The sequence below is a fragment of the Erigeron canadensis genome, chromosome 3, assembly GCF_010389155.1.
Source record: "Erigeron canadensis isolate Cc75 chromosome 3, C_canadensis_v1, whole genome shotgun sequence".
Classification (NCBI taxonomy): Eukaryota; Viridiplantae; Streptophyta; class Magnoliopsida; order Asterales; family Asteraceae; genus Erigeron; species Erigeron canadensis.
Window position 1 is genome coordinate 45,220,249 of NC_057763.1, and position 117,409 is coordinate 45,337,657.

The 117,409-nt window shown below is 34.6% G+C and overlaps 13 protein-coding genes, 2 non-coding genes and 2 pseudogenes across 17 annotated transcripts; 4 read left to right on the forward strand and 13 right to left on the reverse strand.

Moving 5' to 3' along the window:
* Positions 1 to 8,207: 8,207 nt before the first annotated feature.
* Positions 8,208 to 10,794, reverse strand: LOC122592708. 2 transcript variants are annotated; one of them, XM_043765000.1, is made up of 5 exons: positions 10,500 to 10,794; positions 10,319 to 10,361; positions 9,137 to 9,228; positions 8,798 to 8,863; positions 8,208 to 8,655 (listed from the first exon to the last, which is right to left on the reverse strand). In XM_043765000.1, coding segments are annotated over exons 1-5 (387 nt in total). In that variant the 5' UTR covers positions 10,502 to 10,794; the 3' UTR covers positions 8,208 to 8,471. The 2 variants fall into 2 exon arrangements, 1 of the variants encoding a protein (XP_043620935.1); XR_006322744.1 differs by lacking the exon at positions 9,137 to 9,228.
* A 7,580-nt stretch (positions 10,795 to 18,374) lies between these two features.
* On the forward strand, positions 18,375 to 29,634 carry LOC122592226 (cellulose synthase A catalytic subunit 8 [UDP-forming]-like). The gene is made up of 24 exons (XM_043764421.1): positions 18,375 to 18,558; positions 19,758 to 19,854; positions 19,976 to 20,037; positions 20,172 to 20,228; positions 20,357 to 20,416; positions 20,488 to 20,544; positions 20,669 to 20,711; positions 20,804 to 20,881; positions 21,001 to 21,310; positions 21,544 to 21,697; positions 21,918 to 22,004; positions 24,584 to 24,767; positions 24,889 to 24,971; positions 25,117 to 25,168; positions 25,263 to 25,407; positions 25,533 to 25,805; positions 25,901 to 26,246; positions 26,392 to 26,529; positions 26,620 to 26,745; positions 26,832 to 27,044; positions 27,432 to 27,669; positions 27,753 to 27,952; positions 28,455 to 28,808; positions 28,944 to 29,634. The coding sequence occupies exons 1-24, from the start codon at positions 18,421 to 18,423 to the stop codon at positions 29,526 to 29,528; spliced, it is 4,080 nt and encodes a 1,359-aa protein (XP_043620356.1). The 5' UTR covers positions 18,375 to 18,420; the 3' UTR covers positions 29,529 to 29,634.
* A 782-nt stretch (positions 29,635 to 30,416) lies between these two features.
* On the forward strand, positions 30,417 to 31,969 carry LOC122590812 (receptor-like protein 51). The gene has a single exon (XM_043762981.1). It carries the CDS (start codon positions 30,511 to 30,513, stop codon positions 31,801 to 31,803), a length of 1,293 nt encoding a protein of 430 aa, XP_043618916.1. The 5' UTR covers positions 30,417 to 30,510; the 3' UTR covers positions 31,804 to 31,969.
* A 2,016-nt stretch (positions 31,970 to 33,985) lies between these two features.
* LOC122590813 (60S ribosomal protein L11) lies at positions 33,986 to 36,565 on the reverse strand. Its single transcript, XM_043762982.1, has 5 exons — positions 36,459 to 36,565; positions 36,182 to 36,289; positions 36,024 to 36,066; positions 35,366 to 35,561; positions 33,986 to 34,414 (listed from the first exon to the last, which is right to left on the reverse strand). Exons 1-5 carry the CDS (start codon positions 36,459 to 36,461, stop codon positions 34,216 to 34,218), a joined length of 549 nt encoding a protein of 182 aa, XP_043618917.1. The 5' UTR covers positions 36,462 to 36,565; the 3' UTR covers positions 33,986 to 34,215.
* Positions 34,842 to 34,984, reverse strand: LOC122594691. Its single transcript, XR_006323066.1, has one exon. It is a non-coding gene; the product is annotated as a small nucleolar RNA snoR74 (small nucleolar RNA).
* Positions 36,566 to 36,664: 99 nt separating the features above from the next.
* TRNAE-CUC lies at positions 36,665 to 36,737 on the reverse strand. The gene has a single exon. It is a non-coding gene; the product is annotated as a tRNA-Glu (tRNA).
* A 2,793-nt stretch (positions 36,738 to 39,530) lies between these two features.
* On the reverse strand, positions 39,531 to 43,930 carry LOC122592687 (probable LRR receptor-like serine/threonine-protein kinase At5g45780). The gene is made up of 11 exons (XM_043764973.1): positions 43,684 to 43,930; positions 43,327 to 43,459; positions 43,019 to 43,090; positions 42,466 to 42,609; positions 42,318 to 42,389; positions 42,122 to 42,181; positions 41,933 to 42,006; positions 41,700 to 41,846; positions 41,264 to 41,602; positions 40,226 to 40,617; positions 39,531 to 40,081 (listed from the first exon to the last, which is right to left on the reverse strand). The coding sequence occupies exons 1-11, from the start codon at positions 43,781 to 43,783 to the stop codon at positions 39,758 to 39,760; spliced, it is 1,857 nt and encodes a 618-aa protein (XP_043620908.1). The 5' UTR covers positions 43,784 to 43,930; the 3' UTR covers positions 39,531 to 39,757.
* A 3,527-nt stretch (positions 43,931 to 47,457) lies between these two features.
* Positions 47,458 to 52,944, reverse strand: LOC122590787 (shaggy-related protein kinase eta-like). The gene is made up of 12 exons (XM_043762960.1): positions 52,811 to 52,944; positions 51,631 to 51,723; positions 50,632 to 50,691; positions 50,285 to 50,557; positions 50,129 to 50,203; positions 49,983 to 50,039; positions 49,024 to 49,164; positions 48,885 to 48,935; positions 48,716 to 48,811; positions 48,204 to 48,287; positions 47,991 to 48,092; positions 47,458 to 47,914 (listed from the first exon to the last, which is right to left on the reverse strand). The coding sequence occupies exons 1-12, from the start codon at positions 52,826 to 52,828 to the stop codon at positions 47,819 to 47,821; spliced, it is 1,146 nt and encodes a 381-aa protein (XP_043618895.1). The 5' UTR covers positions 52,829 to 52,944; the 3' UTR covers positions 47,458 to 47,818.
* Positions 52,945 to 65,927: 12,983 nt separating this feature from the next.
* LOC122592227 (F-box protein At5g03100-like) lies at positions 65,928 to 67,487 on the reverse strand. The gene is made up of 2 exons (XM_043764422.1): positions 66,516 to 67,487; positions 65,928 to 66,014 (listed from the first exon to the last, which is right to left on the reverse strand). Exons 1-2 carry the CDS (start codon positions 67,485 to 67,487, stop codon positions 65,928 to 65,930), a joined length of 1,059 nt encoding a protein of 352 aa, XP_043620357.1.
* A 1,968-nt stretch (positions 67,488 to 69,455) lies between these two features.
* LOC122593824 lies at positions 69,456 to 71,823 on the reverse strand (annotated as a pseudogene).
* Positions 71,824 to 73,722: 1,899 nt separating this feature from the next.
* LOC122593069 (F-box protein At5g03100-like) lies at positions 73,723 to 81,351 on the reverse strand. The gene is made up of 2 exons (XM_043765412.1): positions 80,239 to 81,351; positions 73,723 to 74,099 (listed from the first exon to the last, which is right to left on the reverse strand). Exons 1-2 carry the CDS (start codon positions 81,244 to 81,246, stop codon positions 73,818 to 73,820), a joined length of 1,290 nt encoding a protein of 429 aa, XP_043621347.1. The 5' UTR covers positions 81,247 to 81,351; the 3' UTR covers positions 73,723 to 73,817.
* Positions 81,352 to 82,632: 1,281 nt separating this feature from the next.
* Positions 82,633 to 84,810, reverse strand: LOC122593994 (F-box/FBD/LRR-repeat protein At3g52680-like). Its single transcript, XM_043766466.1, has 2 exons — positions 83,682 to 84,810; positions 82,633 to 83,001 (listed from the first exon to the last, which is right to left on the reverse strand). Exons 1-2 carry the CDS (start codon positions 84,693 to 84,695, stop codon positions 82,756 to 82,758), a joined length of 1,260 nt encoding a protein of 419 aa, XP_043622401.1. The 5' UTR covers positions 84,696 to 84,810; the 3' UTR covers positions 82,633 to 82,755.
* Positions 84,811 to 94,719: 9,909 nt separating this feature from the next.
* LOC122592794 lies at positions 94,720 to 97,271 on the forward strand (annotated as a pseudogene).
* Positions 97,272 to 97,702: 431 nt separating this feature from the next.
* Positions 97,703 to 98,835, reverse strand: LOC122592228 (nucleobase-ascorbate transporter 2-like). The gene is made up of 5 exons (XM_043764423.1): positions 98,751 to 98,835; positions 98,424 to 98,658; positions 98,243 to 98,339; positions 97,856 to 97,936; positions 97,703 to 97,789 (listed from the first exon to the last, which is right to left on the reverse strand). Exons 1-5 carry the CDS (start codon positions 98,833 to 98,835, stop codon positions 97,703 to 97,705), a joined length of 585 nt encoding a protein of 194 aa, XP_043620358.1.
* A 240-nt stretch (positions 98,836 to 99,075) lies between these two features.
* LOC122593581 (F-box/LRR-repeat protein At5g02910-like) lies at positions 99,076 to 102,487 on the reverse strand. Of its 2 annotated transcripts, XM_043766009.1 has the most exons (3): positions 101,079 to 102,487; positions 99,554 to 99,604; positions 99,076 to 99,466 (listed from the first exon to the last, which is right to left on the reverse strand). In XM_043766009.1, exons 1-3 carry the CDS (start codon positions 102,324 to 102,326, stop codon positions 99,275 to 99,277), a joined length of 1,491 nt encoding a protein of 496 aa, XP_043621944.1. In that variant the 5' UTR covers positions 102,327 to 102,487; the 3' UTR covers positions 99,076 to 99,274. The 2 variants fall into 2 exon arrangements, with proteins under 2 accessions (XP_043621944.1, XP_043621943.1); XM_043766008.1 differs by having other exon boundaries at positions 99,076 to 99,604.
* Positions 102,488 to 103,971: 1,484 nt separating this feature from the next.
* Positions 103,972 to 107,712, forward strand: LOC122594063 (O-fucosyltransferase 8). The gene is made up of 10 exons (XM_043766541.1): positions 103,972 to 104,311; positions 104,465 to 104,542; positions 104,921 to 105,020; positions 105,110 to 105,180; positions 105,290 to 105,378; positions 105,471 to 105,591; positions 105,815 to 105,958; positions 106,076 to 106,410; positions 106,826 to 107,066; positions 107,158 to 107,712. Exons 1-10 carry the CDS (start codon positions 104,021 to 104,023, stop codon positions 107,464 to 107,466), a joined length of 1,779 nt encoding a protein of 592 aa, XP_043622476.1. The 5' UTR covers positions 103,972 to 104,020; the 3' UTR covers positions 107,467 to 107,712.
* A 423-nt stretch (positions 107,713 to 108,135) lies between these two features.
* Positions 108,136 to 112,978, reverse strand: LOC122592671 (nucleobase-ascorbate transporter 2). The gene is made up of 14 exons (XM_043764955.1): positions 112,525 to 112,978; positions 112,317 to 112,414; positions 112,053 to 112,229; positions 111,053 to 111,153; positions 110,881 to 110,956; positions 110,249 to 110,308; positions 109,969 to 110,153; positions 109,790 to 109,886; positions 109,480 to 109,566; positions 109,328 to 109,386; positions 109,152 to 109,243; positions 108,988 to 109,065; positions 108,745 to 108,905; positions 108,136 to 108,590 (listed from the first exon to the last, which is right to left on the reverse strand). Exons 1-14 carry the CDS (start codon positions 112,616 to 112,618, stop codon positions 108,378 to 108,380), a joined length of 1,578 nt encoding a protein of 525 aa, XP_043620890.1. The 5' UTR covers positions 112,619 to 112,978; the 3' UTR covers positions 108,136 to 108,377.
* Positions 112,979 to 117,409: the final 4,431 nt, after the last annotated feature.

Genomic DNA, 117,409 nt, shown 5'->3' on the forward strand with positions numbered 1-117,409 from the left:
CGACGCACCACAGGGTTGGTTGGTGCATCGCACCTCCCTGCTTTTCAACATCTTCCAACTTTCTGATAAGAAAATGCTCCGCACCACTCTACCAGGTGCGACGCACCTACTCTGTTTTCAGCCAAAACTTGTAATTTTCATTCCGTTTTCACTCGTATGCGTTCATGAACCATCCTAATGCATCTTCTAGTCTTCCGAAAGCTGTTTCTAACCATTTCACCTGTTCTAAGCCTACACTACTTAACAATACCATCAAAGCATCGAATATATATGTAAATTGCACATAATTAAGCTTAGAACGACTTGGAAACGATATGGGAATATGCATATAAATGGACATATCAAGTACTCTGGGCACATCGTACAACACCCAAGCAAAGCAATGAGGAAACCCCATTCTCCCTAGCCTTTGGATCAAAAGCAGTCTTACTTGCGGAAATACAAGTCTCCACATGTCGAACGACAAACGTAAATGAAGGAGACAATAATACAGAAATACGTACAAACCTCGACCTTTTGGAGGAAAGAAGGGAAATTGCTTCAATAAGAAAAGTTGCGTATAAACAAAGAATTGAGAAATATTACAACAAAAAAGTTCACCCAGACAGCTTCAAAGTCGGTGATTACATCCTCAGGCTCAACAGCGCAATCCAAGTAGAATACCTGGGGAAAATGGGACCAACATGGGAAGGACCATATAAAGTTGATACAGTTGTCGGAAATGGCGCTTACAAGCTTTCAACAACAGATGGCAACCCTGTTAGCAGGACATGGAACGCAACAAATCTGCGTAAGTTTTATTGTTAAATATATATATATATACAATATATATGTATATGCATAAATAAATATAAAGAGAAAATGAGAGAAGATCTTCAACTCTTACAAGCAAATAAATATTCTATTTCACAAACTTGCGTAAATTCTATTGCTGAAAAAGCAAACCTTATTGAATAAATAAAACATTCACAAAATCGCAAAGATGTGCAAAACGCATGAAGAATGCGAAGCTGCATAACATGCGCTTGCAAAGATGTGCAAAACGCATGAAGAATGCGAAGCTGGATAACATGCAAGATTTTATAAAAAGTGCACTATTTAAAATTACAGGCCTGGAATATTAAAGAATGGTGGGGACGCCTACCGGAATAATACGAGGACGGATTACAAACCCTCCAGTATGCAAAAATAAAAATAAATTATGATTCATGGTGAAGAAGGATCGCAACCTCACACACATAATTTTGAAATGCCAAAAAAGGCAAGTACATTAAAATAGTCATACTCCTATGATTATAGTGAAACACATGCCTAAAAATGCTAAAAAGGCAATGGCATTAAAAAATCATACTCCTATGATTTTATCAAAGCATATGTCTAACTGCTGAAAAAGCAAGTGCATACAACAAAATCCTGAAAAAGATATAAAGACGTATAGCCTGGACAAAAAACTCCAAGAGCTAAAACTACGAAACGGATAACAAAAATCCGATAACTAAATTTAAACCAGATGAAGAATCCGACAACTTTAAACCGGATGAAGAATCCGACGACTTTAAACCGGATGAAGAATCCGACGACTTTAAACCGGATGAAGAATCCGACGACTTTAAACCGGAGGAAGAATCCGAGAATATAACTACGACCTGACCGACGAATCCGGGCATACCTTATAAACATCACCATGGAGCAAGCCTAGGTGACACAAAAGGATTCTAAAACTCTGGCTTTCCACATCCAGCAGCTATCCAAACCTTGTAATGGCTTAACTACAAAGTCTGGGAAAACTTCGGGATAGGCTTAACATACAAGGTTGTTGAGGTGTGGGGGAGCAGGGTTAGGAGTTATATAGACAAGACGATGCTCTGGCGGGCAAGTGTTATAGAAGTTCTTCGAGTTTAATACAACGACTTTCGCAGCTCCTTATATTAAACTGGGGGGCTTGTTGGTGTTACCCACCCAGCCTCACTACGGAGCCTACACGCAGCCTCACTACGGAGCCTACGCAGACTACCCTGGGTCCGACTGTTATGGAAAGGATATACATTCTCCCAATATGAAGATCTGCACTTATCTCATAAGAAGCTGGATAGCTACGAATCTCCTCAAAAGAAGGAAACAAATCTACTCCAATAGGGGAAAACCCTACTTGGAGGACAAGACATTTTCACTCTATAAATAGGGACACAATATACACAAATCAGATCATACTCTACACTTTCAACACACATACTACACATAGTTGGCGTACAAGGGAGAAAAACTCCTACCGAAAGGGAATCGCCAACATACAACCATAAACTCCTCATCCTCCCCGTTCTAGGACCAAGGTTCGGTGTACAAACAGGTATAACATTACTAAATCACCCATCACATTTGTATGTGGCAGGATTCAAACTGAAAACCCCAAAAAGAAACCACATTGTAGAAAACCTCCTGACCACTGGGCTAATACCCCAATGGCCACATCTTTATTGCAGTATGATAAATATTCCAACTGTGATTTTAATTAATCTTCAAACAATTCTTAACCTAAGCCGTTAATTGTTTAATTCCGTCAATTATCTATATATTGACTTTCTGATGATTATTAGTTCGGATAAGTCTATTTTTTATTTTTATGTTTTTGGAAAGGTATTGGTTCGGATAAGTACAAGCCAAAATATCTCTTTTTATTCCCATCTTTCCCCCTTAAATATACCCTTGAATGTACGATAAATAATTCCTAATGTACAACTATATATATAAAAGGGGTTTGCTAAATACAGCCATTAGGGCTGTGTTTAAGGTGCATAAATTGTTTGTACATTTACCATGAAAATCAGGGGGCTGGTTTTTTAATATGGAAGGTACAAGTTTTTTTATGCACGTTAAATACAAGTTTTTTTATGCACGTTAAATACAGCCCTTTTGGCAACTTTCCTGTTTCTAGTAATCATTCATCATTGGACAACACTTAAAGTAGGACTTGAATTTAAGATGAAAATTAATTAAATGGGTTTTGCTAAACAAATTCTTAAGGGTTTTCGTTAAGATGCATTAATTAGTTGTATACTTACCATGAAATTCAAAAATGAACTTTTAATATGAAAATGTACAATCTTTTTATGCACGTTAATTAAGTGAAGCCCTTAGGGCTTTGTTTAACATTTTCCAAATTAAATACTTGAAATCATCCCAAATATGTGAAAATAGATCATTTTGACAATGAAAGCTAGATCAACGGGCTAGAGTCATCCTGATTTTACTTTAGGTCATGAGTTCGACTCTTTAGATCGAGTGACATGACCTATGTTTTTTTCTTCTTGAATCACCTGTAAGGCTTATGGTCTACATCTTATAGTTTAAAATATGTACAGGACTTCATTATTATGTAGTGAGGTATACCTGATGTTACGTACTGACCTACTATTAAAAAAAAGTAAGACCAAATCTGAAAATTTTTAAATGCATATTTTCTTTCCGTTAAATCATTTGTTGGTAAAGATGGGAGATGGCTTAGCTCGATTCCACATTAATCATGGAATAAAGTATCTTATTCTTCAGTGCCTTAAGTATTTGTCTGTGTGTGTATAATAAGACAAAGAACCATGTACATCTCTCGGTGTCGAACGTAAGACAGTTCATCAAGTGTATAAATTAACTAATTCTAGATTTAATAAGCTGAAAATGTCAAAACTTTAACAAACTTGCGAAGCCTTGTATTTTTATTCTTATTTTTCAGTGGCAAAAGTAGACTTCATCTAATTTACTTGGATTAAACGTTCTATATTCATTTTCTTTTTACTTGTTAATAATGCACTTTTCGACAAAAGTTGTTGCTTTCATTAAAGTTTATTAATTATATTATAGTAAGTAATAACTTTAGTCATTTGAGATGTCTTTGTTTATTGCCATCTTTCTTTGACTTGCATTATATCCCATGAATGTTGTCCTACATCTATCTCAAAACTTTAGAGTTCCCTTTCAATCTCATTAATCATGGGACTTCTAATTAAAACATGTCCATTCGCTGAACTTTTGGATGTGCATACATGCCCTGATGCCCACAATCACTAGCAAATAAGTCTGGTTAGCATCGTAAGATTGAGAGGAGTAGCCCATTAAGGGGCATTTCCCTGCCAAAAAATGATTGGGAACGCCCCAGGGAACGCCCCTCATCGGCCCCCGAGGACATTCCAGGGCGTTCCAAATGTAATTTTGCCCCTTGCCCGTTCGTTTTTAGAAGGCTTACCCCTTGTACTATATTTGCAGGCCATGTGGCATTTATTTGTTAGATGATGAGCGTTCCCCCCTTTCACTACTCCTCATAGCCTAACACAAATAGGCAAATAGGTTGAACAATATGAAATTAAAGACTTCTGACAATGTTAATTAGCAACAAATTCAAAGATAAGGTACATTAACATTTATATATATATATATATATATATAAAAAAGATAGAGATCAAATGAGAAAGTACCTTAAGGAGAGAATGTTCATTTTTTATTTTTTTTTTAACTTGTTTTCTTGACTTTTATTCTTTTTTTTCACATTTTTCATTCTCTCTTTAATTAACTTATTCCATATAAAAATTTTAAAAAAGTTTAAAAAAATTTGTTTTTTTCAAAGGGCATAGCGTGTAAGCTATAGGCATAGCTAAGGGCGAAGCCCGTTAGGCAGATCACCCCATCACCGATCACCCCCTATGACCTATCACTCCTACCAGCTACCCCTTATTAATATCCTTAAGGGCGAAACCCGTACCGTACCCCTACATGTATAACTCACTAACTCGGGTTAGAAATTTTTTATTTTTATTTATTTTTTATGGATTGAATTAATTAAGAAAAGAATAAGAAAAGTAAAAAAAAACAAGCTAAAAAAAATAAAAAACGAACCTTCTCTCCCTTCTCTCCTTAAGAACCTTCTCTCTGGATCTCTACCCTATATATATATATATATATATATATATATATATGTGGTAAAGATGCATCAGTTTTTGATTGTACACCAAACCGGAGATAGAGTCATATCATCCTTATTCAAAGATAGGCTTGACAATGTCTTCGTTTACTTCTACGACGCAAAAGCCTTAACGGGGTATTTGGTAGAGTTGAATGAAAAAAGGAAGAAAGAGAATGAAAAATACTTTTCTTTAGTAACTGGTTGCACTAGAAAATAAAATGAGAATGAGAGAAGTGGAAATGGTTTTTATTCTTTCCATTTTCTAACTTGGAGAGAATGGAAATACTTTTTTTTGTGTGTTGATGGATTTTATGTCTTAATTATGTATAATTATCAAAGTATAAAGTAATTAAATTTATGTATATTATATATATATATAATTAATTTTGTTTTTTTATCTAATGTTTATTCTTTATTCTTACCAAACATCTGAATATATTCTCTTTTTGAATATTCATTCTCTTTCCCATTGATTACATTCTTTATTGTGTTTCTATTCGCTACGATTTCATCCTGTCAAATACTTCCTTAGATTTTATGGTATCAAGCTAGGTTGCAGTTGTATCATATTTTTCACATGCTGCATTTATAACTTGCATCAAGTGGGATTATATATCATATCTATGTTTCTTTCAATTTAATACCATAGATATAGAACATGACACTTGATTTTATTCAACTAGCATACTAGCCACGAAATATTGGTTCATCGTAGTCTCATTAGTCGGTACTTAGTAATTACCGAGTAGTATAATAAGTTAATAACTTAATTCAGCCACAGCCCACAGATGCACAAACCCATTGGGCCTATTTGCTTTTTGGTTAAAGCCCATTATAGTAAGTAACTTCAGATTAATTCAGAATCAAAAGATCCTTTAACGGGATCCCCTTCCCCTATCGGCTATCAGGCTTGTTCTGTTTATATTCAGACTCTGTAATTAAAATGTGATATATATATATATATATATATATAGGTGACTATCAAATGAGAACCAAATTAAAATGAGAACAAATGAAAACACTTAAAAACTATATTTTGATGCATTAAAAGTCCATAAAACTGACAAAGTACATAACTAATTATCATTATTTAAGTGTTTCACAACACATTTATCCGTCAAAATCGAAAAAATCACGTTTTTTGTTGGATGCATCATTTTGATGAATATGCATCCAAGATGGATGCACAAAACAAAAACGTGATTTTTTCGATTTTGACGGATCAATGTGATCAAAATGATGCATCCAACAAAAAACGTGATTTTTTCGATTTTGACGGATAAATGTGTTGTTAAACACTTAAATAATGATAATTAGTTAAGCACTATGTAGTTTTATGGACTTTTAATGCATCAAAATAATGTTTTTAAGTGTTCTCATCGTTCTTATTTTAAAAGTGTTATCACCGGAGTGTTACCCTAGGGACAATCAAATAAGAACAGTTTTAAAATAAGAACGGTGAGAATACCTTAAAAATATCATTTTGATGCATTAAAAGTCTATAAAACTGACATAGTGCATAACTAAATATCATTATTTAAGTGTTTAACAACACATTGATTCATCAAAATCGAAAAAATCACGTTTTTTGTTGGATGCATCATTTTGATGATTATGCATCCAAGATGTATGCACAAAACAAAAAACATGATTATTTCGATTTTGACGGATGAATGTTTATATATATATATATATATATATAGAGGAAAGTTATTTGTAGTACATGTACTTTTTATAGTACATGTGTAATTTAACTTACACACTTCTTCTTTCTTCTTCCTTCCATCTCTGACCACCACCACCACTACCATGATCATCTCCGACCACCACCATAATCCTCCGGTGAGACTTACACATGTGTAAGTACAACTTTTTATTTTTTTAATCATTTTAGCGTTTAAAATTTCTAGGTTTTTTCCTTCGCGAGACAACCACCACCAGCCACCATCATCTCCGACCACCCAGCGACGGCGCCGGCGTCGGCAGCAAGGTCACCGGAGTGTTACCCATATTATATATATATATATAGATATATATATGGGACAATCAAATAAGAACGGTTTTAAAATAAGAACGGTGAGAATACCTTAAAAATATCATTTTGATGCATTAAAAGTCTATAAAACTGACATAGTGCATAACTAATTATCATTATTTAAGTGTTTAACAACACATTGATTCATCAAAATCGAAAAAATCACGTTTTTTGTTGGATACATCATTTTGATGATTATGCATCCAAGATGGATGCACAAAACAAAAAACATGATTATTTCGATTTTGACGGATGAATGTGTTGTTAAACACTTAAATAAAGATAATTAGTTTTGCACTATGTTAGTTTTATGGACTTTTAATGCATCAAAATGATGTTTTCAAGGTGTTCTAACCGTTCTTATTTTAAGAGTGTTCTCACCGGAGTGTTACTATATATATATATAGAGAGAGAGAGAGAGAGAGAAAAGTTATTTGTAGTACATGTACTTTTTATAGTACATGTGTAACTTAACTTACACACTTCTTCTTTCTTCTTCCTTCCATATCCGACCACCACCACCACTACCATGATCATCTCCGACCACCACCATAATCCTCCGGCGACCATCTCCGGCTAGACTTACACATGTGTAAGTACAACTTTTTTTTTTTTTTTATTTATCATTTTAGCGTTTAAAATTTCTAGGTTTTTTCCTTCGCGAGACAACCACCACCAGCCACCATCATCTCCGACCACCCAGCGACGGCGCCGGCAGCAAGGGCGGAGCCCGTACCGTAGCACACCGCCACCATCTCTTGGATCGCCGCCTATCAAATCCATACGATTCCCATATGCGTCCCTTGACAGTTAAGTTTGGAACGGATAAGGGCCTCTGGCCCATACCGTAAACACCCGAAAACGAACCTGATTCTCGCCGGAAAGTTAACCTACACATGTGTAAGTTTCGCCAAAGATGGTCGCCGTCGCCGGAGTATCATGGTGGTGGTCGGAGATGATCATGGTTGTGGTCAGAGTTGGAAGGAAGAAGAAGTGTGTAAGTTAAGTTACACATGTACTATAAAAAGTACATGTACTACAAATAACCACCCCTATATATATATATATATACTAGATGAATACCCGCACGATGCAGCGGCGACAATGTAATGCGCGACATGACATCAAAAGTATTGTATATATGTATGTTTCGCTTTTCTTATAAAACTATTGGTCTTAAATGCCCAAAAGTTAAAAATAAACCATAACATAAAAAACTCATTATATCAAAGATCAATTTGGTATGCATTACCCATTTATGAATATATCAAAATTCAATGTCTAACACCAAAGAGCAAAACTAAGCTATATTTCTCTGATAAATTGTAATCCATGTGTGATCTATCTTTAACTTTCACCTGATCTTGAAAGTCTTCAATCTGTATATTTATGGATCAAATACTCAGGATCAAAAGTAGAAGTCTTAGTCGAAGATCATGATATATCAGCTGCGTTGCTTAACCTCAGTGCAATGAACCCTTGTGCATCCTAATGGGAACCATTATACTTTTGTTCCCATTTTGAGGCATGACAGAATTTGAAATCATTGTTCCCAATAGGAAAAGAATTATTTCCTTGTTGCTTATATTGTTGATTTTGATTACTAAAGCGGAGGCTTTTGATCAAAATTTGTAAACAGGTTTCTAGCGTGTACAAATTCATGTATTTTTTCCTGAAACAGAATAAAATAAAATAAAGATAGTTATAATCTTTTTCAGGGAAAAATACCTATTTAAAGAAAAATGAAGGGTCTCCAAGTATTCGAGTATAAACATGTTTGAACAAAATTAGACTAATGGTGAATTAAAGTAAACCTTTGATGGTTGTAGTTTTTAACATGCCTTCCTCTAAGCATCCGATAATGTCCATCTTTTGTTGAGCTACCATCAGAGTATTTAGCCGCCTCATTAAGAAGTCATAGTTGCAAAAGCTTATGAAAAAGTTGTAAGGGTTTAAACATCATAAAATATAAAGGGTGTAGTAATAAAATAAAGGCAGTATAATGACATATATTAGCATATCGTAGTGTGGTGGTGGTAATCATATTTCTATTCAACATGCCAAATGCATAACACGGGTTCACCAACTAAAATTATTACCAAAATAATAGCAATCATGTGGAAAACAAAATCAAAGGAGCATTGGGGATGAACCTGTCAAACACACAAACATGTGACCGGATAGAAGTGACCTTACCAGCAGCCTCAAAAGCAGCCCTTGAACCTAAATAACCTAAACAATAGCCCTAAAAGCCAAACAATACCTATATCATCAGTCAAATGCAAAATAAGTAATAGAATATGACCACTATAAAAAGCCAAATAATAAAGTAGAGTTATTTAGTCAAGCTCATCTTTAAAAATAGCATTTGATGAAGATATGTTCCTAATCTATCACATGCATTTTATATAATCTATCTATCCTCTCATCTTCATGGATCGCAGACCACTTGTCAAGCGGTGTGTGGGATTGGCAGGAAAATGATCGTAGTAGAAGCCCGAATAATAGCCTTAAAGCCTGACCATCAACCAAATCGTAGTCTAAAAACAGCTAACCAAAGAAACTAAAAAACCAAAGAAACATGATGGATATATATGATAGCATCAAAGCTTAGTTAGCTCCATCAACATTTCAAAAGCATAAAATCACCTAACTATCATCTTGGACGAAACTGTTAAGTCACCTAAAGTTGAAGTTAGACTAACATTATATTCATTTTTGATCCAAACTATTATATAACGTAACTATCATCTATCTAAAATCAATATATATATCCCACATATTTGAAAGCATAAAATCACATTGTAAAAGCACATTCAAACACACCTTAATTAAACAAATTTCCCATACACTTAAAAAGTATAATTAAGAATCTTACCAACACAATAAAGATGATAAATAATGGTTGGTGGTCGTTGCCGAGGTGGCTTGAAAATACGATTGCAGGACACACAGCCACAGAGGGGTCATGTACATTAATATAATTATAATTATAATCGAAAGCAAATAACTTGAACCATCATATGCAATTGGTGTGTATGTATAACATCATATTCAACTAAAACCTTATTAAAAAACAATTACTAACTCAAGATTTCGTCAAATATGTTTTCAACGTTTCTGCCAATAATAATAAGAATATAATGATAATCCCCATTTCTAACAGAAATGGCAATTGATATAAGCACATACGATGTGATACATGCATACCAGATATGTGAAAAAAAAAAGCAGCAGATGAGATTAAAATACATATCAATATATAGAAAAAAAAAAAAAAAGCGGCTAGAATTATAAGATAAAATTATAAAAGAAGGAAGAAACCCCAAAAATACCGGGAAGATCTTCGGGATAAGTCTTGTTGTTGTTTGATGATCCCTACAATCAAGAAGATAATATCAAAAGAAGAAGAAAGAATGCGATGATGATGATGATGACGATTGAAAGATAAAAAAAGGATAGATCTGGCGATTTAAAAATAAAGATTTCTTAACAAAACAATATATAACCACTTACATGAACAACGGCTAATCAGAAAAATAAAATGGATGATCACGACCTAACCGATTGGAGTCCTGTATACTGAAATAAAATAGGCTCACAAACAGAAACCCATAATAATCATAAACCCACCAAATCGCAGCCGCAACCGTGGTTTGTGAACGGCAGTGGTGATTGATAGGATGGCAAATCGATAGAGAGGGGTGGCTGTAGTTTAGGGTTTACTTCAATGTGGGTGGGTTTGTCTCTGCTTCAACGTCTGATGGTGAGAAAAAGAGGGAAACAAAGAAATGAATGCGTGAATAGAACGTGTGTTAGATTACGTAGGGTTATGTAAGGGTAGTTTTGGAACATATAGATGTCAAAATGTCTAAGGGCAAATTTGACATCTCAAAGGCAGAATTTTCTATTTTAATAAAAGAGCCTTTTGTGTTATTAGATAGTATAGATATATATATATATATATATGTATTTTAATTAAATTTTTTTTAAATGGTATAATTGATATAAAGATGGTAGTTTAAGGTTTAAATTAGTAAGATAAGAGTTTAGAATGTAATTTAGTTTATTAAAGGCAAATTGGGTAATTCTCTAAAAGTTTTTTCTAAAAAAAAGAAGTTTAAGAGTTTAATGAAATTATTTACAACATACATCCTAACCCTAAAATAATCAAACTATCCCTTTACATCAATATTTACATCATCACCACCCGTCGCTGCTACCACTAAAAGTAAATTCATTTTGATACTGGGACTAAAAAGTAGCTTTACAAAAGCCTAAGGTCAAAGTATGAACTTCTTTTCACCATTTGGGATTTTCTCTTTTGTTGGCACCATCGAAATAGTGGAAGAAGGCCGGGGAGCAAAATCGGCCTATAACTATCTACTCGATATCCGGTTTGAATCTCAAGTCAGCAAATGGATCCGTTATGCTAACAATTGTAACTAGCTCCATTCTTCTCAAAAAATGCCTAAAATCTAAATCAGCATATATTGGATTAAAAATAAAGAATGACAACATATATATATGTAAATAAATCATTTAAAGATTGTGACAACCAAAAGGTTTGTAATTGAGTCAAAGAAAGAAAGAAAGATCAAAGACACTTTATTTTTACACAAGCTAGACATGGAATCTTATTCAATGGATATGCTATTCTATATAGAGGCATATCCAACGTCATAGATCTCCTCCATACTATGAATGGTACCAGCAACTTAAGATGGTATTTACATGGCAAGCATCTTTCTCGTTGGCGTTGACATATCAATTTTTACCAAAATCTTGCAAAAAGTGTGCGCTTCTTAAAAATAGAATAAACTATCACATCTCAGATATCGTTCTTGACATTCAATTCTTATACTATACAATATGAAGGAAAATTCTGGCCATAATGAGTAACCGGGCAAATTAACTCTTGCTATCGAGACATGGTTGATTGGTTGGGTGTGTACCGGCAATTGGTTTATGCCTTTGAGTTTTTTTTTTCCTTACTGATTTATGACATTCCTACCACATTGTACTAGTTTTGAGCTTTTGACTTTTAGGCAGTGACTTTGTACTTGATTGATGATAACTTCGCCATGATGCTTATGACCTTGGAGATAATTAATTACTGGGTAGTATTTTGCGAAACCAGCTATATTCTGTTTGATACATAGGATTAATCAGCAAACGGGTATAGAATCAGATTTTGGGAGTTGGGATTGTGCTGGCATTGTTTTATGATGCAGATACACAAAACTACCCATGAGTTAATTGCAATATAGGTTTCTTTCAGATATTAGTTCACGCATATAATGTCTTTCATAGACGTGTATGCACATGCAGTATCCTATAAAGATTTTAAATGAATAAAACTTCAGGCATGTTGTCTCAAGTTCTAAAATGTGGTACACAAAATGGGATGGAGATTCTTACAGACACCTTTCAGACTGCACATACAATGGAAGAGTTGGAGAATTGCAGGGCAATTCTCCTTTGGCAGAATGTGCTCCAAATTCATCTGAGTGCACATGCTTTCTGCCGGAGGAGAACTGCACTGTTATTCTTCTCTACCTTATACTTGATGTATTTTCTGTTTCACTTGCACATTCTCTAATGGGGCTTTGAGTATGCTATTTATCGAGGACGTTCGAATATACCTCTAGAACAATCCTTGAAAAAGTTGGTTTATCCGAGGCATAATGCCTTTGAGATTTTGGTGCACATCTGCAAGCTGTGACCCAATGGTCCTATTGTACAGATGCTTTGTCTCTTTAAAGGAGTTACGATGATGAGCCTAATCGACAACCTAGTATATTTTAATTTCATGCAAGTTTCCGTTAGTTATTATATTCTTGCTAACTTTCAAATTAGCATCCCTCAGAATAATTGTATCACTACTGCAATAGGAAGAACCACAACCAACGTGGCCTAGTCATTAGGTGTTCTAGTGTTCTCACAAGAGGTCTTAGTTTCAAACCTTACCAGGTAAACACTGAAAAGGTTAGGAAACGGCCACCGGGATGACCTGGTTAGACTGTTTACATATGAGGCAAATAACCTGAACAGAAAATACCTCATCCCTTTACCATCTAACCACCACCATGGTGGCCTATTGTTTAGACATCATGTTTTATTCACAAAAGGTATAACAGGAAGAGCCGAAGAAGTCAATTATATATGGAAAGGAATTGTCTAAACATATAGATCCCTTTCTACTCCATTTTATCTACTAAATGGTGTACACATTCCAACATTCCAATACTAAGCCCTGAATTCTCTAATATCTTTGAGTGTCCTTGGGTTCATTTTTCTCATATTGTTACACTGCAATTTATCCTCCAAAATATGATTTTAGTTTAACTTTTTTTTTTCATTAGTATTTTTTTCGTTTCCAAGTTGGATGCTAGAGCTTCGTTAGTAGGTCTGTTCACAAAACACTGAAGGTCGCACTTTTGAAGATTTATAAATACTTGATGACAGAAGTCACAGAATGGATATGAGCAGGTAGTCTGTAGATTCTTGTCATTTGGTGATAATAGTAATTAAGTTGATGCAAGTTTTTTAAAATAAGACCTGAACCTAATAGGATAAAGTTTGTTTAAATTAGTGTTGTTATTGAACATCATTGGGCGATGAAGGTCAGCTGCCACAAATATATGTGAAAGTTGCTATGTCTGAGGGCAAAATTAAAGGCATTAGTTCTGTTATCTTTTTTTTTTTTTTTTAATTTCAGCACAAACACATAGTCAACTGATATACGTTTGATGCAAGATTGGTACATATGCCATAAATATGAAAAGATATCAATGGAAATAATCACAAAATAAAATTTGCAACAAGAATCATGTTGGTTGCTAATTTAGCTCATATGGTACAAGCGTACAGCTCATGGTGACACTCCTCCCACATGTTGGTAATATAGATATCTTGACCACCTAAAAGTGTCCAAAACGCTACCAAATGAAGCGCGTGGAACTGCTGATCACACGATTGGTGTAGCAAGTGCAGTCCCCCATCCCAGAAATGTTTTGTTAATTCTGGCTCTCCACATGAATTTTAAGTCTCCTGACCTTGATATAACGAAAGGTATAATTTCATCTGCAAGATCTTTTTATTGAAATGCTTCCATACCATATTTCTGCTCAAGTCATGTTGATATGAGCAATTTGTATAACTATTTAAGTAGCTAAAATGCTGTTATTGGACATAATATTGTTGAATTAAGTCATGACTGATCTCTATAATGCTCTCTTTTGCTTCACAAATCCATGTGGGCAGACTTTTGAGTATATATGCGTCTGCAATAGATAAAATTACCATATTTTAGAGATGATAGGGTCAAAAATACTCATTTACAGGACAAAAGAAAGAAACTAGAAATAGGTGATGAGCCATGCACTTAACCTAGGAAAAAGAACATAGAACAGAAATTAGAAACTATTGCCAGATCTTTACTTGTAGTCAAGAGCATATGATACACATGTAACACAATCTTGATGTTTTATTTTTTTGATTGGCAGAAACACAATCGGCTTCATTCTAAAACCAATTGGTGATAGATGCTTAGAATTTATTCTTTCTTCAATGCAGGACTTGCGTTTACACCCAACAAATAAGACAATCCATGAACCGACTAGCACGATTGTAAATAAAATAGGAGTATTAGCCCGCTTGCAATTGAGCGTTTATGTTTCTGTTAGAAAGTACACAACGTGTTATCTTTTTCTTTTTAAGTTCTATTGCTAGAATGTGACTAGATGAAATATCAAGACGGAAACGATTATGATACTGTATATCAAATCATGGAAACAATGTACTATTAAAGATTCAGATTTGAAATTTAATCAGGGTGCCAAATTACTAGATAAACATCATCATATGATAAACTTTTTCAAGGGCAGGGTTAACATAACTTACTTGTCACAGAGGGCTCTTATTATATTAGCATCTGATATTGACATGCATGATACATGATTTTATGTAAAACACATGTACTGTAAACCGAAATTTTCAGACTAGCACTTTCGCTCTGCTTATAATACACGAGAGAGATATAGAATGGCAGGGCAATTCTCCTTTGGCAGAACATGGCGAGCACTAATATATATCACGCAAGTGCTCAATGTTCAGCCCAAGGAGAATTGCACTGTTATTCTTCTCTGCCATATGCATGCTCAATGTGTAATTCCATGCTTTGCCTTACTTGTATCCTACTGGGTGTCTCAGACGGGCCTTTTATAACGAGGAAACTAGTTTATTTTGAAAATATGCCGTTGTAATGAATTGGTTTATTCTAGGTATGATGCCTTTGAACTTTTGATATATTCACATTTGCAAGTTTTGATCAGATGGTCCCCAGTACCATATATGCTCTCTAGATTTTTCAAAGACTTCCTATGATGTCCCTATTTGAGAGCCAAATATACTTAGGATATATATTTATGTAGCCTTTATGTATCAAATTTCCAACCAATCTTTTAATACTTGCTGTAGACAGACTTTAACTGTCTATTTTCTCTTTGTTACTACGTGACACTCGTCTTATATATTCCCTGATCGAGATTCTCTTTTTGAAAGAAGTAATGATAATATATGGTTTTCGAATTTCTTCATAGAGAAGTCTCTTTAGTTACTATTCCACTTGAAATCGCCAGAGAACTTTTTCGAAATGAAATTCAGAAGCAGTTTGCTTTCTATTTCCTTAAAATGCTTTAAGCAAAATGTTCCTCACACAGTCACACTACTTAAAAAGTTGCAGTACCATTCTCTTCCAAATTTAGAAAAAAAATAAAATAAATGACTTTCATATCAAAAGAGAAAATGTGAGGTTGCTTGCCATTATTCATATTGTGGATCATGTTTAGAGGTATCATTCATGTAATTTATCTTTTATATATATAATAAAATAAAATAATGCTATAAAACTTTGAATAATATTATACAAGTCCTTCACTTGCTAGCACAACGGTAGGAACCCGGAAGTTGGAGCGGGGGTCACAAGTTCGAATCTCATCTCGAGCGTTGTGACAGGTCAGGTTTTCATGGCGGAATGAGTTGAATTTACCGGGTGGGGCGGGCGGGGGAGGGGATCGGGTAGGCCCACGGTATTCAGTCCGGATACCCGTGGTCCGGCCCTTCGGTATTCTAAAAAAAATATATTATACAAAGAGTTTCGGGCTAATCTGGATACCATTTATTTTAAACGACCAATATTATTAATTAATTAGCGAGGATTTAGAAGATATAACCAACACTACAATCACATATTGAAAATAAATCAAAGATACGATAGCGATTTAATGTCTCTTAATATTCTACCTACTAGTTTATCCGAAAAATATTTTCATTACTTGCCTCCTATATACACCAGCATGGTAACAAATCAATATTTTGGATACTACTATAAGGTTTTAGATAGCTCTACAATGTCCTGAATTGTTCCGGATATATCTGGACAACCCTAGATGTGACCAAATGGTTGCAAATTTTTCCAGAATTTGAGAAAAAAGACTTAAATTCTTTTGTTTTTAGGCGAGCCTTGACCTCCACATACACCTGCTAACGTCTTCGTAAATTTTAAATTTATGCTCTGTGTTTTATTTTCATTAGTTGTATTACAGAGTTGTCTTTTCGAGTGTTTTATTTTGTTTTAATGAGTTGTATCACAAATACTCGTATTGTTTTAGCTTGGTACCTGATATAGAGGTCTAACTTGCACTCATCAACTTGAACACAACATGATTGTTATCATTGGGAGAGGCTTTCCTAGTTTTATTATACGAGAAAAAAATTTAGCATATGTTTGAACCATGTTTTTATCTCGAATTTTTCCATATTAATAACATAACAAAGCACATGGCCACTTTGCACAGTGAATATGTGAGTGTAACTACAGTGAATATGTGAGTGTAACTACTGTAGCTAAGGTTTGGCTTATGAAAGTAAGCCAAGCTATGAACAGTACACGGCTCGGCTCGTGAGTAGTACCGACTTAGGATGACATCAGCTATTTTGTCTTATTCTTTTTTTTTTGTTTTTTTATACGATAATATACTTTTAGAGTTTCTTATTTTTATCACTTAACTTTTACGTTTTATCACTTTAGTCTAACTTTTTGTATACAAGTATAATTTACTTTTCAATTAACTTTGGAATTTAACTTTAATCATCAAATCATTTTTTTTCCTTTCTTTCTCTTACTTTAACGCTTCAAACTTATTTTTACCACTTAACTTTTGTATATTTTAACTTTAGTCCAACTTTTTGTATACAAACTTAATTATAATTCTAACTTTAGTCATCAATTTTATTTATTTTTTTACTTTCTATCTCTTATTTTAAGGCTTCTAATTTTTACCACCAAACTCTTGGTTTTGACCACCATAGTAAATTTTAAGTGTCCAAAATATGTTTGCATGACGCAACGTCGATCCCGGGCAACGCCCTGGGTCAAAAAACTTGTTCTATCTTATTTTTTATATGATTGTAGGAAAATTATATTGTTTATAGACGTACTTTGTTTGCAAGTCATTCTTAGGGTTTATATTTCCCCATCCAAATCATAGCCCGTACCAATGTGTGTTAAGACTTAATAGGGTGTTAGCATACACTCGAACCATCCAACTTTGTTAATTGAAGTAATAAAGAAATGAAAAGTAATATATTGTTGAAAAAATTAACTAAAAGATCCTCTTAATAATATAAAATAATGACATGTGAATTATAATAATTTTCTTTCCTAATATTATCGATTTTTAGGTATTATTTTAAGACCCATTTTACTCTTCACTCAATTAAATTAATTTGAGAGATAAGTACTTGGAATGTAATGAAGTATGCACGAATGTTTATGTTGTATAATGAATTACTTGGATGTTTATTGTATGTAGTGAACTTTCAAATCCTGATTATTGGATGTGTCTGGGTATATGTGGCAGCCATATAAGCAGCCACTTGTAAGTTATTGATTGGTCGGACATAACATAAACAATTGTGTATCGTTAATGTAATTAAAGTTGTTTAGGGGGCGTTTGGTTATAGAAAACACCCCTTGTTTTCCATTTTGTTTTTCAAGAAAACATGGAAAACAGAAAACACGTTCTAATCATAGATTTCTAAGAATGTTTTCTAAGAAAACAAAAAACATGGTTTTCTATTTTTCCATAGAAAACTTGAAAACACTTTTTTTTTGTTTTCTATTTTCCATTTTTATTTTCCAATTCATTCCACCCCTCCCCTCACAACTCTAACATGTTTTCTAATTAGAACGCGTTTTCAAAATTTTTATTTGTTTTCTAGAAAACAAAAACCCCTTTTATTTTTTAGAAAATTAAAAATAAAAAACTAGAAAATATTTTTTACGAGCCCTTATTTTATTTATTTTTTTTATAATATTTGCCGTTCATCAACGCGTTGAAAAATTGTTTAGGGATCGGATAGGAACGTTGAAATGGCGGAGGCAGCAGCAGGGAATAGTGCAGCTGAAACACAACCACCGGCAAGACGGCTGCTGAGAGGTCATAAAGCCGACGCTACCTCCTGCATCTCCTCCGTACACCGTCCTGGCCTCATCATCTCCTCCGATGAAGTACGCCCCTTCTCTCCTTTTTATCATCATTTTTACTACTACTACTACTACTTCTAGTTTGTATTTATTGATTACCGACGATTATTCCCTGCATCTCTTAAAAAATAAAAAAATAATAATAATAATAATAAATACTGTAATAAATAAAAGTTAGTACTATATATATATTGTACCGTAGTAATTTTTGGATCAATTTGTTGAATGTATGTGAAAGCTTATTCTTTAGTATATAATAAGCAAATAGTTTAGTTTTTCCTCAAGTGTTTGTAATTTTACTATCAAAATAAGTAACTAGAAAGGTACCCGCGCGTTGAGGCAGTGGTGGAGGTGGCGACGATGATGTAATGGCGGCGGCGATGGTGGTGGTGGTGAGCCGCAGTGGTAGTGGTGGTGGTGGAGATGGCGAATAGTGTAGATTATTGATGTGTAATTTGGTTTTGATGAAATGTTGAAACTTAAAATGTTAAACAAGGCTATTTGTTTTAAGGGTTTAGTGCGTCGAAATGTAACCAACTATGTCTAAAAAGTTATAGTGTGCATGAACTAAGTTTGACCTTTATCTTAAGCATGAACTTGGTAAAAAATGTTTATATCATGCAAAAAGCATGGTCGCCTAATCAAAAACCTGCACGTGGCAGCTGATATGGGGTGCCACGTAGCTAATATGAGTTGCCACGTATGCATTTTGCATGAAATAAACATTTTTTACAAGTTCGTGCATAAAATAAAGGTCGGGCTTAGTTCGTGCATACTATAACTTTTTGGGCATAGTTTATTACATTTCGTCTCACTAAACCCTTGTTTTTATATATATATAGATAGATATAGATATATAAGCAGAAAAGCACTTTAATAAGCAGGTCCCAACTGGTAGGACAATCGTTAACAATCATAAGGTGTTACTTGTTAGATGTAAAGTTATCCAACTTATTATTGACCTTCAATCATTGTTTTGGAGTGTCATATCACTTATATAGTTATATGTATGTATATGTCCTTGACGTGGCAAACGACATGTCAACTTTTGTGGCTGCCGTATAAGTAATTGGTTACTTACTTGATGTAGATGTAACGAGATACAGACTGTTCAAAACATGTATGGGAATTGGGTACCTGCAAAAGCAAAATCTGACTAGTTGGATTTTTTTTTTATGTACTACTAAGACCTTTGATATGTTATGTTAATGGTGTAAATACAGGCTGGGCGTGTTTGTTGGTTTGATATGCGATGTAAAGATGTTGTGGCTACCATGGATGTTGCACAAAATCCTATTACCTCTTTATGCTTCAGACCAGGTCTTTTTAATTTTTTTTTACTTGGTGATTACTCTTTTATGGTTTTTGGTTTGATTGACTCTGCATTATATATGGAAGGCAAGTCAAGTTTGATGGTTGCTTGCATTGTCTCACGATGCAGGGAATGAGGATATTATGTATGTATCATCGGAAAATGAAGTGAAGGTTTTTGATGTACATATGGTAATCTATATTTTATGCTTTCTATACCATCTTCTATCTAGCTTTATGTGAAGCTTTTCATTGATTTTGGCATTATTAGTTCAGTTCAGTTATGTGTATTCTTAGAAGTTTAACCGTTCAAGTTCATTTTACAGCTATCCGCATGGAATCCATTAGAGAGTTACAATTACAACAAAGAGGAGATAAACCAGGTCCGCTTAAGAGTTGGAATAACCTAATTAGAAGTTTCTTCTTTATCATTTTCCTTTCTTATTTGTCTATTTTTTCTTCTTTGGAACACAGAAGCTATTTTAAAGCACCATATGCATATTTTATGCAGATCACGTGCAACTCAAAATCATCTTTTCTTGCAGCAGCTGATGATGGTGGTGATATAAAGGTTTGGTTATAGCTAAACTTCTGCTAATTCTTGCATAATTAAGCCGATAACTGGTAATTATGGCCGTGCAGATAATTGACATACGCCAAAAGTGCCTTTATAAGACATTAAGGGCTGCCCATGAAAGTGTATCCTTCAGTCAACGCAAATATATGACTATTTGATGTCGAACCTATCTGCGCTTTTCTCAAAATCCTTTCTGATGGTTATATATATCTGGGTCTCCCTGCTTGTCATCTTAACCTATATCAGATATGTACTAGTGTGCAGTTTCTTCCTTGGAGACCTTGGGAAGGTGTCTTTTTCCATATACTTATATTATCTGTTTAAATGCATATGCCTTCAATATAGTTGGTTGACATAACATCTGGAGATGTTATGTTGCAGTGATTACTGGTGGGCTTGATTCAAAGCTTATAATGTGGGACTTCTCGAAAGGACGGCCATTCAAAGTTATGGACCTGGGTATGAATAAGCCAACTTGCCATCTAAATCTTGCTGATCATGTCAGAATGTGCAACTCATTTTGCAGGGAATATAAAGTTCTATGGAGTATTTATAGAAATTATTTTTATTTCCTTCAGGCAAAACTGAGCTTGAGAGCAGTAGCTCGACACAATGTTGCAATCCTGCTTTTGTCCATGCAATTGCAGTTCCTGAAGTTGATATGTCAGATAAAGTGGGCAAGATATGTGTTGTAGCAAGAGGTGATGGAGTTGTTGATGTAATCAACATAGAGTCAGAATTTAATGCTGCAAAATCACGGGATACTGCTAAACCAAGAAAAGGTGGTCAATTGAAGTCCACAAAACCCGAAAATCAAGATCAAAATCAAAGAACCAGGTTACGTTTAGATTATTCCTTTGGAGGGCATTCTGCTGCAGTATCTTGTGTGTAAGCCGTTGACTTTTAGTCTTAAGTATAATTCCTAGATCATTTGTTGACTTTTAGTCCTAAATATCATTCCTTGTTTCCAAGATTGAGGATCACTGTAACCTCCAAACAAGAAGGCAAACACTTTTGTATTGAATATGCTGCTTTGCTAACATTTCTGTATATGTTTTGGAGTTGAATAGTAGTCACTTATAAAAAATTAAACCCTGAATTCCTTTACAATTGTGATGCAGGGCCTTTTGTATGTTTGGGGACAAAGGAAGGTACATAATATCAGGGGGAAATGATAAAGCTGTGAAGGTTTGGAACTGGTCCAAGTTCTTTGAGGCGGATCAAACTTGCAATGACAATGACTTTCTACATTTAGACATTAAATTGAGCAGAAAAGTAAGTCAATCCTCATTTCCTTTTACACCTTCAAACCAATTCATGAGTTTTGAACATATTTCCCTTTTGAAAATCTCCACTTTTTAAGCTAAAATAAACATATTTGTCCGTTAAGCCATCACAAGACCCCCCAGGTTTGATCTTACTTCAAGGGTATTCTTAATTTTGGCCATTAATCAATTTTTTTCGCTGACATATGATTATCGTTGTATGTGGCTAGGTCAATTGGCTCTGCACCACCCCAACTGATTCAGAAAATATTGTTGTATGTGATACTTCTAAAGTAGTGAAGGTCTATACTGTTGCATAAACTTATCTTATATGCCCCTGGAGCCCAGAAACCAGAAGAATAGTTAAGGCTCATCTGAATAGTAGATACTTGTTTATTAGAAGCAAAGATGAGTTTATGTTCGTATTCAAATTCATAGTATTAGGATCTGAGCTTTGTTTTAGAGGGGCTTTTTAGTGTACTAACTTCTTTATGTTGTTGTCTCTGTATTCGTATGCCTGTTGTGATGAACCGTTAGGTCCGAATGGCGATAGGTATTGACCAACGGTTACACTCTAGTCTTGGTTCTTAAAGCTTCTGTGAGTTTAATAACTGATGGCCAATCAAGTTAAGGTCAAAGTCAAAGTTATTTAAAGATGTCCCGAGTCCTGACATATCTTTCATGAGCTGATAAATATATCATTAAATTTCATCTTTATGTTTCGTTATCATCCCTTGTGGCTTTGTTCATCTTCTTCATATCTTTATTATCAATACCATCATATGCAAAGTAAACAACTAGTCTTGCAACACTTCTTCCAGTTTTAGCAAATGGTTATAAAATTAGTCCTTGAGATTTGCCCAACTAGACATGTAATGCTCCTTATGTTTTTTAGTTAAATGTTGGTTATGGGTTTAAAACCTTTGAAAGGCATATTGGGAAGTCTTTACCAATGAGGTGGAGCATGGGGGTTTTCTCTAACATTTAGCTAGTTTCTTTCAGAATGGTAGTGAGACTTCCATCGTCAGTCATGCCCTCGAATTGATTGTGCTGGTGACGTGGTCGATCTCTACCGGACGATGAAGAGACATGCCGATGAGTCCAATCACCACTGATGTTCTAAGAAAATGGTTATTAAATTAAGAGTACAACATCTTAAATTGTCAATTATTGTGATCCCTTGATTCTACTAATTTGACATCTATACACTCCTTCTTTGTCCCTCTTAATATATAATTTAACCATCCTATGTACTTTTCTATAACGGGGCTTGTGTGTGCCAATTTAAGTCTAAACCTTCTTAATACTCCCTCTCTGCCCCTCTTAATACTAATTTGACCCTTATTTTCATTCTTGAAAACATTTTCGTTCACATTATAATTTGGACCCTAGAAATCTTAGGTTTCTTTAAATACCAATCCATCTATGGATGGTTAGAAAGCATCTTTAAGTAAATTAATGAACATACCTCCATTGGTATAGTATAACAAACTTGGGACCATTTTACAAAATAGACGCTACTAGATTTTATTTTCTTTCATGAGCTTATTATCTCAGGTCGGAACAAGTTGATAGGATCCCCCTTTTAACGCCCCCATGCCCCCTGTAATGTCAGTATTTTCGTTTTCATTGCAAATTTTTAGCCTTTTGGATCTATTACACATACAATTACACATATGTAGGCATGCCCAAAAGTCGGTTTCTCAAGAACCGGAACCGAAATTGGTCAACAAATGTGGAATAGGTTTTGACCATGAACTGGAACCGGTTCAAACCAATTTTGGTCAACTTTAACGATTTTTTTCCCTTTTTTTTTCTAAGAACTAGAATCAAATCGATTTAAAACAGGTAACGAACCGATTTTTGAGACCGAAAATGGAACCGGTTTTTAACCGATCGGTTCTTGAAGAACCGGAATCGGTTCCTCAAGAATTGATTTTTTTTTTCGCTTATGATTTCGGTTTTTCTTGATCGGTTTTGTTGGAACCGGTTTTTTCCCCATATCTACACATGTGTGTTTGTTTTATTTTTATTGATATTAGATATATAAATTGTATTTTGACTGTGTTATTCATGTTTAATATGTTTTGACCTAATCATTATGTGTTTTGTTGAGTCAAGTTCATAGATGTACATAATATTATTTTGTAAGTTTATTATTATTTTTCTTCTATGTTATCTGCCTTTTCTTTAACAATGTTTAGTACGGAGTAGCATGTTCATGTTTATTTTTTTGTTTTTTTTATTTTTTATAAAAGGCCTTTTGCCTCTCATTTTATTACTCTTCAACATCATTACACTTCATCAGAATAATAATAATTGGACAAATAATAATACTTAATTATAGTACATGTTCATGTTTGTAACCGATTTAAATAAAAATACATGTAAGTTTTTGTTTAGAGGGTGCGCACAATTATTACGAGTATATTTATTACTATTTTGCTAAGCAGACGCAGTAAAAAGTTGTATTTTGCGGTTGATAATTACTTTTAAGACGATCTAGAACTATTTTTTAAAACGGTTACTTTTTTTTAAAAACAAAAGTATACTTAATTAATTATGTATGGTATTATAAAACTTGAGTCGTACATTACGTATCAAAACTTGTAAAAATGTCAGGTCATATGTCATGAATAAACTGATGCGGTGTCTACAAACTCCAACAGCATTCCTTCAAATTCCCGCAAAAAGTTTCAAAAGAAAAATCTCATGAGAAGTACCTTTCTTTTCCTTTGCTTCAACATCTCATATTCAACAACAACATCTCAACCAACACTTTATAATTACTAAAATGCCACACCAACCAACCATACCATCTAAGGTTGTTTCTCATTCCCATATATAAAAAAAAACATACAACAAGAACTTACACCACCAAGTTAGAAAGTAGAAGATGATGCAGCCCGAGATGCCGGTTTGCAACACTTGTGGCGAACAAGTCGGGTTTGGTTCTGATGGGAACGGTGTGTTTGTTGGTTGTCATGAATGTAATTTCCCTATTTGTAAGCCTTGTTTGGATTATGAGATCAAAGAAGGTCACACTGCTTGCATACAATGTGGTACCCCTTATCATCATGGTACGTTGATCTTTAAATTTCTTACATCAATACCCTTTTTGAATATATATTTTTTTTATTCATTAATCTGTGTACGTACTTAAAGTTTTCATTTTATGTCGTCGTGATATGTAAAACACAGGGAGCTTGAGTAATGCTGCTGATGTGCAAGAAAAGGTGCATGTAACACACACTACTATGGCTAGTCATCTTAGTAACAATCAGGTAATCGGCAAATGTTATTAACATAAATACATAATGATATAATTGTCTCTACACGTACAAACAGTTGTTAAGTTCGAATGTTTAATATTTGTGTGTTGAAGAACGTTTTAAGTAACCATGATTTTCATTTTCTTTGGTAATCAAGGATGCTGGACTCCATGCAAGAAATATAAGCACTGTATCGACAGTTGATAGTGGTGAGTGAGCCGAGTACATTAGATTTTGGGTAAATCGAATAATATGTGTTTGCTAATATGTTTTGGTTTTTATTTTCCTTCTTTGTATACGAAGATATGATGAGTGAAGGTGGGAATCCAATCTGGAAAAACCGGGTTGAGAGTTGGAAGGATAAGAAGAACAAGAAGAAGAAGGGTGGTGATAAGGCTCCTAAAGAAGTTCAAGTTCCTATGGAGCAACAAATGGATGAACATCAGTCGTAAGTTCATCACGTTTTTAATCTTCTTCGTTATGTTTTTTTTTTTTTTTTTGAGTATTTGAGTAGGATCGTGTTCTGCAACTCTTTCAAAAGTAGTTAAAATGAAATGATGATTGATTTTGCAGGTCAGGGGAGCCAAATGCAATGCAGCCACTTTCACAAATAGTTCCAATACCAAAGAGCCAAATCACACCATATAGGGCTGTGATTATTATTCGCCTGGTCATTTTGGGACTTTTTTTCCATTACAGAATCACAAATCCAGTTGAAAGTTCTTATGGTTTGTGGCTCACTTCTGTTATTTGTGAGATCTGGTTTGCTATTTCTTGGGTGTTGGATCAGTTCCCTAAATGGTATCCTATTAATCGGGTTACATTTACCGATGAGCTATCTGCTAGGTGCTTCACTCGCTTTTGAGTTATTAATATAATTTTATTCAAATGATATCGGATTAATGAAAGATGAATGATTGTTTTATTCTTTGATAATAAAGGTTTGAAAGAGATGATGGGACTTCAGAACTTGCAGCTGTTGATTTCTTTGTGAGCACAGTTGATCCTCTAAAAGAACCTCCTCTAATTACTGCTAACACGGTACTATCAATTTTGGCTGTCGACTACCCCGTTGATAAGGTCTCCTGTTATGTCTCTGATGATGGTGCCGCAATGCTGTCTTTCGAATCTCTTGCTGAGACAGCAGAGTTTGCAAGAAAGTGGGTCCCTTTTTGTAAGAAGTTTGCAATAGAGCCACGAGCACCAGAGTTTTACTTCTCCCAGAAAATTGACTACTTAAAGGATAAAGTGCAGCCTTCGTTTGTCAAAGAACGTAGAGCAATGAAAGTAAGTTTCTAAAGCTTAATGTCTCAACTTTAATGGTTATTCTGATTGCAGCGAGTTTATACAGTTACCCAACCACTTGACACACTAAGTACCTACAGAAGTCCTAAATTTTTGGACAGAAGTTTAATGTTGATTCTGATTGCAGCGAGATTATGAGGAGTACAAAGTGCGCATAAATGCTTTAGTAGCAAAAGCTCAGAAAACTCCTGAAGAAGGATGGACCATGCAAGACGGAACACCTTGGCCTGGAAATAATACACGTGACCATCCTGGGATGATTCAGGTTTCCTATCAGTTTATTTTCGCTTTCCAATGTATTCACTTCCCAGTTCATTTTTAATTTTGAAATAACCCCGAGTTTGTGCATTTTCAGGTTTTCCTAGGACATAGTGGTGCCCATGACATTGAAGGAAACGAGCTTCCTCGATTAGTTTATGTATCTAGAGAGAAGAGACCTGGATATCAACACCATAAAAAAGCTGGTGCAGAAAATGCTTTGGTAAATTTAAAAATTACTACACTATAAGAAGATGAAAGTCCTTTACAAGGATGTGATCACTAAAGTTTCATCTTTATGAGTTTCAGGTAAGGGTGTCTGCAGTACTCACAAATGCACCCTATATACTTAATCTGGATTGTGATCACTATGTCAACAATAGTAAGGCGGTTCGAGAGGCAATGTGTTTCATGATGGACCCACAAGTTGGCCAGGATGTCTGTTATATCCAGTTCCCTCAGAGATTTGATGGCATTGACCGTAGTGACAGATATGCCAATCGGAACACTGTTTTCTTTGATGTAAGCCTCATTTCTGAACCACTTATCACATCACAAAAAATCTCTCAAATGGCAATTGAAGTTATAAATTAGTAGAGATGGAAAAATTAGGGGGTTGGTTTGACCCCTACATTTTCTGAATAAAGTTTTAGGAGACAGTGAAATATATATTACTTCTAAAGTTATATTACTTCAGTGATGGTCTCATCTTTAAAACAAAAGGATTTAGATGCTTTAATGGATGATAGCTACCCTTTGCCACTTTGGGCGAGTTTTGGCCAATTGGAGCCGTCTCAGCGTTTCCTTTTTAGTAATGGAACGCTTGCACTCTTATGCGATAGGATTGCAATAGTTATGGGACATATTTCTTAATGTTCAAAATAAATTGTTGGTTTTTGTTTATTACAGGTTAACATGAAAGGATTAGATGGCATTCAAGGACCGGTTTATGTAGGAACAGGATGTGTTTTCTATAGGCAAGCTCTATACGGTTATGGACCTCAATCTTTACCCATATTACCAAAGCCTTCTACTTCATCTTGTTGTTGTGGGCCAAAGAAACCCAAGAAAGATCTGGAGGAGTTTCAGCGTGATGCTAGAAGGGATGATTTAAATTCTGCCATTTTTAACCTTAAAGAGATTGAGAGTAAGTTTACGTTATTACAACACTCGGTTGCAGGTAATTATCAAAACCAATTTCACTTTTTAATATATGGAACACTCATGCAGGTTATGATGACTATGAACGGTCATTACTCATATCGCAAATGAGCTTTGAGAAAACTTTTGGCATGTCTTCTGTGTTTATCGAGTCTACTTTGATGGAAAACGGAGGACTAGCTGAGTCTGCCAACCCAGCAACTATGATCAATGAAGCAATTCATGTTATTAGTTGCGGGTATGAAGAGAAAACCGCATGGGGTAAAGAGGTAAACCATAAATCGTATAACTCTTTAAACTAGAAGGGGCAATTTCAGTGCATTTACTTATATATTGCCTACCCAAAGTGACTGTTTCGGTCTGCATAAAAAAGTAACAGTTTAATTTGTTACATGAAATGTCTGTATTTCCGCCTCTACTATAATCTAGTTAATAACTTTAAGTGATGCAAAAATAACCTTTTGAAACAGGGTACAATTATTTAAAAAGAGGAGTCTTTTCTTTCTGAACTGTTAGACACATTGACTTTTTGGGTCAAACCTGCAACTATAAAATATAAATTGTTATAAGGTTATGACGTATAAATAACTGTATTATCTTCCATTATGTTGCATTCTTACTGAAGAGTTCCTATCCATCTACTTTGCATGTGTAGATATATATATATATATTATATATATATATATATATCATTTATATCATGGAGGTCAAAACCAATCTGTTTGACCTGCTCTACCAATTCTTGATCAAAAATCTTTGCAATATGAACAGATTGGCTGGATTTACGGATCAGTTACAGAGGATATCTTGACAGGATTCAAGATGCATTGTAGAGGATGGAGATCAATATACTGCATGCCAGTGAGACCTGCATTTAAAGGGTCAGCTCCTATTAACTTGTCAGATAGGCTACACCAAGTTTTGAGATGGGCTCTTGGATCCGTTGAGATTTTTTTGAGCAGACACTGCCCGTTATGGTACGGATGGGGTGGTGGCCGCCTCAAATTGCTCCAAAGACTTGCATACATAAACACCATTGTCTATCCATTTACATCTCTCCCTCTTGTTGCATACTGCACGTTGCCTGCTATCTGCCTTCTAACTGGAAAATTCATCATCCCCACGGTAACTTCAACTTTTCTTTATAAATACCAAGTGAAGAGACGATTATGCATCTATTTTATATATTTACCTATCTGTTCTTAAAATATATAACTTATTATCTGATTTTGATCATAATATGCTGCTTGTTTGATCCAGCTTTCCAACTTAGCAGCAGTTTGGTTTCTTTGCCTCTTTATGTCAATCATCACCACCAGTATCCTTGAAATCCGATGGAGTGGTGTCAGCATTGAAGAACTCTGGCGTAACGAGCAGTTTTGGGTCATTGGTGGTGTCTCGGCCCATCTTTTTGCCGTTTTTCAAGGATTTCTCAAAATGTTGGCTGGTGTTGATACAAACTTTACTGTCACCTCCAAACAGGCTGATGATCTTGAGTTCGGGGAGCTTTATATGATCAAATGGACAACAGTTTTGATCCCTCCCACCACCCTTCTCGTTCTAAACTTAGTAGGCGTCGTGGCAGGGTTCTCCGATGCACTCAACAAAGGGTATGAGGCGTGGGGTCCACTATTCGGTAAAGTCTTCTTTGCCTTTTGGGTTATTCTTCATTTATATCCATTCCTCAAAGGTCTCATGGGTCGCCAAAACCGAACTCCCACCATTGTCATTCTGTGGTCGGTTTTGCTGGCGTCTGTTTTCTCCCTTGTGTGGGTGAAAATTGATCCATTCGTTAGCAAAAATGATTCTAGCCTTACACAAGACTGCATCGCCATTGATTGTTGAGTACACACTATAGTAGTTTTGAAATGTAGATTTTTTTGGTGTTATGCATTTTATTTTGAGAAATGTATTTTGTAATTTGTATTGATGGAAAAACTTGAATGTAAAAGAAGAATTCTATCACCTGATTATATAAATGCATAGAGATGAACAAAACAGTCAAAGCCCGGGACCCTTCCTAGCCTGGACCCGGACCATATAAAGCATGGACCGGAGAGAAGCAGGCCTGGTCCTAGGCAACCTGACAGTCATTATACGGTTTCACACTTTCACTTGTAGCTCATAGGCTGGTTAAAAGCCGATGTTTAAATGGCCTGGGCATAACCCGACCCAGGAGCAGGGAACGCCCAATACCAAATTTATATGGCTAGATTATACACGATTAAGCTTCTATTAGTATATAACGATGTATTCCAAATTCATAAAGTAAGCTCTTCTAAGATTGAACCAAACAAGCCTAAGCCAAAGCCCAGACCAGGCTTGACTTTGCTCATTGCATACTTGGTGATCGGGTGATGAAACTCTATTGGGTCTTTAAAAGATCTGAGAACTAATGATCACATACTAAACAGATGGTTTTTAAATAAATAAAATAGAGTAAATTGGAGTGTGCTATTTCAAAAGGAACGTGATATCTGTACCACAAAAATTGATATATCTACATCTACCACCACTATACATTACTGACTTGTACAGTTAGTTATAAAACTTTACATTGTGATAAATGTTAGTTATAAAACTTTACATTGTGATAAATGTTAGTTATAAAACTTTACATTGTGATAAATGAATCAAATTTTATGGTACGTTTATCACTTCTCATTTCAAAAAAGCATATTATATATTTTTATAACATTCTAAAACAGTAAAACATATACTTGGCAAGGATAAATTAGTAACTTCTTACTTCTCCATGACCTTTGCTTATTCTTTACTCATTTCCATTCCTTAAAAGAGTCATCTTCGAATCACTGCTATACTCAAAATGAAAACATACTCAAGTATGAGACCTTCTACCACCACCACCTTCTTTTTATTCCTCCTCCTCCTCTACCCCACCGCCACCGTCCCTACATTGTCAAAAGCCACCATTGCCACTGAATCTCCCACCCCTTCTGCCACCTCCACCACCCTTGACCCAAACCAGCTAAGAGCCCTTCAATACCTCCATTTTTCAACAACTCAAGATCCATGCACACTATCCACATGTGACAATGCCACCCCATTCCGCCACCTTCTTTCCCTCCGTCTCACCAACTGCCCCTCTGATCACCACCTTTCCACTACCATCCTCTCCTCCTTATCCACCATAACCACCCTCACTTTCTTCAACTGTCACATCCCTGTCATCCGCTTTCCCACCACTCTCTCTACCAATCTACACTCTTTCACCTCCATCAATTCCCTCCAACGCCTCACTGGAGTCTTCCTCAGCCGCTTCCATAACCTCACTCATCTTTACATCTCCGGTGACCCCATCAAAGCCTCAGGCATACACATTATTACGTCAAAAATGGAATCTTTAAAGACCATAACACTCTTCAACACACATCTCACCGGATACCTCCCAAAAGATTGGAATTCAAAACTGACCCATATCGATTTTTCAAGAAATAAACTCAAAGGAACCATACCCACATCATTAACTCTCTTGAAAAACCTTAAAGTTTTAAACTTTTCATCAAATAATCTCATTGGAATTATACCCAACTCATTTGGTGACTTAGTTTCTCTAGAAAAACTATCTTTATCATCAAACTCATTATCCGGGCCAATACCCGGATCCATTTCTTCCATCCTTGGGTTAGTACATCTGGACCTTGGTTCAAACCAACTCAATGGAATGATCCCAGAGTTCATCTCAGAAATGACGGAGTTAAAGATTTTAAATCTTGAAAACAATAAATTCCATGGTGTTTTGCCATTCAATGCATCTTTTATCAAAAAACTAGATGTATTCAAGATTAGTGGAAATGAAGGATTGTGTTATAAAAATTCAAGTTTTTCAATGGAAGTTAAGCTTGGGATTCCTCCTTGTGACAAACATGGAATGCCCATTGTGCCGCAGACCACAATCAATGAACCGTCCTCACCTATAGTTGGTGAAGAAGGTGGCGGACATGGTGGTGGTGATTACGGTTATGGTGATGACAATGCAGAAAAGAAGAATCAAGTGAATGTTAATAGGGGCCCAAGTAAGGTGTTTCTTGGTGTTTCAGTTGGACTTTCTTCCATGGTTTTCCTAATTATTTTTTCGTTTTTGCTATTCAAATGCTAGATTTAGTTAGATTTTGGGCTCTATGTATTCGCATTGAGACTAAAATTTTAAAATAATATTATATGTATAATCAAAAATAGTCCTTCTGTACGTTGTTATTTTGAGGTGGTGAAAATTTTGTTAATCATAACTTGCGACATTGATCAACATTTTATTATATTCCAAATAATGACTCACGTATAAATGTTTGTTTCAACATATCTAGAAAGTAAATGATACAAAGACAGTGTATGGAACGGACATAATGATGTAGCATTGTAGATGGAATTATGCCTAACATTCTTTGGATGCTTTTTAGTAATGTTATTATTCTTAAAATGCACTCTTTCTGAAAAAAGATGACCTCCTTTTACAAAAGCAATATATAATAGTTAGATTTTATTTTAGTTTTATGACAAATAATAAAATAATTTTTCTTATTATTGTATTCCTATTTTTTGGTATACGAGAGTAAGTACCCGCGCGTTGCGGCGGTGAGATAGTGGGGTGATAAGTGTGATAGCCAAATGCCTTAGTCGTACGGGTTCCGCCCTCGGATTTAAAAATTCGTCGAAAGTATATAGAATGAGATCTCTAATTAAAGAACATGAAATTTTAAGAACACCCATATAATTTTTATAATTTATCGATGTATGGTTTTTGAGATAAAAGATTTTGAATGAATTGAAGGAATAAATGATTTATGAAGGAGAGAAAAAAAATGATTGGTTGAGATTTGAGGAGAGAGAAATGGTGGTAAGTAACTATACAATTGATATATGAGCATTTTAGGAAAGTAATTATTGAAACTTAAAATATAAACATGGGAGATCTGCTTTATAATATAATATAAATATTGTATATTTATATATTTATGACCATTGAGTTTTCTTTCACTCTACCTCTCTTTAGGTTTCCTTCTTCGACGTTAATATCACCTTGTTGTCAAGAATTTTTTCAAGGGTTAAGTCCTAAGCCAAAGGTCAACTGGAAACAGTATCCCTATTTTTTGAGTTTTTTTTATGAAAGGTGAATTTCGATGGAAATTTCGTGTCGCGATTCGACAGCGGGAGGTCTAGCATACTCTTAACCGGATTCACGCTAGAAAGCTCCCTCAAAGTAGAAATGGCTATTTCAAATACCCGGTGGGAGAAAAAATCCCTACTAATCCGTCCGAAGGCACGACGATTAATAGGGGTAAACCCTGCCCTCTCAGACTTGAACATGGGTATACTTAAGTCAAGCCTTCATAAAGGGACTTAATTCATATGTCATCCGACCTCATGCAAAGAGGGATGGTTATTCAACCATTGAGCTAAAGCTCAAGGACCCCTATTTTTTGAGTTAAGGTAAGCCTCTCTACTTTTGGATAGTGTTAATAATGTCTACATCTTACCTCCCTCATACATCGTTTATTCTGTACCGCTGTTGTAGTTGGACTCTTTTTTGGGTACATACAGACATGTGGTAAAGAGTAAATAATGGCAATAAGCATTCATCTATCCGACTATCCGGTATCTAGTTTGGCTACTAAAGATGGAAAATCGTTTTAACTTAATTAATCACTAAAAATTGTATTATGCAAGCAATTTGACTCGAATGAGTTGACAGTCGTTGACCTAAACAGAACTAGAAGTAACAACATTTTCCGTCACTCATATGATCAAGCTTAATAAATCGATACAAAAAATAAATCCAAGATGCTAAAAAAGCGTATAAAAAGGTTTCACTAGATTTCTTATCACTATTTGTGGTGCATGTTTTGTAGGAAAAACCACTTGTTTTCTATTGTTATCAAGAAAAAAAACGTGTTCAAATAGTTTCCAAAAAAAATTCTAAAAAAAGCAGAAAATAACATTTTATTCTTCAATATAAAACTTGAAAACATCTTTTACTAATATGATTGATGCATGATCATCCCAATTTTAAGAGGTTCTGGTAAGCAGGGTGTCACACTAAATGGCAGAAAGAGAAGTGTGAAAGTGTTGCCATACCATTTTCCCTAATCTAAATTTAAGGGCTAGTACAGAGTCTACCAATCTGAAGTTTCATGTACAGCTGTACGAGTTTGGTATAGTGGAAAGCCTTCTAATGCTTGGAACTTGGAAGACTACGAGATGGCAGTAGAGCCATTGGGTAAGGTACAAGATTAAATAAAGAGAAAAATAAAAAGCTTGGAAGATACATGATAGATCTAACTTGGTAATGCACAAGTTGAAACAGTATCTCAGATTCTGAATAATACCCATAGAGTCTGAACAGAACAAAAAAAAAAGTTCCATACTTTCATGCCTAAAACAACTACTATAACAAGAGAATAACATCAAACTAGTCATGTTCAAGAAAACCAAAAGACAAAAATGGATGTAATAAAATCTCGGATGAGCCAAGTCAAGGTTAACCACCCAAAGATAACTTACCATAAAGATGCGTTTAAGCACCGATTTGTTGAGATTTGTTGAGGATAACTCCTTCATACTTCACCTGGAACCATTTCATGGCATCGTCCTTTGTAACTCTGTGCTGGATTCCAACACGGGCCTTGCACCTACGGCGACGACCCACACGGTAACCTGGGCGCTCTAGAACAACGAAGAAGTCCATACCATAAATACCGGTTGATGGATCGTACCTGCAATTCAAGAAAGAATTTGAATTAACAATATATTGAAATTTAGCTCAACGAAAAATTATCCTTAAAATGACCTTAAATGAGCTTGAACAGGGCCAAGATACTTTAATCCATAAGGAAGAAACAATCATTTAAAGATCATATGAACAATACAGAAGTTTGATATTTATGAAGTACACAACACAAGTAAAGTAACAAGGCAAATGCATATTTGCATGTGTGTGTAAATACTAAACAGAACCACATACCAAACAAATAAAAGGCAAAACTTATTTCACAATTAATACATCAAACATACAAGACACATGGCCATTCGACCTATGTCTTGCCATTGAGATTGAAGAGGATTACTATTATTGTATGTGCAAAAGGATGGGACAGAGGGTAAGCAAATATCCTTGTAGATTTTTGTAAAAGGATAGTAAAAAAATATAGCTTCGTTTACTGAACCTTATCCGTCATGAAAAGAATCAAGAGGTTCACCCAATAACAATGCCCAGCTCTATTTTCCTGATGTTTACGGGAGACATATTCACATATATATATTCGGCAATACATCCCTGCTTTTATACACCAGGTTAACTATAACTTGAAAACAATTCTATATTTGATAACACAACTACAATTTTACAAAATGGTATCTGAAATTTCAAATGCCAACACCTACACGACTCTGCAACATAACCTATGAACATCAAGAAATGCATGTCCACACTCAAGTGCTTTACTACTTTGACATATAATCTATCAGCTTTAGATGATTGCTGGATTCAGAGAGTATATTTACATTTACCGTTTACTTATTAAAACACAAGTATACCATAAAATGCACAATCTTAAAATCTTGTCATTCAAGGATAATATAAGCTAACTCAGATTAGACCAAAAAATGCAAACGAACGATATTAACAACAAACTTCATCAAGATACAATTCATAAACATCGACTTACTTGATACCAAGATCAATGTGCTCCTGAATTCCAAAACCGAAGCAGCCAGTGTCACTGAAGTTACGTCTCAAAAGCTCGTACTCCTTAACCTTCAAACCACTCTCCAGAAGCTGCATTGCCTTGTCTCCCCTAACAGTGACATAGCATGCAATCTTTTCATTACGCCTAATCCCAAATGATCTCACAGTGTACCTTGCTGCAAATATTAAACCAAAATCATAAACAAGATACAGATACTGCAAAAAATCACAATACATGATTGAGTAACACAATTCATGACACCATTTTTTGTAGACACGTTTACAACTAGTCTATCTACATCATTAAACTACTACCAGCGTATCACTAAACTAAAAGAATTTTATATCATAAGTCAAAAAACAGTTATATAAATGGACAAGCAAGGGACTAGACATCTCAAACCAGAACTGAGTTTTTTTAAAAAATGTTATTTTTATAGCCAACAATTTTGGTGACTCTATTGAATTTTAAAGCTAAACAAAACATGGAACTGAAAATAATCTGACGTACACTCAAATAATGAGCAGATAATCAAAAATGTAAAACAAAAACATTTAATATTAATATATCAAAAAGCACACAACAAATACATACATATATATATATATACAGAAGAAAAAATAAAATAAGAAAGTACCCTTGGAAAAGACAGGAGATTGGCCACTTAGTTGCTCCAAAACCTAATTCATAAATAAATCAAAATCAGTAAATGGTTCACATCTACAGGTGCAGCATATATATATATATATATAATATAAATGTATGTATGTAGGGAAGTAGGTATAAAAAGTGGACCTTGGCAGCACGGGTGAGGCGATCGCCAGATTCACCGACGGAGATGTTGAGCACAAGTTTCTGGACTTTAATCTCTCTCATTGGATTCGCTTGCTTCCTTTCTGACGCCTTTTTTTAAATAAATAAATAAAACATCACAATCACATTTAATTCAATCAAAATCATCATTTGTTAGCAATCACAATTACAATATTCCAAAAGATTATAGCTTTCAAGAGTCAAAAACAAAACAAAACAAAATAAAATATATAATAAAAGAGTGTGTTTGTGTTTTTACCATTTTAGCAGCAGCTGCGGAGGAGATGTGAGGCGGCGACGCTGATAAATATTTGTGAAAAATGACGAGCCAAACAAAAGGGTTTTATTGTTAAGCAATGCCTTTTAGGGCTTCCCTCATACAGTGCAAAATGACACTTTTCTCCTTTTGTATTTTTACACTTAAAAAAAAATGATAAAAGATAAAAATAAAAAAAAAAAGAGTGATTCCGTTGCCGGGACTTGAACCCGGGTCTCTCGGGTGAGAGCCGAGTATCCTAACCAACTAGACTACAACGGAATTCCTGTCTCTTCTTTCCACATAAAACTAGAAAAACAAAATCACATAAAAGGCCAAGGAAAAAAGAAAAGTTATCCATTTCATTCTTTATTATTATTTCTTTTTAACACTTTATTCTTGAGTTTAAAATATAAGAAAAGAAAAAAAAATAATTGATAAGATAAAAAAAGAAAAAAAAATATTTTCATAAAAGACATTTTTAAGTTAAAAAAAATACATAAGAAAAGAAAGGATAAATTTATATAATTATACTTATTAAAATATCATACAAAATAAAAACAAACAATAACAATAAAAAAAAACATCACTGATCAATAGGTTTGAACAATCAGTTCAAAAAACAAAAATAGATTTGAACAATATAATTTACTTTCATTTGCATCGGGTATACCACCATTTGTACCTATCAATTGATATCATCCACTCGTTATATATAATAGTATTAAAATAACCGAACCTACCATCATCCCTTCCTTCTTCGTCTTCCTCACAATCTCCTGTTTTTTCTCTTCAGCTTTAGTTTTTCTTCTTTATCTTTGAAATATGTTGTTAGTTGCAAATTCAAGGGGCAGACTTGTATTTTCACACTTGGATGTAGAGTTTTTCATCCAAATCTGGCTATATTTGGCTGGAAAATCTTGATACAAAAAACCCCTAAGTTTTCTTATCATTCTTTTTCTTTTCTTGTTTAAAAACCCTCAAGAATGAGAACAGTGGTTTTTTTCCTATCCTTTCTTTTCTTATTCTTCTTAAATAAAACTCAAGAATGGAGTATACGTAAAAGAATATGCGGTCAATTAGAAGGTAAAAGAAGACAAAGTGATAAATGATCGTATAGTACATCGCTTAATTTAATCTTGTTTGTATATTATGGTACATCTATACAAATTTTGTGGTACAAATATCACTTCTCTATATAAAATGCCCAAACATATATATCAGATACTTCAACAATATATTATTTCAGTATATTGAACCAATACCTTTATTTTATTTTGTTTTCAATCTAACATATTAAAACTCAATATGCATATGTCACAATGTCACATCATTATTCATATAAAATTAAAATAACATTTTTAATTACATATATACACATATGCATAGTTGTCAAACTCGTACAAATCGAGTCAAAACAAAGTGAAAAAACACGACTCGGTGGATGACTCGGGTTTGCTCCAGACTCGTAGTATAACTCGTGTTTTGTTGCGCGAGTCGGTACGAGTCATGCTTCGAGTCACGAGTCACAAAATAAATTTTTAAATTTCAAAGTTCTTTTATTTTTTTTAAACATAATCTTTTATATGCTTTTAAATTTTATTTTTATTTTAATAATATTATTTATTTTTAGCTTAATATATCAATGCAATACCATATTTCTACAATTAAAATTTATACGTAATTACAAAATTATATATAATCAAATATCGAAACTCTTACAACTTGAGTTATGAGTCAAAAAAATTAAATTTCGAGTCGAGTTAAAAACACCGAGTCCATAATTATGTCCACATGTGAAATGTTACAATTTACAAAGAAAAGTTTGTCCCAACAAAAATCTTCAATGTGCTGCCAAACATTTTGATGAAGCACACCGATGATCATTTCAAAACTTTATTGGTAAGATATCGAATTTCAGTATACGTAGTTAAGCATTTTGGTTGGCATATGAGGGTTGGAGTGCTCTAACAAGGATCAAATTATATGTATTTTTTTTTTTTTTTGGTAAAAGGCTTTTAAGCCCGGTAAATATATTCCGCATTTTTTTCTACAATAGGAAAAACACATTACTTGGCAAGTTTTACGATTGAGTTTCTTCAATCATCTACAACACGCAACCCAGAAATCTGGATTCGAATTCTAGTCTACAACACCCTAATACATCTGAAATAAAGTAAAACGGAGAATGCTAGCTAGCTTCTGGTGTGTATGAAGAGGATCAAACAAGAATGGATATGCTTCCTGATGATGTTTTGTGCAGCATATTCATCCGCGCGTTTACAGGCACGACTAGTTGCTCAAATGAGATGTGTATCTAAACCCTTAAATGCTCTTTTATCTCAACCATACTTTATTAAATCTCATCTTAATCGGTCAATCGGCAACAACTCCTCTAAACCATTGGTGTTTGGAAGTCTATGCGGTTTCAGCAACGAACTATTCAGGTTGCACCCGTCTCAACCCTGTATTCAGCTCCCTGCTGATGCGCCATCTGGAAACACACACTGCTTTATTGCTGGTTCCATAAATGGCTTAGTATGCTTTTCAAGTTATGTAAACCGGTTACGTTAAAGGTTCCATTCACATTTTGGAACCCTTCTATCTCTGCCTTTTTAACTCTCTCACCGGGCTCTAATATTCACTCACAGGGTTTTCATGTCCTTGTTCGGTTTGGTTTTGATCCAAAAACTGATGACTACAAAGTTGTTAACCTTAACTTTTTGGAACAACATTTTATATACAGATCTTTTGGGGCAATTAAAGCAGCATGGTTGGATCAGTGGTAAACACCCTTACCTCTGAAGGCAGAGGTCATGGGTTCGATACTCATCCCATGCAAAGGTTGGAGGGCCTTTTCTACAATTTAGGTAGATACTGGAAGCAGCCTCTCTACTTAGGTAAAGGTAAGGTCTGCCTACATCTTAACCTCCCCCATACACCGTCGAGGTATTGGGGCTCAAAATCCACGGAAGGCGGCACAGAGCAGTTACTTACTTACTTTTCTATCTTTTGGGGCAATTACACTGAAAGAGGTGAACATAAGATTCTGAAAAATCCCGAAACCGCTGAATATGTTTCAAGTATAACTTTTTAAGATATTTTATGCTCATGTGTGATGAGCTTGCACCATAATCCTTAAGTACTGAATCTGTCTAAGCCATGCCATTAACTACAAAACTTATGGCTCCTCTCTATACAAATCCAAGATAATATCTTCCCAAAGTAGAAACCTACAACTTCTAATATTCACAATTACACTACATTTAATTTTTCGATACAGTATACACCATAAAGATCTGTTAACGAGGTCCTGAGAGCTCCATCGCTTCGAGTGTGAATGAATTCCCATCACGAACATCACTAGAATTCATAGAAAAACTGAAAGTTGTTCCATCACATTGTTGGGTGGCTCCAGTTTGTGTCTCCTCCAAATTGCATGGTTGACCTGTAATATCTTCTAGAACCTTCATGACTTCAGACATCTTAGGTCTAAGGGCCGGGTGTGGTTGAGTGCAAAGAAGTGCAAGTTCAACGGCCTTGCTTAGCTCTTCTGCATCATAACATCCTTTTAGATCCCTGTCTATTAGTACTTGCAACCGCTTCTCTTCATATAAAGTTCGAACCTGCATAAGTAAAATGAACCAAGTCGAATCATGAACATTATACGTCATATGTGTACTCATGTTTAGATATGGTATGTATATGCAGATATGTCCGTGCATACATGATAATATGATATATGCATATACATGATAGATGGCGCTTACCAAATCAAGAATCATTCCCTTTTGAACTTGACCATTCCCAGAATCTAATGCCTTTTGTCCAGTTATGAGTTCCAAAAGAAGTATACCAAATCCAAAAACATCTGTTTTCTCTGAAGATTGTCCAGTTGATAGATATTCTGGGGCAATGTGGCCCACAGTGCCTCGAACAGCGGTTGTGACATGTGAATCTCGGGGATCTAATAACTTAGCAAGACCAAAATCACCAACCACTGCTTCAAAATTCTCATCAAGCAAAATATTTGCAGCTTTAACGTCTCTATGGATTATCTTAGGGTTACATTGTTCATGCAAGTATAGAAGTCCCCTTGCGGCTCCAAGTGCAATATGCATTCGTCTACTCCAATCCAAAAGTGGTGTTTCCCGACCACCATCTATAATTAGAAATTATATTAGAAGTGAAGAAAACACTAAATTTAACTCTGCTTCTATTAATAAACTTTTTAATACTAATACCAAAAAAAAACAATGACACCAAATATGTTTATGACATACAAAAAAAGCAATGACACCAAATATGTTTATGACATGTACTGATATTGCTATAAGTCATCTGAAAACCTATAATGAACTTTGATTCTAAAGCTTGTTTGATTTGACATCCAAGCTAAAAGGTCAAGTAAAAAGCTTTTAACGATTACTAAGAATCACCACGAGTTTCCGTAAACGTGTCAAAAACGTAATCTAGATAACCAATTAAAAGTCGAAAGATCAAGTTGTTAGGAATGACAATAAAAAAGGTGAAAGTCAAAAAGAGGCATTTGAAATCTAGATATAACGTCTTTTTTGCTACTCCCTTGTTCCTTATAGTTGACTTTTGAGTGTCAAACAAACCACTTTGAGTTTTTCAGCAAAATTATTTCCCTATTATACAGAACTACAAAAGTGTAACGACTCCAACCAATATAAGCATATAACTTTCACCAAGGTGTCGAGGATGTCGAAGAAAACATCACGCTGTTTTAGTAATGGATTTCAGTCCATTTGAGGGTAGAAATAGGAAGGAGTTAGCAATGTTACCTCTCAAGCGATCTGCAACACTTCCATTGGGCATATAAGGATAAACAAGTAATCTCTCATCAGAAGTCAAACAAAACCCATAAAGACGTAAAAGATTCCGGTGCAATGCCAAGCTTATCATCTCAAGTTCAGTCTGAAATTGCACTTCCCCGGAGAAATTAGGGTCTTTTAGTCTTTTCACAGCCACCAAAGTCCTATTTAAAAGACACCCTCTGTAGACTACTCCAAACCCACCTTGGCCTAGAATGTTTTTGGAACTAAAATTCCCTGTTGCGACTTGCAATTCACGGAATGTAAACCTCTGTAAATGACTGACATTAAACTCGTAATCTTGCTGCACTGTAAATGTTGAGATCATTAACCTTTTTATAAGGAATCCCCAATAGATATGCATATGCTCAAATAAAGAAAGAAGATTTGTTCATAGATAATATACCATAGGATGTACATATAAGGCGAGCTCGGTACCAATGGACCCCACAAACAACAAGCATTATAGAAATTACGAGCGTGCAACTAACTCCAACCATAACAGACACAATCCAACGATGCCGCTTGTCAACTTGTTTTTTTGAATTACTTTCTAAGCAGGTGAAAGGTAAAATGATTGGTACACATAAGAGATTGATACTAAAAAACATAAATTAACCAGTCAATATACAATTTTACCATCTCCCACTTGGGGGGCATTCACACAATTTAACGAGGATGATGAAGTGCAAAGATAGTTATTCCCAGTGATCCTGCATCACCATTAACATAAACTTGAACTTTGTGGGTTTTTTTCCTTCTCTTTAGCACAATAACATTAAGAGGTTTTTGTAAATAAGAACAGTTTGCTAGAAGAAAATACAGTACCTATAATCTTTAGCTCTTATTTTTGGAGAGGCACCACTGAGATTATTAAACGACACATCCCTGCAATATCCATAATAGATTCAATTATTCATAGCTGCACCTTTAACTTGGGCCTGCTTTAGAAAAGTTCCGAATTGATACATTTGGTTTGTTGTTTCAAATTAAACTTAACAAATGATAACCAGTAACGACATACAAGAATGAAAGACCTGTGAGGTTTGCCACAGGTCCAGGAATATCACCTGACAACTTGTTTTTGTTTAGTCTCCTGAAAATTGTACATAGAAAGTTATAAGACAGAAAGGTGAAAAGAACTATGCAAGGATATTCAGATGCAAACTTACAGATAACTTAGATGAGTCAAGGAGCCCAAAGAGCTTGGAATTTCGCCTACAAACTGATTACTTGATAAATCAAGAGTTTCCAATCCTGTAAGCTTACCAATTTCAGCTGGGATTGGACCCGATAATGCGTTGTTCTGTAGTAACCTGTGAAAATTCCAACCAAAAACACAAAAGCAATGAATAAAGTGTGTAGTTATTTGTTAGTAGATCAACTTTTGATTGTTAAAGCAAATAGGATGAAAATGATTTTGCAACATTTGACTGAACACATGGTATTATGCAAACGCTTGGCTATTCATCCAATGTCTTGAACGGCCTCCACCGATAACAAGCATATGAAGTTTGCACAACATGTATAATTGTAACAATAAGCAGTTATAAAGGAAAAGGGCATACAGTTAAGGACATATATGTCTTATAAAAATAAATGTTACACTTTTTTGGCATGGAAAAAGATTAAAAGAATCTTTAATAGAATAGTGTGAAATATAGATAACCTACTAACTGAAGAAATCATGATATTAATACATATGAGATTGTTGACTAAACTCACAATGTGCGTAGGCGTCCTAAGTTCCCGATACTTGGGGATAATGTCCCTGCTAATCCGGTACTAGCCATTTCACTTGAAAAATTAGACAAAAACATTAGCACTCAAGAAGTTAGATATTGCAATATATATGATTCCCTCCATCCCAACATTTGGAGTTAACTTTTAAACCTTTAGGAATAAAGTGACTTTATCATCAATCTGATTCAGGTTGACGATAATAATGTTATTCAGGTATTTAAACTTAAGAGCAAAGGGAATGCTATGCATTAAAGTAAAGATACAAAAATCGCAAAGATAAAAATACTAACAGAGAAATAACAAAACCCTCTGAAGAACAGGCAACCATGTTCCAAGTACATGGATCAACAGAATTAATATCCCATCCATCAAGCACATGATACTCATCTATCAATTTACCCTTCATTGACATCAATGCTGCCACTGTCAAATACCACATTTCACATCTTCAATCAAATAATAATCAAATCACAAAATGAGTGTCATAAAAGTTAAATGTTTGTTTACTTTTTCCTTTTTAAATTCATGATCCTTCATTTTTATGTTGCATTTCCCACCACTGGGCTACTACAGACTATTTGTTTTTACCGTGCACTCAAAAACTACCAGACTATTTGTTTTTTTTTACTAGAACTCAAAATCTTTACCTTCAAAGTTGACACCTTTTGGGGAAAGAAGACTATCAGAAGCACTCACCAAAGAAACAGAAGCCCCAAACAAAATCACCCACAAAATTACAAACTTCATAATCTTGTTTCCACAAAAAACAAGACTTTATGAATCTTTACAGTAAAAAACAACAACACCCAGAAATATTTGTTGAAAGAAAAAGAAAAACCCAGAAATAAAAATGGAAACTTGAGTCAAAAATGTGGTTGGTTTGTACAATGTACACTTTCTAAAGTTACAAAAATGTTGTGTTGTTTTTTGTTTAATCTTGTTGGAATCAAGTTTCTCGAGTAACTAAAATGTAGCTTGTTGCTAGTTGTTTTTAATGTTTAATTATATGAAAATGAATAAAGAAGTGATGTTATAAGCGTTGGAGTTGATGTGTGGAAATTGGGGGAATCAAATTTCAAAGTGAATTGAAAATTGGAGAAGAAATATTTTAATTTAATATTAGTATTAAAATGATCATTGAGATTTGGAAATTGAGATAGATGGTTCCCTTGTCCTGAGCCATGAGTCAACTGACAGAGTACAGATTGGTTGATTATCAGAGCTGTATTCTTGCTGACACTGATTGTTGTGTTTTTATCATTTGTATAACCAAAAAAAAATGTTTATTTTTTGATTTTAGTAAGGTGTAAATACATAAATTGTCTTAACAAGATCCGCATTATAAAGACAGCTTGCCTGTTAAAATTCTCGAGAAAAAAAACCCATTTTTTCAAGGCAGGAACTTCAGAGAGTAAACTTTCGATAATGATAATACTTCCTAACAAATTATCTAATAATTCTCTTAGTTTCATGATCGAAAAATGTACAGTAATTAGGTAATTTTACTTAAAGACGTACTAATTATGTTTGAAGGCGTCATATTATACAATAATGTGAAAGATGTTTGTTCATGTACAATTTAAGTATTACGGAGTACTTATTAATATATGACTATCATTTAAAGAGAAAAAATGAAAATCATTATATACATTTGAATTTGACACATTTCATCATCAAAATTTTAAACTTGATTTCAAATATATATTATCAAATCCAATCCACTCATACTTACAAGTTATCTATAATGCGACTAAAACTTGTGATCTATATAAACCTCAAAAATATTAGGTAGTGTCTGTTATTGTCATCATTGTTTTTTTTAATCTCATCCTTCTCTTTTGGGGCATCATGTAGATTTTTTTGTATTTTCCGATAATGGAATACATGGTGTAAAGGATTACATAACATATATATTCTTTTTAGGCCTGGTGGCAATCCCTAAATGTATATGAAAACCCTAAGTTCAACTTTTAATTAGAGTCATTAGATCAAATGATGATGTCATATACCTTATTTAACTTTTTAGATTTAATTTTCTATACTATATTATAAAAAAATAGTCCTCATATTAAAAGTTACATGTGAAAAAATATTTAAAATACCTTTACACAATTAGTCTTTATTTTTTCAAAAATCTCAATTACTTTTACATCAATTATTTACACCACTCGCCGCCGCCTCTAATACCAAAATTCATCGCCAACCACCACACTGTCGTCACCCCGAACTCCGTCGCATAACGCAGGTATTGTGCTAGTATTTTTAATAGAATTAAATTATTATTATTTCCCTAATTAAGTTTGTAGACATTAATAATTAATGTTTTTAATGATATAATTATGAAAACTAATATTTATATATTTTACATCATTTTTTATCTTTAAAATTAATTTTTTATTTTTCAACAATAAAACTTTTATTTTTAACGTAATACGTTTTTATTAAATTATATTTTTGTATAGGATTTTTATCATATAACGAATAAATTTTGGTTATAAGGATTTTTGTATAAGACTTTTATTATATAACGTTGTTATTAAATAAATGTTTTTGGACTAAAAAACAAATAGGAAATCAATAGTAAGTTATTACAATTATATATCAGAAAAATAATTGTATTAAAATTGGAATGATATTATGCATAATCTTAGCTTAGATTAACATAACATGAGATAGAGAACCCTTTTTTTTTCGAGAACCTTTGAGAACTTTTCAAATCAAGCCCAACCAATGATTATTCTTTACATGAAAATTGTTTTTTTTATTGTTTTCTGAATAACTTATGTATAATTTTGAAGTTTATAATTGTGTGGAGGCATGGATTATCATCCGTTATACAATTATGTGGAGATTTGGATTCTTGATCACATGTACACGAATATTGCTATGATCACATGTATGCAAGTCGATCACATGTAATCATAGCAATATTCATGCACATGTGATCAAGAATCCAAATCTCCACATAATTGTATAACGGATGATAATACATGCCTCCAAACAATTATAAACTTAAAAAATACACATAAGTTATTCAGAAAACAATCAAAAAACAATTTTCATGTAAAGAATAATCATCGGTTGGGCTTGATTTGAAAAGTTCTCAAAGGTTCATCGCAAAAAAAAAGGTTATCAAAATAACTTTTCACACATGAGATATATGATAATTAAGTTAATTATTAATTTTAGTGTATAACTAAATTATTCGAATAAAACGTTAAAGTACAAGTACAATGACAATGTAGACATTTCGGATGAATGAAAGACTCCAAAGAATTCAAAATCTTACTTAGCAAGACCTCTAATAGATAATGTAAGTCACTGTTAATCGGAAACTAAACGACCACTTAACTTCATGTTTTTAGTGGTTTAATTCTTACATGGTTAAATGTTAGTCAACTTATGATGATATTATAAAAATTTAACATGACACTAATTATATATATTTTTTGCGTATTAGCGGGTAACAATCTAGTTGGAAAAACAAAGGAAGCAATAGAATGGACGAAAATATTGCATTGAATTCTCTTATATTAATATTTCATTATCCAACTATATAAAAATATATTGTAATGTAATGATTTCTGTTTTTGGCGTGACCGGTGAATGATGGTATGCATCTCGTGAATCCAATAAATGAATATTCGATCATATTTCAGTCATTGATGATTGGGAGAATCTTAGGAGCTTGACTACAGAAGTAGAAGACACGGATAATATACATTTGTTTAAGCAATTAAGCACATCAAGGACATGGCAAAAGTTATGCCAGCCAATTACCCACTGGTCCAGTGGTGGCACACGAGTTGCTCCTATAGTCCTATTAATCCCAAGTTGTGAGGAGATCTTTGGGAGGTTTTTTTTAGGCACCGTTACTTGGCTAGTGGTAACAAGATCTTATTTAGACAACGCCGTTGTTGAGTTAGAAACTCACTATTTGTCGCTAAAGGTATGCTTTCATTGAAAGTCATCTGTCAACAAAACCTAATAATAAAAATATCTTTAAAAAATGACATGTGCCAAGAGAAAGGCGCATCAAGCACGAAAAGTATACACCATGGAATGTGTAGCAATATTATGATTCAAACTAAAACTGCAGAAAAACCCTGACGAGTGACAACAAATTGTTCAAGCCAAATAGCCTTTATTTTGCCACCGTGTAGTTAATTTTCCGCTTTCGAGATATGTCTAAGTTGAATTGTGTTAGCACATGCATCCAAAACCATTGATTCTAACAAGACTTGTTGGATCTTTATGCCTTTTAAATGTCTGTCCGGTTAAAAGCAACGACCATGGATGCAAATGTACGAACCATCTTATTCCATCAATCACGAAAGTTGAGTTAACTAATGTTACATGTGTGCCGTATATGCCCGTAGGCGTTTAAGAATCTAGATGGAGAGTTGAAGAGCATAACAGACTTTCAACAATAGGGTTTCAAAGGGTATTTACATACTTAAGTTAAACATAACATCCACTGAAAAAAGTAAAAACAAAAACAACATAGTTGTATGCATACCTACAAATGGAATAGCAGCAAGAAACAACCAAAACTTTCAATCCTACCTTCTCTCCTCCATATATATATATATATATATAGATCTAGCTAAAAGCATAACTTTGATCTCCAAGGAACAAAGTTTCCCATCCCAAAAAAAAGAAAAATATACAAAAGCACCTTCGTTTCTTTGCTCCTGTTAGCCGATACATAGAGACACATACAAAGAAAGAAGTTTTAATACGCCTATGTTCACATCTCCTGAATCAGCTTTCCTCTTATCTCTATATCACTGCAGGTTGCGGAAGCTGTAAATTCATTTGCTTCTTCATATGATCTGGGATTAACCTGTTAACAAGCTCTGGAGACGCTCCGAATAACTAGAACATGAAAATATGATTTAATAGACCACCACAAGAAATATGATTGAGTTAACAACCAGGAGTGAAACTATACCTCTTGTTTGAAGTTGAAGAGCGGGGGTAATGGTTGACCATTTGGTAAGTGAGCATTAGGTTGCCGTACCTCATCAAAGAATGGATGTGCTATGGCCTCAAGCTGAACGTAAAACCCGCAATAGATTAAGGGTAGATATAATATAACACAAGCATATTTCTCCAATTATAGCAAGGAGGAATGACGATAACATATGGTGTCATAAAAGCTTACAGCACTGCAGCGAAGATTTGGGGAATACTGTAGGAGACGGGAAGCAAGATCAATTGCTTCAGGAGGCATTCGCTTATGGAAAACCTAAAGCACACAAACACTGAATTGTAATTTACTTTATTCAACAGTGAGACAGTGAGTAATGGCTAGAGGCAGCAATTATGACCCATTGACTATCAATTGGTCAAACTGGGCTGTGCTACATCTTTCAAACAGCTCAAAGGGTTCAATAAAACGGAAAAAAAAAAAAAAAACTAGCTAAAAGGCTAAAATGGGTTGAAAGGAAGGAAGTCACCCTAAAATCTTGCCGTTCTATTCAAAGATTGTGTTTTGAAATCATAACTGACAAATTTATTATCTTTAGAAGATTAAATAGTCAAAAGATTGTGGCGGAACAACCCAACTCGGTCTATTTGAGAATTACCCATTTCAGTGTGCACCGGCTTTGACACATTGCTCGACCCCCTAACCCACCCATCTTACCACATCCAATAATGGAAAATAAATCATACCTTGTGCCAAGGGTGAGCCTTTATTTGAGGAAACCTAAAATCATTGTAGTTTGGATTCATACAACGGATTTCTTCGCGAGTTGGTGTGCCTAAAACCTGACATAGCAACCGTAAGAAATTATAAAATTATACCATGGCCCTAACTTTATGATGAGAATTCAAATTGTACCTTGATAATCTCCACAAGCTGATCCACTGCATTTTCGCCAGGGAAAAGTGGCTAGAAAATATGTAAAGGCAGAAAAGATTAGTGCCAAAATGTATATCGATGACTTGTATTGTGATGGGAATGGTGTTGACTAGAGAACCTGTCCCAGAAGAAGTTCAGCAAGAATGCAACCAGCAGACCAAATATCGATTGAGGTCGTGTATTCTGTGGCACCAAAGATGAGTTCTGGTGCCCGATAGAAACGTGAGCATATGTATGATATATTTGCTTCTCCCCGCACCTAACAATGGTCAAATAAATAAAAACTTTCATTTTACATAAGAAAACAAACTTCCCTATTGAATACTGCCATTATTACTAATTGGAACTGAGACTACTGATGGCATCAAAAATCCCTATTAAGGCTATCCAACTATACCGAAAGTATCATATCCCCAATTAGGTTACCAAGCCTCATAGCCTCAAAAGAGGCCAACTACAGAACAATGTTCATACACCAACTCTGTCTATCTCAATAGGCCAGCAGGCGGAACGAGGAGAGGGCCCAACAATCATACACCAACATTGCCTAAAATAAAAAGACTACCCTGATTTATATTTTGTTTGGTGCATTGAAAATGTACAACTTAAAAAGTTAGACATAGGTTGCAAGAAAGGGTGATTGGTTGAAAACAAGAGGGGGGTAGCTTTACAGCACATGTAATTGAGAAACCAATTATAAATTATCATGTTTTTAAATTTGGGTTTGGCATATCAGACAGTTCAATGGTAGGGTCATAATGGTCATTTTATCTTTTTCCCGTGTACAGTTGTCCTTATTTGGTGCAAGTGAAACTGTTTGCATAGTTGGATTCATGCCAATTTTTGTCTAGTTTGGTGATCTAGCAGAAATTCTTGCCATAGTTTTGCAACTTCTGTTATTCTGTATGCATTACTATCTATCAGATCTAATGTATAAATGATACTCTAAATAATCTATTGCCATTTTTTCTAGACCATCACGTTCAAATAATTATGTTATATTTTTATGAGGTACATGAAAATCCAGTGAGAAATGGAACCTAAGAAAAATATATGAAATGTGAAGAAGTAACATACTAGCATTTTTGCACTTCCAAAATCACAGATCTTAACTTGGTGAGTATCTGGGTTAACCTGAAGAAAATTAAATAAATAAGCTCTAAAAGATTCATAGAATAAGAACAAAAAGTCCAAAATAAATAGAAAGTGAGATAAACTGGCACCAAAACATTCTGAGGTTTCAAGTCCCTATGGCAGACTCCAGCAACGGTATGCATGTATGCCAGACCCCTAAAGATCTGAAACTTTCACTGGTTATTTCATGAAAAATGAAACAAAAAAAACAACCCCTTTTGATAAAAATAAATGAACAAACTCACTTGATACGTGTAAAGTTTCACATAAATGAGCGGCATGCCCTGGTGTAGATTGTTATAATGCTTTAAAACTCGATACATTGTCTCTGGGACATACTCCATCACTAGGTTTAAAAAAAGCTCGTCTCTGCTTGTAGTTGAAAAGAAGCAATGCTTTAAAGAAACGACATTTGGATGGTCCATCGTACGCATTAACTGCAGCTCACGGTTCTTGTATCTTTTGTCTTGCAATACTTTTTTTATAGCAACAGTTTCTCCAGTTTCTATGCATTTCGCCTGAAATAGCAGAAGATTAGAAGAAACAGCAAAACACAAAATTATCTGTGTGTCAAAGGAGCATAGCTAAATACCTGGAAAACTGTTCCAAAGGATCCTGTACCTACAATGCGCTCTGCCATGTAACTAACAGTCTGCATGAAATCAAATTAGACAGTTAGAGGATTCTAAGAAGTTTTATTGTCATCATGATTTCCTTTAATATGCAGGGTCATAATTATAATAATACTTGAAAATTTTGTAGCATTAGAACTGATTTATGAAATAAATGTAAAGTTACTAACAATCTATAACTCATAGGGGGTGTTGAATATGGGATATTGGCTAATCAAATTAGATAATCCGCTGTAACAAGACAGGTAGTCGAAGATATATGAGTATGCTTATGATGTTTGAAGATTTACCAATCGGAGAAACAAATGTGTGAGTGCTCAGCAAATTCTAGCTATTTTAGGAAATAATAGATAGGATGGCAATAAATGCAGTTTTGTAAAATTGAGCGAGACATTATACTCAAATAATCAAAACAGCAATTTGTTTATCCAATCATTAAAGCTGGTTACTCAATAATCACTTGAAAAATACAAACTCAAATATGCCGCTTATGCTAATGATTATATTACAGACGAAAAACATCAAAGTGAAGTGTTAGCCAAAAAATTGTCGTTGTGCATCATGAGAAGGCCATTTTGTCCAATTAGACGTTAGTCATCAAAGCGACGTAGTCACCAGAAAAGTTAATGTCCATCATGAGAAAGCTAGCTTGTCCTATTATTCGTTCGTCATCACAGTGACGTATTCACCAAAAACGTTAACTTACATCACTGGAACATCCACTTGTCCAACTAATCATGTGGTACAGCTTCAGCAGCTGACGAATATTAAAATATTTCTAAATGCATGCCTATTACACAAGTAAGCTTTGGATTGATACATTTAAAACACAGATCTACAAAAACAACACCAATAACAGAATTATTATTGGAGGATAAGATACGATGGATATAAATATGTCAATCAATGTGGCTAATGCTATTAGTGAGTTATCATGAAACCTACTAAACGCGGCATACCTGTTTCGGTTCTCCATTCTTGCCTCCAATAGTCGTTGATATGATGTGACCAGCTTGCGCTTCATTTCCATCAAGTACAGGAGCAGACATTTCCTGCATCATTTATTAAGAAACTTTTTTAAACAAATACTTCTTGATGCCGTTTATGTAGAACAAATGTGCAAAAAAACATTTGTTTTGTTACTGTATTAGCAGAATAAAAAAATGTTTATCACCCGCGAAAAACTTAAATTGCATATGTCTCTTGAACTTATACTTTTCCTACTTCACCATCAAAGCCCTGCTCTTACTAAACAATACTTAAGCATACTTGTCCAAAATATCATGATGGATATACTATTCCAGCTATTAACATAGCAAAAAAACATACGTTTTGATTATCATTCACAGTGCATCCAACCATGACAGAAACGCGACACAAACCGAAAGCTAAAATCTAACAAGATAACAATACATTCAAAAAACTCTAAGATGCATAAACCTAGGGGTTACGTGGACCTTGGACGTGCACTTCAACAGATTATTACAATTTGAAGTTGCGATACTCGGTTCATTCAACAATTTTAATACAGTAGAAACTCTTTCGAAAACTAATTAACCTGATAAATGAAGAATAATCTGCCTCATTATAAGATTATAATACTTTCAGACAAAATAATCACGTTCAAAGCACACACACACCCACACACTTAAAAACTAACTTAATTTCATGAAAATCAAAAGAAGTAAGTTTTAAAAAATGTAGCCAAATCAGCTCAACAAATCAGTAAAACTTAATTAAAAAAAAGTATTAAAATAAAGGAAGTTAAAGATATAACTGATCTAGCAAAAACCACTAACATTAATAGAGAAAATTTACAAAACTGCAAACTTTAAAAATCTAGACCTAAGAAACCCTTATTGAAACCCTAGTACACTTCATCAAATGATCAAAACATTACATTTTTAGCAAAAAAACAAAACAAGAATCTTGGCCATATTCAACATATCCACTTCATAAATTTGCAAAATCAAGAAAACCCAAATCCCAAATTTTGTATACTCCAAAAAATATATAATCTTTAATTTTCTTTGAATAAACCTCAAATTTTATAAAACAAGAATTACTTGTACAGTTATATACATATATATATACACACATATATGAAAGATGTACACACATATGGATATAGATATATACCTTATTGTCACCGGCCATTGTGTGCTCCGGCAGGCTGAGTGTGACGGCAAAAAGGAGAAAGAAAAGGAAAAAAGGAAATGTTTGTTTTTCCTTTTTGGGGAATTAAAAGAAATGAGAGAAAAAAGATTCCTTTTGAATAAATTAAATTAAAATTAAAAATTTATGATGGTAATAAAGAGACCCCATGACACAAACAATTACATGTGAATACAGCTCTTGTTTCTTTTGCCTCTGTCTGAGGTGGATAGAGAGAGAGAGAGAGGTGGTCATGGACTCATATTGTCATGAGTCTACTACTACTACTACCACCCTATTTTTATTGCTTTATCACCCCACTAAAAAGTTCGTTTTTTTTTTTTTCTTAAATATATTACAGGGATTGTGTTAATGATTTGCCCAATTTCATCTGTTGTTCTTCACTTTCAAAAATTATCTCATTTTCTCTGTTGGTTTATTCATCAATAGTCCAAAAATAAACGGCATCAATTTTACTCCGTTAACCTTACTGCTAAAAACTATGCGAGGACACAAACATATTTTCAATTTTTTTCTGACCATTGTTGTAATTACTAGTGTGGCGAGTTTTTTTCCAAAATAGTGTAGTGGGAAACTTATTTACCAAACTAGTATAGTTTCAATAATATTTACCATTTTAGTATAAAACATAATTAAACATTATATTTATATCTATTAAATATAATAAATAAAGATATGTTGATAACACATGTTGTTCGATTGCATTCACGTTCATTTTTTCTTTCAATAAAGATTGGGTATAAAAAATACAAACATACACATTGATTAATTAGGCAAACACAAAATCGATACTATGAGTTTTCTGAAGATGAAACAACACTACAAAAACAAAAATATCAGCATTTACGATGACACGTGAATACAAATCGATCAAGTATGTCCCAAACACTAAAAATTTATGCTCTATAATATCAATCTAACTTGATATTATTATACGCCAATTAGTTTAATAATTTGAGATACTAGGATAATAGCTAAAGCTAAAAGCAATTACTTGGTAGTTAATCAAAGATGTTATTCTCAATGGGATGACATCCTCTCTAGAAATGTCTCTTTCATTGATTCGACGATCCGCATTTGATTTATCATTTATTCTATTGTTTCAACAGAAATACCATTATATTTTACTATTTCTTTATTAGTGATTTTTTGTATATTTATCAACATTTTTTTTATAAAGTTAGTTTCGATTCAGACGTGCTGAAGACAATTTTAACCAATAAATTGTTGGACCTCCAACCCCCTCCTCATGGAAAATACCTTGAGATGAGAAACCCAAAATTCGAACCCGAGACATTGGGGAAAACTCACCTTCGAGGCCCACATAATAGATTTAGAAAATACCCCTGACCAACCCACCTAATTTAATGTTTAATTAAGTTGTATACTAACATATCTTTATTTATTATATTTAATAAATATAAATATAATGTTTAATTATGTTTTATACTAAAATGGTAAATATTATTGAAACTATACTAGTTTGGTAAATAAGTTTTCCCACTACATTAATTCCCTCGCACCTCCATCATTTGTGGTATTTGCATCTATCAATCACAAGATATAACGATTGGTAAAGTTTTATAAAGAATAAATGAGACACTAGGTTCAACAAGATAAATTTTAAAAGTTAACAACGATTAGTATATATTGGTCAAAGCAAAGGGACGATCTGTGGTAATTTATTCTCTATTGTTAGTTTGTTATTGTAATTTTTTTTTACTATCTATACTTCCATATTATATTATAAATAAAATAATTCTTTATTTATGAAAATATTAAAAATTATGTTATATTTACACCTAGAGCCCTTAAAATGTTTTTATAACACTTTAAATAAATACATAAATCATAAAATGTTCATGTAAGAAGGGCTACGTGAAAACACTTTTTATTTATGAGGACATAAGGACATTTAAAGAAAAGTTACAGTAAATTATAAAAAAAAATAATATAGAAAAACTAAATTTTTGTTGAGAATTAAATGCAAAAATGGTCCTTGTGGTTTGTGAGTTTTTACAAAGACAGTCTCTCTCTTGAATTTTTAGCAACGATAGTCCCCGAAGACATGTTTCAGTTGCAACGGCAGTCCCTTTCTAACGAATTCGTTAATTAATGTCGTTAAGTTTTCCATGTGAGTAGCACGTGAGGGGTATTAATGTCTTTCGATCTACACAAACCTAGGGATGTTCAAAACTATCTATATCTGAACCTGTTATCCAAAAATCCAATCCGTTTTTTTTTATTTAAAAAAGTCGGATATCCTATATTTCAGACTTAAATTCGAATAGCGACTTTTGAAAAAGTTTAAGAATTTCAATATCTTTTTTTTCTTAAATCCAAAAATATCCGAAAATGTCAAAAAAAATATCGAAAAAAACTATTTTCAATATTCGAAAATATTCTAACTTTTACGAAAATATCTGAAACCTAGTCTAAATACGAAAATATTTAGGATTTTTTTTCTTTCTAAAATTCGAATACTTCGAATATTCAAAAACTTCGAATATCCAAAATTTTAAATATGTTTGGATTTTTCCGAAATTTCTAATATCCGAAATTTTCGGGTGATATTCAAGTTTCCACTATCAGATTTTTGGATATTCGATCTTTCGCATAGTTAATTTCAATATTTAAACTTTTCGAATACTATTGGATATATTCGAATGCCCGAGATTTTCAAAAATCATTATTCGGACCCGAATTTTAGGATATCCGAAGTTCGAATATCTTTTTTAGATAAAATCAGATTGGATTTTCATATTACAGGGTCGGATACGAATACTTTACAAGAGATCTCAAGTTTCCAAACGAAAGAAAGCCTACCAATAAGAATAGCAATAAAAAAAGGATGAAAATGTTGCAATTAGTTCCAGTGCTAGCAAGGTTGTTGAATTAAGACGTAAATTAAAGTTGATTTGCCAATTTAGAAACCACCTCTAAGATGGCCAGTGGTTAACATACTGACATCTTTACAAGAGACCTCAAAGTTTGAATCACGTTAGAAGAATTTTGGGGTGGTGGTACATCTGAATAGGAATCCCGAATAGAAAAAATTTCATCCATTTACCCATTTTTTTTGTTCACAAAAAAGTAAAGAAATCTTAGGTTACTTATGATTATTTAGCAAATCTCAATAACTGAACAAAAACTATTCATAAGGTTTTGCAATAGAGATTAGAACATGATCCCCTTTCAAGCTTCAACACATCTGACATATGTTTCTGTTCTAGCTAACTTTTTTGTATATAATATTTGACCCATTTAATCATTTGAGAAATAATTAAGTGAATCCAATGAATCAATGATCAAGGCAAACTTAAAAAAGGTTGTTATTACACAAATTTTGAAAATAAAAGATCACCCAATAGAAGTAAGAAAATAAAAAATTCGGTATCCAATGTATGAGTTTTAAAGAGCAAATTAACAATTATAGGAGGACTGTACATCGTGGTTGTGACAAGTAATGGTAAGGTGGGCATATATATAGTTTCTTCTGCAGACATGTATAGTTTGGTGACTTTCGCAAAAGTCAGTTCCCATACTCATCATAAGGAAATGGAATAAACACCCCTAGAAGAGGAACAAAGAAAGAGAAACACTCACAATTCATATATATATTATTTAAAGCCCTACAAGTAAAACCGTCAACAAAATTCTTGTGTTTGTGACAAGGAATATTGCCAACGCTGGTTCAATTCATAGATCTTTCAGCAATGCACATGTAGTATTTGCCGATCTTCACTGTAACTAGTTAATGTCTGTGTTATTATTAAGCAGAAGGAGGAGAAAATTGGACGTGTGCAATGATGTTGATATTTTTTAGTCTTTAGGTAAATAAAACTGTTCTAACGTTGTAATTCTCTGATTACTTATGGTTAGAATAACGAGATTTGTAAAAGAATGTGACAAAGTTACTGTAAGAAAAAGAGTTATCGAGATATATAAGCATAAGAAACATGATGAAACTTTTACCTTCAAACAAAGTTTACCAACTTTAAGCTCCTTGACATGGCGAAGTGTGAGTATGAGTCCTTGAAGCATCTCTTCGTTCTCTTTTTCATAATAACCCTTCCAATAATTCAAGTTAGCTTTCAGTAAAGATGGCACATCTAGCAACAAAAGCATCCTCATATACAAAGAATCTTGTATAGTTAGTGACAAAGCATTTGGAGCATTGATTTCAAAAATATCCCCAACATCAAAGTCATGTGTTCCGTAGCACCCAGAGACGACCAAATTCTTAACACTTTTAGAAGTGATATCAAGCCGCCTATGATCATAGCGACAATCCAGGCTCAAGGTCTCTAATAAAGGACTTTCGGATAATATATTTTGAATCAAAGCTTCATCTAATTCTGCATGTGAGACATGTTGGAACCACGTTAGTGTGACCATCACTGATCATGTGTCATTCTTGATATGATAATTGACGATAATGAAATCCCTATGTCTAAGTAAATATTCGATGGACGTATTTACTCTTAAAGACATATTATAGGGTTTCCCATTAGGTGATTGGACTTGAGAGGACTAATGAGGCACGAATTAAACACCAGAGGGACTTAATATGAAAATACTCTCCTTATATATATAGAGAGTAATTAACCCTAATTTAGGGTTAATCACGAAATTAATCACAGCCCCCATAACAAAAATTCGTCCATCTTCTCTGTTGAATTCATTAGATCAGAATTCATCACTCCATCCTAAATTAATCATCTTATTTTGGGAACCCGAAATCAATGGCAAATATGTTTAATGCCTTTACAGGTTCCTCTGGATCTCACGGTACGTGTATATTACGAATTGAATCATGTAATATTTCAACATGTGGTATCAGAGCAGGTTTCGAAGCTATCATTTGATTTGATTCGTTTTCGTACCCTAATTCGCGAACTGAAGAAAGCGGAAGCTTAAATTCGTATGCTTCTTACGAACTTAAAGTTCGTTAGAACTGAAGCTTAAATTCGTATGCCTCTTACGAACTTAAAGTTCGTTAGAACTCTAACTTCGTGAGAACTTCCTTACGAACTCTAAGTTCGTAAACAAAATCACTAAGTTCGTAAGAACACTCTAAGTTCGTAAGGCTTATATGTGTACAGAACTGAACTTCTGCTCATCTTCGCACTTACTTCCTCACGAACTTACCTTATTTTCGTAAGCTATCTTCGTTGCTTATGTTCGTAAGCTATCTTCGTTGCTTATGTTCGTGAGCTATCTTCGTTTGTTACTTACGAAGATAGTTAACTACTTACGAAGTTAATCACTATTTACGAAGATAGTTAACAACTTACGAAGATAGTCAACTACTTACGAATTTAATCACTACTTACGAAGTTAATCCTTACTACGAACTTAGCTATCTTCGTACCGTGCTTATTTTCATGGATTACTGATTAACTTAGTTGATTATCATGTTCGTGCTTACTAGTTTTACCTTATAATTTCGATGGGAAAATTTGTCTCTTATTTTCGAAAATAATTTTTTTCTGAGGCATTTTTACCATAGCACTTCAAGGGTAAAAATTTTTGGGGCTCTGCCCCTTGGACCCCGCCAGGGGCTGCCGCCCCTTGGACCCCGCTCCCAAGGGCGCTGCCCCCGGACCCCCGTAGTGTGTGGGGGCTTAACACAAATGTACATGGTTTCATCATCCGTGCCCAAAGGTCAGATGTGATTCTCATGGTGTGTTCTTTTCCTTTTAGATAATGAACACTAAGTATATTGATTCTGCCCAAAGGTGATTTAATATACTCTATGTGCTGAAAGGAACATTTTTCATGCATAAGATACACGATTCTTAATTTTGTGCCCAAAGGTCAAAAGATAAGCGTTGTGACGCATGAACCTAATGCTCATGTGTACTTAGATATTAGTTACTTCTGCCCAAAGGTGATGTAAATCTAAGTAGAGCCTTATGTTAACTTATTGTTTTGGTGTTTACAATAGGTTACCTATCACTAGCTTCATTAGTAAAATGGTCTTAGTCTCATTACTTCAGGAACATTACTTTAGCCTCTTACGTAAGGAACATTATTGTTAGCCCTTAGTTAAGTTTAGGCATTACTTTAGTTCCATTAGTTTTATAGATATTACTTAGTCTGCCTTAGACAGCTAATTATGTCACTATAATCTCATTGCCCTTAGTTTTAGGCATTACGTTATTAATCTTCTATAACTTGTATCCTCAATCTATATCCTCTTTATTTCCACTATAGTGCCTCCCATTGGCATTCAGCCACTTACCGGTGAAAACTATGCTTCATGGAAAGATCAGTTAGATCTTACTCTGGGGTACTATGACCTGGACTACACCATTCGTCATGATGAACCCGCTGCCATTACTGCAACCTCTACTGCAGAGCAGATAGCGGCATTTGAGAAGTGGGACAAGGCGAATCGCTTGTCACTTATGACGGTCAAGAGCTCCATTCCTCTTGGTCTCCGAGGAGCTATTCCCGAGTCTGATAAAGTGAAAGATTACCTCAAATCTGTTGAGGATTACTTCAAGGGATCGTCTAAAGCACATGCAAGCAGCTTAATGCTAAAAATGCTTACTCTGAAATACGATGGAAAAAGCGGTGTCCGTGAACACATAATGAAAATGAGCGACATGGCGAACAAGCTTAAGACTCTCGAAATGGAAGTCTCTGACAACTTTCTTGTGCATTTCATAATGACATCATTGCCTGCTCAATTTGATGCCTTCAAGATTAACTATAATGCTCAGAAGGACAAATGGAAGATGAGTGAACTGATTGCAATGTGTCAGCAAGAAGAAGATCGCCTTAAGCTCGAGCAACCTGAAGCTGTTCACCTTACTACCACTGCTAATTCCAAGAAGAGGAAGGGTAACAACAGTAACAAGAATGGAAAGAAAGCTTCAAATATGAGCCCTGGTGCAGTTGCCTCTAGCTCTAATGCCTTGAACATCAAGTGTAAGTTCTGTCGTACTCAAGGGCACATTCAGAAAGAGTGTCCTAAGTTCAAGGAATGGCTAGCTAAGAAAGGTAACGTACTTTATGTAATATTTGATTCTTTTACAACTGATGTTCCTGTTAATACATGGTGGGGTGACTCTGGTTCTATGGTCCATGTGACTAACTCAATGCAGGGATTCCATACAATCCAGAAGCTACGAAAGGGCCAAAGAAAACTTAGAGTTGGAAGTGGTGATCTTTTAGATGTCGAAGCCATGGGAACTTATGTTTTACATATGAGTACTGGAAAATGTATTAGACTATTAGATACCTTATATGTACCGAGAATTACTCGGAACCTCGTATTTATTTCTAAACTAGACATTGAAGGTTTTGTAATAATTCATGGTTTCGGCAAGATTACTATTACTCTTAATAATGAATTGCTTGGTCGTGGTTTCTTGGATGGAATGCTGTATAAATTAGAACTAGATCATAATTTCTCACAATCTTTGTTGTCTTTTAATGTTGACGATATAGCTAAGACAAAGACAAAATCACTTAAGCAACAAGAGAATTCCTCCATGTTGTGGCATAAACGTCTTGGCCACATCTCACGAGATCGCATGACACGACTCGTAAAGGATGGAATCTTACCATCTCTTGACTTTAGTGATTTTGAAACATGTATTCAATGTCTCAAAGGCAAAATGGCTAAAGGGAATAAGAAAGGAGCCACAAGAAGTTCCAACTTGTTGGAAATAATTCATACTGATATTAGTGGCCCCTATCCCGCTTCCATTACAGGACATACTTCATTTATTACATTTATTGATGATTATTCACGTTATATGCACCTTTATTTGATTAAGGAAAAGTCTGAATCCTTACAAACTTTTATTGATTTTAAAACTTTGGTTGAAAACCAACTTGAACGAAAAATAAAAGTTGTAAGATCAGATAGAGGAGGTGAGTATTATGGTAGACATACTGATGTTGGTCAAGCCGCTGGTCCTTTCCATGACTTTTGTAAGGAACATGGCATAATTAACCAATACACCATGCCTGGTTCTCCTCAACAAAATGGTGTTGCTGAAAGGAGAAATAGAACCCTAATGGACATGGTGAGAAGTATGCTTGCCAACACTAACTTACTTACTTTCCTTTGGACTGAGGCCTTAAAAACAGCCGTTCATATACTCAATAGAGTTCCTTCTAAATCTGTCCCTAAAACTCCTCATGAGATCTGGACAGGGAAGAAACCAAGTCTTAGATATATGAAAGTATGGGGCTGTCTTGCCGAAGCTAAATTCTATAACCCTAACTTAAAGAAACTTGATCCTAAGACTGTTACATGTTTCTTTGTTGGTTATTCGGATAACTCAAAAGGTTATCGGTTTTACTGTCCTTCCCATATTACTCGCATCAGTGATACACAGCATGCCACTTTCCTAGAGAACTCAGAGATCAGTGGGAGCACGACAAATCATAACTTCGATTTGCAAGAAGTACAAGAAGCGGGGGGAAACAATTCGTCGGTTAGTATTATTCCTCCGATAATTCCTCTTGTACAGAACGCTGCTCCGAATGTCACTGATCCAACTCCTCCTAATGTTAATCATGAGACCACTAATGCTGAAGGATCTTCCGAAAATCCCGAAAATCAACTCAGGAGATCATCGAGGTCACGTAGGGCCACCAATTTTGATGACTTCATTACTTATCTCACTGAAGTTGAAGATGTTGGAAAGCTTATTGATCCTACCTCCTATAAAGAAGCCATTAATAGTGATCAGGCCACTCAGTGGAATGAAGCCATGATTGAAGAGCTTAATTCCATGCAACATAATGACGTTTGGGAATTGGTTGAACTTCCTGAAGGATCCAAAACTGTTGGTTGCAAATGGGTCTTCAAAACCAAATTAGACCCGAAAGGAAACGTCGAACGATATAAGGCCAGATTGGTTGCGAAAGGCTAACTCAGAAGGCTGGAGTTGATTATCAAGAGACCTTTTCTCCCGTGTCTCGTAAAGACTCTTTAAGGATCGTTATGGCACTAGTAGCTCACTTTGATCTCGAGTTACATCAGATGGATGTCAAAACAGCTTTCTTAAATGGAGACTTGGAAGAAGACGTATACATGTGGCAACCTGAAGGATTCATTCCAAAAGGTAAAGAGCACATAGTCTGCAAGTTAAAGAAATCCATATATGGGTTGAAGCAAGCATCAAGACAATGGTACCTTAAGTTTGATGAAGTCATTAAAGAACAAGACTTCATAAAGAATCAAGTGGATCAATGCACCTATCTCAAGATCAGTGGGAGTAATTTTATAATCCTTGTTTTGTATGTAGACGATATTCTACTAGCAAGTAATAACTTGGATATGTTGCATGAGTCGAAGCGGATGCTTTCGCAGAAATTCAACATGAAAGATCTCGGTGATGCCTCTTATGTTATAGGTATCGAAATACATCGAGATAGGCATAATGGTATTTTAGGTCTTTCTCAAAGGGCCTATATTGAGCGGGTTTTAGAACGCTATAGCATGCAACATTGCGCACCCACTGTAGCTCCAGTAGTTAAAGGGGATGTATTCGGCACTTTCCAAAGTCCGAACACTGAGATTGAAAAGGAGCAGATGAGGGTGATACCTTACTCATCAGTAGTTGGGAGCATTATGTACGCTTAGGTCTGTACTCGTCCAGATATCGCTTATATCGCCGGTATGCTAGGACGTTACTTATCTAATCCTGGATTAGCACACTGGAAAGCGGCTAAGAAAGTTCTACGATATCTGCAAGGGACCAAAGACTACAAACTAACGTATAGAAGAAGTGACAATCTAGAAGTAGTAGGCTATTCCGATTCTGATTTTGCCAAAAGCAAGGAAGATAAGAAATCTACTTCTGGGTATATTTTCATGTTAGCTGGCGGACCTATCTCTTGGCGGAGTCATAAGCAGAAACTGACTGCAACATCCACCATGATGGCTGAATACATTGCCGTTTATAATGCTACTTGCCATGGGATGTTAATTAGGAATCTGGTCAGTGGACTCAAAGTCGTCAACTCCATTTCTAGACCATTGAAGCTTTACTGTGATAACTCAGCTGCCGTAACTTTCTCGAACAGTAACAGTTCGACTGGCGCTGGGCTGTATCTCGATACAAAGTATCTGTTTGTACGCGAACGGATTGAGGAAAATGTTCTTTGTATTGAGTACATAAGTACAAATGACATGCTAGCGGATCCGATGACCAAAGGTCTTCCTCCTAATGTCTTCGTAGGACACGTGTCGAAGATGGGGCTTACTAAAGACTTAGTTTAATTTAATAGCATATTGTACTTATTTGGTCATTAGTATTACTGTTTAAAATTTTCCTCCTTATTCAGATTTTGTTTGTCTATTAATCGCACTTTGAGTACTCGTATTAGTGTGTTGACATTATCGTGACAAAATTGTCTTAGTCAATTGATCATTGCTTATTAGTTTTAAATTTGAGTCATAGTTTGACTAGTGGGGGTCCTGAGTTGATGTTCTTCTCTACGACTGTACTTATTGGCTATGATTTCGGTTTAAAACAAAATGAGTATTATTCCGGAACTTATTTGAATACTCATAGATAAATGATCGCTCGGTCAAGTGGGAGAATGTTGGAACCACGTTAGTGTGACCATCACTGATCATGTGTCATTCCTGATATGATAATTGACGATAATGAAATCCCTATGTCTAAGTAAATATTCGATGGACGTATTTACTCTTAAAGACATATTATAGGGTTTCCCATTAGGTGATTGGACTTGAGAGGACTAATGAGGCACGAATTAAACACCAGAGGGACTTAATATGAAAATACTCTCCTTATATATAGAGAGAGTAATTAACCCTAATTTAGGGTTAATCACGAAATTAATCACAGCCCCCATAACAAAAATTCGTCCATCTTCTCTGTTGAATTCATTAGATCAGAATTCATCACTCCATCCTAAATTAATCATCTTATTTTGGGAACCCGAAATCAATGGCAAATATGTTTAATGCCTTTACAGGTTCCTCTGGATCTCACGGTACGTGTATATTACGAATTGAATCATGTAATATTTCAACAAGACACACAAACTCTTAAGTTTATTCCAACTAATGACACCAAATGGTCTAAAAACGCAGTGTGCTCGATTGAGATGAATTAAACATGAAATGTGTCATTTTTTTTTTTTTAACAGTAGTGGTGATCTTTTAACTCAAACTTATTTCTATTTTCCAAATTCCCTAACTTTAAGTAAAGCTCTTGGACGTCACGATTAATAGCATAATTGATAAAATGGTTGAGCTGTGACTCAAAGCCAACATGGAAACTGGTATGGAGACATAATTTGTTGAGCTTCTTTGATTGGCATTGAGTTATGGTTTTGCTAATATACGATAAGAAATTAGGAAGCGGGGTTATTATCTCCATGGAAACATTGATATCGTTCATTTGAAAAATAAGGGTATGAACAAAAGTCCAAAGATGCTGCCATCGTTTGGAGAGAACACCTGTTTTGATGGCGCATTTTGTCGAAGGTAAATGGTTAAGGATTTCTACAACTAAACAATCTGGTAACGAACTAATTCTATCTTCTTCTTCCACGCTTTCCTCCATAATTATTTCTTCAGCCTGATTTTTACCTACTTCTTCCATGGCGGCAGGCAGCTTCAATATTAATTAATTAGCAGCTCTCGTTGCTTTATTTCAATATAAGAACCCAATTTAAATTTGCTTTTGGCCCTTCAAGTTTGTAAAACTTAAACCCGGGCTATTAGTAGTTGCCCAGCCAGGGCTGGACTGGAATTTGATGTCCAATGCTTTAAGATTGGGTTATGATTAATTTAAGTCGGGCTTTTCTAATGAGTTTTTCTGGACAGTGTCTATGCCCACGGCTCCGGTATATATGAGCCCATTTGTGCACAATCTAGATATGATAATAATGGCTACGTAATCACATATGACATGGACGCCACAAAGCAGACTTTCAGCCTACAAATGGACGAAAACCAGGTACAAATAGCCCACATCATCCTCACTAGGGAATTGAAGTGCTCCTTGGTAGGGCCTGGGGTTTTCGCGGTTTGGTTTTTAATCTAGTAAAACTGTAAACTGAACCGTTTAAAAAACAGAAAAAATTCAAACCATTTTTGAATTTGGTTTGTAACCGAAACCGAATTATATATTTGGTTTTTGGTTTGGTTATGGATATATAATAATGAATTTGGTTAAACCGTAAAAACCGAATAACTTATATTATTATTATTATTATTATAAAAATATTTAATACATATCTTTTTTTTTATATGGATAATTATTAATGTATTTTTTATTTTTTATGTCTATTTGTTTATTATATTAACTTTTGTATGAAATTAGAAATATTCAATTGACAAATGATGAAAAATTTGATGAAGAATTTTTATAATGATGACAAACAAAAGTTTTGTTGTTTCAGTTATGTTACTTATAACTGTGTTTGAAGTTTAAATTTACTACTTTGATGAAAATTGAAATTATAAACCTATTTTGGTTGAAGATAAAAAGAAAAAGGTGAAATTTTGTTTCATATTTGTTTTTTTTGTTTTAAACTGAAAGCGAGTCGAGTTCAAATTTGGTTTTTGGTTGGTTTACAGTCAACAGGACACTTCTATGGTTCAAGCAAGGCGTCATACAGGGATCTGCAATTTCAAACTCACATGGGAGTAAAAATTTGAACACATATGCATATACGGAATGCAGCCAAAACAAGAACTCAATATAATATCAATCAATCAATCAATTAACCTCATCAAATATAGCACCATCATCAGCCACTACAAGTCTTGATTTAAGTTGGAACAGATGATTAGATATCAATAACTAATAAATCGAACACGAGAACCATGGACTAAAGAATAGTTAACTAGTGTATGGGCCAATAAGATTTATAACATATTACCAACAATCAGCTTTTTAAAGTTGAAACAAACATTGTTCAGCGTATTGCTAGATCAAAATCTTTTGTGAGTAGCAAATTTAAATGCATTTGGAATGCAGTAGCCATGTCTAACCAATAATCGAGTTTTAAAGTTCCTCTATCAATTAACCTTGCCATCTTTAGGACCGTTGTCAAGCAACAGTTCGTCTCAATCGTTGTCTGAATAGCTATTAGCCGCTGTAATATACTTCAAGCCCCATTGGAGCCGACCTTTAGTTTCCAAACGAGATAGAACCTAGTCACCGAAAAATAGAAAGTTAGAAGACACGAAAAATGAATACGATGCAATGTCTGTATGAAGTAAATGTTATCAGGGAAAACTGAAATGGAACTTGTAATCACACCCCACGAAGAGTAAACACCCCCAAGAGGAACAAAGAAAGAAACATTCATAATTCACGAATTAGTTCTAAGCAGCTAATATAACGAAAGCACCTACATGTGAATCGATCTGTCAACAAAAAAGCACACACTTGTGTTTGTGGACAAGGAATATTGCCAAGGCTGGTACGGTTCATAGATCTTTCTGCAATGTAAATGTCTGTTTGCCGAACTAACGTTTGTTTTATAAGCAGATGGGATGTATTTGAGTCTTTATGTAAAATCATTTTAGTGGTGTCAATCTCTGATTATCTATGGTCAGAATAACAAGATTTGGAAAAGGAATGTGACAAGTTAATGTAAGAAAAAGAGTTATCGAGATACACCAGCATAAGAAACTGGAAGGAAATTTTACCTGTAAATGGTGTTTACCAACTTGAAGCTCCTTGACATGGTGAAGTTTGAGTATGAATCCTTCAATCATCTCTTCTTCCTCTTTTTCATTGTGATGAAGTGATTCCTTGTTGATTGTATAATTCAAGCAAGCTTTGTGTAAAGACGACACATCTTGCAACAAAATCTTCCTCAGATACAATGCCTTTTTTATTGTTAGTGACAAAACATTTGGAGCATTGATTTGAATAATATCCATACCGAAGTTAGTAGTAAACCAGTTGTGGTATCCAGAGATGACCAAGTTCTTAACACTTTTAGAAGTGATATCAAGCCGCCTATAACCACAGCAATATTTTAGCTTCAAAGTTTCCAACAAAGGACTTCCGGATAATATATTTTGAATCAGATCTTTATCTAATTTCACACGTGAGACACACAAACTCTTAAGTTTATCCCAACTAATGACACCAGATGGCCTAAATATGCAGTGTTCTAATTTGAGATGAGTAAAACATGAACTGTTAAAGAACGTGTCGTCTTTGAATTCAAACTTATGGTTATCTCCCAAATATGATGACAACAAGGAAAGCTCTTGGACGTTACGATTGATAGCAAAACGAATAAAATTGTTGAGCTGTGACTCAAAGCCAACATGGAAACTGATATGGAGTAGTAATTTTTTGATCTCTCTTGATTGGCATTGAGTTATGGCTTTGTTTATAAACGAGAAGATATCAGCAGACAAGTATCTATTATATATGGAAGTATTGATATTGTTGTCTATAAAAATAAGGGTATGAACAACCGTCCAAAGATGTTGCCATCGTTTGGAGAGAACACCTGTTCTGATGGCGTTTTTTGTAGAAGGTAAACGGCTAAGGATTTCGATAATCAAACCATCTGGTAACAAACTTATTCTATCTTGTTCTTCTTCTTTTACGCTTTCCTCCATAATTATTTCTTCAGCTTGATTTTGACCTGTTTCTTCCATGGCGGCAGGCAGCTTCAATATTACTCGTAATTAATTAATTAGTTAGCAGCTTTCGTTGCTTGATTTCTTTCTTTCAATAAGATCGAACCCAAATTAAATTTTCTTTTAACCCTTCAAGTTTGTAAAACAGAACGCGGGCTTTTAGAAGTAGGGCCAGTTATTTTTTTAACCATGGGCTTAGCTTGGCTCAGCCAGGGCTGGATTGGACTTTGATGCCCATTATGCTTTATGATTGGGTTGGGATACAAGAGTTTGTTTGTTTAAGACTTGACAATTCTTAAGATTGACTTTTGACTTACAAAAGTCACATATATGTTGCTGTATGCTGCATGAGTTAGTTCAACTCGCTAAATTTTCAATAACTGAGAGGCAATTAGATTGAATTCTGTTTGCAGAGATTGAGGAAACCAATATATATATAGGTTTTGCAGAACAACTCCACAGGTTCCTTTCTAATCATATCCTCACTATCTACATCATTTGACAGAATGACAGTCAACTTTGGAAATGATAAACAAGCTGGTCTGCCACATCATCACCTTCCTCTTTACAAGCTGTAAGATACTCTTCAAGCTTTTTTGTTTGACTTTATCTATACTCATTATTATAAAGATCAGCATCTAGAAGCTGTTGACTTCTTTGCAGCTCCAACTTTGCTTGTTTTACCTTCTCAAACACATTACCATTTTGCTTGTTTCACTCTTCAAGTTTCTGATGTTAATCACTATTAAAATTTATGTTCTTAATCCCTCTGCTATCTTAGTCTCATATTAAGTATGATGATTATTATGATATTTTAGTCTCATATCAAGTATGATGATTATGATATGTGATTCTTAATCCCTCTATCTTAGGTTACTCTTGGCAGTGTGTATATCCAAGCTCAGGTTTTAGCCTATTCGTGCCCCCCTCTAGATAAGATAATGGCTAGGTGGCACAACTAGAGGTTGCTAAAAAACCTGATTTTTGAAAAACTAGGTTGAAAAAACCTAAAACGGTCAAAACCGGGTTTGACCAAACCGGTTCAGGTTTGACCAAACCGGTTCAGGTTTTGGATAAACCAACCGTTTGAAACCGGTTTCGGTTTTCGAAACTTAGGATCGGGTCAGGTTTGTTTTTGGGGAAAAAACACCCGGTCAACCTTTGACCAAAACCGGTTTCAAACATGTTCGAGTTTGGTCAAACCTGGTTCTTCATCCCGTTGTTCAAACCTCGTTCAGGTTGAGTCGGTTTCAGCGTTTGGGCACGACTAGCCACAAAGCAGACTTTCAGCCTCTAAATGTACCAAAACCAAGTAGAAACTGCCACTTGGAGTTCCTATGAAGCAAATTAGCTCCTGGTAGGTAGATACGAACTAAACAACAAAGCAATGTAAGAACATTTTGTAGGAACTACATTCTATACGAGGCAAGTGTTATAAATATAGTCTATGATGTTATTTTTTTAATTTTATTTTTTCATTATATTTAGTTAGCTTGTTAACCAAGCTATATCATTAATATAAATTAGAGTTGTTACATGAAATTCACAAGATCGGATCACCATATGACTGGTTCACCTCGCGATCATGCACATGCAGCTTGCTTCACACGGACTTCATGCCATTGAAGTGGTCTATGATAATGCAGTAAGTCACAAGAGAGAGACTTGACAATTCTTAAGATCGACTTTTGACTTAAAAAAGAGATACAAATATGCTGTTGTATGCCGCATGAGTTGGTTCAATTCTAACTTTTCAATAACTGAAAGGCAATTAAATTGAATATCGTTTGCAGAGAATAAGGAAACCAATACTCTTTGGGTGTAAAAAGAAATGATGATCGTGAAAGAATCCTCCCACAAAAGTTTCACATGACGATAGAGCAGATAAATCTAATAGGGTTCAAAGTTTGCAGCAGAAGTGAACTAGTATACAGGTCAAGTTATGGAAGTCGACTTTGATAACCAGAAGCTAAAAAACAAAGAACATATCATAAAATATCAAAGAACTTCATAATTTGGAATCTGCTAAATAATATGCAGTGGGGAGTAACGAGAATTCGAAGTGTCATGCCTACTACAAACAATAATTTGAAGCGCCATCAGTCAATTCTAAGGGTTATGGAGATTATATCTGACAATGAAAAGCTAATAATAATATATGACAAAAACAAATAATATACTATTAATTATCAAACAGCTTCATAGTTTGGAATCTGGTAGATAACATGCCCTAGATGTTAACCAGAATCCAAAGTGCAATGTCTACTAATTAACCTCGTCCTCTCGAGGACACAATATCAAGCATTAGTTCCTCCGGATCTACACATCCAACTGAGTCACTAACACGCTACCAGCTGTGTCACCAACAGATGAGTCATTATCAGAGGCATCACCTACCTCCGTCGAATCATCGGTATCATATAGAGGATAATCAACTTTTACAACCTTCAAGTTAGATGGAAAATTGAAACCTTTAGCCTCTAAACGAGAGAAAGCCTGCGAATGAAAAAGATCAATGAGAACATTAAATAAGTTCCGCGTGGGGTAACATGCTAGAATCAGTTCCAGTTGAACCGGGTCATTTTTAAGAACGGTTAGAATAACACACACCTTGTTTATTCCTAATAATTTAAACTATTTACACATAACTTACATAATTAAACTGCAGATCTGAATCTTTAAACATAATAGAAATGGAAGAACAAACAAAGAAATTCATAACTATACATGGACGCCTGGACGAGGCCATACGGTTTTCCTAGCAGTATACAAGAAAAAATTGAACCTAAGGATTGACAACAAACAGTATAGAAGAATAAACATTCTTTGCAAACTCAAGAACCCAGCAACAATCAAAAAAGAAAACGAAGGGTGGAAACTTTTAAGTGGGATCAATTAACCTCAGTCAGACAAGCATGGCTTTGTCCCATGACAGTATATAGAAATTCTAAGAGCCAATTAAATCACAATGATCTGTTTTTGGGGTTGCAATAAGTAATTCTGCTTTTGATTTTTTCTACTGGATTAACAATAATCACGTGGCAATTATTGTGAAGAAAATGATAATTGAGATGATACGTTTAAATTATCTCTTGCTTCTAGTAGTTAATTATCTTATTCTAATATTTATTCAGAGTAGCAGTATTCGCACATCCAAGCGACGACATTTTAATCCATAAAATTGCAATGTATTATTGCACTTTAACCGATCAATAAACTTTACAAATGCACATATTGGAGAAAGAGAAGAACGATATACCGTATAACAAGAAATCCCAATTTTGAGCTCTTTGACATGGCGAAGGCGTAGTACAAACCTTTTAAGCATCTCTTCTCTCTCAACTTTACGTGTAGTCTCATCATAACCCAACTTGGTATAATCTAATTCAGCTTTGACTAAAGAAGACAAATCTCACAACAAAATCTTCCATAACAAAAAAGTACCATAGATTTTGAGTGATGATATATAAGGAGCATTGATTTCAATAACATTGTCAAGATCCATATTTTCCTCCTCTGGACAATATCCAGAGATCACCAAGTTCTTAACACTCTTGGAAGTAATATTGAGCAATGAATAACCACAACACATATCTAATGTCAAAGTGTCCAATATAGGGCTCCCAGATAGTATATCTTCAATCAAATCATGGTCTAATCTCACACTTGAAATAGTTAAATGGGTAAGGTTACTCCAACTAATGGCCCCCCCGGTTGGATTAAATAAGCAGTTTTCTAAATGAAGATGGGTAAAATGGGAGTTGATGAAAAAACAATCATCTTCCAATACAAACTGATCCGTATCTTCCTTAAACCTTAAATCTAAGCAAAATTGTTGGACTTTACAACTAGTTGCAAAACGAACCCAATTATCGACATGGGATTGGAACCATCTATTATAATTGGCACTAACACTGAACTTAGTGAGATTCTTACGTTGGCATTGAGTTAGGGTTTTATCAACCCACATATAGAAATCAGGTAACGGTTTATAATCGAAAAAACGGTATCCTTCAAAATCGTAATCAGTAAAATGAAGACAAGGAAGTGAAGCCCAAAGATGTTGCCATCGTTTGGAAAGGGCACCTGTTCTGATGGCGTATTTTGTGGACTCTAAACGAGCAAGGATTTCATCGATGATCAAACCATCAGGTAAGGAACTAATTCTATCCTTTTTTTCTTCTGGGTCTTCTTGTTGGGTTTTCATCCGTTTTGGAGGTGGTTCTTTTTTAACTTCCATGGCATCGATGATCAAACCATCAGCTGTTTTTTTTTTGTTTGCTGAAAATACTACAACTAAACTGACAATCTGCCCCAAATGTTATCAGAAATGATAAGGGTTCTTTTGGCCCCCATAAAGTTCACATACATACACTTCTGTCCTTAAGTTTAAATACGAGACTCTCTAACTATTCTCGAGTTTTTATTAAAATAGAAGAAAGGAGAAGATTGAATAGAGGAGGAAATAATAGAAAATTACATAAAAAAGAGGCATTCTTGGGTTGAAAGAAAATAAAAGAAAGTTGATAATTGAATGTATTCTTGAGTTAGAAGGGAAGGAAAAGAAAGGGTAAAAAAATACAATTTTACATTTATAGCCTTGTAGTAATTAAAACCTTTATATAAGTTTGAGGAAAGTGGCAAGAAAGTTTTGGGATCAATACACTCTATTTTTCCCTTTTTTTCCCTTCCTTTTCTTTTAAAACAAAAACTCAAGAATACAAAAACTAAAAATTTCTTACCCTTTCTTTTATTATCTCCACAAAATAAAACTCAAGAATGGAGTCAACTTACAAGTTACAACTATACATTTCATTAGATTCTATACATACGGGCTCATATTATTTATACTATATTATAAAGCAAATAGGGTTTCAACTTTCAATTTCAACAATGTATACATGATAATACATAATGTATCATACATCAATGCCTACAACTTTCTCTGTCCTCCAATTCTTTCAAAATCTTTTATCTCAAAAACCGTACATCGATAAATTATAAAAAGTATATGGGTGTTCTTAAAATTTCATGCTCTTTCATTAGAAATGTCATTCGATATACTTTCGACGAATTTTTAAATCTGAGGTTGGAGCCCGTACGGCTAAGATATTTGGCTATGACACTCTATGACATATTATCTCCTATGACCTATCATAGGCTATGACCTATCACCATAACCATTTTACCGCCGTAACGTACGGGTACTTCCTTCGTATTTTCAAGTTTTTAACGAATGAACAAATCATACTTTTGACAACATGATGTATGAATATTCTCTATAAATATGAAGTATCAAAATTAAACATGTAATAGTTTACAACAAACAATCCATTTGGGTAAAGGTTGAAAGGGGACTCTGTTTGGATTGTTAGATATAAGGATAATAAAACCTGGAGTTGAAGAAATATTTTAAAGGAGAAATAATTGTTCTATCAAATTGTGGTATGATAAACGGTGTAGGAGGGCCCTTTTTGCATGTATATTTCTGGTGCAATGATTAATAGTGCTACTAGAATTAGTCATCAAGCTAGTGCTGCTGATATGATTTATGATGGCAAAATAGCAAATGAATTCAACCATCGACATGAGATTCAAACCGACTGACTAAACCAATTGTTGTTGTATTCTTAAGAGGGTGTTTGGGATTGCGTTATAAGATGGTTATTTGATTATACGTATGTAAAACGCAAATAATCTAAAAAAGTGTTTGTATGAAAAAGTGATTATTGGCTATAAAAACGCAGTTTTGAAGAAGCATGTACCTAAATGCTTTTTCAAAACGCAGATTTGAAAATGCATAATCTATTTTGAAAACGCAGATTTTGTTTTGTAATCGCAATACCAAACACCCCTAAATCCAGTACCCATGTTCAAGAAACACTGCTATCATTGTTCTTGTGGCAAAATATTTGAACATATTATTATCTTACATTAAAAAGTATGAAAATTTGAGGAAGTGGGTGCAATCTGTTCTTTAATTATTTTATTTTTTTTCTTGAATAAAAGTGGTGATTGAACTCACATGCCTCTTTCATTGTTCGGTAGAAATGTGCAACCTGTTCTTTAATTATTCATCAGTCATTATAACTCAGTTTTTACACCCCCACATTGAGTGGCATCCTACCTAATTTACTAAACAAAATAAAGCTAAAGGGATTCAAAAATAGCAGGAGAGATGGAGCCAAGGTCAGGTTATGGAAGTGGAATTGAATAACCAAAAGCTAACAAACAAAGAACATAACATAAAATATGAAACATCATAACTTGGAATCTTCTAGATTATATGCAGTGGGGAGTAACAAGAATTCAAAGTGTAGTTTAACAAGGGATTCAAAGTGCCATCAGTCAATTAACCTCATCAGCTTCAGGACCATCATCAAAAACTAGTTCCTCTGAATCTCTGCTTTCATCTGAGTCACTATTAGAAGCATCACTATCAGATGAGCCATTATCAGATGACTCGTTATGAGACGAGTCATTATCAGATGACTCGTTATGAGACGAGTCATTATCACAGCCATCAACTAGCTCCATGGAATCACTATCGGAGTATAAAGGTGAAGCAGCATCCAGAATTTGCAAGTTCGGTGGAAAAATGAAACCTTTAGCTGTCAAACGAGTGAGAGCCTGCCAATGGAGATAACAGAAATAAGAACTTACTTTCTGATGCAGGTATGAATTAATTATGGAGATGGCAATTTGGGTTGTCTAGGTAAGATGCTAAAAAGAGTTCAGGTTAAAAAAAATCATTTTTCAGCCTAGGGTGACAAACATTCTTTTTCTTTTGTCTAATAATTTAAACTAATCAGTAATCACCCATTATTTAAAATTACAGTATGATATTATCACATAAAAGACGCACCCAATAACAAAAAATGAAGAAACAATCTCATTCATACTCCATAGATGAGTTCCGATTAAGGAATACTCGGACATATTCTTAAGAGTGAGCTTACATGTGCAATCCAAATGATTATTTTCACTTGATATAACAATATTTCATTTCATGTGTAAAGTGATTCTGCTTTTGATTTTCTGACTGGTTAGATTCAAAATAATCTGAAAAGCAGGTGGCAAGTTAATGAGTAAGAAAACTGATTAGTAAGACTAGATCACACAGCTGATTATCTTATTCTAAGAATCCTTCAAGTAGCAATAATCACTTAATATGCACATCTAAAAAACCCATTTTTAATCCTTTAAGTATAGCAATATGTTATTGACATTGTACGTTTTGACTTGAAACTATTAGAATATAATTTAGGTTAGTGTGGCTCAACCAAATTGCACATATAGGTCGGGGTCCATTAGACTTTAGTATTGTATCTGATATATGCTTATCAATGTATAATACAATATACAGTGGCGGAAGTGCGGAACCAGGATTCCGAGGATTCCGAGTGACCCGTAGCACAAATATTTTAACATTAGCCTCGTATTCATGCAAAGTAACGCTAATTACTAGATAGTTGCGATGTTACATGCTAATTCTGTTTTTAATACTTTGGGTCGACATTTGTAATAAGTCATAAGTCGAGGGGGTGTTTGTGTAATTAGGGAGGCAGTTATTTTGGTCGATTTGAATATTTAAAAGGGAACGGCTATATATATAAGCCTAATACCTATTATATCATATATGAATATACAAAAATTAATCCAATCTCTCTCTAAATTCTTCCTTTCTCTGATTTCCATCTATCAATTGGTATCAGAGCCGTCGTTTCTCGACGGTTTCTGATTCCGATTATCGCTACGATCATCTTCTCCGGCTGAAATTCCAGTGAACGATTCAAATCTTCTTCTAAATTGAATCAATGACGAGATCTCAACCGCCTGAACCTGATCGTGTTCAACAACAACTAAACGCAGCTCAGGATACGATTATTGATCTCACAGCAGCTGTGGAAAAGCTTCAAGCGAGTGTAGCCGCCATGGAAGCTCAAAGACAACAATTCAATGCTCAAGCGGAGGGAAATCGATTCAGTAACAATCGCCTTACACAAATGGAGTTTCCGAAGTTTGAAGGTGATCGACGTGGGTGAACATTTCTTCACAATTGATAATACACTGGCGGCGAGCAAAATCCGATATGCTGCAATTCACATGACTGGCCGTGCTCTGAGCTGGCATCAAGCTTATGCGTTCCAGTGGCAAAACGATGGATCAAATGGAATGGACGGAGTATTCTAGGTCAATAACGGCTCGATTTGGTCAAAATCTAGTAGAGGATGCCATGGGAGCTTTAAAAGCCCTAACTCAAACAAGTGAACTCGACGATTAATGTGATGCTTTTGATTCATTGTTGAATAAGGTGACTATATGTGAAGAATACTCTAATAGCATGTTTATAGGACTTAAGCCAGAAATTAAGTGCATAATCAAAATGTTTAAACCTAAGACATCGAAGGATACCTATACCTTAGCTAAGCTTCAAAATCAAAGTAATAAGGCTTTAGGTAGATCCAGTGATAGTTTTAGCACTTCTTACAACTATAAGGCTGCCAATAATAGGACAAACACTCTTACTAGCCATGCTAAACAGCCTCTGCTCAATAATCCTGCTAGTCCTCCTATTTCAAATGCTATAGTACCTAAGAGAGTAACTAATAGGTTTATGGATGAGAAAAGGGCAAAAGGAGAGTGTTTCTAATGCAATGAGAAGTTTGTGGCAGGGCATAACAAGATTTGTAAGGAGAAGAGACAGTTATTCTTAGTTGAGGTGGAGGATGGACCTGAGGATGGAAGCGAGTTGGTAGAATTGGCTCCTGAATTGTTGACTGTGGAAGGTGCTCCTCAAATATCATTAAATGCAATATTAGGCATTGCTTCCTATAATACAATGTAGATTGTGGGCACTATTGGTACTAGAACCCGGCACATTCTCATTGATAGTGGTTCTACTCATAATTTCATGAGTTAAAATGTGGCAGCAAGGTTACATAGTGTGATTACACAAATTCCCAATGTGTTGGTGACTGTGGCAGATGGTAATAGTATGGAATGTGCTAAGATTTGTAAGAATTTTAAATGGAGTACGCAGGGAACTTGGTATACTGATGATATCTAAACAATTATGATATTGTGTTGGGAGTTCAATGGTTGGCACCTCTAGGGGATATTATTTGGAACTTTGAGCAATTGACCATGAAATTCACCACGGAGGGACAGGAACACATACTTAAGGGAAAGCAAAGTCAATCAATGAGTATTTGTTCTATGGAAAAGATGGATTTTCTGCTAAATACTCAAAAACAAGTAGCTCAAGCACAATTGTTTACCATCAATGAACCCACACAAGCGCAACAGCTTTATCAGCCTGTGGTTCATAAATTACAAGCTATTGCAGAGGAGGAATTAACCTTGTTATTATCAAAATATCCAGATGTTTTCGAGATACCAAAGGGCTTACCTTCGGTTAAACCTATTGAGCATAAGATACACTTGAAAAAGGGAACCAAGGACTTAAATTTGAAGCCATATAGATACCCCAAAGTTCAGAAGGATGTGATAGAGCAGATGACTCAAGAACTTTTAGAGTCAGGAGTGACTAGGAACAACACAAGTTCCTTTGCAGCACCAGTAGTCTTGGTAGAAAAGAAAGATGGTTCCTGGAGGATGTCCATTGACTACAGAAGATTAAATGAAGCAACTGTTAAGGATGTTTTTCCAATACCTTTCATTGAAGAATTATTAGATGAACTGCAAGGTGCTGTGGTATTTTCAAAACTGGATTTAAGATCTGGATACCATCAAATTAGAATGGCTGAAGAAGATATATATAAGACAGCCTTCAAAACACATCAGGGGCACTTTGAGTTTTTAGTTCTCCCTTTTAGGTTAACTAATGCCCTTGCAACCTTCCAATCACTCATGAATCACACTTTTAAGGAGGTATTAAGGAAGTGTGCACTTGTTTTATTTGAATCTTTGATGACATATTGGTTTATAGTGGGAGTTGGAATAAGCATTTAAGCAACCTACAAACTGTTTTGGATCTCATGAGAATAAATTCATTGAAAGCAAAAAAATCAAAATGCTCATTTGCAGGGGAGAGAGTAGAGTATTTAGGTCACATTAAAGAAGGGGTAGCCACTAATCCATCTAAGGTGGTCGCAATTAAAGAGTGGCCTGTTCCTATTAATGTCAAACAACTCAAGGATTTTTAGGTTTGTCAGGATATTATAGGAGGTTTGTGAAAAATTTTGGAATAATAGCAAGGCCTCTCACTGACTTATTGAAGAAAGATGGTTTTAAATGGGGAGCAGAAGCTCAGTCAGCCTTCCAAACACTTAAAGAAGCTCTTAGCTCTCTTCCTGTTTTAAGATTCCCAGACTTCAACAAGATGTTTGTGGTGGAGACTGATGCCTCTTCCAAAGGGATAGGAGTTGTTTTGATGCAGGATGGACATCCTATTGCATATATTAGTAAGGCTTTGTCAGAAAGACAACAAGGATGGTTAGTGTATGAGAAAGAGTTGTTCGCAATCTTGTTAGCAGTCAAGCAGTGGCATCATTACTTAGCCAACAACCACTTTATGATCAAAACTGGTCATAGAAGTTTGAAGTACTTGTTGGAGCAGAAGGTAGCCACACCTTTGCAGCAAAAATGGTTATCTAAACTATTGGGATATAATTATGAGATTGGTTATAAACAAGGAATGGATAATATAGTAGCTGATGCTTTAGGTTGAAATTTTGCAGATAGGAATGAGTTCTATTAATGACCTTTTATGGGAAAGAATTCAAAATTCTTGGAAGGATAATCCAGAATTGCAAGCACTGATTACCAAATTGGAAAAAGGAGAGGTAATACCCCATAGGTCGTGGGATGGAACAGTTTTGAGAAGAAAAAAGAAATTGCTCATAACTAAAGACAAAAATTTGAGAAGTGACATAATAGCTTATTGTCACTCCTCTGTTGTTGGTGGTCACTCTGGAATTGTACCTACATTGGTCAAGTTGAAGGAGTTTTTTTTAGTGGAAAGGGTGTTTGAAGGATGTCAAGTTGTTTATAAAAGAGTGTCAAATCTGCCAGAGATCCAAATATGAGACTATAACAGTGCCACAATCCATTTTTACTGATATTGCAATGGATTTATATCTGGATTTTCAAAGGTGCAGGGTACAGACAACATTCTGGTGGTTGTGGATAGGCTGACCAAATATGGTCACTTTTTACCACTAAGTCATCCTTATACAGCTTCAACTATTGTTGCTACTGTCATGGATAATATCTTTAAACTTCATGGCTGCCCTTCTACCATAGTGAGTGACAGAGATCCTATCTTTATGAGCCAATTCTGGAAGGAGTTTATGAGGTTGCAGGGCATAGAATTAGCAATGTCTTCGGCTTATCACCCACAAAGTGATGGTAAGTATTGAATCGATGTTTGGAAGCCTACTTAAGGAACATGTGCATGGATACTCCTCTGCAATGATTGAAATGGGTACCTTTAGCCCAATGGTGGTACAACACTTTGTGGCATTCTGCCATTAAGATGTCTCCCCATGAGGCTCTCTATGGTGTGAAACCAAATATCCACATTCCTTACATTCCTAGTGATACTGCCATTGCTGCAGTGGAAGAAGTGCATCGTGATAGGGAGGCTATGATAGTATGATCAAAAAACTGAAAATGAATTTGGAAGGAGCACGAAATCGAAGCAGTTGGCTGATATGCATAGAAGTGATAAGAGAGTTTGCTGCAGGAGACTGGGTTTATGTCAAGCTCCATCCTTTTGCTCAACATTCTTTGAAGACACGTCATAACTGGAAATTGTCACCAAAATACTTTGGTCCCTTCTTGATTTTGAAACGAGTTGGACAGGTGGCATACAAGTTGGATTTGCCTGAATCTGCTCAAATTCACCACACTTTCCATGTATCACTGCTCAAGAGAGCTCATGGTTTGCTTAAACAGAATGTGACTTTACCCACTGGACCCAGATTCTGTTGCAGCCACGAGCAGTGTTGGATAGGAAGGTGATTAAGAAGAATGGCAAGGTTGATGTTCAAGTGTTGGTGCATTGGAATGATTTACCAGTTACTGAAGCATCTTGGGAATCACTGGAAGAGCTCAAGCTTCGATTTCCTACCTTTGAATTTTGAGGACAAAATTCTTATAAGGGGAAACTATTGTTACATGTTAATTCTGTTTTCAATACTTTGGGTCGACATTTGTAATAAGTCATAAGTCGAGGGGGTGTTTGTGTAATTAGGGAGGTGGTTATTTTGGTCGGTTTGAATATTCAAAAGGGAACGGCTATATATATAAGCCTAATACCTATTATATCAGATATGAATATACAAAAATTAATCCAATCTCTCTCTAAATAAATCTGATTTCTATTATATCAGATTTTTAAGCATTTGTAACGATTTTATTTTTAGCATTTTATAAGAGTTTTAGTACTTTTGTTAGTTTTATTTCCCATTTAGTTACTAAAAAACATCTCTATAAGCTTTTTGCTATAAAAATCTTTCAAAAGTTTAAAGCCACGTTGACCGGTGTCCCAAAATTCGTTAAACCGTAGCACCAATAAAAAAAATCAACGTATTTCGGAAAAGTATTTCGGAAAAATTTACACGACATGAGTTGAGCGGACCTGTAGCCCGGGCTACCCCTCGGCTTAGTGTAGTTCCACCCCTGACAATATACCTATGGGGGATTCAATTATTTTACATTGACAAGTTAAATACTATTACTAATGGCTATTGATCAATAAACTTTACAAATACACATATTGGCAAGCGATAATAAAGCATACCTTAACACAAAATTTTCCAATTTTAACCTCTTTGGCATGGCGAAGGTGTAGTATAAACCTTTTAAGCATCTCTTCTTCCTCTTCTTTAGATGACTTCTCATAATACCCGCACTTGGTATAATTCAAACTGACTTTCACTAAAGAAGACACCTCCAGTAACAAAAGCTTCGCTAACATCAAACTATCTATGATTGTTAGCGATGAAATATAAGGAGCATTGATTTCGATAATATCGTCAAGATCATCATATTCATCTTCTTGAGCAGTGTATCCAGAGAACTCTAAGTGTTTAACACTCTTAGAAGTAATATCGAGCCGTGAATAACCATAGCAACAATCCAACCTCAACGTGTCCAATAGAGGACTCCCGGATAATATATTTGCAATCAAATCATGGCTTAACTTCCCATTTGAAATAGACAAACTAGTAAGGTTAGCCCAAGAAATGGGGCCGGTTGGATCGTATACGCATTCTCCTAAATGGAGATGGGTAAAATGGGAATTGTTGAAAAACGAGCCGTCTTTCAATACAAACTCATCTTCATCATCATTCATATTCCATAAACTTAAGAAAAGGTCTTGGACTTCATGGTTGGTAATATATCGAATCCAATTGTTGACTTGAAACTCAAACCGATTATCGTAAGTGGCACTGAGATGAAATTTATTGAGTTTATTTAACTGGTGGTGAGTTAGGGTTGTGTTAACTGACAAATAGAAATCTAAGGGGGGCTGATTGTGATGTATGAAGGTAAGATTAGGGACTAATGTCCAAAGATGTTGCCAACGTTTAGAAAGAGTACCTGTTCTGATTGCGTCTTTTGTGTAGTCTAAACGAGATAGGATTTCTTCGATAATTAAACAATCTGGCAACAAACTTATTCTATCTTCACCTCCTCCTGCCGAGTCAGATGTTTGTTGTTGGGTTTTGATCCGTTTTGGATGTTTTAGTTGCACACTTGTTTCCATGGTGTCACCGGAGCTTTTGTTGTTGTCGGTTTCCTCCATGAAATCTATGCCCTAAATAGTGAAATTGAAACGAAAGGGTTATGTTTTGACTTTTGACCTCTATACTTCAGATCCTTTACATTTCTGCCCAAAAAACAAAATGGGTGTTTGCAACATGAGGTGATATTGATATTATTATTAGGGATAATATCCTTGAGCCCACCCAATTATATCATTGTTTTCTTTTAGGCCACCAATTTATTATATGAGACTTATAGGCCACTTAAATTTATAATTTTTTTCATTTACATCAGTTTATGCTAAAACTATAAAAGAAAAAACTGAAAATGAAAAAAAAATACCTTTTTCTTAAAATAACTTTTGTACAAAATACAAGCTAGTCCATGCACAAAAAGACGTATATAAAGAAAACGAGTATAATAGAAGGAGGAAAAGAGTAAACAATAAAACAACAACGCAAGGAAAAATATATTTATCGTTATAGTTGCATTGTGCCTCTAATAATGAATATGGAGATATCGATAAAGATGAAAACAAAAGAGAATAATTTTAAACCCTTGTTATCTACTAAACACACAAAACATAAGAAAACCTTAGCCTTTTTAGTAATTATTTTCACATTTAAAGCGTAAATTTATTTGAGGGTATATTAGTCTTGTTATATTTATAAGAGTATTATTGTCATGACAAGTTGTAAAATTTTTATAAATGAAATAAAATAATATTTTAGACGGCAAGAAAACAATTAGATTTTTAGGTGGCCTTTATGGTTATTATCTCATATTATTAATAAAAGTTTTTATTTATTTTTTATTTTTTATTTTTTAATCAATTTTCGTGTATTAATTGTTTGTATATAAAGTTTTCCTCAATACTTCCAAGTTCTAATGGTTGAAATATCATCTTATTATTTTTTTTACGGCATTCTATTCTACTTCTAATTCTAAATTACACGTATGCTTAGAAACCAGGACTCTTGAAAACCCCCTCATTAATCCACCCTCATATATGTGGGAAGTGAAACTCGAACCCAAGTAGATCCTTATATTTGTTCTACAAGATCTTTACCCTAAACATGTTTTATAAATAAAATTAATAAGCTTTTTCTAATTGAAAATACACATAAATTATTATCAGTAATCTATCAATATGGTTTGGATCAGCAGTAAACAACATGACCTGGAAGACGACATTGAACATTTTCTTTCTTCTTTCTTTATCATTTAGGTTGACTTTAACAAAATTAATAACTCACATAATACTATTTCCTAGCAAACATATTAAGATAAATTACAACAATAACAATATCAAATGCTTGTAAAATAAAGAGGTAATCATGGCAGCACCCTCCAGCACTGGTTCAAATATGCCTATAGAAATGGAATTTGATAACCAAAAGCTAATAAACAAAATGATGCAGACAAAGAACATATGAAATATTAAACAACTTCATAATTTGTAATTTGCTAAATGAAACTGGGAGTAACAAAAATTCAAAGTTACATGAAAATTTTAAACAAGAATTTAAAATGCCATTAATCAATTAACCTAGTCAAGCACTAGTTCCTCAGAATCTCCGCTTTCAACCGAATCACTATCACTATCAGATGAGTCATCATCAGATGATTCATTATCAGAGTAATCCATTGAATCACTATCAGATGAGTCATCATCAGATGATTCATTATCAGAGTAATCCATTGAATCACTATCAGAGGATACAGGTGACATAACATTTTGAACCTTCAAGTTTGATGGAAAATTGAAACCTTTAGCTTCCAAACGATATAGAGCCTGCCAATGAGAAATCTTAATCAAGACACAACGGAAGAAATAAGAATTGTAAGATGCCTTCTGGATTAAATGACAGAGTCGCAAGAAGGGTGGGTTGGGTAAGATACTAACACGAGTTCCAGTTGAACCAAGTCATTTTTCAGAACGAGTTAGGTTAACACACATGCTCTTTCTATCCTAATAAGCTATTCACACATTTAATTATAATTACACAAGTAATCAAACTTCAAACAAAAGAGACACCCAAGAAGTCAAGAACAAAAGAAGACGAAACATATACATCTATTCTCTAGACATGGACGCCTGGGGAGATGGAGACAGATATTCTAGCGGGGTCAAGGTATATATACAATACTTAATTGGCACAACAACATGAACAAATTATATAAAATCAAGAAGTATATAGATTTTTTCAGTAAACAAGGATTTCAAGAACATTTATATCAAAGCAACAGTAAGGGTCTGCTATAGAAACAACCATGACCCAAAGGACTGACATCAAACAGTAAATAAAACTGAACAATTCTTCGCCAACTCAAGAACCGACTATCCTACTAAGTCACATCAACAATTAACTAACAAAATGAAGGGTGAACACTTTTAAGTGGCATCAGCTCACACCACTCACATGAGGGTGTAGCTCTGTCTCTGACTCTATATTGGAGTTAAGAAAATGTTACCTTATGACACTCAATCCCGATTTTAAGCTCTTTGACATGGCGAAGGTTTAGTATAAGCCTCTTAAGCATCTCTTCTTGTTCTCTTTTAGGAGCTTTTGGCCTACCATAATACCCGGTCTTGGTATAATCCAAGCCAGCTTTGGTTAAAGAAGACACATTTAGCAATGAAAGCTTTGTCAAGAACAAATCGTCTTGGATCGTTAATGACAAAATATACGGAGCATTGATTTCAATGATGCCTAAAATATCATCAACCTCATGTTCATAAGCGGAGTATCCAGATAACACCAAGCTCTTAACACTCTTGGAAGTAATATCAAGGCGCCGATAACCATAGCATTCTTCTAACCTCAAAGTGCCCAATAAAGGACTCCCAGATAGCATATTTGCAATCAAATGTTCGTCTAATTTCCCATTTGAAATAGATAAATGGGTAAGGTTATTCCAAATAATGGGGCCTGTTGGATCGAATATGCAGCCGCCTAAACGGAGATGGGTAAAATGGGAATTGATGAAAAAAGAGTCGTCTTTCAATACAAACTGATGTTCCCAATCCAAATTATAAAAATCTAAGTAAAGCTGTTGGACATCACAATCAGTAGCAAAACGAATCCACTTATCGAGTAGTTGTAATTCAAACCGACCGTTGTAAGAGGTAGAGACATGGAATTTATTGAGTTTCTTTAAATGAGGGCGACACTGAGTTAGGGTTTTATCAACAGACAAACAGAAATTATCAGAATGTGTGTGCTTTTTATTACAACTATTATAATATGAGAAATAAAGAACAGGGACCAAAGGCCAAAGATGTTGCCAACGTTTGGAAAGGGCACCTGTTCTGATTGCGTGTTTCGTATCCCGTAAACGACCAAGGATTTCATCGATAATCAAACCATCAGGTAAGGAGCTTATTCTATCTTTTTTTTCTTCTGGGTCTTCTTGTTGGGTTTTCATCCGTTTTGGATGTTGTTGATTTTGTTCACCTTCTTCTTCTTTTACTTGCACATTTTCCATGGCATCAATAGACAACAGTAACAAAACACTCAAATCAGGGAAGTAAAACCCAAATGGTGAAATTGAAATGGAAATGGAAGGGTTTTGTTTGACCCCAAATATTCAGATGTTAAATATTGATGCCCCCGAAAGAAAAGTAATCCAATTACTGTATTAAACTGTTTTAAATTGGTGTGTCTGTGGGGTAAGGTGGTGGAGAATATATTTTTTAAAGTCATGAAAATGATCGCAGACTTTAACTAAGTTTAGTTATTGTCACTTTAAAAAAAATTACAAATTAAATATTTGAATTTGATTAACATACATAGCCCCCTAATTTTATATACCTCCCTTAAATTTTACATAACCCCCTACTTTACGTAAAATAGGTACTGTATGCTTTATCTAACTTTTTCCCTTTAAAGTTTGGATATCGAGTATTTTATAGATAAAAATAAATTTGATGTTGTTTTTCTTATAATTTTTCTTAATATGTTTATTAGTAAAAGAGCCATTTTGTCACTCTTTTTCATAACGGCTTATTTGCCACTATAACTAATACATAAGTGTAATTTTGCCATTAGTGATAGGGGTGTGATAAAAGGAATCCGAAAACTGAAAAACCGGACCGAACAACGATCCGAAACCAAAAAAATCAAAACCCAAAAGACCGAAAAAACCAAAACCGAAACTTGAAAACAAACAAAACCGTTTTGAAAATAAATTCCATTACAACATTTCTCATAAATTTCACTATGACAGCAAATGTCATTAGTTTTAAAAAGATATTAATAAAAAAGAAAAATGATTAACCAACCTAACTCATATGCCCAAAAATCAACCTAAAACCTTAAGAATCTCACATGTGGATTCCACTAATTCTCTTTCCTAATCTTGCCCCCTTATTTTTTTCACATGTTATCATCTTACTATTAGGCATATCTTTAGGCACACCAATTACATTGATTTATCATTATCCTAATAAAAATAATAATTATTTCTAAATCTTGTTTTGTTGCTTTTTGTAGGCAACTTCGGTTTAAAAGTTGCATGCGAGGTTAGTACGGTGCTATTTCCGATTTTAATAGGAATGACTCTTGACTGGTTCATAATTATAGCTTATATGTTTCCGTTTGCATGACCATCAAAACCTAATTTTCTATTGTCATATTCCTTAACAATGGTAAATTCCGAACAAAAAATAGCAATATGGGATACCTTTAATGTATTTAAAGTGGCAAAATTACACTTATTTATTAGTTGTGGCAAATAAACCTTATAAAATAAAGAGTGGCAAAATAACTCTTTCCATGTATTTAGAGTGGCAAATTTGCACATTTTAACCAACTTTAAACTTAAATTTAAGTGTTTAGAAATGTAAATATAATGCTTCAAAGTCTAAACAAATAACTTAAGCTTAAACTAAATTAAGATTCTATTAAAAATTATCAAAAACCTTCTTATTTAAAAAAAATAGTTATCTTAAGATTTTTTTTTTTTTGAGTGACCGAATAGGTCAATTTTTAATTAGATATTTAGAGCCCATCAGATTTTCGTTTAAAAAAAAGATCTATACTATTTATGAATGCAACCTTTGTTTTTTTTTAAAGTGAACTATATATTTATCAGATAGAGATCCTCTAAAGTTACTCAAACTTTATAGGTAAAGTTGAACCAACTTGAACTATCGGATTAAGATCAATGATTGACATTAAAAACTCAAGTTTGAATATTGGCAATTTGATTTTAATCTAATGGTTCAAGTTGCTCCAACCTTAACTATAAACTTGAAGCAACTTTAGAGGATTCTAATCCATATTAATCCAACTTCAAACATATACACAACATAAGATTATAATGAACCACCCTACTACAATACTACCATAAACAAATACAAGCCAAAGAGCGTTAGGACCTAATAGAAAAAGACACCTTCCACCCTAAACGGAAATAAGCCAACCACCAAACGTCAACAAGATACAATATAAACCTATAACCAGAACAACCTATAAGCGCGAGAAAAGGACCAAGCTGTCTCATCTAACGACACGTTATTCCTATGCGCAAGCACTTAAAGGAGCAAGTCAAACTTTCTTTCCCAATGTCAACAATGAAGGCAGCCTTTCCAAACACACATAGAAACATATTAACATGTCAAAAGTAATATGGATAATATACGATATAATCATATGATAACCTAAATAGCAACACCAACACCAGTGTTTTACAAACCATAGGATCAAAAATATTAGAATGTCGTACAGCCCAAACAAATCAAATATAAACATCAGGCCCCACATCGGCCTCCTCACTCCAACATCATCATCTGGCTTGTTGTCATCAGCTCTTACCTCACTTCTTGCAACCGACTCTCCCTCATCACCAACCTGCTGCTCAGCATTCTAATCATCATCAGGCATCATGATCTGTGGATGGGCATATACAGCTAACTCCAACCCAGCAGCCTGAGCATCCTCCTGTGCCAATCTCTCTAAGAGGGGCTGATAACGTTGATGATCATAACAAAGTGCAGCTAACCGGCTTAGAATCACCGGCTGAGCCGCCTGCACCTGTCCCAACATAGCGGCAATGGACTGTAAATCAGCCCGGGATGAGTCACCAACAGATAATTCACCAACAGGTGAGTCATTATCAGAGCAATCGGAATAAGTATCATCAAGAGGATAAGTAACTTCTACAACCTTCAAGTTAGATGGAAAAATGAAGCCTTTAGCTTTGGAGAGAAAGTCTGCCAATAAAAAATATCAATGAGAACATCAAAAATAGAAAAAAGAACTGTATGATGCATTGATGCCTATATTATGAATTAAAAAAGGAATAGCAAGATGGCAGTGTTAGAAATTCCAAGTCCAAAAGGGTCAAAGTCCAAGAAATAGGGTTGGTCATGTTGACCTAAGTTACCTTAATTTGATTTCAAGTCTTGTATAAATATAAACCTCTTGTATGTCAATTTTGAGTACGAATCAATAAAAACCATAAATCAATTCTGTTCTTTAATATGGTATCAGAGCCGCTACAACAATCGTTGGGATATAAATTGAAGAGGCAGCCAAGAACAATTAATTCAAAGCAGCCATCATCATCAATTAAATCAACAACAAAATAACTAATTCGGCAACCTACAATTAATTTAACATCATCCTAGGTGCAATTAATACTAGGTGAATTTATTTTACAAGTAGGTCAATTACGAAAAGAGTTTTGGTGATCGGTAGAGGAGGTCGGTTAGTAAGGAGCCACAAGAGACAAATAACTTGTAGTGTTTTGTTTTGTTAGGTTCCTCGTTCGATAACATAGCAGCCACAACATTTCACTGTTCGATTCTTTTCTTTATTTTACTTCAAATCTTTGGTTGGTATTGTTTCCGATAAACTCACATACCATCAAGCTTTTTTAAGTCACCATGGCCAAAGAAGCCGGCGGCTCAAGCTTGGGTTCCGAGTTAGCATTACAGCTAGCCATGTTATTGCAAAACAACAATCAACCTCAGAATCCAAAACTTTCTGACAATCTTCAAATCAATCTCAAACTAAACAGCCAAAACTACGCATTATGGTCTCGAATGATCTGAGTTGCCATAAGCAGAAAATCAAAAACATTATTAAACCATCTAACCGAATACCCACCAGAAAAAACAAAAACCGAAAAATATGATATTTGGGAGCAAGAGGACCTTATTGTGTACTCATGGCTCATCCAGAATATCGAGCCAAACCTTGCCAGAAATCTGACCGAGTTTTCCACCTCCAAGGAACTATGGGACGCATTAGTTACCACTTATAGTAGTGGTAAGGATAGAATGAGTTTGAGCCCACCGGAATTTAAAGGAGAAGTACATATGGCTCAATCTAACCACTCCAAATCAAATGGGTCTTGGATTTTTGATTGTGGTGCCACCGACAATATGACTTATGAGTTATCAGATTTTTCAGTTTTTTCAAGACCTAGAAAAACTCATATTGAAGTTGCTAATAAGGGAAAAATGGATGTTATGAATGGAGGAACTGTTACGATTTCTCCAAACATCAATTTAACTAACTGTCTTTATGTTCCTTCGTTGTCACATAAACTTTTATCAATAAGTCATGTGACAAAGGAACTTAATTGCTCAGTTCTCATACATCCAACTTTTTGTATTTTACAGGATATTAGGACGGGACAAATTATTGGGCGTGGCACTGAGAGAGGGGGGTTGTATTATGTTGATGAAGTATCTCAAAGTGGAAGTGTGATGCTTGCTCATGGATCAAGTGAAAGAGAAGCATGGTTGTGGCATAGAAGATTGGGACATCCTTTAGTGGGTTATTTGCATACTTTGTTTCCAAAACTTTTTCCTTTAAATAAGCCAATTGTTTGTGAGACTTGCATTTTAGCTAAAAGTCATAGGAAAACCTTTAAACCCAGTAATACTAGAGTTCAAAATCCTTTTTCATTAGTTCATTCAGATGTGTGGGGTCCTGCACCAGTTGTTGGAGGTCACAGTTTTAAGTATTTTGTGATATTTGTAGATGATTGCACAAGAATGACCTGGATTTATTTTTTGAAAAATAAAGATGAAGTTTATGATAAATTCACTGTTTTCTATAATATGGTCCAAACTCAATTTCAAGAATCTATCAAAGTTATGAGAACTGATAATGGTGGAGAATATGTGAATTCACAAATGAACTCATTTTTTCAGTCCAAGGGAATAATCCATCAAACCACTTGTCCTCACACCCCAGAACAAAATGGTGTTGCAGAAAGGAAAAATAAACTTCTCTTAGAAATGACTAGGGCACTTATTATTGAGTCCTTAGTTCCAAAAAGTTTTTGGCCAAAAGCTTTAGCCACTGCTACCTATCTGATCAATCGTCTTCCTACAAAGATTCTAGATATGAAAACCCCTTTAAAAGTTCTTTCTGAGTATCATAAGCTTCCATCGGTTCTTACTCTACAACCTAAAGTGTTTGGATGTACAGTTTTTGTTCATATTCCAAAATCATATCGTAATAAACTTGAATCGTGTGTATTTGTGGGATATGGTGTTACTCAAAAGGGATATAGATGTTACAATCCCAAAACTCGTCGTATGTTTACTACGATGAACTGTGATTTTTTGGAGACCAAGTACTTTTACTCTCAGGAACTTAGTGGTCAGGGGGAGGAACAAAATGACACACTGAGTTGGCTTCGATATTCATCAGAGATTCAGACTACTCCAAGTGTTTCCTCCAAAGATTTACAGACCTCCTCTCAAAGTGACAACCCAAGTCCAGGCCTGATATCCGAGGTAAGTAATTCTGAACCGAGCCATAATTTGAGTGATATGGATATTCCATCTAATGAAGTGCAGGAAAATATTTCTGAACCAAGCCATAATTTGAGTGATATGGATATTCCAGCTAATGAAGTGCATGAAAATATTAATGAAGAGCCAGAAAATGTAGAAGAAGTAACTCTAGAAAGTGCTTCAGAAAAGTATGTTCTTCCTCCTCGGTCTACCAGAGGAATTCCTGCAAAACGATATTCTCCAGAAAAGAATTCTCGATCTACTAAGTATCCGGTAGATAACTTTGCGAATATTGCAGAAGGTTTTTTCTCCAAAGAAGCAAAAGCATTTGCAGCAAAACTATATTCAGAAGAGCTCCCGTCAGATGTAGAGCATGCCTTGAAGTTAAAAAATTGGAAGGATGCTATGGATAGTGAAATGGATGCTCTTATGAAAAATGATACTTGGGAGAAGTATATTCTTCCAAAAGGAAAGAATCCAGTAGGGTGCAGGTGGATATATACCATCAAATATAAACCAAATGGGGATGTAGAAAGATATAAAGCAAGACTTGTTGCCAAAGGGTACACTCAGACCTATGGCATTGACTATTCAGAAACTTTTTTTCCAGTTGCAAAGCTAGATACAATAAGGGTTCTTTTCTCAATAGCAGCAAATCAGAGGTGGCCTCTTCATCAGTTCGATGTGAAGAATGCTTTTTTGCACGGAGAATTAAAAGAGGAAGTGTATATGGATCCGCCTCCAGATTTTTCCCGTAATTTTAAACATGGGGAAGTTTGTAGGTTGAAGAAATCCTTGTATGGACTTAAACAGTCACCTAGAGCTTGGTTTGGAAGATTTACTCTTGCTATGAAGAAGTATGGATATCAACAAAGCAATTCTGATCACACATTGTTCCTTCGTCATAGAGGGAATCTAGTAACATGTCTAATAATTTATGTTGATGACATGATTATCACAGGAAATGATGAAAAGGAGATTGATCAACTAAAAACAGCTTTGTTTGCATAATTTGAAATGAAAGATTTGGGAGATTTGAAGTATTTTCTTGGAATAGAAGTTTCAAGGTCTAAACGTGGAATTTTTATTTGTCAGAAGAAGTATATATTGGACTTTTAGCTGAAACATGAATGATTGATTGCAAGCCAGCAGACACACCAATGGTCATCAATCAGAAGTTGTTTATAAAGACAGATGCTAAAGCCACTAATAAAGATAGATATCAAAGGTTGGTAGGGAAACTTATTTATTTGGCTCACACTCGTCCAGACATAGCATATGCTGTTGGAGTGGTTAGTCAATTTATGCACCAACCTCAGGAAGATCATATGGATGCAGTTCTGCGAATTATCAGGTATCTTAAAGGGACTTCAGGTCATGGGGTGTTATTTAAAGCTAATGGTCATCTCAAGATTCAGATATATACAGATGCAGATTGGGCAGGAGACAAAGGTAATCGAAGGTCAACTTAAGGATATTTTTCAATGGTAGGTGATAATTTGGTTACATGGAAAAGTAAAAAACAAAAAGTTGTCTCCTTGTCAAGTGCTGAAGCTGAGTTTAGAGGTATAGCTAGAGGATTAGCAGAAGCATTGTGGTTGAGAAAACTTGTGTTTGAAATAGGTTTTGCTCCCAAAGAAAGCATTCGAATCATGAGTGACAATGAAGCTGCTATCCAGATTTCAGAGAATCCAGTTCAACATGATAGAACCAAGCATGTGGAAGTTGATCGTCATTTTATAAAAGAAAAATTGGAGAGTGGAATCATCAAGTTACCTTTTGTTAAGTCTGAAGAACAACTTGCTGATATCCTTACCAAAGCCGTGGGAACATCTATGTTTCATAAGTGTCTAAGCAAGTTGAATTTCGGTAATCCCAATATTCAACTTGAGGGGGAGTGTTAGAAATTCCAAGTCCAAAATGGTCCAAGTCCAAGAAATAGGGTTGGTCATGTTGACCTAAGTTACCTTAATTTGATTTCAAGTCTTGTATAAATATAAACCTCTTGTATGTCAATTTTGAGTACGAATCAATAAAAACCATAAATCAATTCTGTTCTTTAATAGGCAGAGTTGGGTGCTAGAATGAGTTTCGGTTGAACCAGGTCATTATTGGGTTAGGTTGACACAATCTTTTTATAATTTCCAATAATTTAAACTATTAAAAAATTGATTAAATTACAACAATAATCTAAATCTTTAAATGAAATAGACGCCTAAGAACAAAACAAGAAACACACATTCATACTCTTAACTCTATATATGGATGCATCGACAAAGGCCACGGTATTCTTAGTGGGGTCAACGTACATATATAACGCTTGTTTGGACAATGCTACGAGAGGCAGAGAATATGTTAAATCAAGAACTACATACATTTGTTTAATATTTCGAGTAATAATACCAAGAATAAAATTACATTGACACAAACAGGGTCTCCATTAAAGCTTCTTAAAGCTACACAATCGGTCAAATGACCCAAAGGACTCGCAACAAACAGTATACAAAAATATATATCTTTGCAAACTCAAGAACCCAACACCGTAAAAAGCTAAATTACAACCAACAAAGAAAATGAAGGGTGGAAACTATTAAGTAGGATCAACAAATCTCACTCAACTAAGTGTGGCTCAGTCCCCCGACTCTATATGGAAATTCTTAGAACTGATCATTTTTAAAATGAAATCACAAAGATCTGTTTTGGGGATTGCAATAATTGATTCTGCTTTTGATTTTCTCTACTGGATTAACAATTATCATGTTTTGAGTTATTGTAAAGAAATTGATTATTGAGATGAGCGTACACTATCTCTTGCTTCAAGTAATTAACTATCTTATTCTTATATTTCTTCAAAGTAGCAATACTCGCACGTCCAAACAACCACATTTTAATCCATCAAGTTAAGATATATATTATACGAGTTTAATCAAGTATACATAAAACAAGTTAAGTGCTATAATATAGTGATCAATAATCTAAACAAATACACATATTGCGGAAAGAAAACAAGGGTTTACCTTATAACAAGAATTCCCAACTTTGAGTTCTTTGACATAGTGAAGGCGTAGTATAAACATTTCAAGCATCTCTTCTTTCTCTTCTTTATGTGTAGTATCATCAAGACCGTACTTGGTATAGTCTAATTCAGCTTTGACTAAAGAAGACACATCTCGCAGCAAAATCTTCGATAACAAGAAACAACCGAGGATTCTTATTGATGAAATATAAGGAGCATTAATTTCAATAATATTGTCAATATTATCTTCATCATTTTCAGTAGTGCCTACATCGAGCACCAAGTTCTTAACACTCTCGGAAGTAATATCCAGTTTTGAATAACCATCACAATATTCCAACCTCAAATACTCCAATAAAGGACTCCCAGATAGTATATCTACTCATTGATGTACAAAATTATATCTCCTTGATGTACAATTTTTTTTTTCAATTTCTTTTAGTTTTTAATTATAACCATAACCAATCAAGTAATAATTTGTTATAATTTTGCTTTTTTCTAGTTTTTCAATTCTAAGAAAATCTCTTAAAAGAAGTACAGTCTCAATCTAAGCTTATTGGTTAAATAAGTATGGTCTCAATCATAACTACTGCATAACTAATTATTTTAAATTGAATAAATGTATTTAAAATATACTTTCTTTTTGTTATTATTACAATTACAATACACATTAGTTTTAACCATCTTATTGTGAATCGACCTTTTCCTTTATTATTACTATATGTCGATGGTAAAATAAACTACTTTTAGTTCACGATTTCACCGTAATATATACACAAAAAAGTCGAAACTTAAAAAGTTTCCGATACTCGTAACAAAATTTAAATACAAAAGAAAATACTTTCTAAATTCTACAAATCAAAACAACATTTAGGTATAACAAACTTAACAAAAAAAATTCAATACTTTCACCAACTAAAAGAATATAACATATACATAAATTACTTAGTAACCATCTTGCAAATTTAAACAAGATCTTTGGTTCTTAAACAATTCACATTTTCCCAACTATTTTAAAGTTTAACCAAACTAAATTTAACTGAAGAGACAAAGAGAAAAATATAAATAGTTTTAACTTTATATATTAAGTAACGATTAAAGTCTTTTAAGAAGTGCCACCCCATATGATTTGTTATATATATGTTGTTTGTTAATGATTAGTTATTTCACATAACATTAGTAACTAATTATAATTTTGAACTTTTATGTTAAAGGCATTTAAACTTCTATATACATATATACAAGGAACAAGAGGAGTGCAAATGTAACAATATTTTACATGATATTTTGGTCAAATTAAGGATATGCAAATAGGATCTATGCAATTTTAGTTAAAAATCTAGTCTAGTTTTTCATCCTCGTATATGCGTCCCTTGGAATACAAGGATTTCCTTCTTTCGGACCCTTATTCATCACCAATGTCTTAGCAACCAATAAATAAATAAATATACACCAAATATGAGTATATGTATATAAACATTTCATTTTGTTATTTAAAAACCTTTACCAACCACCAAAATATAGTTTGCAAAAATATGAATATTGACTTTCCTAAAGTTCTTCTATATAAACCATGTACGTACCTCCAACGTCCTCACCATCCCATCGATTTGATCTCTCTGTCTTTTACATTTCTTTGAAAAGTAAGACAGTACGTAATTGTTGGGTGTTTTCTTTTGTATTTGTGTGTGTCAATTTACTCGTTACTAGTTTTCGTGTTTGTCAAAAAACTGGAAATGGCCACTTTGACAGTTGGAAATGTGCAACAAAATGATGTGGGTGAGGGGGTATGTGTGAAGGGTGATCCGTTGAACTGGGGCGTGGCTGCCGAGGCGATGAAGGGGAGTCATCTTGATGAGGTCAAGAGAATGGTTGCGGACTTTAGGAAGCCGGTTGTGAAGTTGGGTGGGGAGACACTGACTGTGTCTCAAGTGGCTGGGATTGCGGCTAGTGATCAAGTGAAGGTGGAGCTCTCTGAGTCGGCTAGGGCGGGTGTGGAAGCGAGCAGTGATTGGGTTATGGAGGGTATGAACAAAGGGACGGATAGTTATGGTGTTACCACTGGCTTTGGAGCTACCTCTCATCGCAGGACTAACCAAGGTGGTGCTCTTCAAAAGGAACTTATACGGTAATATTTTACATTATTAAATGTATAATATATATGTGTTCAACTCAAACTAACATAAGATATATAATTGTCATTCATTTCATCTTATTGTTCACGTTTTAAAACTCTATATGTAGCTAAATTTTTGATTAAAATCATATGACTCGATATGATCTAACCTTAATCAGGGGGCTAATCTACCTGGTATATGTACTAGTTTTTGTGTAAGTTTAGGGGTCGTTAGGAATAATAAAGCCGACCCAACAAATTAAGGATTTTAGAATTTTCATTTCCAAACTGTTTGAGATAAAATATTAGAATGTGAAATGGACCTAAATAACATCTCTTCACTATTGAAAAGATGGATGAACTAAGGGGAACTTGTGAAACTTTTGGCAGGTTTTTGAACGCTGGGATCTTTGGCAGTGGCACCGAATCATGCCACAGCCTCCCACATTCAACAACTAGAGCTGCTATGCTTGTAAGAATCAATACCCTTCTGCAGGGTTACTCTGGCATCCGTTTTGAGATCTTAGAAGCCATCAGCAAGCTCCTCAACACCAATGTCACCCCTTGTTTGCCCCTCCGTGGAACTATCACTGCTTCTGGAGATCTTGTCCCTTTGTCCTACCTTGCTGGTCTTCTCACTGGCCGCCCTAATTCCAAAGCTGCTGGCCCCAATAGATAAATCTTCAATGCTGAAAAGGCCTTTAGCGAAGCCGGTATCAATGGTGGTTTCTTTGAGCTGCAACCCAAAGAAGGTCTAGCACTTGTTAATGGTACTGCTGTGGGATCTGGAATGGCCTCTACAGTCCTTTTTGAAGCCAATGTTCTTGCATTGTTGTCGGAAGTTTTGGCTGCCATTTTTGCAGAGGTTATGCAGGGGAAGCCCGAGTTTACTGACCACTTGACACACAAACTGAAGCACCATCCAGGCCAGATTGAGGCTGCAGCTATTATGGAGTACATTTTAGATGGAAGTGATTATGTTAAGGCTGCAAAAGTGGTTCACGAAATGGACCCTTTGCAGAAGCCTAAACAGGACCGCTATGCTCTAAGGACGTCACCCCAATGGCTGGGCCCACAAGTTGAGGTCATCCGCTTATCGACTTTAATGATAGAGAGAGAGATCAACTCTGTCAATGACAACCCTTTGATCGATGTTTCGAGGAACAAGGCATTACATGGTGGCAACTTCCAAGGAACTCCAGTCGGTGTCTCCATGGATAACACGCGTTTGGCTATTGCTGCAATTGGCAAACTCATGTTTGCCCAATTCTCTGAGCTGGTGAATGACTTCTACAACAACGGATTGCCCTCTAATCTCTCAGGTGGCCGGAATCCTAGCTTGGACTATGGGTTCAAAGGTGGAGAGATCGCAATGGCTTCATATTGCTCAGAACTCCAGTATTTAGCGAATCCAGTCACTAACCATGTCCAAAGTGCTGAACAACACAATCAAGACGTGAACTCTTTGGGATTGATTTCTGCAAGGAAAACAGCTGAAGCTGTTGACATCTTAAAGCTGATGTCTTCTACATATTTGGTGGGTTTATGCCAAGCCATCGATCTGCGACACTTAGAGGAGAACTTGAAAGCTGTTGTGAAGAGCACTGTTATCCGTGCAGCCAAAAAGGTCCTAACCACGGGTGTCAATGGGGAGCTCCATGCTTCAAGGTTCTGCGAGAAAGACTTGCTTCAAGTAGTTGACAGGGAGTACGTTTTTGCATACATTGACAATCCTTGCCTAGCCACACATCCATTATTGCAAAAGCTTAGACAAGTCCTTGTCGACCATGCATTAAATAATGGAGAGAAAGAGAAAGATGCAGACTCTTCAATCTTCCAAAAGATTGGAGTTTTTGAAGATGAGCTAAAGACCGTCTTGCCAAAGGAGGTGGAGAGTGTAAGAAGCGCCTATGAGAACGGCATTCTGACTATCCCAAACAGGATTGAGGCTTGCAGGTCCTACCCATTGTATAGGTTCGTGCGGGAAGAGCTGGGAGCAGAGTATTTGACAGGGGAGAAGGTTACTTCACCAGGAGAAGAATTTGATAAGGTTTTTACTGCGATATGCAAAGGCCAAGTAATTGATCCATTGTTGGAGTGTCTTGAAGGCTGGAATGGTGTTCCTCTTCCAATTTGTTAGCTTTATTAAACTCGTTTGACTCTGTCCTTTCTACAGGCTCCTTAAGTTCCTTCTTAATCGTGTGTCCTTGTTTTTTCATAATTTGAAAGATTCTTCTTTCAAACGTTTAACACTTGTGAATGGTAGAGGGAAGACAGATTTGTCATTTGAAAGTTGAAGTCAATGTTTTGTTTTATTATTATTAATATAAAAGTATTACGGAGTATTATGTTTATTAAATCATCGTTTTTCTTAAGAATTATCTTGAATGTAGTTACTGCCCAGTGTGCTTCTGTCTCTGGTGATAATTTATGTTTAATAAATCATCGTATTATGTTTAAGCCCACCTAATATTCAAAAGAAAATCATCAAACCAGCTGAGATTTGAATGACTCTTCAGCTACCAACACGAGTGCTTCCAAAAGGCCAACATTTTCTCTATTTTCATGAAAGAATATAATGTTTTAGTTTCAATCCTTTTGTCTCAAACAATGTAAACGGTGAGCAGGAAGAAAAACTTACACAGAGACTGTTGAACCAGTTGCGGACCACTTAAGAGAATACCGATTCCCTATGGGAGATATAATAATATTAGTAAGGTTTTCAGTTATTTTTGAGTTTTTTGTATAATGCTCACCTGCCACCCGATGTCACGACTAGTACATGAGCAAGGTGTAGCACTTGCTAAGCGGGCTGTCGCCTTGGATGCAACTGTTGACTACATCAGCAGGCAGAAATTATTTGACTTACATATGTTTAATTTATTTTGCGCCTAAAGTTGAATTACAAACCGGAAATTGGAAAAAGTGAACTTGGTACACGTAAAAGATTTAAGATTTTTTTTATATTTTTTTTATCATAGTTAGAACATCAAATCAAAGATTTATGATTTGATGAATGTCATACATTTAGCTGCTCAATTTAATGAATCCAAATTTATGGGTTGCACTTATTAGAAATGAGACAAACAACAAAGTTCTGGCCCTAAGGATTTCTTTCAAGTAACAATGTATAACATTTTCACCTCAACAAGGGAGACTAGAACTGCAGCAATCATCCCAAAAGCATGCCCTGCTTCAAAAGATGTCACACTCCATTGAAGTGGATATGGAATCTTTATCCTGCAACAAGAAAAAGGCCACTTATCATTCATGCCAGAGAAAGCAATTTCATGACATACAATACTCACAACTCAGATTGCTAACCATGGTGCAGCAGATATGAAACTGGCTTTATCAGTTCCGCAGTGCATTTGAGTCTGTTCTGGATGATGTTTATATGCACCACTAGCGGTCAATAGATGACCAAATGCCCATATCACCTCTATGGTCAAAAGAAGTGAAAAACGCTCCAGTACTGGCAGCTGCTTTGCCGGAAACTGTTTTAAGTACTGTTTCCACCAGAAGATTAGGAAGAAGCAGATTGTTAAGTTTCTCAACCCTAAAAAAATATGATGAAATCACGTTAGCATGCACAGGTAGTACCTGACAGAATTAGACGAAAAGAACTAGCATCTGTATGCCAAATTCAACACATAGTCCAGGCGATAGACAATTTTAGAGTAAAGGTTTTAGCTTCCATGTCAAAAACCCATCCCTTGTTGACTTTCGAAGTCATATTTTTCTGTGCCACTTCAAAGTTGATGAAGTGTTTGTTATTAACAGAATTACGTTATGATATGCATTTCATGATTGTCTTAAATATGAAGACAAAAAACGTGCACCATTTTTAAGCTCAATTGGAAACCTGGAGATGCTTTGACATATGAGGTCGAGTATTAACATATCAAACTTAATATAGACATCACACTATATAAATATATGATAACCCAAATATTAGAAGATAGTTAGGAGTATATTGAACACCAACAACGATATTTTAGAAACCATAGGATCAAAATATCTAAATATCATACAAGCCAATTGAATCAAATCTAAACATCAGGCCTCACATCAGCCGCCTCCACTTCAACATCATCACCTGGCTCGTCATCATCAGCTCCTACCTCAAGTCCTGCAATCCGCTCTCCCTCATCACCAACCTGCTGCTAAGCATCCTAATCATCAACAGGCATCATAACTTGTGGAGGGGCATATGCAGCTAACTCCATCCCAGCAGCCCTAGCATCCTCCTGTGCCAATCTCTCTAACAAAGGCTGATAACGCTGATGATCATAACGAAGTGCAGCTAACTGGCTCAGAATCACCCGCTGAGTCGTCTGCACCTGTTCCAACGTGGCGGCAATGGACTGTATATCGACCCGGGATGAGTCATTATCAGAGCAATCATCTGGCTCCGAATCAGTATCATGAAAAGGATAAGTAACTTCTACAACCTTCAAGTTAGATGGAAAATTGAAGCCTTTAGCTTCCAAACGAGAGAAAGCCTGCAATGAAAAATATCAAAGTGAACATTAAACTATTAAAGAACATAAACAAGAACTGTATGATGCCTATGTGAATTTATAAAGGAATGGGAAGATGGCCGGGTTAGAAAAAAAGGGTAAATGGGTAGAAACTCTCTGGTCCCATGTACCGTCTTGGTACCCAGAGCGCACACTGCATTATCTTCATGCACGGTAAGTCACCATTCACACACATGGATCACAAAATATAATTTCTCCACGGCCGGGTAAGAAAAAAATGCTAAAATGTGTTCCGGTTGAAATGGGTCTTTTTTCAGAACGGCTTAGACGAACACAAACTTTTTTTTATTTTTAATAACTTGAACTAGTTAAACATTGATAATAGTTGCATTGATAATCTAAATTATTAAACAAAATAGACGACAAAGAACAAAAGAAGAAACAGACATTCATACTCTCTACAAATATACATGGATGCGTGGACGAAGCCGGACAGTAACAATAGTGGATTCAACGTACATATACACCACTTGATGGACACAACTACAAGAATATCATATACTAAATCAAGAACTATATACATTTGTTTAAAAACCAAGTAATAATATCAATAATAAAATTTACAAGAAAGCAACAAAAAGGGTCTCCATAAAGCTTCTACAAGCCACACAATAGAAAATTCACTGAACGGACTGACAACAAACAGAATCAATAATATATCTTTGCAAACTCAGGAACCCAACACCGTAGAAGCTACAACAACAATCAACAAAAAAAAATGAAGGGTTGAAACTTTTAAATGGGATTAGCTGACCTCACTCACATAAGTGTGGCTCTGTCCCCCAACTCTATATAGAAATTCTAAGAGCCGATTACTTTAACATGAATTCACAATGATCTGTTTCTAAGGATTGCAACAAGTGATTCTAGTTTTCAGTTTCTCTACTGGATTAACATAATCATGTTTTAAGTTATTGTAAAGAAACTGATTATGGAGATGAGCATAAACTATCTTTTAGTTCGAGTAATTAATTATGTAATTCAAATATTCCTTCAAAGTAGAAATACTCGCACATCCAAGCAACCACATTTTAATCTATCAAGTTGCAATAAGGTAAAAAAAAGAAAGAAAGTAAGTAACCCCCAATGACGTCTTCCACGGGTTTTGAGTTCCAATACCGTCTTCGACGGTGTATGAAGGAGGTTGAGATATAGACAACCTTATCCCTACCAAAGGTAGAGAGGCTACTTTCAGTATCTACCAAAGGTAGAAAAGGACCTCTTGCTAGGCACGAGGATCAAACCCTTGACCTCAGTTTCCAAAGACAAGATGTAGCAACTTGACCCAGTTGGTTTAGACTTTAAATCAAGTATACACATATTGCAATAAGGTATTAAACTTTAATCAAGTATACATGAAACATGTTAGGTGCTGTAATAACTACTGATCAACAACTTTACAAATACACATTGCAGAAGGAAAACAAGGTTTTACCGTATAACAAGATTTTCCAATTTTGAGCTCTTTGACATGGTGAAGGTATAGTATAAACATTTCAAGCATCTCTTCTCTCTCTTCACTACGTGTCATCTCATCATACCCATACTTGGTATACTCTAACTCAGCTTTGACTAAAGAAGACACATCTCGCAGTAAAAGCTTCCCTAACGACAAACCACCAATGATTCTGAGTGACAAAATATAAGGAGCATTGATTTCAATAGTATGATCAGGATCATATTCATCATCATCGTATCCAAAGAACACCAGGTTCTTAACACTCTTGGAAGTAATATCGAGCCTTGAAAAACCATAACAATAATCCAACCTTAAAGTGTCCAATAAAGGACTCCCGGATAGTATCTTTGCAATCAAATCATGGTCTAACTCCCCATGTGAAATAGTTAAATGGGTAAGGTTATTCCAACTAATGGGCCCGGTAGGATTAAATAAGCAGCATTCTAGATTGAGATGGGTAAAATGGGAGTTGATGAAAAAAGATTCATCTTCCAATACAAACTGATCATCATTCATGTACCTTAAATCTAAGTCAAGCTCTTGGACTTTGCTTTTAGTAGCAAAATGAATCCAATTATTAACTTGGGATTCAAAACGACTTTCATAAGTGGCACGGGCTTGGAATCTATAAAGATTCTTTGATTGACATTGAGTTACGGTTTTATCAACAGGCAGATAACCATAATAATTGACCAACATCCCGGATAGAATATTTGCAATCACATGTTCGTCTAAATTCCCATTTGAAATACTTAAATAGGTAAGGTTGTTCCAAGCAACGGGGCCAGTAGGACTAAATATGAAGCCTCCCAAATGGAGACGCGTAAAATGGGAGTTGATGAAAAAAGAGTCATCTTCCAATACAAACTGATTTTCATCTTTCTTATAACTTAAATTCAAGTGAAGGTGTTGGACTTTACACTTAGTAGCAAAACGAATCCAATTATTGACATAGGATTCAAACCGGGAATCGTAATTGGCACTAACGCTGAACTTACTGAGATTCTTTGATTGGCATTGAGCTAGGGTTTTATCAACCCACATATAGAAATCGGGTAACGGTTTAGCTTTAGAAAAATGATGTAAAGGTGGGTATTTTCTAAAAAGATAATCCACAAAGAACGGAGGGCCAAAGATGTTGCCAACCTTTGGAGAGAATACCTGTTCTGATTGCGTATTTTGTCCAGGGCAATCGAGATAGGATTTCATTGATAAGAAAACCATCAGGTAGTAAGCTTATTCGATCTTCTTCTTTTTCTGGATTCGATGTTTCTTCTTGGGTTTTGATCCGATTCGGAGGAAGTTGATCTTCTTCTTTATCTTCCATGGCATCTAACAGAGTTTGTTGGTTGGAAAAATTGCAACAAAATAATAGCCAGCCCGAATGTTATTAGAAACAGATAATAGGGTTTCTTTTTTCCCACTAAATATACACTTCCGGCCTGGAATCAAGATATACTTGTCAAAATGGCCCATTGGTCTAGACTTACCTTAACCTATATTTAAATAAAATTATAATTTTTCATATTAAAAATTTACCCTTGAATTATACTCATTATATGATAAACGTACAACTATTTAATGCATATCAAAAATTTCATTTAGCAAAACCTTTTTCTAAAGAAAAAAAATTACTAAAATTTACCAAAAAACCATCTATCAAAATATTAGAGGCCAAAGTAAAAATATTACAATCTTAAAATAAACTATTTAGAAGTTATGATATATTCAATTATAAATTAGTAGATCTTAGCTTATAAATAGAAAAATAATATACCTTGTTAATTGATCAGATGACAACTGTAATTGAATACTTCTCTATTTATTAATTCTTTCTTTCAAGTCCATCTTGTAATTTTAGGATATAAGGATAATCAAATTATGCGATAGATTATTAGATTAATTTTTTGAAAAATATAACTAATTTTCATTTGTACCAAGATTAAAAGAAAAAGCATGTAGCAACATGGGGTGTTTGGTATTGCGATTTTTAAACAAAATATGCGTTTTCAAAATAGATTATGATTTTTTAAAACTGCATTTTGAAAAAGCATGTAGCTACATGCTTCTCTAAAATTGCGTTTTCATAGCCAATAATTACTTTTTCATACAAACACTTTTTTAGATTATTTGTGTTTTACAAACATAATAATCAGATAAACACTTTATAACGCATTCCCAAACACCCTCAAAATACCGGTATTCTTGGGTAGGTGTAATACAAAGCGACAACTTCACTATAACTTCTGATAGCGATTTCATCACCTTTCCGGCCACTTTCAATATTAATTTCTACTTACAAAAAACCTCAATATATTTTATATTTATAAATACATAATACTAATGTTTTCAATGTGTAGTTAATCTAGTGTTCGGTGAGAAGTAGGTGTTTTGCAGATGTGATATTTCTCCTGCATTTTATATCATCATCATCATCATATCATATGTTAGTATATATACTCTTCTAAATCTTAATTTATGCCTAATTATATACACAATAATCTCCATAAAAATGTCAACTTACGCAACTGAATTTTTTTTCTATCAAAAGTTTACTTTATAAATAAATACATTACACGTTAGTTGATCAAATATTATATATTTCCATCTTTTGCAGTTGTTTGCCTTTCATTTTCACCCCCATACATATATGTATACACGTACACATTTTTAGCTTCACTTCCAATTCATAAGCTGATGCCCACTTTTCACCTTTCTTTTTAGTTATTTTATTATTACTTGTTTTTTTGGTCTCAACTAACTCTGACATTCTCATCCCAACAGTTTGTTGAAAAATAATCTTATATTATACTATTATGATAATACGATTTGAATGGACACTTGAATAACCTCAAATGCATCCATCTTCTTTTAGTATATCTTAAAACTCAAATCGATCTTATATTTTTGAACACATTATGGGGAAGCAAGATCAGTCGTCGATGAAACAAGGAGACGCGTTTAGTTATCAGAAAACGGTGTTTCATGGGGGGTTAAGGAGTAACTCTATGAAGTTGGGCTCTTTTAATAAAGGTGGTGGTAATTATAAAAGGCATAATTGGGCTCATAAACATTTTTCCTCCATTGTTTTCACTGTTGCATTGATGGCTTTTCTTTTCCTTTTGGATTCTCTTATGACTTCTTTATTTGAACCACCTTCGATTGCTGTTCAAACTAGTTCCGTGCCTGGAAATTTGTCTACGGAGATGGTATGTGTTTACGTGTTTCTCATATGTTGTATCGTTCTTATGTGTGTGGATTTTGTACTTAGAAACTAACTGCGGATTATAACTACTATATATAGTCGATCATCGTAAGTTTTGAAGACTCATAAACTGATTCTTTAAAATTTGACATTGTAGTTTGGAGATGATGGTAACAGAAGTGTGGTGCAGATGTATGGCCGCCTTGCAAGCATGGCTTCTAATGCTCTTGTAGAGGTTTGATGTCCTGTTTTAACATGCATATTGTTTCGTTATCAGTTTTTGGCTTGTCTCATATAATTTGGCAAGATGGGTGGGTTGGGTAACAGGTCAAAACGAGTCAATATCTGGTACGTCCCAAAACCGAATGAGTGGGGTTGAGTCAAGAACAGATTTTTTGTCAATTTCTATAGTTATAAGTAGTAGGTATTTTTGTTAGTTTAGAAAGTTGATGAATCATATATACAACTAGGTGACTTTTAACCCATTTGATCAGGTCCCTTTTTAGATTGAATTTCTTTGTTTGACCCATTTGAGATTAAAAATAACCCCTCTAACTACTATAGGTTTAGTTGATATTTATTTTTGTACGTTCATCAATTATTTCTATTGCAGAGAGAGCTTAAACAAGATGAATCAACATATTGGAAGGAACCCCATCATCGATCAACAGTATGGAGTCCTTGTGCAGATAGAACAGAATCAACAAGTGCCGGTAAAGACTGAAACTGGCCAATTTGACTGTCAAAGTCAAACTTGAACTCTTTCTTTACGTTTCATGATTTTTCGATATTGTTAGGACAGGAAAATTACAACGCAACACTGGTTATATATTGGTTAGTGCAAATGGAGGTCTGAATCAACAACGGGTTGCTGTAAGTAATAGGGCCTTTTAGTTTTCCTTCCCGATATAAACATATATAAACGTGTCTTCTGGTTTAATTGTGTATCAAGTTAGAAGAGTATTTGTTTCTTTGCACGCAGGTTTGCAATGCTGTAGCTGTGGCATCGTTATTAAATGCAACATTAGTTATTCCAAGGTTTCTTTTCAGCAACGTGTGGAAGGACCCCAGGTCAGCAGATATGATCATCTGTTTGATTTCATATTTTATCTTTTGTAAAATAAAATAGAACTTTAAGTCTGATGCCTATGAGTGTGATTCAGCCAGTTTGGTGATATATATCAAGAAGAATATTTCATAAAAGCGTTTAAGGATGAAGTTAATATCGTAAAGGATCTCCCTCCTCATTTGAAGTCACTAGACTTCAAAGAAATTGGTAGCCTGGTATGTCGTTGTCTATTTAACATTTATGAAATTATTGAGTAGCATATGCCTTATATGCCTTTCTGTAGTAATAAACTGAAAATATCTATATAGACCGAAAGCAGTAACATGATAATACGTTGTTTACCTTCAGAATTTAACATAAAAGGGATATTTTGCAATTTTCAGAATTTCTTACGTATAAGTCAAGTGTGCTTATAATGCTTTTACGGTTAACTTTCAGATAACGGATGCAGATATCAGTAAGGAGGCAACACCAGTAGAATATATTGAGAAAATACTTCCTCTATTATCAAAAAATGGAGTTGTTCATTTCCTTGGATATGGGAATCGGCTTGGCTTTGATCCATTACCGTCTGAACTTCAGGTTTACACAGCTACTTTCATCTCAATTCATTTTTTCTAAAAAGAAAAAAAATCCCAAAGTACCTTACCATTTACATCAACTTTTCGTATAACAACAAATCGTATGATTTTGTTTCAGAGGCTAAGATGCAAATGCAATTATCATGCTTTGAGGTTTGTGCCTAAAATTCAAGAAATTGGTTCTTCGTTGATTAGAAAGATAAGGAAATATGATGGCCCGAAGAATAAATTAGATAAGCAGCTACTAGGAAATGTCATCACGGATACACAATCAAACGAACGTGATTTGGATGGGGAACCACTCAAGTATCTTGCTCTGCATTTGAGGTTTGAAGTTGATATGGTTGCCTACTCTCTATGCGAGTTTGGTGGGGGAGAAGTTGAGAAAGCTGAACTCCAAGCCTACCGAGAAGATCATTTTCCACTGCTCATGCAACGATTAAAGAATTCAAAGTGAGTACTCTAATACTGTACTAATTAGTAACTTTTTTCCAGGTTTTGCTCATATTGAGAGTTGCCTTGTTTTCTATTTTTTTAAATGGAAAGCCACTTGGATTACAATCCAAAGATATAATTGCGCCCATTAGCTAGGCACAGTAGGACGTATGCACAAACCTACTAGATCTATATTCCAAAAATTAGAAGTTCGCTATATATTTTGTAACCATATCTAACACACAAGTTATTCATCAGAAGTTAGACAAATATGTGCGTCACATTTTGACCGGTTACTCAAACTGCCCATTTTGCTACCTCTACACCATATATTGGGCAAACGGGGGTATTTTTTAGTGTCTCTTTCGAACGTTGAACTTCTTCAATCATGGATTCAATGGGTTATAAAGTTATATATTATATGTGCTTGTAGGCTTATTTCTGCAGAAGAACTAAGGAGTTCAGGAAGATGTCCATTAACTCCAGAAGAATCTGCACTGGTTCTAGCTGCTCTTGGTTTTAACAGTGAGACATACATTTATCTTGCTGGGTCCCAGATATACGGAGGAGAGTCAAGGATGCGCCCGTTGACTAATCTGTATCCTCATGTGATCACAAAAGAGGATCTTCTCTCTCCGAGTGAACTTGCACCATTTAAGAACTTTTCTTCTCAGGTAATAATCACTTTTCGTCAGATTTAACAGCTTATAACATACATTGATAATTTGTTTTGTTACTTATAATCGAAACTTGACTGACTTTTAGCTAGCAGCACTGGACTTCATTGCATGTGCCACTGCAGATGTATTTGCTATAACAGATTCAGGCAGCCAATTATCTTCGTTGGTCTCCGGTTTCCGAACATATTATGGTGGTGGCCGTGCCCCGACATTAAGACCCAGCAAGAAAAGACTTGCAGAAATTTTGTCAGAAAATCATACCATAAGTTGGACTAATTTTGAAGCAAGAGTGAAGAAGATGATCACAGAAGCACAAGCTGTGCGATTGAGAGGTTGGGGTAGAAGCATTTACAAACAACCAAGATGTCCTGAATGTATGTGCAGGTTTCAGTGATCATCATTAATTAGGCAAAATAACTTTTTCCTATTTTTTAGATTGTTGTTTTTTCATTAAATTGTGCAAATATGATCACAAGAGCTAACGAATTCTGAGCACCGCAATTTACAGTTTTGTTTCAGTTAGAGGAATGCAAGGGAAATAATGTTGGTCGGTGAGCCCCTCACCGAAGCTCAGCATGTATGGCAGTACATAAGAACATTCTTTTTTTGTATATATATTGAAATGAATGAATTTGGGCAAGGATAATAGTGTATGCAACCAACTTGACAGGATAGGGCCATAGGGGTGTTTATAATTAGCCATTCCAACCATTGTTACTATTACCAAACTGAGGTGTGAGTGGGTTTACTGTCAGTGTTAAACCGGTCATTCTGGCCAAACAACCATGGTTACTATTACCAGCCATCAAACTGGTATCGAACTAACAATCACTTTGGCCACTTAAATCAATAGCCAGTTTGCTTTTGCAAAATGTAGAAAATAAAGCTTGACTGAGATTTTGTCGCAAACTGGTCAACAACAGCTTGATTGTTTAACTAATCTTCTTGATGTAGGCTTGATCTTGAAACTTTGCTGCTATTGAGCCTGATTTATAAAGATGCCTTACGACCTTAATGACATTCAAAAGAATATCAATTCACACTAAACAATATAAAGAAAGGGTATCTAAATTAATTTCATTTCACTTGCCTAATCAAATAACTCAGTGACAAAAAGATTTACACGAAATAAATGAAATTTAGAACACCATAGCGCTATCATGCTCTCATGAAAAATAACACATCACAAATTTCTTAACCTTCCCCTTCCTAACTAAAAGGGATTGTGATCAGCACAATCTCAATCTTGCAGAAACTACTCTTGCCACCCAGCATTACCTTTAAAACTTTCAGCCTCAATGAACTTCATGATGGTGGGAAAAACCGGTTAAGATTGAAAGGAAGGGTGTAAAACTCCTCATTTCGACTATCACCTTTGAAGGATCTAAACTTTGCCCACCATGGCATCCCTCTGTCTCTTGCACTGTCTTTGAACTCGAGCGTGTTGTCAAGAAACACAGACACCATCAACGCCACTGTTGGCGAGGAGAAGAAGATGGTGTTGAGGAAATCATTAAACTGCATGAAAATGTATGTGGAAACACCAAATTACTTTTATGTTTTCATTCATGAATGTGGCAAAGAATATATATGTAAAAAATACCAACTTCTCCATAGTAGGCGAAAAACAATGGCTCTTTGTTAGAAAACAGATGTGGAAAGACATACATACCCATTCTGCTTTTGTATGTGAAGGACCATGAAGAGCACCAGCCGTGTATTCCCTAAAGTACTCGGGAATAGACAAGCCAAGAAAGAAAGACACACCCACAATAAACAAGTTTCTCATAGAGTTCATGTTCGTGAACTGCAAGAATGACAACCCGATGGAAGCTAGCAACAAAACAGAAGAAAGATTAATATACCATTCTACTGCATTTTGCTTTGAATTAAACTTGAAGAAATAGATGCTCACCCACAAGACCAAATAGCACACAATAAGCCGCAGCAAAAATTGGGAAAGGTATTGAGGCAAATAAAGCTCCAAATTTCCCTACAGGATAAAAGATACTCAAGAAACATGTATTGATAAAGGGCCGAGTTGTAATTTGAGAGCTATTTTAGAAGATGTAAATTCACCTAGTATTGAAAAGAAAATCATGAAACCAGCTGAGATTTGAATGACTCTTCGGCTACCAACACGAGTGCTTCCCAATAGGCCAACGTTTTCTCTATTTTTAAGAAAAAAAATAATGTTTTAGTTTCGATCCTTTTGTTTCAAATAATGTAAATGGTGAATAGGAAGATACACTTACACTGAAACGGTTGAACCAGTTACTGTTCCAAAGAGACCGCTTAATAGAATACCGATCCCCTGTGTGATAAAAAGAATTAGATTCTTTCCTGGGAGATATAATAATATTAGTATGGTTTTAAGTTATCTTTGAGATTTCTGTAAAATGCTGACCTGCCACCCGATGCCACGACTGAGAACATGAGCAGGGGGAGGTGTGGCACTTGCTAAGCGGGCTGAAGCCTTGTATGCACCTGTTGACTACATCAGGCAGAAATTATTTAGTTTAATCCATTTTGTGCCTATAGTTGAATTAGAAACCAGAGACTGGAAAAAGTGAACTTGGTATCCCTAAAAGATTTATGATTTTTATGAATGAAATTTAATAAATCCAAATTGGTGGGTAACCCTGATTAGAAATGAGACACAACAAAATTTCGGCCCTAAGAATTTCTTCTAACAAAACAACGTACAACATATTCACCTCAACAAGGGAGACTAAAACTGCAGCCATCATCCCAAAAGCATGCCCTGCTTCAAACGTTGGCGCACCCCATTGAAGTGGGTATGGAATCTTTATCCTGCAACAAGAAAGTCCACTTATCATTCATTTCATAGAAAGCAATTTTATGACATACAATATTCAAAACTCAGAATACTAACCATGGTGCAGCAGATATGAGACCAGCTTTATCAGTTCTGCAGTGCATTTGAGTCTGTTCTGGATGATGTTTATATGCACCACTAGCCGTCAATAGATGAGCAAATGCCCATATCACCGCTATGGTCAAAAGAAGTGCAAACCGCTCCAATACTGGCAGTTGCTTTGCCTGAAACTGTTTTAAGTACTGTTTCCACCATAAAATCAGGAACAAGCAGATTGTTAAGTTTCTCATTCATATAAATAAATTCATATAATCAAGTTAGCATACACTGGTAGTACCTGAGAGAATAAGACAAAAAGAACTAGCATCGGTATGCCAAATTCAACACATCGTCCAACCTATAGACATTTTGAGAGTAAAGGTTTTAGTTTCCATGTCAAAAACCCATCCTTACTTGACTTTTGAAGTCAAATTTTTTTTCTGTTCCACTTCAAAATTGATGAAATGTATGTTACTGTATTAACTTAATTAAGTCATGATTGTCTTAGATATGAAGATAAAAAAACATGCACCATTTTATATCAATTGGAAATTTTGAGATGCCTTGACTTGTGAGGCCAAATATTATTCATAAGGAAGCCAACACTGAGTCTTTCCATCAAGCATTTTAAAAAAAATGTAATAAGAAGTCCTCTAGTTGTGAAGTTGAAATGAGTTTAGATGACCTCTGAACTGTGTGTCTGTCTACATGTTGACTTTCAGGGTCAAATATTTGCAAAGCAAATAAAAACACGGTAAGGCGTTGCAGAATTGAGCCAGTCTTTTGTATTCTTTGGATATTACCATTTCAATAAGTTTATTATTTTTGTGCTAAAAGAACTAAATGGTCTGTATCATCTTCAAAGTTGAAGACGAACAATAAATTTTGAACTCCAAAGTCAAACTAAGCCCTAGTAAAGTAATCACATACCACAGGAAATCCTCTGTCAAAAAGTCCAAAACCTGCCAAAGCAATCACTGGAACCATACCAACAGGGCTAAAGAATCTGAAATTAACAAAAGCTTATATAATAAGATTTTGGTTACATAAATAATATAGTCATATTGGAAACATTGTTGCTTTATGGAGTTGGATTATTCACCTTGAACATATAGCCCATAGCTGACTATACCCCAAGATAATCTGCACACTCGATGCTACTATAAGCGCACCTTGTATAGCTCGCATTGTAGCAAGAAATCTCTGCAAGAGCAAAGAAACTCATCGCTAAAGATTGTCGGTTTTCACTTTCATTAATCAAACACTCTCTAATTTTCCATTTTCACTTCCATTGATTACATGGATGTCACATTGAGCTATGTAACTCGACTACTAAATAATCATTGGGTTGTAAGACACATGTTTGATGCTTTAACAGTTCAACATTTTAATGATAGAGTTAACCATTAATTAACATTTTATACACCTTCGGAGTAACTGCAGCCCTGAAACATGGCATACGATCTGACATTACTATACAGGAAAAAATGGTTTTTAGTAGTTGGAACATAGGAAATGCCCCTTGAAAAGGGGAGATACCAATTCACAATCTCCAAGACATTGGCAGCTCCACAATGTACTATCTTAAATCAACTTATTATAAAATAATAACAAAGTTGGTGTTAACTTTGATGTATTAGATGCCCTTCTAGCACAAATGCGGCACTGCTAAACTGGAAAAAGATGGTTTTTAGTGGCTGAGACATATGAAAGGGCCCTTGAAAAAGGGAAATACCAACTCACAATCTCCAAGACATTGGCATATTAACAATGTACTAGGCATATCAACAATGTACTATCATAGTAATAGTTTTCTTTAGTACAGTAACAGTTTCCATTTTTTATCTTTGGGTCACCCAATACATTTATTTTCTTTTATTTTTAGCCTTAATTTTCGTGCTCAATGGTCATAACTCTTCGTATACCTAACTCAAGGAAAACCCATGATAAGAAAACACCCGTCTACATTTTTGGAATATTTTGCTCACACTAGGATTTGAATAAGTGAATTAGTACATTTCAAAAGTCTAAAACCTAGGTTACAACTATTACAACAAAGTAAAATAAAGCAGCATTAACAAGATTATGTAGGGTTAGGTTACCATATGATCATCCGCAATCGAAGCAAGAGAAGAATCATGAATGATTGAGATTATAGGAACCATAAAAGCCCAAGATCCTCCAACTACAGCAGGTAATCGGGTTCCGAAAAGGGTTTGCAAAAATGTGTTAATCCCTTGAACAAATAGCAATGTTTGCACCACTCTAATCTTATCACCCTGCAAAATATACATGTTTTGTTAATCACAGCTACAAATATGAATAGTAAAACTATTTCATGCATGTTTTGGAGTTAAAAAACTTACAGAAGTACCACCCATCAAAGGAACAAGAAAACTTGGAATCATGACAGCTGTCCCTAAAGACAAGATGTAATGTTGAAACCCTAAAGCTATGGCTTCCCCTGTTTTCCAAAAACAGGAAAACCGCCATCAAGTTAGTCTCAAATCAATAAGTCTAAAGTGAAAATTTCAAGTTAAGGATTGGAGTCAATACAGTAAGAACTTTACATACCCCATGAAGGATTGGAGTCAATACAATACTCTAAGCCCTGAAGTTGGTCAGTTGGAAGATGACTAATTTCCTCAACTTTTGGAGCTTCTGCCATAGCTTTTAAGTTTTACAGAAACTAAAATAAAACCCTTTTTAAGATTCAATAAATTAAATACAACCCAGAATTGATTCTTGCTAAAACTATGATTCTTATGGTGAAAGCAGGAATCTTTACTCACAAAAAGAGCAAAAACAAACAAGATTCTTTGTTGTTTCAAATGGGGTTTGCTTGAATAAACACAGACTATGATTCAAGATTCTCAAAACACACAGATGGGGTTTTAAGAGTCTTATATTCTTGACACCCGAATATGTTCGAGCTGCAAAATACGGGTCAAGATTGTTGGATTCTTTCTTGTTCCAAATGTGAATTTTTTTTTCCTGACAGTGAAAATGACTAAAACAACAAATTGGATTCTTTCTATGAAGAAAAAATAAAAGTAAAAGAATATGAGAGAGTGTGGGGGGGATGACCAATGAGATAAAAAGCTTAAAAGAGTCAAACACAATGGTGAAAATTGAAAAACAAAAGGCCTAAAAGCAAAAGTTGCTTGTGAGAGTTGCAGAATACAGTAGTTGCTTTGCTTTGCTTTGCTTAGTGAGATTGAATCTGTTTGTTTAAGTAGTGGACCGTTTACAATTTGACAATGTGTTGACAGATATGCCCCTTGAAAATACTTCCAAAGTTTATGTTACCGTTGGTCCCTTCAGTGTGTATTTAATAAAATAGTATATTGATGACCCCATCATCCAACATAAGAGTAGTATTTGTGTATTGTTTATTTATTTCATAAATTAATACCACTACTTTTTTCATTGTCACTATGCAAATATTGTTTAAATAAAATCTTGTAAGCATCACATACAATACGAAAGTGAAAATGATAAATCCTTTTAGAAAATAAATTAAAATCCTCTTAAAATTATAAGAATGTGATATGTATTATTCACTAAATCTCTTTCCTAATCTCACCTCCTAATTTTTTCACATATTATCATCTATGATTAAAATAATCTTTAGGCTATTTAATTAGGAGAATTAATCATTTTTAATACAAAAGAAATTATAAATATGAGTGTGTTGTTATCAATGCAATGGAATAATAATTAGCATACCATACTAGAAGAGATATTAAATATGCTCCATTAAATAGTCAAAATAGAATAATTAAATATATAATTAAAGAAATATAATTTTTACTCCTAAAATTAACATGCATGAAAAAATTTAAAGTTTTACTAAAAATGTGCATTAAATATTTGTATATTTACCATAAAACTTAAAGGGAAATGCTAAATACAGCCCTTAGCTGTATTTAACGTGCATAAAAAAATGTATATCTTCCATATTAAAAGTCCGCCCCCTGATTTTCATGGTAAATGTACAAACAATTTATGCACCTTAAACACAGCCCTTAGGGCTGTATTTAGCAAACTCTAAACTTAAAAGATAAGCTTTTGATTTGAAAATGTACAATTTTTTTATGTATGTTAAATAAAGCCCTAAAGACTTCATTTAACATTTTTCAAAAAATGGAGCAATATGAGTTCCAATAATAAAACCAAGAGGTTGAGTATTGTAAAACAAGTATTAAAGTAAAACAAATAGGACAAGATCTTGACCCTTAGATTATGGTTAAAATGATGCACGAAGATTCACAAAGCTATTGGTGTAAGATGATTTTCTTGATGCACGGTGATTTTCAGTGAAGTGAAACTATTGTTTTATTTGTTTTACTTTAATACTTATTTTATTTTACCTAAAACCATAAAACCAAATAGGATTTCTGGAGAGAAGGCGTGTCTCTTTATGGTGGAGTGATCATGGCATCTAAAGGTGAAGGCTGTAAGGTAAACCACTCCATCACCAATCACCGCCTTTGATTTATCAACCCTATGATCTATCACCTCCACTAGTTACCCTTATTCATACACTTAATAAGGAAGACCTTTACTCTTATTCGTGTTCGGAAACGAACTCTCTCTGGATCTAAAACAGAATCGAGTTAGTCAAAGGCAATCAAAACGGGTTACACAAGGGTGCAGTGGAAGTCCGCTTCGAATCACAGTTTCCGGTGGTGGCGATGGTTGACGACATTGAGGAAGGAAAGCCGGTGGTGGCGGTGGTGATAGACGGTAGAATTGTGATGATGGTGGCCGGAAAAGATTTTTTTGACTTTTTATTAATTTTACAATTTTCTTTTAATTATAATTATATAGTCCTAATTTAACAAAAGATTTCAAAACACTGTGTCTTTTTACTTTTTGAATCCAATGAATTGTTCATTGTATTCCCGAATCTGAACTTTACATTATTTATATCTCGTATACGAATGAATATTCTGCATCTTATTATATTTTTAACATAATTTTATTGCAACAAATTTCTCTTTATATAGTCAAGTTAATTAATACGAGCCGCAGACCACGGAGTAATATTAATTTGAGTAGCGACGACGTGGAAAGGTACATACTAAATGCTTTTTATATAAACACTTTTTAATTTTTTTAAGTGGAGATCGAATATCTTGCTGCGTGACAAAAAAAAAAAAAATATTTATATATTACTAGACTGGAAGATGTGATTTTTAGACGTTACCTTATATTTTACAGTGTTATTTATCATGCGTTTATGTTACTTACTGTTACTGACTAAAAATAAGTAATCAAGTAGTGCACCAAAAATGCACATACTGCGCGCATGGCTTCATATTCATATTGTGAAATCAAATGGCCGGGAGTCGGGCCAATTATACGTACGTGTCATTATTATACATTAGAAGATACAAAATTGCGAATACTCCTTGTAGCAAAAATCTACAAATGCCTATGTCTATACATGACTTTTGCATGAAGAAAACAAAAGTTATACTTAATCAATACACATAAATATAAAGGAAACAACAACAACAAGATCCAATCCCTGGGCGGGGTATAATGGAAGTGAGATGTAGACAATTTTACCTTTACCCAAAAGTAGAAAGACTGCTTCTAGCAGGGACCTCCGGTCACATAAATATAAAGGAAAACACTAAATAAAACTGTAATTAACCTATTGTGCCTAGCTTTCATCTAACAAGTTTATCTCTTAAACTTTAATACTAAATGTATAACTATTTTATGCATCTTAATTACAATCTATAGTGTTAGTATTTAACAAACCTAAATATACATATTGGATGCGTAAACTGCTAGTATATTATAACATTCCATAAATAGGAATAAAAAACGAAAGAGTAACGTCTATATTTTGAACCAAGACGAGAGACAAGTGACGGTCTCAGAATCTGAGGTGTTCTGCAGCATATGTACCATCCCAAATTTTGTTTTATACATATACATTTGTGTTTTGCCACCAACCGTACGGTTTAATTAAGTAATATTTTATAGACAGAGAACACATTGTCACTCGAGTGGACGTATTATTGGGCAATGCTTGTGTAATTTTATTTTTTCACCCATTACTCCATTAGTAATCAATAAGTTGATGCATAGGTTTTTTATGATAAATATTTGTAAAATAGATAAAGTTTCAGAACCAACCATATACTTTGAGTAAGCATTGAGAAAGGGAATCATGGCTCTCTATGCAAGTTGAAAAGGTTGAAACTATCAAAACAAAAGAGAATATGATTAAAGTTGATCAAGCATAACATAAACATAAAGTTGAAGCATAACAAAAACATAATAGAAAGTTAATTATATACATTAGTTCGCTTTCTTTGACTAAAGTGTATTTATGTTGAAAGCTAACTTTTCTCTTTAACATGAACTCAAGTAGTTTATCGTATGAAATGATGATTAATTAAAGAAATAAATTAAAGTCATTGGAAGTAGAATACGGGCCTGGGTTAAAAAGAACCACAAAATGAGGGATTTTTTTTTTACATGATAAACCAATTTTATATACTTGAGATCTCGAGTTCGAGATATGAAAAAAACATTTGAATGAATTTTAAAATAAATTTCTTTTGTGAAACAGGTTGAAAGGGTAGAGTTTTATCACAATCAAATGTCGTGCATTCGGGCAGTTTAGTTGAAAGTTTCTCCTCCTACTAGGTATTGAAGGTGAGGGGCTCTCTAACGCGGACCTGATAAAGACAACGTAAGCTAGATACCCTGTTATGAGCAAATGATTTACACCTTTATAAATATATATATATATATATATATATGGGGAAAGTGAGTATGGGGTTGTCCTCCATCTAAATTTAGATGGGGAACCCCTCACATTTGGTTTTATAATCATAAAAATCATGAGGGCCATATATTTATTGAATACTCAAACAAATATTAAAATATTTGTATGTGAGGGGTTCCTCGTCTAAGCTTAGATGGGGAACAACCTCATACTCAATATATATATAGATACTGGTATTTAATACCCGATGTATGGATTTATTTTATTTTTATTAAATTTTATATTTTGTTATATAAATAAAAATATATAATAAAATTGGTGCTCAAATTAAAAATATTAAACATATTTTGTAATGATTATTGTTTAGTTACAACTAGCACGGTACCCGCGCAATACGGCGGTGTTGTGGCGGCGACGATGTGGTGGTGGGGGTCACTGTTGGTGGTGGAGGCGGCGTCGAGTGGTGTAGATAAGTGATGTAAAGATAATTGATAAAAGATTAATGGATATATTTTGGATAAATGACTAATATTGTAATTTAATCTTTAATGGTATTTTAGATAATTCATCCATAACTTCTAAAGAGAAGTATGTTTTATTTATTAAATAATATAAAAGTATAGATTAGGTGTATAGGAAAATTAAGATTAAGAAATAAGGGTATTTTGGGTATAAAAAAATGCTGAATTTCCTAAAATAGAAAAA

Excerpts from the sequence above, each read along its gene's own strand:
- LOC122594063 (XM_043766541.1), top strand. The coding sequence starts at position 104,021 with ATGGGGAAGCAAGATCAGTCGTCGATGAAACAAGGAGACGCGTTTAGT. Across the intron at positions 104,543-104,920 it reads CTTCTAATGCTCTTGTAGAG|AGAGAGCTTAAACAAGATGA; the intron begins GTTTGATGTCCT and ends TTTCTATTGCAG. Across the intron at positions 107,067-107,157 it reads TTAAGAACTTTTCTTCTCAG|CTAGCAGCACTGGACTTCAT; the intron begins GTAATAATCACT and ends ACTGACTTTTAG.
- LOC122592671 (XM_043764955.1), bottom strand. The coding sequence starts at position 112,618 with ATGGCAGAAGCTCCAAAAGTTGAGGAAATTAGTCATCTTCCAACTGAC. Across the intron at positions 110,309-110,880 it reads TTGACAGAGGATTTCCTGTG|GTTGGACGATGTGTTGAATT; the intron begins GTATGTGATTAC and ends AAATGTCTATAG. Across the intron at positions 109,244-109,327 it reads ACTGGTTCAACCGTTTCAGT|AGAAAACGTTGGCCTATTGG; the intron begins GTAAGTGTATCT and ends TCTTAAAAATAG.
- LOC122592228 (XM_043764423.1), bottom strand. The coding sequence starts at position 98,835 with ATGACTTCGAAAGTCAACAAGGGATGGGTTTTTGACATGGAAGCTAAA. Across the intron at positions 98,659-98,750 it reads GTCTATCGCCTGGACTATGT|GGTTGAGAAACTTAACAATC; the intron begins GTTGAATTTGGC and ends ATATTTTTTTAG. Across the intron at positions 97,937-98,242 it reads TTCTAGTCTCCCTTGTTGAG|TCAACAGTTGCATCCAAGGC; the intron begins GTGAAAATGTTA and ends CTGCTGATGTAG.
- LOC122592687 (XM_043764973.1), bottom strand. The coding sequence starts at position 43,783 with ATGAAGTTTGTAATTTTGTGGGTGATTTTGTTTGGGGCTTCTGTTTCT. Across the intron at positions 42,182-42,317 it reads CTCACAGGTCTTTCATTCTT|GGATGTGTCGTTTAATAATC; the intron begins GTATGTCGTTAC and ends TGGATATTGCAG. Across the intron at positions 42,007-42,121 it reads ATAAGAGCTAAAGATTATAG|GATCACTGGGAATAACTATC; the intron begins GTACTGTATTTT and ends ATGGTGATGCAG.
- LOC122592708 (XM_043765000.1), bottom strand. Across the intron at positions 9,229-10,318 it reads TTATCCCGAAGATCTTCCCG|GGCTATTGTTTAGGTTATTT; the intron begins GTATTTTTGGGG and ends TTTGGCTTTTAG. Across the intron at positions 8,656-8,797 it reads AAAAACTACAACCATCAAAG|GAAAAAATACATGAATTTGT; the intron begins GTTTACTTTAAT and ends ATTCTGTTTCAG.
- LOC122592226 (XM_043764421.1), top strand. The coding sequence starts at position 18,421 with ATGGCGGAGGCAGCAGCAGGGAATAGTGCAGCTGAAACACAACCACCG. Across the intron at positions 22,005-24,583 it reads TGAAGGTCTATACTGTTGCA|ATGATGCAGCCCGAGATGCC; the intron begins TAAACTTATCTT and ends AGAAAGTAGAAG. Across the intron at positions 27,953-28,454 it reads AAACCGCATGGGGTAAAGAG|ATTGGCTGGATTTACGGATC; the intron begins GTAAACCATAAA and ends CAATATGAACAG.
- LOC122590812 (XM_043762981.1), top strand. The coding sequence starts at position 30,511 with ATGAAAACATACTCAAGTATGAGACCTTCTACCACCACCACCTTCTTT.
- LOC122593994 (XM_043766466.1), bottom strand. The coding sequence starts at position 84,695 with ATGGAAAATGTGCAAGTAAAAGAAGAAGAAGGTGAACAAAATCAACAA. Across the intron at positions 83,002-83,681 it reads TCGGGATTGAGTGTCATAAG|GCTCTATATCGTTTGGAAGC; the intron begins GTAACATTTTCT and ends TCTCATTGGCAG.
- LOC122590787 (XM_043762960.1), bottom strand. Across the intron at positions 48,288-48,715 it reads AGGCTCACCCTTGGCACAAG|GTTTTCCATAAGCGAATGCC; the intron begins GTATGATTTATT and ends TGTGTGCTTTAG. Across the intron at positions 48,093-48,203 it reads CAAATCTTCGCTGCAGTGCT|CTTGAGGCCATAGCACATCC; the intron begins GTAAGCTTTTAT and ends TTTTACGTTCAG.
- LOC122593069 (XM_043765412.1), bottom strand. The coding sequence starts at position 81,246 with ATGGAGGAAACCGACAACAACAAAAGCTCCGGTGACACCATGGAAACA. Across the intron at positions 74,100-80,238 it reads TTGGAAAATTTTGTGTTAAG|GCTCTCACTCGTTTGACAGC; the intron begins GTATGCTTTATT and ends CTCCATTGGCAG.
- LOC122592227 (XM_043764422.1), bottom strand. The coding sequence starts at position 67,487 with ATGGAAGAAACAGGTCAAAATCAAGCTGAAGAAATAATTATGGAGGAA. Across the intron at positions 66,015-66,515 it reads TTGGTAAACACCATTTACAG|GTTCTATCTCGTTTGGAAAC; the intron begins GTAAAATTTCCT and ends TTCGGTGACTAG.
- LOC122593581 (XM_043766008.1), bottom strand. The coding sequence starts at position 102,326 with ATGGTTTTCTTATCAATGAAATCCTATCTCGATTGCCCTGGACAAAAT. Across the intron at positions 99,605-101,078 it reads TTGGAAAATCTTGTTATACG|GCTTTCTCTCGTTTGGAAGC; the intron begins GTAAAACCTTGT and ends TTTTCATTGCAG.
- LOC122590813 (XM_043762982.1), bottom strand. Across the intron at positions 35,562-36,023 it reads ATCTCCTGTCTTTTCCAAGG|CAAGGTACACTGTGAGATCA; the intron begins GTACTTTCTTAT and ends TAATATTTGCAG. Across the intron at positions 34,415-35,365 it reads CACATTGATCTTGGTATCAA|GTACGATCCATCAACCGGTA; the intron begins GTAAGTCGATGT and ends CTTGAATTGCAG.